This window comes from Eretmochelys imbricata, chromosome 4 (genome assembly GCF_965152235.1).
Source record: "Eretmochelys imbricata isolate rEreImb1 chromosome 4, rEreImb1.hap1, whole genome shotgun sequence".
Taxonomy (NCBI): domain Eukaryota; kingdom Metazoa; phylum Chordata; order Testudines; family Cheloniidae; genus Eretmochelys; species Eretmochelys imbricata.
In genome coordinates, this window is record NC_135575.1 from 115,853,868 (window position 1) to 115,998,046 (window position 144,179).

Consider the following 144,179-nt stretch of genomic DNA (forward strand, 5'->3'; position numbering starts at 1 on the left):
ACTCCAAGAGCTTGGACTTTAAGGAAAAGAATAATTATCATGAGACTCGTGACAAAATCATGAGAATTGGCAACACTGCTATCTTGAACAACCTCAAACTGGAATGGTGAAAAGAAGGGGGGGGGCGGTTACACTTGGAAAAAGTCCGTGACAAAAAACAGCTGGAATAATCATAGTGAGAAACAAACAAGGTAATATATTCCAACACTCCAGCCTAATTGCGCTGCTCAGTGCATGTACTATGAATCCATGTAACAATTTACAAGATGAATCCTTATAAATGGAAAAAATCAGCTATGCTATGAAGCACAAATCAAAATAACTACTCAACGTTGGAAACGCAACTAATGGAATTAAGAGCCAAAGTACAGAAGTACTTTTATCCCTGCTAGTTTTCAGTTTGGGAAGGCTGCTGTGCTGTGAGGTTACACTAGTACATTATACCTTGTATCTGCGTATGCATGATTGGGGTAGGAGCATGTTCCTGGCTTTTTGCTAATTTTTGAATGGCCGCAGCATTTAAATTCTTCTTCCCTCTTGTCTTATTTCTTCAGTTGGGAACAAGGTCTACTGTCCCTCACTACATACTAGCACTTGTTTTCAAAGTGTTCTTTCCTTGTCTTCTTCAGTTATAGTTAAATGTTATAATTAGGTCTAGAAAAAATAGGGACAAAAGAGTGACAGTAATTTGAGACAAAGCAAATTCTCAGGGAGTGAATTGATTGAGCAAGAAACAATCTCCCTTCCTCTCCCCGCAGCATCTGAACAACACATGGCTGCTTTCCATAGTTTGTTTCAGTTTGGAAACTGAAGATGGAGCCATTAGATGCATCTGGTGTCCCTGTGGAGGTGATAGAAAACACTGGCAGCAATGTAGACAAGATGGTAGAAGCCATATGAAGCAAAAACTAGCCAAGCATGAAGTCTGCATTACCACGTGAACTTCCAGAGCAGTGCTAAACACCATCACAAAAGATACTGATTCTCAAAGCTACAGGGAAATGATGCATGGCTATAATATGTAGTACACAGACACTTTAGGGAAAAGACACTAATAATCTAGAAAATACTGCAGCACCGCAAGAAGGAAATACCTAAAACCTAGCCGTAACAGAGGACAGCAGGCTTATCTGAAGGTGAAACTCCACAAGGACAAGTTTTTAGTATGATGTACATAGTGGCTTTGACTACACAAGTGAAGTTAATTAAAAGTTGGAAGAGTTCATGTGGCTAAATCTTACATTGAAAAGCTCCTTCTTAATGCTGAGATACCAGAGGGCCATCTTGCCCCTTCCATGAGAAAACCCACAGGAAGTGAAGTACCACACAGTGAGCAGATTCATGGGACTCTTTGTAGACCTGGTGGGACTTAATTGTCTTTCACACCAAGTTTGCAAAAAAGGGCATTTAGATTTATTATTAGATTTATTAGAAGTTCAAAGTAATCCAAAATTAAACTGCAGCATTTGTATGAGAGCCCTCAGTCGACTTGAGAGCACCCCTGGGAGGCATCAGACTAGAGCGAGTGCAGGACAAATCTTGTCATAGCAGTATGAAGAAGTCAACAGGACCGTCTGTCACTCTGCCTACCACAGGGATCCCACTAACCACATCTCTCCCCAATTACTGTGGTGCCACGTTGGGCCTCCACACGCCATCTGACAGCTTCTTCATGAGTCAAGATCCTCCAGAGACCATTAGATTCGGGGGGAGAATGATTTGTGTGATGACACCATTCACCATAGCAGAGAACTCTGCAGTTTTTCTTTGTGGAGGTGGACTCGTTTACACCAACTGAAGGGATGAATTTGGGGGGTATAATCTTCCTCAGAGGCAAACCCTTGGAATCCACTCCCTAAAAGAACAAAAGCAGATCCAAGATGCCCAGCTGCAGTGCCATGCAAGTTACCCAGCTCTGCCTAGGGCCCCCTCTGTCTCACTTCAAGCTGGGCCCCAAAAATCAAGTGATAGTGCACTTGACTCCCACTGTGGTTATTGGTAGTTCCAATGATGCTCAGAGCATGCTATACCTAGAGGACGAATGATCCAATGATTAGGGTGCTATCTGGGGATTCAGAAGACCCAGATTCAAATCCCTATTCCCCCAGAGAGTTCTTTGGCATAACAATTAGTCTTGCCTCAGTTCTCCCATCTGTAAACTCTGGGATGTTATATGAATAGATACATTAAAGATTATGAGGTGCTCAAATACTACAGAAATGGGAGAGGGGGTCATATGAGTACCTAAAATAGATACCTGTGCAGTAGGGCTCTACACGGGAAACAGAATTTTGACTTAATCTGTTAGAATGCAGACTGAAGTGAAAGAAGTTTGGCATGCCTCCAAAAGTAGATTAACAGGATTTATTTAAAAGGTCCTTTCTGCAAACAATGTCGCTGTCAGGTAGCAGAGTGCCACCTGGAATGTTTAGTGCATTAACGTATTCACAGCCTTTAAACAGCCACAATTTAAAAGAGAAAAACATCCCAAGAGTCTCATATTTCAGCCAACTCTCTCCCACTTTTCAGAGTAACAGCCGTGTTAGTCTGTATTCACAAAAAGAAAAGGAGTACTTGTGGCACCTTAGAGACTAACCAATTTATTTGAGCATAAGTTTTCGTGAGCTACAGCTCACTTCATTGGATGCATACTGTGGAAAAGTACAGAAGATCTTTTTATACACACAAACCATGAAAAAATGGGTGTTTACCACTACAAAAGGTTTTCTCTCCCCCCACCCCACTCTCCTGCTGGTAATTTATATTTTTTCCCGACAGTATCAGACACAAAATAAATCTTAATGCTTCCAAAATAAAGACACAGGAATTGCCACACTGGGAAAAGCCAACGGTCGGTCTAGGCCAGTACCCTGTCTGAGACAATGGCCAGTCCCAGCTGTTCAAGAGAAAGATGCAAAAACCCCTGCAGGAAGCAATTATCAACAATAGACTGTATCAGCTTTCCATTGTATGAAGTCCTGATGGCATTGTAATTGAAAAATTCCAAACCATTAATCAGAATGAGGTTCTTATACTGTAGCAGGTCAATGCTGGTGCTTTCCATGAGTATTAAATCCATGTTGGTAACAATTCTTATGTTATTTTTAATTTAAAAATGTACTGTACATATGCAATAATCTGTTTCTAAAATCAACTAATTCAGTTTTAAACAATATTCTCATGTCACAGGCTGTCTGCAGAGTTCCATAAAAAAAATAACAACCCTGTTTAAGTCTGAAAGTGGGGGAAGGGTGGGAAGGAGAAAGGACTTCAGTGGGGCCAGGATCTCACCCTTATATTTCCAACTTATGTTCCAAAATCTATTTCTAGGCTAAGATCTTACATTCTCAGATTACTCACAGAGCAGATTTCATAGATATCGCAGCTCTTGAAAATAAGGTTTTAGAATAAAAATGCAAACGTCTTAGGTATTGCCACAGGCACTGCATTATTTTGTCTAAGAAATTTTACCATAATAAAATTTCAGCCTTTTTACTATATATACATCAGAGTGAAAATTCAGTCTGCAGTTATACTGCTGCAACTCCACTCACTCCTCACTTTGATTGCTTGCATTGACTAAGCTTGCACCAGACTCGTGCATCTGAAAACAGCATTTGGCACTCAGTTTCTAACTTGAAAATGTTACACAGATTGAGTAATGGGGCAAAAATAGCCCACAACAAAACATCTTAGATGACATGCGGTTTATGAGTTTGTGGGCTAGGAAATGACATCATGCACCCAGACATAGATGCTCTTCATTCACTGGATCAATTCTGTATGGTGAGACCCCATACATTCCTGCTCATAGAAAAAATACACAGCAGAATATTTGAAGATGTTAAAAAAAATCCAAAGCTATAACCATCTGCTTATCATAGACATCTGCTGCATCAAAGCAACAGACTATGAAAGTTTCAGAAAGTTTTTCTGCTCAGAAGATGTATTTGCTGCCAAGAGACTAATAAAACACATGAACACACACAGATTCTGAAAATACAACCTATGTTCTTACTGGAGTAATACTTTTCTGACTAGGGATGAGTTGGCCATGAAACTGAGCAAGAAAGGGAAATAAAAGAATCTCATCTTCAATTTGAACCTGAATGTTTTTTCACACTCAGAATATTTGTGAACATTTTCCACTACTCCCTGAATGACTGAGACTTCTGCCTTTCCGGTGAATCTTCTGGCATCCCCACCTCTATCTAATAACTCCTTATTATCCCTATAACCTTCTAATATGCTACTGTTCCCACCCTGCAAGCTTTCTCACACTGAGCCGCATCCTGTTCCCACTCCAGTCAAAGAGAGTTTTACCTTCAGCTTAACTCTCCACAGCTTTACCTTCAACCTTAGCTCTCCAGTCAACCCATCCATACATTTGAAGCCCTGATTAAAACCTCAGTGAAGTCAGAGTGTCTTTCCATTGACTTCAGTATTCTTTGGATCAGGCCCTTGTACTTCCTTCACCCCCATAACTTCCCTGTCTCTAAAAGCAAAGAACAGTCATAGGGGGAGAGAAAGAAGAAACTAAGGTTTGTGGAAGGATTGGGAATGGCAACAAGCTCTTTGAAACAGGGGCAATCTCTTTGCATCTGCAGAGCACTTGGCACAATGGGTTACTATGGTAACAAATGATAAATAATGATAACCAGTATCGCCAGGTGGGAAGATGCCAGATTTCCAGGGCCTTGTGCCTTTCAGAGTGTTGCATGAATGGAGGGAGAGGCCTCTCTCAAGGTACTGATGGACAGGCACTGGGAGGGAAGGAGAGATGAAAGTCGGAAGGACGGGGTGCTTTAGCAAACCTGCGGGGAGCTGGGAGTCTGAATGACAGCAGACATTGTGAAGTTTTGGACAGGCTTCTGATGAACCACTGAATTTGATTTCACATGAAACTAAATCTGCCCTGCTTAATAAAGACATTTAGTTTTGGGAACCTTTGGACACAACAATGGTTCATCATTCACACTTCTTACTATCTGCAGGTATGAAATCAATACAAGAACAGGCCAGACCCTCTAGACCTTACTTTGGCATATTGATGTCAGCGAGATTTTGCCCTGAGTTAAGAATATGGAGGAACTGTGGGATTTGGCTCAATGTTAATAAAATATGTGACTGCACTACACTGAATCTGGAAGAGCAACAAAAAAAACCAACCCCTCAAATGACTCCACAACTTAAATACGAACAAGAAAAACGAGACGAGCTTTTATCAAGCATCCAAAAGTGTCTGATAATGCCTTTTCATGTTCTTTTTGCTGAACAGTCAGTGCCCACGCAAACCTAATGGCTACGACATGTAAGTCACACCAATAACCCTTGTTCAATGCAGTTCATACCATGCTACTGGACTCTGACATTTCTGTGAACACTTGCTTTCTACTAATCACTCTTATTTACACAGGTTTTACATTTTGCTGTCAGCTTCACGTTGTCCCTGAAAACATGGTATGGAATCAAAGAAACTGAATCATTCTCCACGCAGATCACAAATGGAGAACAGAACTCTCAGTGAACTTAAAAGCAAAGAGAGATTGATCAGCGTACAGACTCTGCTCCTATCACAGTTCACACACAATTCATTCTTAGAATATGCAAAGTTATTTATCATGCACACGGGCATGCATTATTCAGTGCAACACTGCTAGATAAAAGCAGACATAGCATAACCAAACCCATTTGAAATTTGGGTTGCTTAAGCATCTTTATAAGGCAAGAGAATAAAGAAAGTTTGCTTCAGAGAAATGAAGCCCTTTACTTACATGCCTTGCAAGAGCTTCCAGCAGCTGGAGTCTCTGAATTATAGTGAATGCAGATGTTGTACTGAAAACCCCCTAACTTTGGCACCAAAGACTATACATAACTGTCTGGTGCTTCAGATTGATAAGTAATTTCCTGATTCCCCTTTAAAAATATTCTCACGTACTTTTTTTTTATTTTTATCAGTGGTGCACACTGACAGCAGAATGCAAAGCAGACAGTCTATCAGTTGTTACTGAGGAAAGAGTTCCCTGCTGGTTGAATAAAAAAAAAAGAATACTTGACCTTGGCAACTAGAATAAATCTACTATATCTGTTGGCCCACTCCTCAGTGCATATTTGAGCAGTAACATAAGAATGAACAATTTTAGCATAGGAACTGTGGTATGACATTTTAAACATTGGTAAGTTATATGAACACGACTTCCTGCAGAGACACACTGGGGTAACTGCATTGTGCATGTTTTCAGCTTTTATTTTGTTCACAAATGCAACAACCTCCTTTCTTTGATTTCACAAATACCCAAGCCTGAGGGTTTTCAGATTCTGCGCCTTCCGTTTATTCTCATTAATAGTCCTAAACAGGTTACTGTTGCTTTTCTGTTATAAACCTGGATTTTCTAGGAGTTTCAATATCTTAGCCGGTAAGTGCAACCCAGACTTAAACCTGGCATTCATGATATCATACATAGCCTGGGAGCAGTCTTTTACAGATTTCTCCCTTCTCCAAAAATGAGGGTTTTTTTTCCTTTTTTTCTCTTTTTTGTTTGTTTGCCATTTCAAAAATATCTATAGCTTTTGTAAAACAACAAGACAAGCATTTGGAGCAAGTGCCAGTGGAGCAAATGGTTAGACTGTGTATCAAGCAAAAGACAATAATCCAGACCAAAATATTTAACTATAAGCTTTGAGCAGAAAGAAGATCCATGCTCTTCGAGGGAAGATCTGCAAAAAACAATGGGCAAATAGTATTAAAACATTCCAGGTCAGTTCCTCATTTTAAATGTTAGTCTTTCAGTTGCCTGTTCAGTGAGATTTTCCTTCCAGTATATAATAAATATAAATATTAATATAATATAATATAAAGGAGTAAAGAAAACACCATTTCTGTAATAGTAATTGTTTTTATAAGCAAGAACCCATTCTGACTCTCCTTTTATATCTTTACTGTGGTGCTGAACAACACACCTGTTTTAGCCTCCCTCCTACAAACCCTAACTCATGTTAATAATTCTTAAGGTGAAACATGCCATTGTGCAAAAGGCGAATACAAGGCACAGGCAACACTTCAACTCCACTTATGCCCTATTTTGAGGTCTTAAGAGGGATGTATGTGGTCCCTCTTCTGCTGCTCTGTGCACAGGGGTGAATGTCACCCTCATCGGCTTTTATAGTATACAGAGTGAATGAAATCCTGTTTCCATTAAACTCAATGGGAATTCTGCCATTAAATTCAGCAGGGCCAGGATTCAGCCCACCATGCATTTCAAGCCGTATTTGGGCAGATGTAGAACAATTTACAGACCAGAGAATCTATTCTCTTTTCAAAGCACATGTACAGTTTCTATACCATGATCCACAGGACCGGTGCTATTCCCCCAGCTTTGGAACAGTCTCTCAGAGGAACCTCATGAGCTCTGTTTAGCAAGTCCAGATGAGACAGCACAGCCTACTGGTAGAGAGACTTGTATACGCTTCAGGATTAATGAACCTCACCAAGTATTCATGATGACACTCAAGGAGCATTTTCAAAACGGTAGGGTATATTAGTCAACTGGAACACAGCACAGGAAATCCTTAGGTTAGCATAGAGAAATGAAAGCTAAAGCATAGTCTTTTCTGGTCATCCCAGAGCCCCAGCCAGGTTGTAGTGAACTCCATTTTCAGGGTCTCAGTCTCCCTCTGACCTCATTCCTTTGTCAGTTCCCAGGTGAGAGCTCCAAGTTCCTTCCAGAGTCAATTTATGCCCCACCTCACACCTTCCAGTCCTTTGTTCTCTAGCTGGGGTTTCTGCTCAGCTTCCCTGCTGAGAGTATCAATCCATGAGTCATTGGAGTTTGCATCTTCCCCCAGGAATCCTTGTTGATTTGGGTCAGTTTCAGCAAGTCCCTTAATGACTCTATTCATACCACCCAGACAGGAAGGTGACACACACTCCTATATCTCTTAATCTGCCATAAGAGCAAACAATCCTTTTTCCTCCACTGGGTAGCCATGCAAAATATAGGGGGAAACTGTGTCACACATAGGTGTCATAAAAATATTACAGAAAAGTCCCACTTCACCATATCCTATTAACATTGAAAATGACTGGAAGATCGAGAAGACAATGGGTGAAATCCTGGCCCCATTTAAGTTAATGGCAAAGCTCCCATTGACTTAGAGCCAGGGTTTTACCCAACACAACACAAACTGAAGTTGTTCTCATAGCCCATTGATTTTCTTTATTTTTATTCACTACATTTGATATATTTGATTCTCAAAGTGACCCCACCGGTGATAGTTTATCCAAGAGCAAGAGGGGGTCATATCAGTATCTTTCTTCATCCTTGACATTAGAGGCATCTTCCCCTTTGATGTAAGAAGAGAAGTCTCTTTATGTTAGCATTCTGATATCTTGTTTCACATAGCTATCACTCTGGTAGGGCACATAAGTAGAAGAGATGATATAGCAACGAAGTCTATAAAATAGATGTATTTGGTTGCAAAGTACCTGGTACATTTTTGGTATACACACACAAAATCACAAGAAGAACATTAAACTACAAAATTATTATACATGATATTTATTCATCTTTTCAAGGTTTTGGAAAAATCAATCAAAATGACAAGTCTCATCTGAAAGTAGAAGGAAGAGCTCCTGCATTCATTGTACTGTAGAGCTGATCAAAAAAGGAAAAACTGTATGACAAAGTTTTTTCAAAAATGTTAACAAAACCTTTTCAAATGTTGAAATGTTTAAGTTTTGTTTTTTGGTGTTTTCCGCCTTTTCATGTTACCAGTGAATACAACAGAATGAATGATACCCCAGGGTCTTTCCTCCCACTTCTTTTCCCTTTTGACACTCTGTAACTTTTCCAAAGTTGAGGAAGTTTTGATAAACTACAGAATAGCAAAAGAAAAGAAATGAAAAAAGAAAGAACAGCTGGTCCTCATTTATTCTACTGTATTCAGTGGCAAAAAAAGAGAAAGGGGAAAAACAAAAACAAACCCCAACATTTCAAAACATCAACATTTCAAATTTTCTGGTTTTAATGAAAAAAAAAAGATTTTTTTTTAAAACTGCAAGCTTTTTATGGACATTTTCAGTTTCAGAAAAAGATCATGTTTTGTTGAGAAAAAAATTAAAATGAAAAATTACGAGGAGCTCAATCGTCCAGTATCTGACATCACTTTAATGTTGTCAAATGGTCTCCACAACTTTCTAAACATTTTAAATTTGGATTGTCAAGATCTTCTTTGAACTTCAGTCGTGGTCTCTTTTTTATTTGTAAACTTTATTGAAGGCATTAAAACACAGGCACAACTTCAAAGCCTGGTTTATTTGTAACTGAGATGCCTTTTCCAGTTATAGCTGGCTATTGAACAATGATATATTGAGTTGAACGAGAGAAGAGTTCTCACTCCCCAATATAGTTTCCATTTATATCCACTTCCTCTCTTAAATTTTGTAAATTTTAGGTTTTAAGCGTCTCCTCATTTCAACCCTTCCCCTTTCATCTCTTTCCACTGCTTCGTTCTTTCCCTTCTTATCTGCCTACTGGTTTTAAAAAGCAAAATGCAATACTTTACTGAATGTGTGCGTTGAAATGCAAATATACTTAAAACTGTTGGCTTTTTAGTCTAATCAATACTTCTTCAGCTGGGGGGTTACTTTAAAACTGGTATGGATACAAATAACTATCTCAATACAGGAAAATCATCTCAGAGGGTCCTGGTTCAAGTTGCACACTAAGAAGTGGGCTTATACCCAGCAGTGGTACCACAGTGCTGCACTAGAGGGATGAGACAAACAAACCACTGCCCTTTTCACCCTTTTCCATTGACTACTGAGGTACAAGCTGAAGGGCCAGGTTTTCAGATGGTGTAAATCAGCCTAATTTCTGTGAGATAAATAGAGTTACACCAGCTAAGAATCTGACCCGAAGATCCTCTGGCACTTTTCAAGAAGAGTAGGTGATAAACGTAATACTCCTGATAACCTTATTGCCTCATAGGGCAAGTCTTTTTATTACCAAACCTGCAACAGTTCCGTGATCAATTCATCATCCATGCCTTCATTAACTCTCACAGGGTCTATTGCAAATCCTCTCCCTGTGTGCTCCCACCTCACCTCTCCATTCACTACACTCCAGTTATATTGCCTAACCTACTGTCTTCCTTCTTAGACATACAAAGAAGTACACCACCATCATAGAATCATAGAATACCAAGGTTGGAAGGGACCTCAGGAGGTCATCTAGTCCAACCCCCTGCTCAAAAGCAGGACCAATCCCCAATTAAATCATCCCAGCCAGGGCTTTGTCAAACCTGACCTTAAAAACTTCTAAGGAAGGAGATTCCACCACCTCCCTAGGCAACGCATTCCAGTGTTTCACCACCCTCCTAGTGAAAAAGTTTTTCCTAATATCCAACCTAAACCTCCCCCACTGCAACTTGAGACCATTACTCCTTGTCCTGTCCTCTTCTACATCATCCCTGTCCTCAAATTACCCCGCCGGTTGCCATTCATTTCAGGGTCCAGTTCAAATGTTCCGACTTTGTTTTTCACTTTTCGTGGGCTAGCCCTATACTACCTAATGGATCTTGTTTCAGATCTCCCCTTCACCCCCCTAGCTCTGCTCTCACTCCTCTCAGCCCCTTCACCTAGTTTTTCCACTGCTACTGCAAGAGCCTTCTCTTCTGCAGCTCCTGACATCTGGAACAGTCTTCCTGAGTCACTCTGTCTCAGACTCTTCCTCTTTATTAAGATCTGGTCTACACTAGAAAGTGAGGTTGATCCAGATACATCATTCAGGAGTGTGAAAAATCCACACTCCTGAACAGTACAGTAAAGATGACCTAAACCCTGGGGTAGATAGTACGAGGCTGATGGAAGAATTCTTCCGTTGACCTATCTACCTCCTCTTGGGGCAGAGAACCTCTCCCGTCGGCCTAGGTAGTGTTGAAACTTAAGTGCTACAGCGGTGCAGCCTCAGTGTTGTGCCGCTGAAGTGTTTCAAGTGTACACAAGCCCTCCGTCATCAGCAAACATATCTTTTCTACCTTGTTCATGCATTGTAATTTAACTATGCTATTATTTTTCATTCAGCTTCATAGCTGTACTTCTGTTTATTTTTAGTTTGTAGAGTGTTTGAGATGTAGTTTGTATGAACAATGTTAAGCAAAACAGGACTGCTTATGAATTCAGGTTTCAGGAACTGATCCTAATGTTGCAGTGTGCTGGCTTTAACATCCAGTGACGTTTGTGCGCTAGTACTAAGTGGCAATTGTTTGTTTCGACAGTCGCTGCACTACCAATATCTTGTAAAGCACTTTGAGATTCTGAGAATAAAGCACTATTGAAAACTAAATCCGATTCTGTTCTATAATTACATTTGCAGTACAAATATCTGGAGCACACAACCAGTTTCAGAGCCAGCTCGCCACAAGTGTGCTTCTAGTGTTAATCCAAGGATTCTGCTTTCAGTAAAGAGAAATGATTCAGTGTGCAATGCACCTTGAGCATGTGCACACATGCTGTTAGTTTGTTCCCAGTACTCACGTCTGCATCAGCCATAACACAGCTGTGTAAGCTGGAGAAAGCATTCTGCGGGCTTTGTTTTGCACTATGATTGTACGTGATTGTCTCACTGTAGGAGCAGTATGCTGTGTTGTTGTAGCTGTGTCAGTCCCAGGATATTAGAGAGACGTGGTGGGTGAGGTAATATCTTGTATTGGACCAACTACTGTTGGTAAGGGAGACAAACTTTTGGGCTTACACAGAGCTCTTCTTCAGGTCTGGGTAGGAACAGTAGACAGCAGACTGCATTTTATTGCTAGGTTTAAAGTGACAACTGTTTTACCAAGGATTATATGTGCATTCACAGATGTGTCAGGATTGTAGGTGGGTTCTTACAGCTGCAATATTTTTGATTGTTCTCTGGTAACATCGTGATGACTCCAGAGACCATTGGCCAAATACTCAGAAGTGAAGCAAAGGCTGAATGAAGGGAAGAAAAATGCATTGAAATGCAGCAGGGCTGGGGGAAGGCTTCCTCAACCTCACAGTTACTGCAGGGCCCAGAATGTGCAGAGTTGTCACACAGGCATTTTGCATAGCTCAGAGTCCCCCATACAGGTTATGACTTAGCTTTCCAGCTGAGTGAAATTGTGCCACTTCTACTGGAATCTCGCCTTATATACGCTCAGAACCTTGCTCAGGATTTGGTTGTATCTTAGTATCTGATATTTATGGAGGAAAACAAAACACCACCTTTTATTAAATGGATTTTTGAAACAGAGAGATGGAATAGGAGCTTGCTCCATCCACTCCATGCATCAACCTGGTATTACAGTGCAGATAGTGCACTTCCCATCTGGCAGAATATTCTGGTTAAAAGAAAGTGAAAAATAATTGTTGTGTTACTGTCTTGTTTGTAACGTTAATATATTTCTCATTTATTGTGGGTTAGTTATTTGTATTTTGTTCTTAGTGAAGTTGCTGGAGGGTGGGAGCTGCTTTTCTTAATTTTACTTTACTGTTGTTTACAGGCCATTTAAGTGACTCTTTTCTTAGTCTATTCTATGTAGGTGCTCCCACTGCTCTCATTAGTGTATCTTCCAAAAGTGTGTGGTTTGGATCAGTCTTTCCTCTGTAAAAAGAAAAGGAGTACTAGTGGCACCTTAGAGACTAACTACTAGTACTCCTTTTCTTTTTGCGAATACAGACTAACACAGCTGCTACTCTGAAATCTTTCATCTGTGTCTCCACAGAAGAGAATTTTTCCATCCCTTTCCCCTTGAGAAAATGTCACTGTTTTAGCTTAGGGAATAGTCTCTGTAAATGTTTTCCCCAGACGAGGAATAGTTTATGGAAGCAGAAGAGGAGGAAAGTTTGAAATACTTCTAAATTTTCTAAATGGACAATCTACCCTAAATTCTCAATGACTGAGGGACAGTCTTCACTCATTGCTATATTTGCTTTCCACATCCAAATCTCTGTATGACTTTTCATGAGTGATGTACCAGAATACTTTGGATGCTAATATCTAAACTGTATTCTTAAATTTATTCACCTAAATTTGGGTTATTGCTGATTATGCACGCATAAACAAACTCTGTCTTTGTGGATAATCTAAGCACTATATCCACACGTCCAGACACTCTTTTCTTACCCTGTGTACTGTGTACTGTGCACTTGTTTAACATTAGCTTTACTAATTTTTTTAAATCTGATATTTATAGAGGAAAACAAAACAAAACCTTTCGTTACTCTCTCTCATTAATGTTGACCACTTGAGTAAACAAAGTATCAAATGTACTCAAATGACAATTAGCAGTGCCTTTTCTATAAGTCTCTATTTCTGAGCCCTGGTCTACACTATAAACTTATGTTGATATAACTTCATTGCTCAGCGGTCTGGATTTTCCACAGCCCTGAACACATAGTTATTTATACCAACCTAACCGCTGGTGTAGACAGTGCTATGTTGACGGGAAGGCTTTTCTCATCAACCTCTCAGGGAAGTGGATTACTTATGCTGATGGGAGAAGCTCTCCCGTTGGCATAGGTAGCATCTCCACTAAGTGCTAAAGCTGCACTGCTTCAAGCTGCACTTGAAGTATAGACAAGCCCTGAGAAATAAAGAGCCTTGCACATAGGTTTCTCTAATAACCAGAATTCTTAGCCTTTTTTAATTCTTTTTTTCCATTTTAGAATATACCAGCTATATTTTTGTTCAGATACACATATCAAGTTTGGCTCAGTTGAAAGGGTAGTTTAAGGTTTGTGCTGGCTGCTATTGTCTTGTCGCAGTCCCCAATTGCAATATTAAATGCTGATGAAATGTTAAACTAAACACTTGAGATAACAGTTTTAGTGACTGACTCATTTGTTGTAAAAAAAAAAAAAAAACAACACATTTATTATCTTCCAGTACCAACCATTCATTATCAAATTAGAAACTGGAGTATCATGTTTTGTGGTGCAAATGGAATACTTCAAAGATGACTTGACCATTATGGAAAGATACAGTTGCCTTTGAGGAAGAATTCTGGCACTCTATCAAGCTTCTGAGTAGCAGCCATGTTAGTCTGTATCCGCAAAAAGAAAAGGAGGACTTGTGGCACCTTAGAGACTTTGTTAGTCTCTAAGGTGCCACAAGTCCTCCTTTTCACATTTGGGGACAATGTATACCTTCAGATCAGCGGCACTGCTATGGGTACCCGCATGGCCCCACAGTATGCCAACATTTTTATGGCTGATTTAGAACAACGCTTCCTCAGCTCTCGTCCCCTAAAGCCCCTACTCTACTTGCGCTATATTGATGACATCTTCATCATCTGGACCCATGGAAAAGCAGCCCTTGAGGAATTCCACCATGATTTCAACAATTTCCATCCCACCACCAACCTCAGCCTGGTCCAGTCCACACAAGAGATCCACTTCCTGGACACTACAGTGCTAATAAACAATGGTCACATAAACACCACCCTATACCGGAAACCTACTGACCGCTATTCCTACCTGCATGCCTCCAGCTTTCACCCTGACCACACCACACGATCCATCGTCTACAGCCAAGCTCTGCGATACAACCGCATTTGCTCCAACCCCTCAGACAGAGACAAACACCTACAAGATCTCTGTCAAGCTTTCTTACAACTACAATACCCACCTGCGGAAGTAAAGAAACAGATTGATAGAGCCAGAAGGGTTCCCAGAAGTTACCTACTACAGGACAGGCCTAACAAAGAAAATAACAGAACTCCACTAGCCGTCACCTTCAGCCCCCAACTAAAACCCCTCCAACGCATTATTAAGGATCTACAACCTATCCTAAAGGATGACCCAACACTCTCAGAAATCTTGGGAGACAGGCCAGTCCTTGCCTACAGACAGCCCCGCAACCTGAAGCAAATACTCACCAACAACCACATACCATACAACAGAACCACTAACCCAGGAACTTATCCTTGCAACAAAGCCCGTTGCCAATTGTGCCCACATATCTATTCAGGGGACACCAGCACAGGGCCTAATAACATCAGCCACACTATCAGAGGCTCGTTCACCTGCACATCCACCAATGTGATTTATGCCATCATGTGCCAGCAATGCCCCTCTGCCATGTACATTGGTCAAACTGGACAGTCTCTACGTAAAAGAATAAATGGACACAAATCAGATGTCAAGAATTATAACATTCATAAACCAGTCGGAGAACACTTCAATCTCTCTGGTCACGCAATCACAGACATGAAGGTCGCTATCTTAAAACAAAGAAACTTCAAATCCAGACTCCAGCGAGAAACTGCTGAATTGGAATTCATTTGCAAATTGGATACTATTAATTTAGGCTTAAATAGAGACTGGGAGTGGCTAAGTCATTATGCAAGGTAGCCTATTTCCTCTTGTTTTTTCCTACCCCCCCCCCCCCGATGTTCTGGTTTAATTTGGTTTTAAACTTGGAGAGTGGTCAGTTTGGATGAGCTATTACCAGCAGGAGAGTGAGTCTGTGTGTGTATGGGGGTGGGTTTTTGGAGGGGGGTGAGGGAGTGAGAGAACCTGGATTTGTGCAGGAAATGGCCTAACTTCATTATCATGCACATTGTGTAAAGAGTTGTCACTTTGGATGGGCTATCACCAGCAGGAGAGTGAATTTGTGTGGGGGGGTGGAGGGTGAGAAAACCTGGATTTGTGCTGGAAATGGCCTAACCTGTTGCTCACTTTAGATAAGCTATTACCAGCAGGACAGTGGGGTGGGAGGAGGTATTGTTTCATATTCTCTGTGTATATATAAAGTCTGCTGCAGTTTCCACGGTATGCATCTGATGAAGTGAGCTGTAGCTCACGAAAGCTCATGCTCAAATAAATTGGTTAGTCTCTAAGGTGCCACAAGGACTCCTTTTCTTTTATCAAGCTTCTGTTACACACATAGAACTCTAAGTGACTTCAGTAGGAATTTAGGCATGCCAGAAATGTAAGATCAGGGTCTATGAGACTAGTATGTGACCAGATGCCTAGATGGGCCACACTGAGAATGCCATACTCTGGGCAGACTGCAAGAAATAGGGCAGACAATCCCCCGAACCAGTGGTTTATTCTATAATTAAATTCACAAAGCCAGTAACAAAAGAGCTTTTGTAATACCACACTGGTTAACAAGAAGCCAAAGACAGTCCTCTTTAGCCATTCCAGTCGTTGGCTCCCGTCTAGACAACCAAGTCTAATGTAGTGTGAGGTTACTGAAAACCTGATTCACCATACTTAAGGTTCGCCAATCCCAAAGGATCAGACACTTATCCCCAGCTCAGTATGAATCTCAGATCTTACCCAAATATCATATTGTCAGCCAATTCTTAATAACTAAATCTAAAGATTTATTAAAAAAAGGAAAAAGAAAGAAGAGAGTTATAAATTAAGAGATCAATATCCATACAGCTGTGGGTAAAGTCCATAGATCCGTTTCATAGCAGAGATGGTCAGGCTGTTGATTTGTAAAAAGTCTGTCTAGAATCAATTCAAAGGGTTATAGTCCTCTAGGCAGTTCAGGTGTAGAGTCTGTTAGAGTTTTCCCCTGAGAATTCCAGGATAATCCAGGTATCTACCTGGAGACCTTGGTCCTATGGCTTAAACCTTTCCTGTTAAAGTTTAAGCAAACCTGAGATGAAAGGATCAGGCCTCAGGCTTCTCTTTTTTAGCTCTTCTAGCAGGCTGACAAGCCTCTTCACAGAAATTGTAACAGCAGGGCTTTTCTCCCAGTAGGAATAGACCATGCAGATAGTTTACAGACCATTTCCTATGCACACACAGGTAAACTGGTTACACTTATTTACATAAGACTATTAACTGGCCCTCCATTATAACAGAGATAGTTAAACTGAAGACAATGTAGATAATATTATTAGTGTCCTGCAATATCTCACATCTTTGATTTTAAAGTTAACTAATATAATGCAATTAAGACATGAAAGTAAATTAGCCTCTAACAGCTAATTGCGTTACATTGGTACACTTCTAACAAGATACAGGTAAACAGACAAATACACTTAGCAACAACTATTCTTTGATTCTTATCAGTATAAAGCGAATGATTTGGAGATTGCTAGCCTAATTAACATTTCTTTGGTACCTATTTCATACGCGGGTTTAAAGTAGCAGCCGTGTTAGTCTGTATCCACAAAAAGAACAAGAGTACTTGTGGCACCTTAGAGACTAACAAATGTATTAAAGCATAAGCTTTTGTGGGGTACAGCCCACTTCATCGGATGCATAGAATGGAACATATAGTAGGAAGATATATAGATATATATATATACACACACATACAGAGAAAGTGGAAGTTGCCATACAAACTGTAAGAGGCTAATTAATTAAGATGAGCTCTTATCAGAAGGAGAAAAAAACTTTTGTAGTGATAATCAATGTTGTTGATTTGTTAAGTTAACTCTTGTTAAGTTGTTATGGATCATACACTGGTTGGTTGGGCTGTCAGTGTGACAGCTATGTATAATTTGTATCATAAAATAAAGTGTGATGGCTATTTCTGATAATAGCTGCAAAATATTACAGTCTGGAAAATAAAAGTTATGTCTGTGAAATGATGTGTGAGGCTAAACATACGATATATTGTGTAGAGGTCAATTTGAAATGAGAAAATATTATGCAAGCTAGAAAAAGTTTGGGTTCAGAGGGGAAACAACAACTAGAAGTGGAATTTTCAAAAGCAAGCCACCATGGCTGCCTACAATGGCACGTAGCCGATTTGCGACTGCTAGTAGCAAATATCCCCAATGGCCGGTGATGGGACAGAAAATGGGGAGGACTATAAGTTGCTATAGAAAACTCTGTCCCAGGTGTATGACTGGTGGGTCTTGCCGACATGATCAGGGTCCAAGTGATCGCCATATTTGGAAGTAATTTTCCCCCGGGCCAGATTGGCAGAAACCCTGGGTTTTTTTTTGCCTTCCTCTGCAACATAGGGCAGGGGTCACTTGCAGGTTTAAACTAGAGTTAATGGTGGATTTTCTGTGATTTGAAGTCTTTTAGTCATGATTGGAGGACTTCAGAAACTCAGCCAGAGGTTACAGGAGTGTGTGGGTGAGGTAGGTTCTGTGGCCTTTAATGTGCAGGAGGTCGGACTAGATGATCACAGTGGTCCCTTCTGGCCTTAGCATCTTGAAGTCTAAGGCACTTTTGAAAATCCCATGCTACAATATATCTTTAATGGTGCAACTACAACAGTATGGTACAATATAAGGTAGAAACAATAGAAACTGTGAAGTATGGTTTCATGTCACATGTGATGACTGAGCCAGTAATACTGACACATTTATTCCTGTAGATGAAAGAATACATGGCAGGGAAGTATCATTTGGAAAATATGTTTCTTAATATTATACAATTGTTATGTTTCACAAAAATTTGGCCTGCCATTTATTTTAGGTACATCAATGCTCACCATTACCATAGTATCTCAACACCAACCTTTGTAATATATCTATCCTCACAACACCCCTTGAGGTAGGGAAGTGCTGCTATTATCCCATTTTACAGATGAGGAATGGAGGAACAGAGAGTCTAAATTATTTGTCCAAGATGACACCGGCAGTCTGTGGCAGAGCAAGCAATTGAATCCAGCTCTCGAAAGTCTCAAGCTAGCACCCTAGCCACTGAGGCGATCTTCAACTCCTCAATGCAGTTGTGTACTTGAGATACTGATAGATAGATTGCAAGTTATCCTACTTCTACAGGTTTCCGAGTAGCAGCCGTGTTAGTCTGTATTCAAAAAAAAGAAAAGGAGTACGTGTGGCACCTTAGAGACTAACCAATTCATTTGAGCATAAGCTTTCGTGAGCTACAGCTCACTTCATCGGATGCATACAATGAAGTGAGCTGTAGCTCACGAAAGCTTATGCTCAAATAAATTGGTTAGTCTCTAAGGTGCCTACTTCTGCAATTCATTTCTGAGGAGAAAAGTAGCCACTTGTAAGATACTAGCATTGGAATGGTTTCCAGAGCTGAAACCTAAAAGGGAAAAAATGAAGATATTTGCAGCATTCATTCAGACTGCACTTTGTGCTGCTCATTATGCTGCCGCTGTACACATGCCAGGCAGCTGGATTATGGATCACTCCTTGAACGATTCCTTTTAAAATACCACTTTTCCAACCAATTGAAAAATCTATTAATAAAAAAGGTGGAGGAAAACATGAAAGATCACAATCAATCGCATTTAATAGTCATTGAGAATCAATGTTAAAGTTACACAAAAATTGCATTAAGGTAAAATGTCACTAGCTAGTTTAGCTTGTGGTTCTGGAATAGTAAACGCAAGACATCTGGAATCTATTTTTGTTTTCAAATTCAAACTGTAACTGAAAAGCAGATCCTGTGAAGCAATGAAGGACTAAGCAAAGACAACAAGACAGCTACAGAACTAAAATCTGAGCCTCCTAATCAGGGCTTTGGAGCGGAACCCGGAGCTGGAGCATGGAGCAGCTCCGGAGCAGCGAAGCTGCAGGTTTTTGTCTGGAGCTGGAGCGGAGCTGGAGCACAGCTCCAAAGCCCTGCTCCTAATACAGCTAGTGCCTTAGATGCATGACCCAGGTACTCTGGCCTCGCTGTTTAGCTTCTGCTGAACGACAGTATTTTGTGCATGCTCTAGCCAAGACCTACAAATGATGTGGAACAAGACAATCAGCTCACTGGAGCAAAAATACAGGGGGAAAGAAAAAAAATACAGCCCTGCTTAGAGGCCCAGCCCTGGCTCACTTTGCCTCACATGACACTCCAGTTTGGTCTTCTTTTTTCATACCCCTGTAGAAGGTCAGTAAGATAAAGCACCATCTTGAAAATGTGCCAGAATGTGTGTGTCCTCTTAGGTGGGCCTGGCTAAGTATTTCCAGGCAGATGCTGTGCCTCACTGTATTTTATTGACATTTGTTCAAATGCTCTGTTTTAATGGATGGATGAGTGAATAATGGGCAGGGTCTGTGTGGCCTCATATTCATAGTGGTGCTTGAAATTACACTTCAGTGCAAAAGAATTTTCTTCAGAATAAAGCTAGCCAATATGGCTCTTTTAAAATGTATAGTACACAATGAACTGTCTCTTCAATTTCCCACTCTCAAAAATCGAAGGCCAGATCTTCATCAGGCATGAATCATAGAATATTAGGGTTGGAAGAGACCTCAGGAGGTCATCTAGTCCAATCCCCTGCTCAAAGCAGGGCCAGCACCAACTAAATCATCTCAGCCAAGGCTTTGTCCAGCCTGGCCTTAAAAACCTGTAAGGATGGAGATTCCACCACCTCCCTAGGTAACCCATTCCAGTGCTTCACCACCCTCCTAGTGAAACAGTGTTTCCTAATATCCCACCTAGACCGCCCCCACTGCAACTTGAGACCATTGCTCCTTGTTCTGTCATCTGCCACCACTGAGAACAGCCTAGCTCCATCCTCTTTGGAACCCCCCTTCAGGGAGTTGAAGGCTGCTATCAAATCCTCCCTCACTCTTCTCTTCTGCAGACTAAATGACCCCAGTTCCCTCAGCCTCTCCTTGTAAGTCATGTGCCCAAGCCCCCTAATAATTTTTGTTGCCCTCCACTGGACTCTCTCCAATTTGTCCACATCCCTTCTGTAGTGGGACAAAACTGGACATAATACTCCAGGTGTGGCCTCACCAGTGCTGAATAGAGGGAAATAATCACTTCCCTTAATATGCTGGCAATGCTTCTACTAATACAGCCCAATATTCTACTAATATGCCATTGGCCTTCTTGGGAACAAGGGCACACTGCTGGCTTATATCCAGCTTCTTGTCCACAGTAATCCCAAGGTCCTTTTCTGCAGAACTGCTGCTTAGCCAGTCAGTCCCCAGCCTGTAGCGGTGCATGGGGTTCTTCCTTCCTAAATGCAAGACTCTGCACTTGCCCTTGTTAAACCTCATCAGATTTCTTTTGGTCCAATCCGCCAATTTGTCTAGGTAACTCTGGACCCTATCCCTACCATCCAGTATATCTACCTTTCCCCCCCGCTAAGTGTTTTCTGTGAACTTGCTGAGGGTGCAATTAATCCCATCATCCAGATCACTGATAAAGATGTTGAACAAAACTGGCCCCAGGACCGACCCCTGGAGCACTCCGCTTGATACCGGCTGCCAACTAGACATTGAGCCGTTGATCACTACCTGTTGAGCCTGACAATCTAGCCAGCTTTCTATCCTCCTTTATAGTCCATTCATGCAATCCATACTACCTTAACTTGCTAGCAAGAATACTGTGGGAGAGTGTATCAAAAGCTTTGCTAAATTCAAGATCTATCCTGTCCACCACTTTCCCCATAATCACAGAGCCAGTTATCTCATCATAGAAGGCAATCAGGTTGGTCAGGCATGACTTGCCCTTGGTGAATCCATGTTGTCTGTTCCTGATCACCTTCCTCTCCTCCAAGTGCTTCAAAATGGATTCCTTGAGGAGGCACAGCTCCACTGACTGTCAAGGTATGTTGATTTACACCAGCTGAGTATGTGGCCCACCATGTACCATGGCATTTACATTCTCCTTTTTATCATGTAGGCATCATCAGAATATTTCCTGCACTGCAACCTGACAACTACTGTAGTTACGTATGCACATCAAAGACAATGTTCAGGCTCCATATCATGGCCACATATGCTTTTAATATTTGATTTTAAATGGTTCACTGAGCAGAATAATTTGTGAACACCCACATGTAGCAATAAAACTAATCTTAAAAACTAAAACTATGTACAAATAAAATATGTATGAATGCTCTTTGAAAAGTAGTCAGGGCTTCCTACCATGAGCTAGGAAAACCCATCTAAGGTAGGAATGCTTAGTGTCTTGGGTGTAAAAATACTCCCATGGATGAGCTGTGAGCAGGCTTTAAGCCAGAAGACCTGCTCATCCCCCAGTATGGGGTTTTTCTTCTCCCAGTCAACAGACTCAGGTTTCAGTTACTACTCAGCAAAGCTGAGCAGGCTCCTTGGAAATTGGAGAATGAGCCTGTTTTATCTTGGTAATCCATGTGGCTTTCCATTGAATAACTATTGCAACTGAAGAGTCTACCTCAAAACATGGCATCTTCATTTTATCTCTAGCTAGATAGATAAGCACCTATTCCAGGTGTAACACCAACAGACCCCGGTCGTCAGCAGGCGGGATTGAACCTGGGACCTCTGGAGCTAAATGCATGAGCCTTTACTGCATGAGCTAAAAACCATATCGCTCTTAGCTAAGGCTGTAGCAGACTCATTAATCTCTAAGTGGTCTTGGTGCCACTGCATGGGACAGAGCACCACACCCAGGAGGTGTGTGGGTTACACAGGTTCTAGGCAACTTTGCAAAGATTACAAATACAACCACAGAGAAGATAAAATCAGAAACACTAAAAGGTAACCAGCCAGAAATAAAAATATCAACCCAAACAATACCCAGCTCACCCACAAATACCAGTGTCACAGATCCACAGGATCGGTGCTATGCCCCAGCTTTTAAACAGTCTCTTCAAGGAAGCTTTTTCACTGTGCCAGGATCCCAAAGGATCTCAGTCTTCCTTCAGGATAGGCCATCCAGCCTCACCAACCCTGGTGAGTGGCTGCAGATCTCCTGCTTCACACTGTGAGCTCTGCCCAGCACATCCGACTAAGACAGACTCCTAGTCAGAGACTTTTACATTCTTCAGGGACTAATGCACCTTAGCAAGGATTTGCAGTGACCAGGCAGCATTTTCAAAACAACAGGTTTATTAGTTAACTGGAACACAGCCTTGGAAGTCCTTAGGTTTGCCCAGAGAAAGTTAAGACACAGTTCATCTGGCTAAGCCACAGCAATCCACCAGCCAAGCTGCTGTCGACCCCATTTCAGGCTCTGTCTCTCTCTGATCCTTTGTCAGTGCCACGTGAGAGCAGCCAGCCTCTTCCAGAAGCCAACTCTTTATCCCCTGCTTGTCATCTCTCTGTCCTTTAGTCTTGAGCTGGCCTCTGCTCAGCTTCCCAGCTGAGAAATGGGGGGGAAACTCCTTCCTCTTAGTCATTGATTGCTAGGTGTCAATTATCTGGTCATTGGGGTTTCTCTTGTCTCTGTGGGATGCTGCATTGATATGGATCACTTTCAGCAGGTTCCAGCCAGTTCCTTAATGACCCATTTTATATAAAATCTATCCATGCAGTTCTGGTCACTCCATCTCAAAAAAGATATATTAGAAATGGAAATGGTACAGAAAAGGACAATAAAAATGATTAGGGGCATGGAACAGCTTCATATGAGAAGAGATTAGAAAGACTGGAACTGTTCAGCTCAGACAAGAGTCGAGTAAGGGGGGATATAATAGAGGGCTATAAAACTATGAATGGTATGAAGACAATGAGTAGGGAAGTGTTATTTACCCCTTCACATAACACAAGAAGAGATGGTTACTCACCCTGTGCAGTAACTGAGGTTCTTTGAGATGTGTGTCCTTATGGGTGTGCCACTCTAGGTGCAGCAGTGCCCCCTGTGCAAGGGATCGGAGATCTTCGCTAGCTGTGTCCGTCAGACCACACATGAGCACCTCCTCGCTCTTGCAGGACATATATATATCACTGTGCGGTCCCACTGCCCCCTGGTTCCTTCTCTGCTGCAGAGCTTATATTTCAGCTCTGAAGCCCAGGGGAGGAGGGCGGGTAATGGTGCACCCATAGAGACACACATCTCGAAGAACCTCAGTTACTGCACAGGGTGAGTAACCTTCTCTTCTTCTTTGAGTGATGCCCCTATGGGTGCTCCATTGCAGGTGACAAGGAAGCTGTGCCCCTTATCGGAAGCCTGGGGCTTCAGAGCGGCATTTACTGCCGATGATAGGACAGTGTGTCCGAGGAGAGTATCAGCTGCCGTGTCATGAGTGATGGCATAGTCACGGGGGAAAGTGTCCGCTGATGTCCACGTGGCTGTTTTGCAAATGTCAGCAAATGGGGACATGACTGAGAAAAGCAATGGAGGTGGAAAGCAAGTGAGTGGAATGTGCTCTAATTCCAATAGGAGGTTGTCAATTGTGTCGTTGGTAGGACAAATGTATATACTGCGAGATCCACTTGGAAAGGCATTGCTTAGAGATGGCTGAGCCCTTGGATCTTTCAGCCACTGAAAGGAATAATTGCGGTGATTTTTTTGAAAGGTTTAATTCTGTCCAGGTAGAAAGCTAATTGTCGGCTGATGTCCAGGGTGCGTAGAACTGCTTCCTGTTGATTGCCGTGAGGCTTCAGAAAGAAGCAAGAAAGGTGGATAGGTTGATTGAGATGGAAAGAGGATGGTATCTTGGGTAAAAATATTTGGGATGTGGATGTAACGTAACTTTGTCTTTATGAAAGAACGTGTACAGGGGAGAGGCCATAAAGGCCCCAATTTTATCTACCCATTGGGCAGAGGTGATAAATGAACGTAGGATCATGTTGCCATTGATTCGAACGGAGGTCTAGTAAGGGAGTATAGGACGAGGCCGTGGTCCCAGGCCGGGGTTGGATCCTGTATGTGAGTGTAAAGATTTTGGAGGCCCTTCAGGAAACGTTTCGTGACTAGGTATGTGAGGACAGAGTGGCTGTCTATGTGGCAGTAGAAGGTCATGATGGCCAAATAGACACAAATGGAACTGGTGGATAATCCCAATTGTTTAAAGTGTAAAATATAGTCGAGTATAAGTGGTAGTGGAGTGCTCATTGCGTCAACCTGATGGGAGGCGCACCAGCACTGGAATCTAGATGCAACACAGAGGTCAGTGCATCTAGCTGTGTTGCGTCTGCTATTTAAGAGTATCTGTTTAGCTGCTTCCAAAGAGAGGGTATTCAGGGAACAAAGCTTTAGCTCCTTTTGAAATATGTGGGTTTTGATTAACTGTTTTCAAAGTACAGACTGAGAAAATGACACCATTTCTACTAAGCATATAACCAATCCTTCTAAACAGGGAGAACTGTCATGCATGTTGTTTTTGGGAAGGGAGCGTGTCTAGTGGTTTCAGCTCAGCACTGAGGGTCAGGACTCCTGGATTCTTCTCTCAGCCCTGCAATTCACTCAGATCTCCTTTCTCCTCTCTTACCCCCTTCTGCTTCCTTTTTGCCTTTCTTGCTCTCCTACCTTTATTCCACTTGTATACTCGTTTTTTACGGGAGGCTCTTTGGCTTTTCATATAGTAGAAAAAAGTTTAAATCAGATTCCTCTGTTTAGCAGGAAAGCAGAGGAGAATCAGGCCTCCCACTGTTCCAAAGACCTGGGTATGCTGCACTGAGCAGCTGCGGTTTTTCAAAAGAAAAACAATTATTAAGAGGGAAGTGCTGTTTTATCAGTACAGGGTCTCACAGCCTTGCTCCTACTCCATTGTGTGGCTTGATTTTCCATGCCCTCAATAACTAGCTGAATTCCAAGTATTTTATTACAACTTATAACTAACACAGCTAAAAGGCCTAAAGGGCCAAACTTTCAAAACAGGCCACCAAAATTGTAGCTGCAATATTTTTTCACGCACCCATTGTACAGGCAGAATGGGTAATTACATGACTGAGAGTGCCTGTTTCCATGTGCCACTACCCATTTTGCACTTACAAATATGATTTTTGCATGTCCACATATAGATTTTGTGAATGAAATTTAAGGAGCCTATCTATAAATATGCCCCCGAAAGAGGGGAAGCCTCACAGACACAGGAGAGAGAGCCATGGGAAGTAGAAATGCAAAAGAGACTTTCAGCTTTCATTTAAAAAAAGGAAGTTTCCACTCTTTTTGTGCTGATAGCTTTGAAATCCTGTACACAGGGCAATAGGGTTAAAAGGAACAAGCAGACTTCACTTCTGCAGCCAGATAGATGACCCCTCCTTTCCTGTCCCAAGTTTCATGTAAAGGAGTCAAATACATTTGAGGGGTTTGTATCAAAGACTCATTTTCCTAGCCTCCCCCAAGTCCCCAGGCTGGCCCTTTGGTGTGACAATGGTAAATGAACAAATATTTTAAAATAGCTATTAACTTTTTAGGCCAAATTCTGTCCAAGACTTCAGTGGGGCACGATGGTTGTAAATGAGGGCAGAACTTGCTCCTCCCTTACAATCTGCCCACACTCTAGTTTAAAGAAAGCCCGGTCAGCCACGTATGGCCACCAGAACAGGAAAATGTAACAACCACAGACTTACAACCTCTAGACTTTGAGCTATGCCAAAGGATTTACAGAAATGATAGGAAGGATGCAGCTGGTGACAGTATCAAACATGCCTTTATTTCCTTCATTGACAAATTTACATTAATTACCCAATTTGTAATTCAGTTTTAACAGGAGGCCCCTGAACACTGCATATTTGGGGGATTAAGTTGTTTGTTTTTAACGATAAATTAGGAACATATGTGTCTGCTGACTCAATGGAAAAAGGGAAGAGTACAAACTGAGTTTTTCAGTTGTTCATAATGGGGCTGGTACTGCATTCGTTACACAGTCTTGCTGAGTTCTGAATGTGATGACTGAGAGGACTGGGCTCACTCTTGTGTTTGTAACAATCAGTGGAGGAACTGCATGGATTCATTTAAGCTGTAGTTAGATTGATTTTTGAAGAAGGTCAGAATAGCAATGAATGTTTTGAATAGCATGCGTTAGGCAGATCCTTCCTTTTAAGGGCATCCTGGCAGTTTTTCTGTCTAAACAAAACTGTTTCAGTTATGGGATCCTCTAGCCTTAATTTCAAAGAATCCAAAGCTTGTTCCAGAGTAACCACAGAGGTCAGTTCAACATGAGAAACAATGGCATTTATTCTTGAATGCAAAAAGAGCAGTCCAGCTAATTCTTCCAGTGAAGTAAACACTGCTTATCTTGGGAAATTAATGTTCCATGCCATACAACTTTAGGCAGTTCTACTGGAAGGGTGACACAAAGCTCCAGAGTGAAAGTGTCCCAGAGATGGTGTGTGTCAAATTCACTTCACGTTCATTGTCACATTCACCGTCACGTCATGCAGGAGGTATGAAAACATACCTCTGTGCTTCAAGGCAATATTTGCAAAAGTGGAACACACACACTGAACCCTGCCAGACACAGTGATCTAAATGACAGGTTTCAGAGTAACAGCCGTGTTAGTCTGTATTCGCAAAAAGAAAAGGAGTACTTGTGGCACCTTAGAGACTAACCAATTTATTTGAGCATAAGCTTTCATGAGCTACAGCTCACTTCATCGGATGCATACTGTGGAAAAAGTGTAGAAGATCTTTTTATACACACAAAGCATGAAAAAATTCCTCCCCCCACCCCACTCTCCTGCTGGTAATAGATTATCTAAAGTGATCACTCTCCTTACAATGTGTATGATAATCAAGTTGGGCCATTTCCAGCACAAATCCAGGGTTTAACAAGAACGCCTGGGGGAGGGGGGTTAGGAAAAAAACAAGGGGAAATAGGCTATCTTGCATAATGACTAAGCCACTCCCAGTCTCTATTCAAGCCTAAGTTAATTGTATCCAATTTGCAAATGAATTCCAATTCAACAGTTTCTTGCTGGAGTCTGGATTTGAAGTTTTTTTGTTGTAACATAGCGACTTTCATGTCTGTAATCGCGTGACCAGAGAGATTGAAGTGTTCTCCAACTGGTTCATGAATGTTATAATTCTTGACATCCGATTTCTGTCCATTTACTCTTTTACGTAGAGACTGTCCAGTTTGACCAATGTACATGGCGGAGGGGCATTGCTGGCACATGATGGCATATATCACATTGGTGGATGTGCAGGTGAACGAGCCTCTGATAGTGTGGCTGATGTTATTAGGCCCTGTGATGGTGTCCCCTGAATAGATATGTGGGCACAGTTGGCAACGGGCTTTGTTGCAAGGAAAGGTTCCTGGGTTAGTTGTTCTGTTGTGTGGTATGTGGTTGCTGGTGAGTATTTACTTCAGGTTGGGGGGCTGTTTGTAGGCAAGGACTGGCCTGTCTCCCAAGATTTGTGAGAGTGTTGGGTCATCCTTCAGGATAGGTTGTAGATCCTTAATAATGCGTTGGAGGGGTTTTAGTTGGGGGCTGAAGGACGGCTAGTGGCGTTCTGTTATTTTCTTTGTTAGGCCTGTCCTGCAGTAGGTGACTTCTGGGAACTCTTCTGGCTCTATCAATCTGTTTCTTCACTTCCGCAGGTGGGTATTATAGTTGTAAGAATGCTTGCTAGAGATCTTGTAGGTGTTTGTCTCTGTCTGAGGGGTTGGAGCAAATGCGGTTGTATCACAGAGCTTGGCTGTAGACGATGGATCATGTGGTGTGGTCAGGGTGAAAGCTGGAGGCATGTAGGTAGGAATAGCAGTCAGTAGGTTTCCGGTATAGGGTGGTGTTTATGTGACCATCGTTTATTAGCATTGTAGTGTCCAGGAAGTGGATCTCTTGTGTGGACTGGACCAGGCTGAGGTTGATGGTGGGATGGAAATTGTTGAAATCATGGTGGAATTCCTCAAGGACTTCTTTTCCATGGGTCCAGATGATGAAGATGTCATCAATAAAGCGCAAGTAGAGTAGGGGCGTTAGGGGACGAGAGCTGAGGAAGCGTTGTTCTAAATCAGCCATAAAAATGTTGGCATACTGTGGGGCCATGCGGGTAGCCATAGCAGTGCTGCTGATTTGAAGGTATACATTGTCCTTACCCATAACTATTTCACATTTGGGGACAAAGTCACAAAGTTCAGCCACCAGGTTAGCTGTGACATTATCGGGGATAGTGTTCTTGAGGGCTTGTAGTCCATCTTTGTGTGGAATGTTGGTGTAGAGGGCTTCTACATCCATAGTGGCCAGGATGGTGTTATCAGGAAGATCACCAATGGACTGTAGTTTCCTCAGGAAGTCAGTGGTGTCTCGAAGGTAGCTGGGAGTGCTGGGAGCGTAGGGCCTGAGGAGGGAGTCTACATAGCCAGACAATCCTGCTGTCAGGGTGCCAATGCCTGAGATGATGGGGCATCCAGGATTTCCAGGTTTATGGATCTTGGGTAGTAGATAGAATATCCCAGTTCAGGGCTCCAGGGGTGTGTCTGTGCGGATTTGATCTTGTGCTTTTTCAGGGAGTTTCTTGAGCAAATGCTGTAGTTTCTTTTGGTAACTCTCAGTGGGATCAGAGGGTAATGACTTGTAGAAAGTGGTGCTGGAGAGCTGCCGAGCAGCCTCTTGTTCATATTCCGACCTATTCACGATGACAATAGCACCTCCTTTGTCAGCCTTTTTGATTATGATGTCAGAGTTGTTTCTGAGACTGTGGATGGCATTGTGTTCTGCACGGCTGAGGTTGTGGGGCAAGTGAAGCTGCTTTTCCACAATTTCAGCCCGTGCACATCGGCGGAACCACTCTATGTAGAAATCCAGTCTGCTGTTTTGACCTTCAGGAGGAGTCCACCTAGAATCCTTCTTTTTGTAGTGTTGGTAGGGAGGTCTCTGTGGATTAGTATGTTGTTCAGAGGTATGTTGGAAATATTCCTTGAGTCGGAGACATCGAAAATAGGATTCTAGGTCACCACAGAACTGTATCATGTTCGTGGGGGTGGAGGGGCAGAAGGAGAGGCCCTGAGATAGGACAGCTGCTTTTGATGGGCTGAGAGTATAGTTGGATAGTTAACAATATTGCTGGGTGGGTTGAGGGAACCATTGCTGTGGCCCCTTGTGGCATGTAGTAGTTTAGAAAGTTTAGCGTCCTTTTTCTTTTGTAGAGAAGCAAAGTGTGTGTTGTAAATGGCTTGTCTAGTTTTAGTAAAGTCCAGCCACGAGGAAGTTTGTGTGGAAGATTGGTTTTTTATGAGAGTATCCATTTTTGAGAGCTCATTCTTAATCTTTCCCTGTTTGCTGTAGAGGATGTTGATCAGGTGGTTCCGCAGTTTCTTTGAGAGCGTGTGGCACAAGCTGTCAGCATAGTCTGTGTGGTATGTAGATTGTAATGGATTTTTTACCTTCAGTCCTTTTGGTCCGATGTCCATCTGTTTGCATTTGGAAAGGAAGATGATGTCTGTCTGTATCTGTATAAATTTTTTCATGCAGTTGATAGATTTCCACTCCATGCGGCTAAATGCAGTGCCTTGCATAATGACAGGTTTCAGAGTAACAGCCGTATTAGTCTGTATTCGCAAAAAGAAAAGGAGTACTTGTGGCACCTTAGAGACTAACCAATTTATTTGAGCATAAGCTTTCGTGAGCTACAGCTCACTTCATCGGATGCATACTGTGGAAAGTGTAGAAGATCTTTTTATACACACAAATCATGACTTCCTGAGGAAACTACAATCCATCGGTGATCTTCCTGATAACAACATCCTGGCCACTATGGATGTAGAAGCCCTCTACACCAACATTCCACACAAAGATGGACTACAAGCCGTCAAGAACACCATCCCCGATAATGTCACGGCTAACCTGGTGGCTGAACTTTATGACTTTGTCCTTACCCATAACTATTTTACATTTGGGAACAATGTATACCTTCAGATCAGTGGCACTGCTATGGGTACCTGCATGGCCGCACAGTATGCCAACATTTTTATGGCTGACTTAGAACAACGCTTCCTCAGCTCTCGTCCCCTAACGCCCCTACTCTACTTGCGCTATATTGATGACATCTTCATCATCTGGACCCATGGAAAAGAAGTCCTTGAGGAATTCCACCATGATTTCAACAATTTCCATCCCACCATCAACCTCAGCCTGGTCCAGTCCACACAAGAGATCCACTTCCTGGACACTACAATGCTAATAAACGATGGTCACATAAACACCACCCTATACCGGAAACCTACTGACTGCTATTCCTACCTACATGCCTCCAGCTTTCACCCTGACCACACCACACGATCCATCGTCTACAGCCAAGCTCTGTGATACAACCGCATTTGCTCCAACCCCTCAGACAGAGACAAACACCTACAAGATCTCTAGCAAGCATTCTTACAACTATAATACCCACCTGCGGAAGTGAAGAAACAGATTGATAGAGCCAGAAGAGTTCCCAGAAGTCACCTACTACAGGAGAGGCCTAACAAAGAAAATAACAGAACGCCACTAGCCGTCACCTTCAGCCCCTAACTAAAACCCCTCCAACGCATTATTAAGGATCTACAACCTATCCTGAAGGATGACCCAACACTCTCACAAATCTTGGGAGACAGGCCAGTCCTTGCCTACAGACAGCCTCCCAACCTGAAGCAAATACTCACCAGCAACCACCCACCACACAACAAAAACACTAACCCAGGAACCTATCCTTGCAACAAAGCCCGTTGCCAACTGTGCCCACATATCTATTCAGGGGACACCATCACAGGGCCTAATAACATCAGCCACACTATCAGAGGCTCGTTCACCTGCACATCCACCCATGTGATATATGCCATCATGTGCCAGCAATGCCTCTCTGCCATGTACATTGGTCAAACTGGACAGTCTCTACGTAAAAGAGTAAATGGACAGAAATCGGATGTCAAGAATTATAACATTCATAAACCAGTCGGAGAACACTTCAATCTCTCTGGTCACGCGATTAAAGACATGAAAGTTGTAATATTACAACAAAAAACTTCAAATCCAGACTCTAGCGAGAAACTGTTGTATTGGAATTCATTTGCAAATTGGATACAATTAACTTAGGCTTGAATAGAGACTGGGAGTGGCTAAGTCATTATGCAAGGTAACCTATTTCCCCCTGTTTTTTCCTACTGCCCCCCCCAGACGCTCTTGTTAAACCCTGGATTTGTGCTGGAAATGGCCCACCTTGATTATCATACACATTGTAAGGAGAGTGATCACTTTAGATAAGCTATTACCAGCAGGAGAGTGGGGTGGGGGGAGGAATTTTTTCATGCTTTGTGTGTATAAAAAGATCTTCTACACTTTCCACAGTATGCATCTGATGAAGTGAGCTGTAGCTCACGAAAGCTTATGCTCAAATAAATTGGTTAGTCTCTAAGGTGCCACAAGTACTCCTTTTCTTTTAGTGATCTAAATGTGTCCCTGATTTCAATGGAGTTAAACCAAAGATGAAATTGGCCCATTATTTTCACCTTGGGTGAAATCCAGACCCCAATGACGTCAATAGCAAAACTCCTATGGACTTCACTGGGGCCTAGGTTTCATCTCTAAAGCTTTGATGTGTTTTGCTTCAATGTATTGGGATATACTAAGGGCTTGTCTACATGGTGAAGCAGCCCACAGTAGCTGGCATGCACTAGCTACTCTGAACTAACTCCTCGTGTGGACTCTTACTGAGCACTGAAGGCTTGTCTGCATGGCCCCGCAGTCTGGACTTCAAGGTTGTGAATTGCAGTGCGCCCTAAGGGACTGTGCAGTAACTCCCGCATGTGGATGCTGCGAGTGCCCCCTAACAGATACTTAGTTTGTGTTTATTCAGTCCTATTTGAAAGATGAGTGCATTAACATGAACTAGGTAATCTTTTAGCTGGGGCCTGCAGCATCCACATCAGGGAGTTACAGCGCAGCACTTGAGTACATGCTGCAGTTCCCACACCCATAGTCCAAACTACAGGGCCAGTGCCCTCTGGCAGTTAGGTTAATACATTTCCAAAGTATGTTAAACTGATGTGCACGAGGACACTCTTTCTGCACAGTAAGATTGTCCACGTGGGGAGTTAGTGCATGCCAGCTACTGTGGGCTTTTTTCTTTGTGTAGATAAGCCCTTGGTTCATATTATTCCACTGGTTCTTAAATGTGGCCCACAGGCACAAGGAGAGAACATGTTTGGAGAAGGTGAGGACTGGACAGGACCATCATCGGTGAGTTGCATTGGGGTTAGAACATAATGGCCATACCAAGGGTCCATCTAGGCCAGTATCCTGTCTTCCAACAGTAGACAATATCAGGTGCTTCAGAGGGAATAAACAGAACAGGTAATCACCAAGTGGTCCATTCCCATTCCCAGCTTCTGGCAGACAGAGGCTAGGGACACCATCCTTACCCATCCTGGCTAATAATCATTGATGGACCTATCCTCCATGAATTTATCTAGTTCTTTTTTGAACCCTGTTACAGTCTTGGCCTTCACAACATCCTCTGGCAAGGAGTTCCACAGGTTGATTGGGTGTTGTGTGAAGAAATGCTTCCTTTTGTTTGTTTTAAACCTGTTGCTTATTAATTTCATTTGGTGACCCCCTAGTTCTTGAGTTTTGAGGAGTAACTAACTTCCTTATTTACTTTCTACACACCTGTCATGATTCTGTATACCTCTATCATCCAATGTATCCAAATGTATCCCTTGCTTCAGCTTTTGAGCTCCTTTGTAAAGGAGAATCTGCTTTCATTTACAGATTAAAGTCAGTCTCTAGCCCTTCTCCTTGAGAATGTAGCCTTGAAAACCATACACTGATGTCAACCAATTGTGAAGGTTAAAAGGAATGTACAGCTGGGCTCCATTCCTGCAGCAGAAGGCTGGGGGAACCTAAAGAAAACCCTCTCCCTCCCACACGCGTACACACAGACACACATTCATAAAGTAGAATAAATCAGTTAAGTTTGCGGTATATCTCCAAGAATCATCTCCCTAACACTGCCCCCATATCCTTAGACCAACCTGGGCATAGCACTGTGATTATCAAGGACAGAAATGAGCTATCCGCTGTTGTACTATATGTGGGGTGGGAAGGGAGTGGGGAGGCGGAGTGTAGGTGGCAAAAATTGTTTTTGTAACTCTGCTGCTTAAAATAGTCCACCCCCTTAAGTGTACCCGACATCCCTGTGACTGCAGCAGGAACTCATGTTTCCAACTAGGGCCTCTAGGGTGCTCATAGGTAATAGGGAAACAGTAGGAAAGCGCTGCTTACCCAAGCCAGGGAGAGGAGGGGAACCCCCTGCCCCCCAGCTTTTAGCAGAGGAAGGGGAGTTCTACTCCCCAACACTGCCCCTTATTTTAACTGCTGTTTATACGGGTGCACCACTTTGTCCCCACAATTCCAGGAGTAGGATTCCTATAGTCACTACAACCCATTTGTTTCTGGTGGTGCTTGTCTGTCCCACCCCAACAGAGAATCTGAAGAAGTCATATTAGAAGAGAGCCTGAAGCCCTGTATCCCTACTCATTGGCCAGAGGCAACTTGTTCCCCTTGATCTGCCACACTAACTTGGGGAGAATTGCTCGCCCAAGCCCTGCACACCAGCAAGAGGAGATCTCCCAGCAACAAGAAGAGACCAATTCACCACAAGAACCAAAGGGGATTAATTTTCTAATCAACTTCCAGCCCATGAGCAGGGGGACCCTCCCCCCCAGCTAGACCACCGCTGATTTGCCTGCTACCACTGCTGCTTCTGCTGAAGGAACAGGGAAGACTGATGGACTTAGGACAGGGAAGGAATGGCTTAGCTGAAGAGAGGGAACATGTATAGAGAATGAATGGACTTGGGTGGCAGAGTGTGGAACTGGCGGGATTTTGTAACAGGGAAGAGTATTTTACTCAGAGATTGTTGCATGTATCGCTGACTGGGGCCAAGAGTTTGAAGGAACCCATAGTTAACTTTTGGCAGCACATCACTGTGTAGAGGCAGGACTAGAGACAACCCCTGAAGAACCAGATGCTCTGTAATAAAACACTGACACTGTTTATCTCTCATAGACAGTAAATAATGGACTTGACAAATATAGACTTTTCTTTTTTTAGTCACAAGAGGGACATGTCCACTATCTCAATAGGGTAAAAATGTGAAAAAAATTAGGTTAGCCATAACATTGTTTCCGACGTGACAGACAGATATTCGGTCCACACGTGATTAAGGGCTTTAACCAACTCCCATTGAAGTAAATGGGAGTCTTCAGTGGGAGCTGGATCAGGACCCTGTTGACCTCATACTGCAAACACTCCATATGCAGAGTGCCTATTGATTTCCAGCTTGCAGGATCAGTCCCCAGCTTTGCTAGAGCACAACAAACCAGAGCAGTGTAAGAGTATTAATGCAATGCTACCACAGCTGGTGTAAAAATCAAGTGTTCATAGTCTAATGAAAAAGAAAGGAATTTTGGTTCTTGTTTCTAATTATTACTGAGAACAAGAGACACATTCAAGCAGAGAATTTTTACATTTCTCTCCAGTAAACTCTATCCATGAGCAAGTCACACCAATTCCACATTTCCCCAAGAGCGTGACAGGAATGGAAGGTCCCTGATCTGAACAGTTTATGGCCTAATCCTGTGATCCTGCAACAAGCTCGGTGAGGTCAGACTCCCTCCAACCGGCCCAAAGCCCCAGTGAAATCAGTGGGCTCTGTCTTGATGCAGAGGTCTGCCCATGCAGAGCTCCTTGCAGGATTCAGTCCTACACTACAGCAGATAAAAATATTTTCGAGGAGGCAGTTTTCCCGTCAATAAATGCAGTTCCTTCTACAAAATGTTTTGTAGGAACACGCTGATTTTGACAAAAATATTCCCACAGGAAAAGTCAGAAAGTTTTGTTTCAAAGTATTGTTTTGATCCATTTAGACGTATACTAAAATATTTTATTATATGTATTGAATATATATGATAAATATATTTAATATTTTAAAATAATCAATCAAAATAACAATCAACACAAAACGTGGGGCCGGGGGGGGGGCAGAGGGGTGCCATGTGCAAAGGAAAGTGAAGGAGTAACTAAATTCCAGGCCCCTCCTCTGCACTAGTTCTTTTTCCTAAAAGAGAAGTATATTTATTGAAGGAATGGCATGAATAAGGTGAGAAATAGAACAGAAGACAGAAATTACAATCTAGCCTAGCAGAGGGAGCGTTTCCTGCAGAGAGGCAAGGTTTGTTAAGTGTCCCAATGTAGAACAATACCCCCTGGTTTTAATTCCAGACTCTCAACAGATGTTTTAGTTTATGGAATGCTCTGATTTTGAGTTTGGGGTCTTTCTAAATGGGGGCATGAGATGAAAATAGCATTGTGGTCTGATGGAGTTTGAACTCAAGCAAATATCTTTGTTAAATCTTGTTAGAGAGGTGAAATCAGTTTTATTACACAGCCCAGCTTTAAAGTCTGAGAAGCACAGTACTTACAGATGAGGAAGACCTAGTGGCTAAACTAAAGGCAAACCCAATATACAGTATTTAAACCAATACAACAGAGACCTCCAGTCCATCTCTCTACTCTGTTCACCAGTACTAATACAGACCTAGTAGGTAAAGTATCCATTCCATTTGTGTGTCTCCACTCACCCACTATCGTGTGCTATTCCTTTGTGAATAGTGGATCTAAGAGCATTCAGTGAAACAGGGGCTGAGCACTCCAGAGGGACAGAGGAGCAGGAGTTGGTATATGCCTATTGCTAACCTGTACAAAGACACTGAGGCCGAGCTTGGGTTGCCAGAGGCTGGTGGTTTCAGGGCACTGATCCACAGCAGGTACAGACAAGACTTTCTCACACTACAGGCAGGTGGTGGTGAGGTGCCTCACAGCCTTTGGTGCCCTGGGAATTGTCACAGTGGACTAGTCAACAGGATTTACACCCAGTTTTCTGGTTAGCTAAGGATCATGCTCCATGCACTAAAATACCAGATAATACAGTTACTCAGCAAATCACAAGTGAGAAGTTTAGGAACAGATAAAGGAAAGGTTACAGTCTATTGTCTTGTGTTTATTTCTAATAGGGAATTGAGCAGCAGAAAAGGCAGGATGAGCAAAGAAGCAACTGTTAAGTATGCCAAAAAGCAGCTTGAAGAGTTGTGTACAGAGTGCTACTTACCTGCTAGCAGAAAAAAAAAAAAAATTGAAGACTTAAAAGGCCTACTAGTGGATTATGACAAGTGACATAAGGGACAACTGGATTCCCTGACAATGCCTAAAGATTTAGCATGTGTCTTCACTACCAACGTTCAAGTGCTGTCACGGCAGTGCTTTAACATGGCTGTGTAGTCACAGCACCAGCGCTGGGAGAGAGAGCTCTCCCAGCACTGTAAAAAAACAAAACACACCTCCCAAGAGGAGGAGCACCCAGCACTGGTGCAGTGTCTACACTGGTGCTTTACAGCGCTGAAACTCGCATAGTTTTTTCACACCCCTGAGCGGGAAAGTTTCAGCGCTGTAAAGTGGCAGTGTAGACAAGGCCTCAGAAAGCCAGCAGGGCACAGCCAACAGCGAAACAGCCCAGCAGACAGAGCTGGCCAGACTGGAGATGGACAGAGTGGAAAAGGAATGACGGCACCAGAGTTGGGGAGCTGCAGAGAGAGAGACAAAGAGCAAGAAGTAGAGAGAGCTGCCCTAGAAGCCGCCCACCAAAGAGCACTGAAAAACACAAAGCACGAAGCCTGAGAAGTAAAAGCCCTAGGAAAAGAGAGAGGCAGCACACCCTGAACATATCAGACCTACAAAAACTGATTTAGCACACATGTAACACTCACCAGGGATCACACAGCTGGCACAAGCTGGTGCCCAGGTTACAGAGAGACCAACTGCATTGAAAAATATCTAACCACCTTTGAAAGAATATATGTAACACCCAGGGCTGGCTCTAGGATTTTTGCCGCCCCAAGCAAAAAAAATTTTGGCCACCCCCGCTTTTTTTTTGTGCCCCCCGCCCCCAGCTCTGCCCCAACTCCGCCCCTTTCCAACCGTTTCCCCAAATCCCCAGCCCCACCTCCTCCCCCCAGGCGTGCTGCATTCCCCCCCCTCCATTGCTTCCTGCGGCTCCCCCCCACAACCTCCCACCCTAGCTCACCTCCGCTCCGCCTGCCCCCCCCACCTGCACGCTGCCGCTCCACTTCTCCCCCCCCCCCCAGGCGAGGGAGAGGCAGCACATTCAGGGGAGCAGGCGGAGTGGAGGTGAGCACAGGAAGTAATGGGATGGGGGGTAGAGGAACCGCTTCCTGACCCAGCTCGCCTCTGCTCCACCACCCCCACCTCTCCTGAGTGCGCCGCTGCTCGGCTTCTCCTCCCTCCCTCCCTCCCTCCCAGGCTTGCTGCGCCAAACAGCTGTTTCACGCGCTGCAAGCCTGGGAGGGAGGGAGGGAGGGGGGAGAAGCAGAGCGGCAGTGGTGCGCTCAGGGGAGCAGGTGGCGGCGGAGCAGAGGCAAGCTGGGGCGGCGGGGGCGCATTTCTAGGGGCGGCATGGCCGGCGCCAGAATGCCACCCCAAGCACCTGCTTGTTTTGCTGGTGCCTAGAGCCGGCCCTGGTAACATCAACAGACACTGGTCGTTGGCAGGCGGGATCGAACTTGGGATCTCTGGAGCTTAGTGTATGAGCCTCTACAGCATGAGCTAAAAGCCAACTGGCTGGTAGCTAAGGCTGTAGAGCAGACTCATTTTCTCTCTCTCTAAGTGGTCTCGGTGCCACTAGATGGGACAGAACACCACACCCAGAAGTTGTGTGGGTTACATATGCACTATACATAAAATTCCTGATGAACAGAGAATGACTTTCCTACTCCCTAAATTGACTAGTAAATCTTTACAAGTATTTAATAATATGGATGCTGGTCAGGCTATGAAATATGTTCAATTCAAAGAGGCTGCGTTAAAAAGGTTTCAGATTACTTCAGAAGCATATTGCCTCAAATTCAGAAACCTCAAAAAAGCTGATAAGTTAAGACATGGCAAATATGTCCATAAAATGGTGGATTATTAGAGAAAATGGATAAAGAGTAAAGGGACCGAAGCTCATAACAAGCTGGGAGACCTGACTGCTCAGGAGCAATTCTTTGAGGTCTGCTCTGAGGAAGTGTGAGCCACTGGATGGGAGAAAACTCCAACATCAGTGGAAACAGTTGCTGAAGTGGGTGACTTGCACATATAGGCAAGACAATTCAGGATCTGCAACTCCAAAGGAAAAGGCATAAAAGTGGGTTCCCAGTTTGTCCTTGGGAATAAGGGAGTGAAGTCCACACCACCCTAGTACTGGTCTCCTCCTCATAGCCCGAACTATTGGACTGCAGCCCAAAAAGAGGGCTCCTAAAGGATTACTCATGTGAGTCTCTTGATCACATGAAAAGGCAATGCCCTAAGTGTGGGGGATCCAAATTCACTCCCCAGTCTATTCAGGTTAATGCAGGTACATTGGAGCCAGACTTCAGTGGTGGTAGAGGGAGCCCTGGTTAACTTTGTCAGGCCTGACCTCCTGGGAATAGACAAAGAGTTTACAGAAATGACCAAAATAAATGGTAGCAGGGGTGGTGAGAAACTGGCACTCAGATTTCCCTTGTCCAGAGGGATATGATTCAGGAAAGCTCTACCCTCTCTGGGGAGGAGTTGAAACTACTAGCTTTAAGACAATTTAAAACCATGGTGCCTTTGTCCTGCATCAACTGGAATGGGAAGGTTTAAGGGGTACTTTGAAAGTGGGAGTTCTTAAGAATTTACCAGCTGCTGTTCTGGTTGGGAATGACAATACCACTGCCCAAGACCTTTAATACAGTGACCTTTAGTAGAGCCACAAGTACTCCTTTACTTTAGTAGAGTGAAATATATCCCTGATTCACAGAGGTAACCAGCAAGGAAGGAAAAGCAGCTGAGGAGGGGAGGAGACGCCTCTGCACCCTTGTCAGCAGAGAAGGGCAATGTGTCTCAAGGGAAAAGGTTGGGGGATTCTTACCTGCTGCCTGCACCAGATCTCCAGGCAAGCAGAAGCCAAATGGAGTTTGAGGCAGAACAGAGTACAGATCTAGAAAGCATAAAGACAGCCATCCTCAGTAATGCCCCATATAAAGAGAACAGGGGAAAGTTCTTTACAGAAAGGGAAGGGTATATAGGGAGGCCCCAGTGGGGGGTGGGGGTAGTCCTCGGGAACCTATAAGCCATTGATTGATCTCTCAAAACATTGTGCAGAGTTAATGTTACTAGCCCCAAACTGCTTTTGCAGGCCACTGGGGAACACACAGATATATGAAAAATTAAAGAAAAATTGTTATTGGTCCAATATCCGAAATTAGGTAAAGGATTACTGCAGGACTTGTGACTTATGTCAGAAGTGGGAAAAGGCTATAGGGCACTGCAAGGCACCCTTGCCAATAATCAAGGAAGGGTTTTATAGGGCTGCCATGGACATTATAGGCCCACTAGCGAAGCCTCCATAGAGAGGAAAAAATTATATTGGTGGCAGCGGATTTCACCACTAGGTATCTGGAGGCAGTTGCTCTTCTAATAATACAGAGGCTGAAACAATTGCTAAGGCCCTGTTCACTGTATGCAGCCAAGTAGGTTTTCCAAAGGAGATTTTATAACATTGTGGGTCAAATTTCACTTCCCAGCTATTTAGTGGGTTATGGAGGATGTGTGGGGTAAAACAACGGAGATCTGCCCCCACAGCATCCAGAGACAAATGATTTAGTTGAAAGGGTCAATGGGACCCTACAACCTATTCTGGGAACGCATGCAACCAAGAGGGCAAGTGACTGAGATGTAATATTGTCCTACCTAGCTGTTATTTGTTTACAGGGAGGTACCCCAAGAGTCCACAGGATTCAGCCCATTTAATCTCTTGTATGGGCAAAAGGTCAGGAGGGCCCTGGATCTCACCCGAGAATCCTGGGAGGATGGCTGTGAGGTAGAGGGGGAGCCAGTGGCTGAATATATGCAGAGGTTTAGAGAAGATTTAAAAACTATGATGGTAATGGCTCAGCAAAACCTCACAAAAAGCCACGCTGCCCAGAAAGTATGCTCTGACCACAGTACCCATAAGCAATCATTTGATGTAGGTGATTTGGTGCCAGTGTTACTCCCTGTAAAAAAGGGACAAAACACACGCCTCATGGGAGGGGCCTTTTGAGGTTGTGGAAAGGGTTAACAATGTTATCTACAATATACAAAGGCCCCACAACAAGGCTGGTCCGCAGACTGCGCATGTAAACAGTTTAAAAGCATGTCACAATCGAGAAGCCATCATAAACGTGATATGCTGTGCAGAGGGCGATTCTCAGACTGCGGCTTCCATTGATTGGATGGCTGAATGACATAGTGACACGTCACTAGAAAGCATTGTGGTACGTGAAGAGTTAACCTCTGCCTTTTCAGCTGGGGTTATGAGTATGTTGCAGTCCCCCGGCGGGTATTTTCCAACAGACCAGGTCTGACCTATAAAATGATCCACAAGATTAACACTATGGGGCCACAATCTGCCCCCAGCAGAGCATATTGGACCACTGGAAAGACGCAGGAGAAAATTTGAAAGGAGATAAAAAGCGTGCTGGACATGGGGATAATTAGAGGACTAAAGAGCTCTGGGTTTCTCCAGTTGTTATAGCTCTCCAAAAAGAATGGGACCATAAGGTTTTGGTGTTGATTACAGAAGCTTAACGCTGTCATGTTTCATGATGCATACCCTATGCCCAGAATTGATGACATTGGACACTCTAGGTCGGACAAAATACCCCAACACCCTAGACCTAACAAAAGGGTATTGGCAGATCTCCTTAGACTGTGAAGAGCAGACAAAAAAAAAATCTGCCTTTATTACTGATTTGGGACGTTCTGAGTTCACAGTGTTCCCTTTTAGATTAATTATGCAGGAGCCACATTTCAGAGGCTTGTTAATCGGGTGTTAACTGGACTGCAGGACTTGTCTCTGGCCTACATTAATTATATTGCAATTTTCAGCAATTCCTAGTCAGACCACAAAAATCACTTGGGAATTGTGCTGATCAGACTCAAAGATGCAGGGCTCACAGTAAAAGTGTCCAAGTGTAAAACAGGCAGTAAGAGTCCCTTATCTAGCACATTGGGGACTCTTGTAAAGAGCCATGTTGACTCTTATAAAAGGAAATCATGCCCACCAATCTATTAGAATTCTTTTAGGGGGTCAAAAACATGTGAACAGGGTGATCGGGTGATCCAATGGATGTAGTGTACTTAGTCTTTTAGAAAACTTTTGACAAGGTCCCTCACCAAAGGCTCTTAAGCAAAGTAAGATGTCATGGGATAAGAGGGAAGGGCCTCTCATGGATGAGTAACTGGTTAAACGATAGGAAACAGAGTAGGAATAAATGCTCAGTTTTCATAGTGGACAGGTATAAATAGTGGTGTGCCCCAGTGGTCTGTACTGGGACTGGTGCTGTTCAACATATTCATAAATGAGCTGGAAAAAGGGACAAACAGTTAGGTTGGAAAATTTATGATACAAAATTACTCAAAATAGTTAAGTCCAAAGCAGACTGTGAAGAGCTACAAAAGGATCTCACAAAACTGGACAAAATGGCAAATGAAATTTAATGTGGATAAATGTAAAGTAATGCACATTGGAAAACAATCTCAACTATACATACAAAACGATGGGGTTTAAATTAGCTGTTACCATTCAAGAAAGTGATATTGGTGTCACTGTGGATAGTTCTCTGAAAGCATCAACTTAATGTGCAGTGGCAGTCAAAAAAGCTAACAATGTTAGGAACCATTAGTAAAGGGATAGGTAATAAGACTGCCCTCTATGTAAATCCATGGTACGACCACATCTTGAATACTGCGTGCAGATGTGGTCACCCTATGTAAAAAAAAAAAAAAAAAAAAGATATATTGGAATTGGAAAAGGCACAAAGAAAGGCAAGAAAATGATTAGGGGTATGGAACAGCTTCGATATGGAGAGAGATTAAAAAGCCTGGGACTTTTCAGCTTGAAAAAGAGACAACTAAGGGGAGATATAATAGAAGTCTATAAAATCAGGAACAATGTGTAGCAAGTGAATAAGGAAGTGTTTTTTACTCCTTCGCATAACACAAGAACGAAGGGTCACCCAATGAAATTAATAGGCAATCTATTTCAAACAAACAAAAGGAAGTATTTCTTCGCACAACACAGACTCAACCTGTGAAACTCCTTGCCAGGGAATGTTGTGAAGGCCAAAACTATAACAAGGTTAAAAAAAGAACTAGATAATTTTCAATGCCTATCAGCCAGGATGGGCAGGGATGAAACTCCATGCTCTGAGTGTCCCTAGCCTCTGTTTACCATTAGGCAGGATGCTGGGCTAGATGGACCATTGGTCTGACCCAGTATGAGCCATTCTTATGTTCTTACATTTTAAAGGTAGAGAAAAGATAGTGGCATATGCACTGTCCAGGCAAAAGGGTTCTGAAGTGATGTCTACGGATCAGCCAGTGGCGGACCTTATTGCATCAAAGTAAGAGAGGAGGTATGACCGAAGGACCTCCTGATGCCAACTGCCAGAGGGCACAGGGGGTACATAAGGGTACAGGGATCCCATGAGTTCACCAAAAGAAGTTATATAAGGTTTCTATGAAAACTTGTGTTACATTGCTCATCATAATCATTAAGACATGCATGTACAGAAAACAAATGAGTTATGTCTATATACTGAAAGTTATGTTCTCAAGTTAAAAGCATGTCACTCATGAGATAAACTTCTCTAGACAGGGGGCAGGAGACACTTATCACCATGGTGGACTATTGAGTATTGTATATTATACAATAAGAGTCTGTTAGCAGGCCCAGCCTTAGGGGAAATGGCGCCTCTGGGCAAACTTTATTTTGGTTCCCCTGGCCCCTGCAGGGATGCCCCCATTGCTCCTGGCCCCTATGAGCTCCCTAGGCTTCCTTCCTCCCTCCCCATCACTCCCAGACCCTGCTGCCCCCTCTCTGCAGGCTTAATTTGAATTGAAAGAGTGCCAGGGCTCAGCCCCAGCACAAATTAAGCACTGACTGGATGGTGAGAGAGCAGAGGCTTCTAGCCGGCTACCCAACTCTGAAGGCAATGCCTCCGCCAGCAGTGCAAAAGTAAGGACAGCATGATATATGGTGTGTTGCCAGTTTGACTTCTGGGCTGCTGCTGCTTTTAGAGCTGGGTGCCCGGCTGGCAGCCGCTGCTCTCTGGCCACCCAGCTCTGAAGGCAAAAAAACCAGAGATACTGCTAAGTTACAAGAAATTGGTCATACTATGTCACATCATGTGATTGGGGGGAAAAATCAACTTCAAAACACTATACAGAAGAGATCTTTCTGTACATCGTAAAAGACGTCACTTCCTATAGTTTGTCTCTTATATCTGCTCTATCCGACTGGTTTAATACAATGCCCTAAGAGAGGCTCATTTATAGATCGGCTTTCCTTCTTTGGTCTGTTATTGCAGAATTAATATTTTAAAACAAACAGGATAAAGACTTTTTTTTACCCATTTTGTTTTTGTATTTTTAATTTATAAAAAAGTAGGAGGTAAGTAATCTAAAACAGAAGCACACTCTTTCACGCATTGCGCTGAAATAGGATGGACACTGCATCATCTACTACAGGAATTTCCCCTGTCTATGGCTGTGGAATTGGAGTCTCAAGACATTAAGGCTTAAAAAACATATTCCTGATAGCCAGTCAAACAGAATACACAGCGCTTGCATCACCAAGGCTGTATTGTAATAATTGTATTATTTAGCAACTTCTAAATTTGCTAAAACAGTAAAAGCAATAATAAAAATATATAAAGTGCAAAAACCATGGCATAAGGGGTATACATTTTGGACTTGGACACATTGTCTGCTATTAAACAGTCTTTACAAAAATAATAATTTGATTAGGCTACTCATTATTGCAACAGTTGATTGCAGTGCTTATCTGAAGAAATTATCTTTATTAGGAATTAATTTGTAGGGAAGTTCCTCTTGTGCAAACCCATACATTCTAGCTTTAACAACATTACACATCTGCAATGTCTGTCTCAAAATCAGCAAGAAAACATGCTTTCTCTCTCACAAACACATGCTATATATAGCCAACAGGAGTCTGCCATATGCTTTAAAAAACATTAATTAAGGGATAGATTTGTCCCAGAAAGATATCTATCTGAATAGGGTGTGTGCCCAAGGAGAAGTGTAGTCCCTTCCTAACCTCTTCAGCATCATTTAGGATTGTCCAGCCGGCTCCCAAGGTCCCACATCTCCCAAACCCTTTGCACAACCCGAGGGCACATGAAGGAAGCAGACAGGGCCTGCTACTGTCTTTGTCCTTTGCAAAGGGAACTGTTATGTATCAGTCCTTGGCAGAGCACCCCCTTTTAAGAATTACATGTGGAATGGATGATTTTAGATTAAGCATTTACCCTAAGACATTAGTGCAACATGATACGCAGAAGGGAGACTGCTATTTTTGAATGGCACCAGATTGTGAAATGAAACTAAGTGGGTAAGAAAAGTCAGCAGGTCATTCACCCACGCTCCGGCGGCAGGGTTCTTCCTCCACAGAATCGCCCAGGTTGCCTGGTATTTGGCCTATAGCTCAAGGCATGCTCCACACTATCGCCAGAGGGCTGCATCTTGCCAGAGCCCATGCCAATCCAGCAGCCCTCTGGCCACTTCTGGCTCACTGGGGCACATTTCAGTTTGGGGAGGAGGCATTTTTAACCGTGATTCCACGGGCTACTTAGGCACCTGAAAACTCTAGGGTTTTTTTTGCAGATAATAACTTAGAAATTAGCTATTGATTTCACCTTACACACACAAACCCACAAAAATATTTCCATCAATAATAATTGAAATTTACAGATCAGGAAAGAAAGAAAAATGCTGCTTTAGAACTTGCTAGAGTCAAAATCCAGTGATTTAGACTTCTGAATTAGGGTTGTTACAAATGGACTAGTGAACGAAGAGTTAAAATCAACAAATCATTTCTGGGTTTTAGGATATTTATTTTGTATATCTTGACATGGGATATTCACACACACTGTGATTTTTGCAGGTTTGTTGTAGCCATGCTGGTCCCAGGATATGAGAGCCACAAGGTGGGTGAGGTAATACCAGGGGTGAAAGTAAGGCAGTACGGCGTACCGGTAAAGAGTGGCCGCCGGTACCAGCCTGTACAGCGGACGTTAAAGCGCTGCTGCGGCGCCCCCCCCGTCGGCGGCCCTGCCGGGTCCCTAACATTAAAGCTTAATGTTGTTGCCCCATTTGCCCCCCACTGGGCTGCTGATGTGGGGGGGGGGGCGCAAAAGGAGCAGCTGCCCCGGGGCCAGTGATTTAAAAGGGCCCGGGGCTGCAGCCGCTGTTGCTGCTACCGCAGCAGTGACCGGAGCCCCGGGCCCTTTAAATCACCGCTGGAGTCCCAGGTGGCACAGGCCAGGCAGTCCGGATGGGCTAACTGGGGGATGCTGACCCCCCAGCCCCGCCCCTTCCACCCGAGGCCCCGCCCCTTCCGGGCTAAGAGTTCCATTTTACTTTCACCCCTGGGTAATACCTTTCATTGGACCAACTTCTGTTGGTGAAAGAGACGCGCTTTCAAGCTGCACAGAGCTCTTCTCCAGGTCTGTGAGCCCATGAGCTCTGTGGAGCTCAAAAGCTTGTCTCTTTCACCAACTAAGATTGGGCAAAAAAGGTATTACCTCACCCACCTTGTCTCTCTCAGTTTGTGTTTTAAACAGCTTTAAAGCTTGAACTCTTTGAATATCAACTTCTACTGTCAGATAGTTATCTAACCTCCCCCCGATTATTTCCCACAACTGTGAAAATTTAAATTGATTAAAAATACAAAAATGTTTAAAAATAAACAAAAACAAAATTACCCAAAGTTAAAAACAAATAAAAGTTGAATTCTACCAAGCCTATTTATAAGCCACCAGAGCAGCAGGGTTGAAGCGTGTGTATGGGAGGGCAGAATCTATCCCCACTAGAGAGAGATCTCAGTTTAAGAGCCTGATACTTTAAGTCACAATCACACATTGCCCTCACACTAACAGCAGGAGCCACATCGACTTCCAGAGGATGAGCAAGGCTTGCAGGATAAGGGAAGAAGAGGTGTGGTTTTGTGGCTTGTGGAGGAGGTTGCTCTTTCTCCAACCTGTTGCAGAGTCAATATCCACAACTTGCACAGCTCAGAGAGCTACTGATCTGAATTCACACCCATATTTTCGTAGAACTTCAGTTTGAAAAGTAAGAATCAATCACATCATCACAAGTGGGAGGACTGTAGAATCTATACACTGCCACGAATATCTTATTTTGTGCACTTGGCAGGCAGACAGATGTTGTCTCATAGACATCCAAATAATGGTAAGTGGAGACTTAAAGGAAAGAAAGCATCAGCTCATTGCTCATACATTTGCTCTCTCACCTACGCAGAACAGGTTCGTGTGCAACAGCTGACATCAAACACTTGTAGAATGAGAATAATGTGCAGTCTCTTCCCAGATTGCATACAGCACACTGCCCACATGCCAAGACAACACAGTAGATTAGTAACTTTGATTTTTTTTTTTTAAGACTATCTTGTCAGCTAATATCAAATGACTTCTTTTTGCTGGAAAAAATTAGGAATTTCTTTAACTTTGCAAGGGTGTGACCCTGAAGCAAAATGATTTAATATTTACAGAATCTTTTGCAAAACACATTTGCAGGAAACCACAGCAGCAAAGCTTAAGTGAATTTATGAAATGATGTTGGAATCTTTCATAAGAAAAAAACCTCTCAATTTCTGCGTTGGGCTGATGGAATGAAAGCTTGAAGCTAAATATGTAGAACTATGTCTACAGATGAAAGACAATTAAATTAGTGCCCAAACCTGACAAAAATAGATTTTTAGAAATAATTTTGGTCAGATGTGTGTATCTTGGATTTTAAAAAATCTGTCAGTAAACTTTCTAAGAGCAATGTTAAGTTCATAAATGCCATGGTGCCTTATTCTTGTGTTATAAGACAGAACATATAAATAGATTTAGCAGCAGCCCTACAGCTGTGGATTTTTAATGTAATCATATGTGGTCTAATAATAATAATAAAAAAATCTACATTTTCCAAAGGCACTTCATTTTTGTTCCTTTGATTAAATGCTTTCAAATAAGTCAGAACAACAAAACAAAACCAGTTACAGCTTACCTTACACTTTGGAGCAGATTATATCAAATCTTCCACAACAACAAGCAGCTTCCTTAAGGGTGTCCCATAAATTTTGCAACTTCAGACAAATAGATACAGGTTGGTGATTCAAAGTCTTTCAGAGAAAAAAGTAAAATGCCTTGATAACAAATAATGCACTTCTCTGAACATGAAAACTTATTTAAAGCTTGATTCTCTTATATTAAGTCTTGCAACTGTCTTTCTCAGCTAAACAAATTCCCACCCCTTTTCTCAGACACTTGCCAACTCCTCTAATTTAAGGCTTGCTATAAAACTGCCATTGGAAAGAGCTCAGTATGGAGGAATGAGCAAGTGCTAACTGCAGGCTGAAGCAGCATGACATATAGTTCTACCAGCAGATATAGACTCCCCAAGGTAACGTGATATAATATTTGGAAAAAACATTTACGGCCAAGTTATCCCCTTCTACACAAAGACACAGGGAAGGGACAAGACTCAAGCTGTTCCTAGCACATACTCCCCTTAATATAGGATTTGGGAGAAGGAGTATTGGCCTCAAAGTGAAGGGAGAGGGATGGCCTTGAATACACACTGAATGCAAGGATCCACAGTAGTGGCCTAATCCAAAGCCCACTGAAGTTAATCGAAAGACTTCCATTGATTTCAGTTGGCTTTGGAGCGGGCCCTGAATCCTTGCCCTTCCCGTACCGATCTCAGAATATCTACTTTCTGTGGATTTCCTAGTCCTCTATGCTTTTTTCCTGGGTTTCCCACATTTCTCCCAGCAGCATGACTGGCTTATTGATTGTCTGGCCAATCCAATGTTATGTACTCCCTCCCCAGGAAGGGGAGATACAAGTCCCGAGTTGGATTTTACTGCTGCTCACTTGTCTGAATGTTTCTCTGCAGGAATATTGATGGGTTTCAGTAGGGAGCCTGCTACGCTCAATACAGGTGGCTTTGCCCTTGGACATCCTGCAGAGCCCTAGCCACAAAAGCCAAGATTTTCAAAAAAGTGTCCACTAACTTGTGGTGTCTCCATTCTGAGTTGCTCAAATTAAGACACCCTAAAAATAGAGGCACCAAGAGTTGTGCAAGTTAGGCCACAGTGTTCAGGCAGAAAGGGCCAAATAGACTCGGATGGAAGGGTAAGCAATTTCCAGAGCTCTGCATCATTCCTGGGAACTTCTTTTGAACAGTTTTAGGGGAATTAGTGTGTATTTGTCTCCATAGCATAGAATATGCTTACAAATATGAGTTAACTTTGTGAAATGATTTTTTTTAAAATGGATGCTCAGGCCTATGTTTTTAAATGCGATTGAACATTCTTGGGTGCTTCAATTTTTGGGCACCTCACTTCTAACACCGTAAAGGACCCTGATTTTCAAGGGGGGGGGAAGTGCTCAAAACTTTCTGAAAATCAAGTCCATTTAAGGCATGTCTCAGGCTGGGCACCCAAAGTCACTTTTGAAAAAATTAGGCCCCCTTGACTGTTGCTGAAGAGGCATGCCGTTTATTATAAACTGAATTAGTAGATGTCAATGTTAATTTTTTCTTGCAAAAGGAAAAGGAGTACTTGTGGCACCTTAGAGACTAACCAATCTATTTGAGCATAAGGTTTCGTGAGCTACAGCTCACTTCATCGGATGCATACTGTGGAAAGTACAGAAGATGTTTTTATACACACAAAAACGTCTTCTGTACTTTCCAGAGCATGCATCCGATGAAATGAGCTGTAGCTCACGAAAGCTTATGCTCAGATAAATTGGTTAGTCTCTAAGGTGCCACAAGTACTCCTTTTCTTTTTGCAAACACAGACTAACACGGCTGTTACTCTGAAACCTGTCAATTTTTTCTTGCAAAACTATAACATTAATAAACGCTTGTCTGGAGAAAGAATGTTGCTGAAAGACGTAATGCAAAGGTCTCTGATACCTAACCAGCCAAAACCAAAATATCAATTGTAAAAAGATTATAGAGGATTGTTACCTTTTTTAGAACATGCCCAGATTTAGTTGCAATTTGCATGAATTGTAATACTACATGTTGGATATTTTAATTTATAGTTTGAGAAATGTGCTTTTATGTTTTGGATGAAGACTAGGATATAAAATGCCACCAGTGAGGAGAGAAAAGGTTTAAGGAAAGTTAAACATTAGTATTTTCTGATGGAACCCTTTGTCAATACTAAATTATATTAGTCAGGCTATAGCACACTGTGTTAAATAAATTAGATTACTATGTGAAGGCTCTGGTGTTTGTTATGAATGAGTCTCATTTTCCCCAAAAAGAAAAGGAGTACTTGTGGCACCTAGAGACTAACAAATTTATCTGAGCATAAGCTTTCGTGAGCTACAGCTCACTTCATCGGATGCATTCAGTGGAAAATAATCCACTGAATTTTCCACTGAATGCATCTGATGAAGTGAGCTGTAGCTCACGAAAGCTTATGCTCAGATAAATTGGTTAGTCTCTAAGGTGCCACAAGTACTCCTTTTCTTTTTGTGAATACAGATTAACACGGCTGCTACTCTGAAACCTGTCATTTTCCCCAAAGTATGGTTAGAGTATTTTTTTGTTTTGTGAACCTGCCAGCACACTTTACTTGGTTGAATAGTGTCACCACAATTCAACAACTCTTTGAAACCAGTGGAAGATACAAATGCTAATGCAAACCATCTGCTTCAGTGGATCAAGTGTGGCAAAAAACAATTTATGGCATTTGTGTAGCTTAATCCTCACTTTGGAATGAGATGCCAGAATCTACTGTTTTGTCAGGCATCCACAGCTGTGGATACTTGGTTTGATTTAAACCAAAACTGGGATGCTTACCTGAAATAGCTGAAAAACCCTCCTTAAGGTGGCATCCCTTCTACTGATCCCCCCCCACAACCCAGGCAACCCTGTTTTCCTCCCCAATTCTCATCTCCAGTTTCCCCCATTATGATTATTTTTAAGTGGGTTTAGGGAAACTTGAGATGCCCTTCCCAACTGATCCTCCTTAGAGGAGGAGGAGGAAACATAAGGTCTTTTTACGGACATGCAAAAAAATGTGTACACTCTAATGGTCTACACACTAGGACTCCACCAAGTTCCTAATTCTAGTCTTGGCTCTGCAACTAACTTTTTCAATGGCTTTGGGCAGACCACTTAATATCTCAGCCTCAGTTTCTCCATCAGTAAAATGTGTATTGATAGTTATTTACCTACCATGCAGCGTGACTAAGGATTAATTAGTTATTTGTGAAGTTCTAAGTATTCTTTACTATGCCTTGTTATAACAGCAGTGATGTGAGTCCAGCACTTCATCTGCTCCACTATTGCCGATTCTAAATTTAACACTCTCCATGGCTATCCTGACGGCCTTTCGTGATCTACAGCACAAGATTTAGGTTAAGCAGCAGCAGCTGCAGCTCAGCAGAGAGGTCGCCAAAGGTTCTGGGTCCTGCATCCCAATAAAAGAAAAGTAAGGCAGCAATGCTATGGAGAAAGGCACTTAAAGATGGTCACAGAAAGAGTTCATCAGGGAGGGGGTGAAGCTAGCCAGGGCTTAATAGAGGATGTCAGTGATAGTGCAAATTGGAGACATTTCCTGTACCCACTGACCTTTCCATGGGCATTGAGGGGATAAACTGGAGGAGGGATTTAACAAAAAACTTTGCAAATCTTACAGGTTTGATTTGGTTTGAGGGATTGAAGATTTGGGCCAATTCTATTTTTAACCAAACAGGTTTGCCCAGTTGTAATTCCAATATGTTTGTTTCTATCCTTGTAAAGTTATAGGCATCTGTTTCCTTCTTTAGCACTTCATTAAAAGACTATGGGTTTCCCCTCTTTTGACTTTGTTAAGACTCAGATGTGGCGTGACTCAAAACACCTGCTATCTGAAGTCTTACTAAATAATAATTGGTAGGTATCCCTTCTCCATGCAGTCACAATACACTAGTTAAGAACAATGGGATAATTCACTCCTCTGAAAAATCACAGACATAAAATGAATGTGTCTTATTCTCCCACCTCTGAGGCTTCCAGTGTTTCTCCTTTTATAGTTTTTTAGGTGTGGATATTAATTGTTTAAATATATCTAGTATGCTAACAAAATAAATCCATATAACACATACACAAGAGCACTCTGGAGTGTATGCATTATGGATTCCAAGCCATCACCACACTCTTGAGAAAGAGCAGTCTTTAATCCACTCATATGGTGAGCAGCTGGGGAGTTTTTGGAGATGTACTTAACCCCTCTCTCTGTCAAAAGAGTTTGAGATTCAGCAGGTTCTGATAATTACTATGGATGTTACTTCCAACACACATGGCCATACTGGAAATCAAGCTATCATCTTTCATGTGCAGAGAATCTCTAAGCAGTTATTTTGTTGGCAGGAAAGAATGAGACTGTCTCATAAAATACAGTAACCCTTTAATGTCAGGATCTGGGATTTTCCAATACTAGGGCTGAATGCATTTGTGCCCAGAAGATATCAACTCAGCTCTCAAGAGGTTAATGCAACTACTCTGGTCAGGCCTTAATTTCATGCTGAAGTAGGTGTGACACTTGTAGCAGACAGCAAGTGTGAAAAACCGGGAAGGGGGTTGAGGGTAATAGGGACCTATATAAGAAAAAAACCCAAATATCGGGACTGTCCCTATGAAATCAGGACATCTGGTCACCCTATGCTGAAGGAGGCTTGGAGGCTGGGTCTCAATAGAAGACAGTGGACTCCCGCAGACTACCATAATTGCTGTACTAGAACCCGAGGGCCTGATTCTCCGCTCATTTATAGTGGTGTAAATCAGGGATAATTTCACTGAGGTCAGTGGAGTTACACTGGCGTAAGTGAAAAGGAAATCAGTCTCCAGATCCCAACCTGATGTCAAAATCTGGGGGAACAGAACTCCTCATGACTACTCCCTCGGCCAAAAAAGGGCAAGCTCAGCTATCAGAGCTGTCACACCAGAGTGCTGGGAGGTGGCAGTCCTTTCAAGGCAAGCGTTTGTCAAGGATACCCAAGATGATTACTGTTCAGTCGGAAAGAGGCTCAGAATTATAGGCCTGGTCTACACTATGAGTTTATGTTGGATTTAGCAGCGTTACATCGAATTAACCCTGCACCCGTCCACACAACGAAGCAATTTTTTTCAACATAAAGGCTCTTAAAACCAAATTTCTGTACTCCTCCCCAATGAGTGATTAGCACTGAAATCGACATCGCTATTTCGAATTAGGGTTAGTGTGGACACAATTCAAAGGTATTGGCCTCCGGGAGCTATCCCACAGTGCACCATTGTGACCGCTCTGGACAGTGCTCTGAACTCAGATGCACTGGCCAGGTGTATAGGAAAAGCGCCGGGAACTTTTGAATCTCATTTCCTGTTTGGCCAGGCGAGCTCATCAGCACAGGTGACCATCCAGAGCTCATCAGCACAAGTGACCATGGAGTCCCAGAATTGAAAAAGAGCTCCAGCATGGATTGAACGGGAGGTACTGGATCTGATCGCTGTATGGGGAGAGGAATCCGTGCTACCAGAACTACGTTCCAAAAGACAAAATGCCAAAACATTTAAAAAAATCTCCGAGGCCATGAGGGACAGAGGCTACAGCAGGGACGCACGAAACTTAAGGAGCTCAGACAAGCGTACCAGAAAACCAAAGAATCAAACAGACGCTCTGGGACAGAGCCCCAGACATGCCGCTTCTACGCTGAGCTGCATGCAATTCTAGGGGGGGCCACCACTACCATCTAACCCCTGCCCGTGGACTCCGATGAGGGGGTACTTTCCGCCATGCCTGAGGATTTTGCGGATGGGGAAGATGAGGAGGAGGACGACGAGCTTGAGGAGAGCACACAGCACACCGTTCTCCCCGACAGCCAGGATCTTTGTCTCACCCTGACTGAAATACCCTCCCAACCCAACGAAGCCAGAGAAGGGACCTCTGGTGAGTGTACCTTTTTAAATATAATACACGTTATAAAAGCAAATGTTTTTAAATGATTAAGTAGCCCTGAGAACTTGGGATGTATTCGTGGCCAGTACAGCTACTGGAAAAGTCCGTTAACGTGTCTGGGATGGAGCGGAAATCCTTCACGGACATCTCCATGAAGCTCTCCTGGAGGTACTCTAAAAGCCTTTGCAGAAGGTTTCTGGGGAGAGCAGCCTTTTTCCATCCTCCATGGTAGGACACTTTACCATGCCATGCTAGTAGCAAGTAATCTGGTATCATTGCATGACAAAGCCTGGCAGTGTATGGTCCCAGTGTTTGCTGGCATTCAAGCAACATCTGTCCTTTATCTTTCTGTGTTATCCTCAGGAGAGTGATATTGTTCATGGTAACCAGGTTGAAATAGGGGAATTTAATTAAGGGGACATTCAGAGGTGGCTGTTCCTACTGGGCTGTTTGCCTGTGGCTGAAAAGAAATCCTCCCCGCAGTTAGCCACGCGGTGGAGGTGGTAAGGGGGGGATTGGCGCTGAGCTGTTCGCATTTGGCTAGCAGGGATCATCCCTGATACCAGCCATGCGGTGGGGGGAGGGGTAAAGTGATCATCCCAGAGAATTGGATGTTGGGGGGTTAGTTTGGTTTCTGCTGCTGCACGTTAACAGGAAAACTGCAGCACTAAATGGCCAACTCAACGTGCTTTGCTTGGTAAGGGAGAGGAGGGCACTGCTGTTATGAAAGTTGCAGAAGCTGAAAGACTATGGCTTACCATGGCCGCCTGCGAGCTGAATTCTGTTGCCCGGCACTGCGTCCGTGATCTCTAACACCAAAGCCGCAGACACTCAATATAAGATGCAAAATGCGACTTTGTACCAAAATCACATGTGCTATGTAATGTGAATAGTGTTGTTCACCGTGAAAGAGTATAGCCATTGTTCTGTAAAATGTATCTTTTAAAATACTTCACTCCCTTTTTTTCCTCCAGCAGCTGCAAATGTTTCAAGCCTCCCTCCTCCATCCCAAAGGCTATCTCAGATAAGGCGGCGAAAAAAACGCACGTGCGATGAAATGTTCTCTGAGCTCATGCAATCGTCCAGCACTGACAGAGCTCAGCAGAATGCGTGCAGGGACACAATAGCAGAGTACAGGAAAGTGGCCGATGAACGTGAGGAGAGGTGGCGGCAGGAAGATCAGAGGAGGCATGAGGCAATGCTGGAGCTACTGCGGGATCAAACAGACATGCTCCGGCGTCTGGTGGAGGTTCATGAACAGCAGCAGGATCACAGACTGTTGCTGCAGCCCCTGTTTAACTGCCCTCCCTCCTCCCCAAGTTCCTTAGCCTTCTCATCCAGACGCCCAAGAACGCGGGGGTGGGGGGTGCTCCGGGCACCCAACCACTCCACCCCAGTGGACAGCCCAAGCAACAGAAGGCTGTCATTCAAGAAGTTTTAAAGTGGCCTTTTCCTTCCCTCCTACCCTCCTCCCACACCCCACCCAGGCAACCTTGTGAGTTATCTCCCTATTTTTATAATCAATTAATAAAGAATACTTGTTTTTTAAACGATAGTGACTTTATTTCCTTTGCAAGCAAGCTGTGATAGAAGGCGGGAGGGTGGGTGGCTTACAGGGAATTTAGAGGCAACCAAGGGGGCGGGTTTTCATCAAGGAGAAACAAACAGAAGCATCATGACCAGTCATTAAACTGTTTTTCAAAGCTTCTCTGATGCGCAGCACTTCCTGCTGTGCTCTTCTAACCGCCCTGATGTCTGGTTGCGCATATTCAGCAGCCAGGAGATTTGCATCAACCTCCCACCCCACCATAAACATCTCTCCCTTACTCTCACAGAGACTGTGGAGCACACAGCAAGCAGCAATAACAATGGGAATATTGGTTTCGCTGACGTCGGACCAAGTCAGTAAACTGCGCCAGCAACCTTTTAAACGTCCAAACGCACGCTCTACCACCATTCTGCACTTGCTCAGCCTATAGTTGAACTGCTCCTTACTACTGTCCAGCGTGCCTGTGTATGGCTTCATGAACCCGGGCATTAAGGGGTAGGCTGGGTCCCCAAGGATAACTATAGATATTTCAGACATCCACAACAGTTATTTTCTAGTCTGGAAAGTAAATCCCTTCCTGCAGCCATTTAAACAGACCAGAGTTCCTGAAGAAGTGAGCATCATGAACCTTTCCCGGCCATCCCACATTGACGTCGGTGAAACGTTCCCTGTGATCCACCAGTGCTTGCAGCACCATTGAAAAGTACCCCTTGTGGTTTATGTACTGGCCGCCCTGGTGGTCCAGTCCCAAGATAGGGATATGCGTTCCGTCTATAGCCCCACCCCAGTTAGGGAATCCCATTGCAGCAAAGGCATCTAGTATGACCTGCACATTTCCCAGAGTCACTACCTTTGATAGCAGCAGCTGAATGATTGTGTTGGCTACTTGCATCACAGCAACCCCCACAGTAGATCTGCCCACTCCAAATTGATTATCTACTGACCGGAAGCTGTCTGGCGTTGCAAGTTTCCACAGGGCTATTGCCACTGACTTGTGAACTATGAGGGCTGCTCTCATCTTGGTATTCTTGTGCTTCAGGGCAGGGGAAAGCAAGTCACAAAGTTCCATAAGAGTGCCCTTACGCATGCGAAAGTTTCGGAGCAACTGGGAATCATCCCAAACCGGCAACACTATGAGGTCCCACCACTCTGTGCTTGTTTCCCAGGCCTAAAATCGGCGTTCCATGACATGAGCCTGCCCCAGTAACACCATGATCTCCAAATTGCTGGGGACCGTGGTTTTAGAGAAGTCTGTGTTCATGTCCTCACCACCGCGCTGCCATCGCCTCCTCATCTGGTTTTTCAGGTGCTGGTTCTGCATAAACTGCATGATAATGCACGAGGTGTTTACAATGGTCATAACTGCTGTGGTGAGCTGAACGGGCTCCATGCTTGCTGTGCTATGGTGTCTGCTCAGGCAATCCAGGGAAAAGGGTGTGAAACGACTGTCTGCCATTGCTCTGACGGAAGGAGGGGCGACTGACAACATGGCTTACAGGGTTGGTTTACAGGGAATTAAAATCAACAAATGGGGTGGCTTTGCATCAAGGAGAAACAGAATGGCCCCCTCAAGGCTAGAACTCAAAACCCTGGGTTTAGCAGACTGTTGATTTCACGGAGGGAGGGAGGAGAAAATGAATACAGAACAAATCTGGTCTATTTCTTGTTTTGATCCACTTCATCTATCTTTATAGATCTTGCTGGCAGCAGACTGTGCAGTACGACTGCTGGCCATCGTCATCTCCTGGGTGCTCAGCAGAAGACGGTGCAGTATGACTGCTGGCCATCATCGTCTCCTGTCTATTCATTAAAAGATGGTGCAGTAGGACTGCCGGCAGGATTGAATTGCCATGAGATGAAACTTAAAAGGGTGATGACCTGGCTGAGTCACTCCCATGTTTGCCCAGGCACTCCTGACCTCACCAGGGTCGGTTAAAAGAGCACCCTGGAGTACGTCAACGATGGCTACCAGTCATACTGCACTGTCTGCTGCCAAAAGGCAATGAGAGGCTGCTGTGTAGCAATGCAGTACCATGTCTGCCAACACCCAGGAGACATAGGGTGACGGTGAGCTGAGCGGGCTCCATGCTTGCCGTGATATGGTGTCTGCTCGGGTAACCCAGGAGAAAAGGCATGAAACGATTGTCTCCCATTGCTTTCACAGAAGGGGGGAAGGGGGGCCTGATGATATGTACCCAGAACCACACGCAACAATGTTTTTGCCCCATCAGGCTTTGGGATTTCTACCCAGAATTCAAATGGGCAGTGGAGACTGCAGGAACTGTAGGATAGCTACCCACAGTGCAACGCTCCGGAAGTTGATGGTTACCTCAGTCCTGTGGACGCACTCCATTGACTAAATGCACTTAGAGCTTTTGTGTGGGGACACACACAATCAACTGTATTAAAACGCTTTCTACAAAACCAAATTCCATAAATTCGACCTAATTTCGTAGTGTAGACATGGCCATATTAGACTGAGTTGCAAGCGGCGTAAGCAACAGCTGAGGCAGAGAGAGGTGAGAGAACTATAGCAGGTGTAGACCTCTGCTCCTGGGGAAGGACGGACAATGGGTGGCTGTTCTGTTTAAGAGATGGTGCTCTCATCATCCACAGCTACTGCACACATCTGGAGATACCCAAAAAGCTAAGGAATTTGGGAAAGGAATTCTCTCAATAATGAATGGGTTATGTACCGATGATTGAGCAGCTGCAACAGCCTCAGATTTTGGGCAGGCATCTGAGTATCAAAGATTAACTCCACATGTAGCTTCATATCTACAACAGATGTAAAGTTTGGTTTCACAGAACATCTGACCTTCCAAAAATTTATTCCAGGTCTAAATATGCTTGAAAGCAAAAAAAAAATGCATATCAATTATTTAAAGCCCACTTGTTCAATTACATTGTCTAACCAAAGTCACCTTTCCCCTGCCCCTGCTTTAAAGTATTACCTAATAGTATAGGAACAGAAACAGACAGAGTTTGGATCTTCATGGCTGGAACTATTTGAGGACAACTCTGTCATACATATATTTGTTTTTAAAAGGGGAAGTAACAATTAAATAACTTTTAAAAACCCTAAAACACTAAGTAATATTTCTTCACCTCCTAGCATGTCTGATCACTCAATACAAGGAGGAGGATCAGGAACCTTGGGTGATGTAAGGCAGTGCAGTTCCACTGACTTCAATAGAACTATGCAGATTTACATTACCTGAAGATTTAGGCCTCACTGTTAAGTTTTAAGAAAGGAAATAAAACTAAAGTTAAAGTTTCACTTGATCTGGCCCTCTCCTCCCCACATCAAGGGCCTGATCCTGCTGATTTCTTGGGCCCTCCAAATGCTCACTTATGTCAATAGGAGTTTTCTACATAAGGGGCCAGATCTCAAATGTATGTCAATGCTTATAGATGCAAATAGATGTTTTGTAAACCCCAATATTTGCCTTAGTGAGGTAGGGGCCTAACTCCTATTTTACTTTCAATGGGAGATAGGTGCCAAACTGCTTAGGTGCTTTTGAAAATCCCACCAGTCACTTATCTGCAACTGAAGGTGCTGAAATACCTTTGTAAATCAGACCTAGATCTGCAGGGCCCAAATGCTTAATCACCACCAATGCTTTACATTATATTTGTTTTCAACCTCATTTCTGAACAGAGATTTTCGGTCACATTTGGAGTTCTAGACCCTGCCTTTCCAGCCTTACCTGGTATTAGCTTCTGTTTGGAAAAAAAAAAGTTCATAAACTGTACTTTAAAAGGTTATTTTAAAAGAATGTACAATAGATTCAAGAGTGTGACAATTCTAGGTGGAGAAGGGGAACTGCAAACTTAAAGCCAGAGCATAGGGTTGCCAACTTTCTACTTGCACAAAAACTGAACACCCGTACCCTGCTTCCTGCCCCGCTCCTCATCCAAGGCTCCACCCCTTTTATGAGGCCCCACCACCATTCACTCCATCCCCTCCTCCCTCTGCCACTCGCTCTCCCCACCCTCATTTGCTCATTTTCACCGGGTTGCGGCAGGGAGTTGGGGTACAGGAGGAGGTGTGGGCTCCAGCTGGGGGTGCAGGCTCTGGTGTGGGGCTGGGGATGAGGGACTTGGGGTGCAGGAGGAGGCTCCAGGTTGGGACTGAGGGGTTCAGAGGGCGGGAGGGGGCTTGGCTGGGGCAGGAGGTTGGGATGCAGGAGAGGGTCGGAGTGCAGGCTTTGGGCGGCGCTTACCTCAGGCAACTCCTGGAAACAGCGGCATGTCCTCCCTCTGGCTCCTACGCGGAGGTGCAGCCAGGCGGCTCTTCATGCTGCCCCATCCGCAGGTGCCACCCCTGCACAGTTCCCAGCCACGGTTCCACGTATGGTTCCCAGGCAATGGGAGCTGTAGAACCAGCTGCATACGGGGTTGGGGCAGAGGCAGTGTGCAGAGCCCCCTGGCTGCTCCTACGTGTAGGAGTTGGAGCGGGGACACGCCGCTGCTTCTGGGAGCCAACAGCAGGCAGGGAGCCTGCCTTAGCCCTGCTGCCCCACCAACCAGACTTTTAATGGCCCTGTCAGCGGTGCTGACCAGAGCCATCAGGGGCCCTTTTCGACAGGCATTCCAGTTGAAAACCGGACACCTGGAAATCCTACCAGAGCATGAGGGAAAATATCCCTGGCATTTTGTGTCTGAGGAGGTCTAATACTGCTTTAGAATAAACGTTTCATAAAAATAACTACTTTGTGGCCCCACAAACCAACACATTATGTAATCAAACCATGCTGGACTTCCAATACAAACTGCCTTCTCAGTTTTTTCTGCCCTCCCAACATCAAGGCCTTTTCCTTCTATAAATAGGAGACCAAACACTTCAGAACAAATATTTGCTTCAGGAATCTGTCATTTCAAGTCTGCTCATCTTGAGCACAACCCTAAGCATTCATTACAAGTATAATGGACAACTCCCACAGGCCTCGCTCAGAACTCTGCACTGCTCCACTTTGTAGTAAAGATGTGAAAAAGTTTTGTTTTGTTTTTTAAAAAAGGACTATGGCCTTCATATGTTTAGTCCACATGTGAGCTGTGTAGGTTAAAGCACACCAGGCCATCCAGTCATGAGATATAAATGTTTGTTGTAACTGGCAGTAGGGGCCTGGCTACTCGCTGAGGAGATGAACACCTGAAAATACTGGGCCAGATTGTGATACCCTGGCTCATACTGAGTACTACATTATTAGAGCCCTGCGCAGATACACAACCTAGCTACTGCCTCTCAAGTTGTGGATTACCTACGCTGGCGGGGGGAACTCCTCCCATTGGTATAGGCAGTGTCTACAACGAAGCTATATGTGAAAAAAAGCATAGGTAACAAAATGGCAGTTGGAATTAAACAGTGATACATACAAAGTAACGCACATTGTAAAACATAATTCCAACCATACATACAAAGTGATGGGGTCTAACTTAGCTCTTATCACTCAAGAAAGAGATCTTGGAGTCAGCATGGATAGTTCTCTGAAAACATCTGCTCAATGTGCAGGATCAGTCAAAAAAGCTAACAACGTTAAGAACCATTAGGAAAGGGTGGGGATAGATAAAAAGACAGTAAATATCATAACGCTCCTATATAAATCCATGGTATGCCCATAGTGCATGCAGTTCTGATCTCCCCATCTCAAAAAAAGATGTATTGGAATTGGAAAAGGTACAGAGATGGGCAACAAAAATAATTAGGGGTATGGAACAGCTTCCGCCTGAGGAGAGATTCAAAGATTGCTACGGTTCAGCTTAGAAAAGAGACGAGTAAGGGGGATAGAATAAAGGTCTATAAAATCATGCATAGTGAAAATGAATATGGAAGTGTTTTTTATCCCCTCAGGTAACATAAGAACCAGGAGTCATCCAATGAAATTAATAGGCAGCAGATTTGAAAGAAACATAAGCAAGTATTCCCTCACACAGTGCACTGTCAACCTGTGCAACTTGTTGCTAGGGATATTGTGAAGGTCAAAAGTATAATTAGGCAGCAAAAAGATATACCAATGCCACTGTAAAGGCTCTATTTAGTTGTTAATCAACATGTTTTAATGGTTATATCAACCAACAACAATCACCTTTCTTTAGAAAATAACTGAAGTACAAATGGAAAAGCTGATTAAAACTGATTATTTAAATCATGGGTTTCCTCTTGGTGATTTAAACTGCTGCTTTAAATAGTCTTGATTTAAATCAATCCCCCCTGCCCACCAACTACTTCAACTTAATGTGGCTAAAACAGAACTCAATATTTTTCCCTACTGAGTCATTTCTATTTTTCCCTAATTTGTTATATTTAACAACTGCATTCTCACCCCCCAACCCCCGAACCCATTGCCCAAAGACATAGAGAGGCAAAGTGACTTGTCCAAGGTCACCCAGCACAGAAGGCCAATGAATGGGTGATGGTATCTGCAAATCAGAAAGATACATGCAGACATGCTCTCTACAGTCTGCATGCAAAGCTTTATATTAAGTACTGTGTCTGTTGAAAGCCCAGAGAAATTTTCAGACGGTATCTCTAGCCTCAGGAAATTTGATGAGAAGCAAATGACTTACTGTAAATAATAAACATATGGAATTCAGTTATTTTTGTATTGAATTCATCTTGTCAAGCCAGCTAACATATAACTGAGTCCACAACCTGGCTTCTTTGTAAACTTTAACTAACAAAGTTAAGGAATTTACTTTATATGCTCATATGGATTAAGTGTCAAATATTCAAGTATTTTAATTTAGTCTTAACACACTAGGAAGCAGAATGTGAAATCATATAACTTAAGCCTTGCAAAGCAAATAACAGAAGCCATTAATTTAAATATATTCACTTTCACCAAGCTCATGACCCTTTTGTGTTTGCTTTAAACAAACATTTGAACAACTAGTTTTACTCAAAATGCTCCCAGTGGGTAGAATTCAGAGGGTGAGTACATGTCCTAGGCTCTACTTAAGTGTCTCAAAATAGAGCTTATATAAGCATTTCATAAGTCCTGTGCTGGCTCCTTGCATGGAGGAGAATCACAACCTAAAATAAATTCAAATATGAGTAGTCAGGAAAACTGAATTTTAAATTTGCACTCATGAGCATTTTTGCAAAATGCATACATCCTTATGTAAAAACGGGAAATAGAAATAATATCATCTTGTGATTTGTATAAACAATCACAGCACATATGTTGAGTATTAAAAATTCAATGAATTGTTAGTGTTCAGTCCAGAGTAAAAACAACTTGGCAAGAAAAACTTGACAAGAAAAGTGAAATTCAAATCACTACTCCATTTCAGTAAATTATGATCATTTTGCAGATACTGCAATAGTAGAAAGAGGCTACATTTGACAGACAGAGCAATTATGTATTTGACACATGGCTTGATTGAGAAAGTCTTATCTGTGCATGCTACAGACAGTACATATTCAGCACACATGGGCATTTTGCCATATATTTGTAGGAGGAGGGGGTGATTGGATCATCCATCCAGTAAGGCGTTGGCCCTTATTCTATGTGCCAATGATTCAGTAATTAAGACAGAAGCAGAGCTATCAGGCTATGCTGAATAGTGTCTGTCCTTGATACAAGAGGATCATACAGAAATCAGTTTTTCTGTATCTTAATAATCCTGTAAATATCAACTTTGGGTATAAGGCCACACATGGTTCTTCAGAACGGTCTATGCAGCTCACATAGGTTTGAGGAAGGGAGAACGTGACATCCACCTATGAATGATTCAAAGATTGCCCCAGAATAAAATGGCAATTTATAAAGAAAACCAAGCAGCATAGACACACTCTTATGTGGTTCTCCCTCCAGCTGTTTGATGGAGTGTCTTGCAGGCTTCTAAAGTTTTAGTGCTATTAAAGGGAGGAGGCAGTTTAGCAGTCTTTCATTTTGGGGGATTTTATAATTAATGATACTGTCTCTCCAAGTTAAGACAAAACACATGTAGGAGGGACTGAACCACAATTGATTACAGATGGCTCCATTGTACAGTAGCAGAATGCTGTAGTAGAAGAATACTTAAACAAGTATGAAGACTTGGTATCAAGAATGACCTCTGGAGTTTAGTCTCTGAGCCAAGAATGCCCATTAAGGTCAATTACTGTTCATAAAACTCTACTGTCCTTGTGTACTTCTCCAAGTGAAGGCTGTTGACTAAGTTACAATAAACACATTTCATCACTTATATAATTGCTATGGCATTGGAGGTAAGAAAATGAAGCTGATAACTTACTCAAATAAAATATCTGGTCTGGAATCAGAACAGGTGAGCTACTGCCAGCGCAACCAGAACATTTCTATAAAAGGTCCTTGGGTATGGTACTACCACGGGGCTCTACTCACTACAGGATGGCACGTCCTCCTGGCTGCTCTGGGGATTAGCTCTGTGTGGCCAACACCTCTTCCTACAGTTGTGCACTGCCTCTCTCTCTCTCTCGGTCTGCACCTTCTCTCTCTCACTCTAAGAGCTGTTGCTGACTCTTTGTCACTCAGCCCTCCTGGCCAGGTCACTCACCATTCTCTAGTAGAGTCCTTTGAAGTCTCTTCTCTTCAAGCGGCATCCGGCAGTCTTCATGCCCACTGCCATGACCCTGTCACTCTTGAAGTGACCCAGGCAGTCTTCCAGTTCACTGCCCAGTCAGTGCCACTTCCCCAGTGGCAGAGAGGGGATCCTGGACCCCATCTACTCCAGGTTCTAGCCCAGGGACCCTACAACACCTAGCCAAGGTCTGTTCAGTCCCCAACCTTGCTTCTTACTCTCTAGGCTGCTCCTACACTGCACCCCACAGGCTCTCTTCTCCACCCTGCTCCTTCCAAGTACACAGTTCCCTCAGGGCCAGGCCACCAGGGTCCTATTCTTTTGCTGGATTCCCTCCCTATTAAACAGAGGGTGACCATAAACTTCCTCCCAGAAGGCTTTTCTGTCACCAGCTTCCTGGGTTAATACTAACCCAGTCCACCTCTGCTCAGGTGAGCTTCCTCCTAATTGGGGCTTTCCTCTCACACTTAATTCTTCCAGCTTGCAGCCTAATTGGCTGATTGGGCCCACCTGGCCCAACTCAGCCATCTCAGAGTCAGTGTGGGGAGCACACACCATCACAAGTACCTACACATTAATTCACAGAAGCATGTTATCTTAAACATTAGAAGTGCTTGTTTGAATTTGTATAGTGGCTTCCTTTGGTCAGTCAGGGATGCCCCAGTTAACCTAGCAACTTGCAGGGTTAGTGGCTTGGAATGATACATATGCCTGAGGGCCAGGTCAAACACAAAAGAACCTGGGTGGGGCGGGAAGAAACTGGACACAGGCACACATCAGGACTTGGGGTACAAGATGTTTTATGGGTGCCTAGAAGAAGCTACTGATGGCTGAAGGTTTTGAGACCTGTCTAGAGTCTGAAAGTTGAATTATTCATGTGAAGCTTTGCTGTTGCCATCTTTGCTAAAAAGCCAGTGTAAATATGCATGAATAAAAAGACAGGTCAAATTTTCAAAGGTGTGTAAGTGACTTAGCAGCTGAAGCCCAATTTTCAAAGGTGACTTAGGTTTTTAGAAGCCTAAATCAATAGTGAACTATACAATGCTTCTAACAGCCAGATATTTGGAAAACCCTGTAATACAGAGCTACAGGACTTGAAATGGCTCTAACAAGCACGTACTTTTGGAAAGTGTGAGATCCTGAGAGGGCTAGAGCCCAGGTCTGGGGGATGGCAAAAGCTAACTGGCAGCCATGATTGAGTCGTGTGTATTACCATATAAACCCTGTGGTAGTGGTGCTGGAACAATTTTTATAGGGGGCAGTGCTGAAGGTGGAAACCATATATTTGGGTTGTTATTACTTCAAGCTAGGGAATCACAGCAGCATCCCTAGTTCCAGCACCTATGCCCTGTGGAGATAAACACACAGGAAAATCTCCTCTGAAGGCCAGACTGACAGCTTTCCTCATGGCCGCTGATTGGTCCAGGCACCCTATTTGAACCTAGGAGACATTTCTGACCCCTGTCTCTGATGACTGGTTCCTGCCTCCATCTTTGACCCTGGGCTCTGACTCCTTGTTCCTGACACTTAGCTCTGACTTTCAGCGCTGTTCCTGGCCTCTGACTACTACTGCTCTGACCACTAGGCATGACCGCCTAAGTCCCAGTCATGATAGAAAGTTGCAAAGAAAACTGGACTGATCAGTGAGACATGACTGATCTAATTCTCCATGTGAACACTCTGGGCAACTGCACCTGTATTCCCCCTCTATGAACCAGCAACGACAGTCACTCTCAGGCTTCCAGCTGGCGTCTTTCTTGGGTGGAGATGTGCGTCTCACTCCCTTCTGACCAGCTGCACAGTTCCATGCTTTTGCTGTGTTATTCCCAAGCACACCTGCTTGCTTTCTCTTCAGAGACTGTTAACAGTGGGACTGCCCACAGTTATAAATACCAGATCTTTGTTATGCAACCCTATTTTAGTCTTAATGTAAAAGCATTACAGAGAAAACACTAAAAACAACAAAAAAAACCCAGACACCTGCTAACAAGCTTACCAATCATGGGCTATGGCAGGAAGAGTCCTTCAAAACCCCATAAAGAAGTCTCTTCTATGGTCACAAGTTCATAAAAGCCTCAGCTCAGAACTAGCATCCAGTCTAACGGGCCTCAGCAGGCCCAGTCCTTCTAACCATTCTCAAAGGATTGGGGTTCTCCATGGACCAGGGTCCTGTCCATCTGCTGGATCAGGAAGAAGGTCCTGAGCCAGTTTAAAACCATGCTGTTTATCCAAAAATCCTTTCTTTCTGTTGGTCCCTGGTAAATCCAGTTTTGAACTTGAAGATGCGAACCACTACAGGAAGGTGGCTTCCAAGGGCTGATAATACAGGAGTTATATTAGCATACCCCTCCTACTAGAGAAGGCACATAAAATTCCACAATAACATACACAATTGCATTTTTAATACAATGAACCCCAAAAGGTATTAACTTAATTCAGTAACTTTTTCTTAATTTCATAAGGTTTGTCCAGGTTATTACAAGATATATCAGTCCGTTACGCTTCCTTCCAATGCACTTAACAATTCGTTTCAAACATGCTCAAAACAACAAGACTGAATATTTCAACTTAAGATATTTTCATCCCTAACCCCTCCTTTAAAATATAAATATATATATATATATACACATTATATATATAATATACATATATATAATACACACACACACACAAGTTTAAAATATCCATTCCTTTTTCAAATGAGCATTTCCTTACTGATTACTAGTGCATTCTAATCTAGATAAAATAAACAAGCCATAGTTCTGAAATCTGGGTTTAATTACTGTGGTCCTTTTTTATAATGAGAAATGACGATATCCTGATCTTTTTTTTCATGTGCATGGCTTGCTTGCTATAAGATTCCTATTAAAAAAAAATGCAGAGATTTTTTTTCTTCTGGTTCGAGAATCTTCCCTCCCCATATTTCCTGGCAAATATTTTAGTGCCCCAGTGACATGTCACATGTGAAAAACACAAACACATTTGTACGGTGCATATATTTATCCTTGCATATTTGAGTGAGACTTATAATTGTTACAGCACTATGCTTTCCAAAGAAGTCCCATGAAGCTTCTCAAGTAACTCCAACCAACCAACCAGGGAGAAATAATACATAAAAATCAAGAAAAGTACATTGTTAGGAATAGTTTAGAAACAATGGGATGGATTCTCTTTTTCCTCTAACATCCCTTTATTCTATTCTGGCAGCATAAAGGAGCTACAAGGAGGACCCATTAGGGAGTTACTCTGCCAATACAGAACCACCAGAGAAGCCCAACATTAGCTTCACTCCCAGCACCCTGAGGCTGGTCTAACTGAGGCCTGAGGCAGGGCTACTCTAGTTCCTGAATGGACCCAGAATACAGGGAGCACAAATGTGGCTTAAAGCTGTCTTTGCCCTCACCGCTATTCCTGCACTCAGTGCAGGGATAGAGCAACTGAGAATTGGGGCCATTTTTCTAAATTCTTCACTATTGCCAAGTGAAGACTTTTCTCAAATCAAAGGGAGCCTCTCAAATTACCGTACTCCTTCCAAGCAGTGTAGTTACAGATAGTTTTTAAATTACATTTGCATATTACATGACTGAAAATGTAGCACTCAGAGATGTCCACTGGGCCAATGATGCCTGCAGTGTGTCCTCCCACTCATGCTCCACCCATGTCTGGGGGAGTGGGAAATGTAAAGGAGACTCTGGATTTTTCTTATTTTAAAAGTAAGTTTCCATTAGACTCCAGGGGGTGCTATGTGACATGGAGGAGAAGATCCCTTGAGCTCCAGAACCATCCTCTAATGTCCATTTCTGTCCAGGCCAACCCCACTCCCCAAAATAAAGGGACAGGTACCCTAAAATCTCTGGAGTGTCAGCAGGCAAAGATTTGTCTACTGGGAGCTCTACAAGCAGCTGAAAATGTGGAGAACAGAGGCTTCCTATGATCTATACAAGATGGCTGCTGCTGAGGGCTTACAGGATGGATGAATGAAACAGAAGGGAGAATATCATCAGTGGAAGTTCAGATACAAAGGCTCTATTGCACAGGTGCAGAGAAGACTCACAGACTTATCTTCTCTTCACTCTGAAGTGGCAGACCTTCAGGGAAGGTCTCACCACAATAATTTGAGAATTATAGGAGTACCCAAAGGAGCAGAAAAAGGTGGCCCCTTAGAATTAGTTCCCGGTCCCTTTCAGAAGTGCCCAGCCTTCCAGATTACTTTAAATTTGATTTAGAGAGAACCTGTAGGTCCCTGGCTCTTAAATCAGTCTCAAATGCCAAACTTCATACACTAAATGTCACATTTCTCAGATTTAATGTGGTTTTTTTTTAAAAGTAATGCATCTAGCTCATGGGGAAAATTACTTTTTGGGGGCATGTGGCAGATGCCAGAAAATAATAGAATGATTTTTCAAGATTTTGCAAAAGATGGGGTTCGACAGAGATTAGTCTTGAGAAGAGTAAGGTGTAACCCTTCTTTCAGGTGGAGTCGGCAGCCACAAAAGCTGGGTTCAATATCTAGGGGTTGCTTTTGACAATACAACACAGAACTGTCTTGAGCCCCAACCCAGTTATCTGGGAAACCTACACATCACCCCTGGGTGCCTCGAAGAGGCAATACTTCCCCTCTCGCAAGCACTGAGTCTGTGTAGGAAAAGAAAACTTTTAATAAAAGGGGAAAGGAACCCAGCATTAATTTGGGAAACCACCACAAGCATGATTTGAAAATATAGGACCATGAACAAAACACCCATCCAAGAGGACACTGCCAGTGTCCTTTTCTGCAGTCTCTCACCTTGTGGTGTAAAATGCCAATCCACAAATATGCATTTAACACGCCACTCCCCTCTCCCTCCACTGCACCCCAGTCACAGTTGTTGTCCATGGTCAGCAACAACCCAGAGTTCAGAGGTGCAGTCACCTCTCACCCTGGGGGTGGGAGGGAGGCGTCAAGGAATGCCTCAGCTACTGCTGCCAAGCCAGTTGCTCCACGGCTGGCTGCTCCACCGCCAGCCGTTCACGTTGCCACTGCCCTCTCTACTGCAGCCTCTAGGTCTGGATGTCCTCCCACTTCACACAACTCTAAATGATTTCAGCTGTTGGTGGGGGAGCCTCACTGCTAGTTTAGGCTGGGGAGTCTCTTTCACAAGAGGAACTGCCCCATAAGGAGGTCTAAGGCTATGGCTACACTTGCAGATGTAGAGCGCTGGGAGTTAAACCAGCCCTTGGAGACAGCAGCATGGAAAGCAGTCTTTAATTAATGGTAGATGTGGCATATCATGCAATTTCGTCACAAGCTTTGCTTTTGTTCCTCTCTGCAAACACTGGGCAGAGCACTACTGCAGCGAACCAGTAACCAGAGAACCGTGGAAGAGCAGTAGATTTAAGTGTCCCTGAAATAATATGCGTGGTGGAATTAAGTTGTATGTTGATCATCTCTGTGTGAGACAAGCGAGCCCATATTGCAGCACAATACTCCGCTGCTGACTAATAAAGTGCCAAAGATGAAGTGCTTTACGTTTGGGCATTGGCACCCCATGTTGTCGTTCCAGTCAGTTTTTCAAGCAGGTGGTTGCGTATTTTGACCTTAGTAGCAGTCTTTGTAAGATGGTCATGATAGGTAAGAGTTCTATCCAACATGATGCCTAGACAGATTGGGTGTGAATCATGCTTTATTCACTGACCATTGAGAACTACGTTCAGCTCTCTGCCCACTTATGCAAGATGGAAGTGGAAGACACTAGACACAGTCTTACCTCCACCTGGTATCAGGCGCCACCGATGGCAACAATTGGCCATAGCCACCATATTCCGAACACTCACAAGTGTGTCAAAGGAGTGTGCCTGGGTGCTGAGGCATATGTTGTCTGCATAAACAAACTTGAAAGACCCAGTATAAGGTAGGTCATTTGAATGTAAGTTGAACAACACTGGAGAGAATACTGATCCTTGCGGGAGGCTTAGAACTTAGACCTAGCTATCCGTGATTTCAGCTCTAGTGAGCCACAACAAAAAAGACTCTTAATTGAGTCAATCAGCTCTGTACTTAAACAGCGGAGAGGAGGGTCAAATGGTGTCTAGGGCCCTTAGGCCTCTCCTTGGGTCACTACCTTGTTGTGGTGGAGAGGCTTGTCATCCAGAGTCTTGTATTCCTGGTAGGGTCACCCGTGGTGAACAATTCTGAGGTTAGGTTCCAGACGAAGCACAGTCCGAACTTCTCAAGACCCCAACAGCACAACAGGTGTATTGTTAGTTCTCTGCGACTGTGAAGGCAGATTAGGGCTGCAGCAGAACAGAGACTTCCGATTGTCTTGGACTCCCCTGCCACTGGGTCCAGGGCTCCTTCCTGTCAAGTTTCTTGAGGTTGCTGCCTCTGCACTGGCTCCCCCACATTCAAAGATTTCACATGCAGGCCTCTACTAAGGTGTTAACATTTCCCACTAACAAAGTCCTGAGGCAATGGATGAGTGGTGGTGGGGACAGGAGCAGTGATCTCTGAGAGTCCCCAGTCACAAACCTCCACGCAGGCAGCGGTCGTGTGTCAGTCATCTTGCGCTTGGACTTGTGAGACAGAAGTGCAATTTCAGCAGCTGCTGCCACAACTGAGCAGTCCTTTTCAGGATCCCCTCTGCTCACCCTGAATGGGGAAGGATATAGAAAAGGTGCCATAAACAAACAAAGGCTGTCTGAATGCTCCCCCCAGCTGAATGGCTGTGTCCAATGGGATCACTCTACCTACGTTCAGAAAAGGCAAAGCAAAATAATGAAGTTTGCCACTTGGAATGTTCACATTCTCATGGGTTCCCCAAACACTGGCATCTTCTTGACTATGTCATTGTCAGAGCCCATGATCGTACTGATGACCACATTACACGAGCTATGAGAGGTACAGATGACTGCTGGACAGATCATTGTTTAGTCAGATCGATCATGAACATGCAGCTTGCACCATAACACCATAAACAACCAAAAGGAATGAGAAAGAGATTTAACATCAAAGCACTTCAAAACCACACTAGTCGCGAGACTTTTCAGCAATGCCTGATTGAGAGGCTCTCTGACCTACCTGACAACATCAGTGACATCCAAACACATCGGGAAGAGTTCAAGACCATTATTCACAAGGCATGTGCTGAATTGATTGGATGTTCCACTCACCACCATTAGCACTGGTTTGATGAGAACAAGGAAATCCTAGCACTTATTCATCAGAAGAGAAGAGCATTTTGCACTTGGCAAAATGAACCCTCTAATCAGCAAAAACAAGACTTATCATTGGCTTAAAGCGTGGTTCAAAGAAGGCTGTGTGACATCAAGAATCAATGGTGGCAAGCAAAGATCCAGAGTTTCACTGATCAACATGACATGGGAAGCCTTTTTCAAGAAACGAAAGCCACCTACGGGCCAAGTTCAAACAACACAATTCTGCTGCAATCCCAGGACAACTCCACCCCTCTTAAGGGGAATATGGCCCTCAAACAATGTTGGAAGGAGCATTCTGAGACTCTATTGAACCACAAATCTGAAGTCTCAGCTGCCTCCATTGAGTCCATTCCTCAGCATCCAGTAGTAGAACCTCTAGCTGATCCCCCTTGCCCCATCTTCTGATGAAGTTTGGCAAGCCATCAGTCAGTCTAGAAACAATAAGGTGCCAGACCAAGATGGCATCCCTGTGGAAGTCTTCAAAGCTGGTGGAATAGCACTCGTGCAAAAACTTCATCAACTTCTTGTTAAAATTTGGGTTACTGAGGAAATTTCACCCAACCTAAAGAATGCCAATATTGTGACCATTTTTAAGAAAGGGGACAAGTCAATGTGTTGGAATTACCGAGGCATTGCCCTTCTCTACATTGCTGGGTAAATCCTTGCTCATATCCTTTAACAGTCTCCTCCCTCTTGCCAAAGACATCCTTCTGGAATTCCAGTGTGGTTTCAGACCATCTCAGGGCACCACCGACATGATTTTTGTTGCACGACAGATTCAAGAGAAGTGTAGACAAACAACACCAGCCATTGTTTATGGCATTTATTGACTTAAGACCGTTGATTCCATGAATCGTGAAGCATTATGGAAGGTGCTGTCTAGGTTTGTTGTTCATTCATGTTCTCAGGCTACTTCATGATGGGATGACCGCCAATGTAATGAGTTGGAGATGGACCCATTCACCATTCGTACTGGTGTTAAACAGGGCTGTGTTATTGCCCCAACCCTTTTTTCTATTTATCTTTCCGTAATCTTGATTCTTATTCATGATTGCCTTTCTTCTGGAACTGGGATTGAGTATTGCATGGACAGCCAGCTCTTCAATCTGCAACGTCTTCATTCTAAAACTAAGGTCACCAGGACTGTTATTACTGACCTTCAGTATGCTAACGACTATGCTATCCTCGTGCACACAAGGTTGACTTGCAGTCCATCCTAGATCTCTTCTCAGGTGCCTATCATAGCCTGGGACTTTCCCTCAACATTGATAAAACTAAGGTGCTCCACCAGCCTGCCCCAGCACAAGTTTCCCCAATTTTCCCACAAATTGTCATCCGTGGTGAACCCCTGGAAAACGTTGAGCATTTCCCATGCCTTAGTAGCCAACTCTCCCAGACATCCAATCTTGATATGGAGATTGAACATAGGATCTGTTGTGCCAGCGCATCCTTCATAAAGTTGCTCCATCATGTCTTTATTGACAGAGATCTGCGGATGGAAACTAAGATCCTGGTCTACAATGCAGTAGTCTTCCCCACTCTTCTTTATCAGTGTGAGACATGGGGTGACATACTGAAGCCATCTTAAGCATCTGGAGGTGCCAACAGTGCCTTAGGAAGCCTTGCCTTAGGAAATTTCTCTGTATCAGACAGGAAGACCATCGCACCAATGCCATACACAAAAGACCAAAGACCAGATTTCACAGTCTGTGATGCATTTTTCATAGCCGCAAATTTGGTTGGGCCTTAACTATAGCTGTACTAACAACTCACTTAACCACTACAGATATATTAGAAAAGCTGAAGCACGCTCAAGGCAGACATGCTAGGACTCTTTCTCAGGCTGAGGTGGTTGAGAAGGAACCTGTGTACCCTTTTACAGTTTCACATATCTGGCATGAGAAGGCATAGGGCGCATGTGCGGGCTGAATGGACTCTGTTAACTGATGTAGCCTACTATTTTATGTAAACTGAATTTTGCAATATTGTATACACCACCGTGGATTCGGCTCTGGTGGCTACAGCCACTTATTTCAGATTTAGAGCCTCTAGGAACACATAAAGACTGAGGAAAATAACACATACATCCACAAATACAATGTCTAGTCTGCCTTATGAATTTTATTAAAAATCACAAGCAAAGTTATGATTTCCAAGCTTATATAAATCTTACAATTACCCATGGACAAATTACAAGTATACATCCTCAAACATATTCTTAAGATCTGATGGACTCCTCACCAATTGATCAACAGAGGAATGGTTCCTGAAGGAATTTTCCCTAAGGTAACTCATTTCATCCAGTCCTCTTTTATCATGTGATTGTGATACACTCTGTGCATATGCATGAAGGTGTCAAACTCTCTTTTTCCTTATCTGTATTGTGCCCTCCAAGAATACTGGGGTGCCACATTTCTCATAGGTTATTTATAGTTCCTTTTATTCTCATTAGCATCTATGCACAACATGTACCCTATAGTTAGGACATGTTTTAGAAAAAATGCTACAACAGGGTATCCCATGATCTTGAACTGTACATTGCAGTCAGTGTTTTGTAATATCACTTGTTAGCACATTCTTCTCATGATCTTGTGGCATTGGGTTACTCATTGGTCACTTACTGATGTCAAGCATGCCTTAGGCCTATGGCCTAGTATAGCTAAGCTGACATTTTACAGGCGGGTTTGGGGTGAAGGCTGACAGCTCGCAACCCGTCATGTAATAACTTCATGACCCCCCGAGGCATCCCAACCACTGTTCCCTCTAAGCTGCGCGTGTGTGCGCACGCACACGGATCCTAAACCCCGCGCACACGGCGAAACACCGCGCACATAGAAATTTGCACAGAAGCACAACAATTTGCACAGAAGAAATTTTTTGCACACATGGCCTGTCAAAAATTAGAGGGAACATTGGTCCCAACCCCCAGTTTGAGAACCCCTGAGCTACAGGGACACTTATCAAAGAAGGGAAAGACTGGAGCGTGCTCACCTCGCCAATAAAGAGGGTGGGGGGGCGCTGAGCCCGGTCACTGGGTGAACTCTAGGGGACAGAAGGCTGACTAAGCCAGTTGGACGGAAGGATGAGAGGAGGATGGCTGTGCCTCAGGGAGTGCGGGCAATCCCCAATTGTCTCAGCCTGCCTGAGAGGTTGCTTATTTTGCTCTGAAAGGGGTTTGTCAATGTACTCTGGGAGAGACAAACACTGAAGAGGCCTCTTACATTGTGGGGACTTTTCCACTGTAATGCCTATTGCTGCAACAGAGAGGTTAGGCCCCTGGACAAACTGACACCCTCATCACCTTATTGCACTCAAACACCTTTAGGCCTGCAATGACTCATCTAGGTTTACGTGGAATCAGTGTACTCGTGAAAGTATACCTTGATTGTTGGTTTATCTGTTATGGAGGTGTCAGAAGAGTACATATATGAGGTATCATATATGGATAAGCACCAGGTCAGAATAGTCAAAACCACATAGGGAGCTAAAGGTTCCTGACTACCCTAAACAGTCAGGTAGAGGCACCACCAGTTAATGGCTAAGAACCCAGGTTGCTGAAACCCACTACCACTGAAGGAAAGGGACACCAGGTAAGGGCTCCTGTTGACGATTAGCTGCCCTTAGGGATATGACAATTCATAAAACCCCCTTACAGTACATTTCATGTTACCTGTGTGTCTTTACTTATCACCTACAAAAACAGATATATATAATATTGGTGATAAAGCTGATAGGTATAGGACCATTGTTTTACAGACAGAAAGGACAATTGGGTTGGATAAAAGACAGGCACCTCTATGTTAATTGCAGACTGTATGGAATAGAGACAGGCCTGATCCCTTAAAGTGTGACTCCTGATCCAAACTTTCCCTAGTTTCAGGGGTACCTGGCCAATGTAGAAGTGGGGACAGCCATGAAGTTTGGATCCTACTTCTGCAAAATGTTGGGTTGTTTGAATTAGACCCATTTGTACTACAGAATTTTTATTTCCTTTAAGTCTTTGAGCCATCGTCTGGCCATTCCCACAGTCCAATATTCTCATTGTATAGGTTCTTTTTTCTTTATTTTGGGCTACCATGTGAGGGTAGCAATTGACACATCACAAGAATGGAGTTTTCATCCATTCTTCTGGATTTTTGTTTTCAAACACTGAAGTGTCTGGTGTCTGCAAACCTGAGGGATAATATTTTTAGGTCACATATTATTTCATGGTCCCTAGCCGCTGTTTGTCAGACGGTGGAGAACGATGGCAGGAGAGAGATCACTTGATCATTACCTGTTAAGTTCACTCCCTCTGGGGCACTTGGCATTGGCCACTGTCAGTAGACAGGATACTGGGCTGGATGGACCTTTGGTCTGACCCAGTATGGTCATTCTTATGTTCTTATGTCCATTTACCTGGGCTTTGTTTCTGGCTGGAAGAAGGGAGTTCCCAATGTTAACTCTGTCTGGGAATTTGAGCACCTTGTGTACAATTGCAGAGAGAGAGAGAGAGAGAGAGAGAGATAGGGCAAGATTCTCCAATCAGATCCACAGCTGTGATACTCTTCTTTCCCTACAGAGCGTTATCAATGGCAGATCAGTGCACATAGGGTAAACAGAGTCTAGATCCACCAGCATACCTTAGACAAGAACTTGCTCCATAAAAACTGAGATTCTTTTGGGCGTAGTGATGCAGATTTAGGACTCAACCCTGTTTTCACTGAAACCACAGACTAAAGATCAGAGAGAGAAACTTTCTTCACTGTTGATAACTGTAACAGAGTTCCTGCAGGGACCTCCTGGCTCCTGCCCCCACTGGGCTGAGAAAGTCACACAGAGACCTGCTGGTGCAGTGCGTACCTGGCGCTTTTATTTACAGGCTGTGCTCCCATCACCTTTCCACCACACAGGTAGTCCCCTTCTTGCAGTCCCCTGGCAGGAGAGAGGGGGCAAGCGTGCTCGTGCTCGCTCGCTCTCTCTCTCTCTCTCTCTCTCTCTCTCCCCTTACCCTCACTGCCCTTCCTCTACTGCAGCTTTCCAGCTCCCCCACCCCCCCAGCTTCCTTCCCCTGGTGCTCTTATCCAGCCCCAGCCTGATGAGGCAGCAGCTGTTCAAGCTTCCCCAGTCAGCGCCAGGTGGGCTACCGAGCTCCAATTCACCTCCCTTAATTGGAGCTGGAGTGACAGAGGCTTGGCTAAGCAGTTTTCTGCTTAGCACTCTGTCACAATAACCAAGAGCTATCCCTGCAGAGACACGAGGCTGCTGTGAAAGTAAACATCTCAATACACATGATGGTACCACAAAAGTCACAGGACTTTAAAAAGGATAACAGAACAAAACAGCTTAAGGAACCAGAGATGGGTCCAAGTGCTCTGGATCCTCCTTTGTGCATCAAAACCCCTGATATGAAAATACAAAATAAGGAACAAACATAAAAGGCAAATTTTGCTTGGACAAGATGTTTTCTTTGTCCCTGATCCATCTCCCATTAAAGTAAACGAAGAGACTCCCACTGAAATCAGGAACTTGGATTGGAACTTTTATGAACAAGGATAAAGAAGTATATCACTAACAGACCATGTTAACAGAGCAGAAACATAAATAATGGCTATTGTCTCAGGCAGTGTAAGCATGGTGCCCCCTTGTGTCACAGTGTTAGTTAAAAGAAAAGGAGTACTTGTAGCACCTTAGAGACTAACAAATTTATTTGAGCACAAGCTTTCATGAGCTACAGCTCACTTCATCGGATGCAATGAGGGTGCCGGGCTGCCACAGGGACCGGTGCACTATATCTATACAGAGATTGACCGATGATGTAGTTGACAGGGCATAGGTGCCAGGAGAAAAATACTTGTAGCCCCAAAACAAAGATGTAGCCAAAGCAGAGATGAACCATAAAGGTCATCTTTGCATTCCCAGGTAGTGTGAAGAAGCATGCACCACTACGGGGGAGAAATCAAGTGGATAACAATCTGCTTTAAAACAGTGTATCAAAGGTCCAGCCATTACTCTAAAGCAAGACACAAGACAAGCACTGCCTGACACCTATGGATATCATTCCAGCATCAAATTAGCACTGTTTTCTGCCTATTACTACCCTCTTGTGGCACTTCTGAAAACAGCAGCTTCATTTCCATTTACTATCACAATAGAATAGTGGAAGGATTTCCCCGAATTTTATCCCCCAAAGACATTTATATTCTTGTTTGCTTTTAATGTGTTTGGCCATGTGTCCAGCTTTACTAGCACCAGGGCAGACTGTGGTCATAGGTGAAAGCTAACCAAGCATGAGACATGTCTCTGTGGTTGCATAGTTGCCTTGTATAAAGCTGTTTGAAAAGCTGCAACTCGTTATTAGAATGTTTATTTAACCTATTAACATTATGACCATGTAGCACTCCAGGTCTGGAGCTCTGAACCCAAGTGATGGGAGAGGGAGAGACCTGATATGCTTCCTTGCACACCAAGATTTTGAATGCTCTTCCAATTCACAGCTGCCTCCAGCAGAACTGGAGTTTGAGCTTGTGTACATGCTTTTCGATAGTGTACCTTGCAAGTGAAATTTAAAGATCCCCTCATTTTAGCCCTATACCATTTTTGTTTGGTTGTTTTTGAAATGTTGAGTTCTCCTTTGTGGTGGTATCTCCGCAGGGTCCCCTCGGGTAGTCGTGTGATTAGCCACACAGCCATGTTTTTGAGCAGTGGGGAAGGTGCACCCTTCATCCCAACATTCCACAGCATGTTCCCTCTCTTCCTCTCTCCCCACTTGCCAACGCAGTCACAAAAACAGCCCCTCCCTTTCCCTCTGCCTGCTAAAAATAACAATCAGCTCTGAAAAAAGAAAAGAAGTACTTGTGGCACCTTAGAGACTAACCAATTTATTTGAGCATAAGCTTTCATGAGCTACAGCTCACTTCATCGGATGCATACTGTGGAAAGTGTAGAAGATCTTTTTATATACACACGAAGCATGAAAAAATTCCTCCCCTCACCCCACTCTCCTGCTGCTAATAGCTTATCTAAAGTGATCACTCTCCTTACAATGTGTATGATAATCAAGGTGGGCCATTTCCAGCACAAATCCAGGTTTTCTCACACACACCCAAACCCACTCTCCTGCTGGTAGTAGCTTATCTAAAGTGACCACTCTCCTTACAATGTGTATGATAATCAAGGTGGGCCATTTCCAGCACAAATCCAGGGTTTAACAAGAACGTCTGAGGGGACGTTCTGGAGGGGACGTTCTGAGGGGACGTCGCTGGAGTCTGGATTTGAAGTTTTTTTGTTGTAATATCACAACTTTCATGTCTGTAATTGCGTGACCAGAGAGATTGAAGTGTTCTCCGACTGGTTTATGAATGTTATAATTCTTGACATCTGATTTGTGTCCATTTATTCTTTTACGTAGAGACTGTCCAGTTTGACCAATGTACATGGCAGAGGGGCATTGCTGGCACATGATGACATATATCACATTGGTGGATGTGCAGGTGAACGAGCCTCTGATAGTGTGGCTGATGTTATTAGGCCCTGTGATGGTGTCCCCTGAATAGATATGTGGGCACAGTTGGCAGCGGGCTTTGTTGCAAGGATAGGTTCCTGGGTTAGTGGTTCTGTTGTGTGGTATGTGAATTCCACCATGATTTCAACAATTTCCATCCCACCATCAGCCTCAGCCTGGTCCAGTCCACACAAGAGATCCACTTCCTGAACACTACAGTGCTAATGAATGATGGTCACATAAACACCACCCTATACCGGAAACCTACTGACCGCTATTCCTACCTACATGCCTCCAGCTTGTGGGTAGGCCTAGGTTAGGTTAGGAATGTTTCTGAAAGCATTTGCCAGTTTGCTGAATTCCAAAGAGCAAAAAAGTTTGCCCTTCAAACATATTCTTATGAAACAAAGATAAAAATTAATCAGAGGCTGCATCACACTAATGAGGAAAGGGCACTGGACTCCACTAGAAGACAGATTCTCAGCTGTGGGGGAGGGCAGGATTGGCTAACAGCTGTCAGGAGACCACAGCCATACCACCGTGACCATGTTACAAGGTGGGGTCGGGCTAGATGGGAAGGTGGTCTTGATATGGAAGAGGGGTACCTGATATGGAAATGAATAAGTACCATTGCACCAGAGGCACAGAAATCCGCTCTCGCCCCCCACATTTTCTTTCAAACACTGAGGACACAGGTGTTTGCAATAGGCAATTGCATTGCTCCTTACCAGCCAAGGAAGTTCAATCATTCAGGAAAAAACAGACTACTTAGAAAAGGGATGTCAGTGTTTCTAAATAGCCTTTTTTTTTTTTTTTTTAAGTTTTTTGGGACCTAGTTATTGATTTATTGCAGTTTTTTGCTTTCGGCAGTTAGTGTCAAAAAGCTTACATAAATATTGTCAATGGTAGGAAACACAGGCATAGGCCAGAGAATATTAAGTATGTGACAAGAGTAGGTGCTAAGACTCACCAGGTCTCATACAGAGGGGGCAGGGATGCTACCAAGAGCACAATTTGTCCCATTGGCTGTTCAGCTTATCTATGATGTGTTATTTAAATAGAGTGAAAAATGTCTGGTACTTGTATAAATAAGACATTTTCTCTTGTAAATTATCACCACCTAAGATTCTGTATTTTGCTTTCCCACTGAATGACTTACTGGAGCTTATTAGCACCTCCGCAGAGTTACTTTAGAAGTATAGCTTTAATTTTCCAGTGTGAATGTTTTGCATAGTTTTAGTGCAATCAGGTCCCTGAATTAGGAGGCCCTCACACTTCTGCCATGTCTTTAGAATTACAGGGCCAAAGACCTGGTGAGCAAGGGTTGCCTCAGAGCACAGTCTGAGTCAGTCAGGCACAGGGCAGAGGAGTGCTGCCAGAGTGGAAGGATGCTATAGTTGGTTCCTGGGAGAAGCCTGAAAGCAGGGGAGCGGCAGAGGGAGTTGTGTGCTGACATCTAAGCTGGAAAGCCAAAGTCAAGGCCTGAAGATGGGGGAGCAGTGGAGGGGTTTACCTGCTGATGTCTCCATGCTGGAGAGTTGGACCAGGGAAACTGTGAAAGGGCCAGGAGGAGTGAGAGATGCTCCCCGGTGAGGATGATTTCCCAGCAGAGAGACTGTGGGGCTGGAGTGGCAGGCCTGGCAGAGGGACAGAAAAGGACCAACATGGAACCTCAGTGTGGCAGAAGACACTGGCTTATGGTATGGAAGGTCTCCCAACCATGAGGCTCATGGGTGTGCCTGCTAGGATGAGTGAGGTTTTAAAGACTATATCCACTGGGTGTGGGAAATTGACTGTGTTTCGGACTTTTTGCTGGGGATTAATTGATGTATGTTTTGGTATTAAACTCGGGCCCAAGGAGAAACATTATTATGGCAAAAGAGACATCATGCGGTTACTGGGGTCTTTGATAGGGGACACCGAGGTAGGCATGCTAGTTCGGCTGCAGGAGGAGCCATCCTATGACAACATCAATATTCTGTAAGGTTACTGAATGCTGGGATACTAATTCACATGGCACCCTTATGCAACAGTGATGCACTGATGGTGCAGTTTGTAGGTAGTGGGGACAAATCAATGATTTCAGTGGGACTATTAGTGGTGTAGGTTGCCGCTCAGCGTACGGAAGAATATCAAGATCTGGTCCATAGAAACACACGTATGCATGGAGTTTTACAAGCAGATAGAAAGATAGAGCCTTTACCCCTTGGTGCTCCCAACTTAATGCTTCAAAAGGAGTCTTTGCTGATGAACTGTAGGATCAGGCTCAAAGTTTGAAACTTAGAAATTTTATACTGTATCTTTTTCTAAAACAAGGGGGAGGGGGGACCCAGATCGCCCAGCCTGTTTTCAAAAACTACCTGGTCAAAGGAATACATTCTTTTCTAATTCTCTTGATACCTCTGACTTAGTTTTTGACAATCTGAGATTTTAATCCCCCTTGGTATTTTCAAAAGCAGCAATGTGGCACACCTCTTTCCTGCTGATGAAGGCTAAGATGCAATCTGGCTTGTCGTTTCACTCCAAGAATGGTCCTAGTGTCTCACAGAGTTCTCTCTGTATTGTTGGTTATACAGTATGTGAATTCAGTGCTGTTCAAGATCCCTGCCAGCATCTAAAAGTCTCCTGAGTAGGGTCAAATAAAACACTTTACTTCATTAATATCAAGCTCTCGGAATTCTGTAGCAGTTTCTTCTTATCCAAATTAGTAATATAATACAGAGAAACCAATAATAAATTTGTTTTTGAAAATGTAATTTAACATTCCTATTGTAGCTAATCACTGAAAAGCAACAATCTGACTTCAAAGTACATAATTAAAAACTCTAAATGCAGGACAGTGATGTTATCTGTATTGAACTGGTAAGATTGAAGTCTAAAATGGCTTTTCAGTTCTTTCTGTCCAGTAACGGATTCCAGGCCAGTAATGGATAGCCACACTGCATTTCAAATTGCGGCCACAGTGAGTGTCAGCAGCCTTTTCCTTGTAGTATAGCTGGCTGATAGGTGCCTTTTTAAACTACTTATATGTAGATACAGGTTAGAGGTAGGCAGGGCCGGCTCCAGGCACCAGCGTTCCAAGCAGGTGCTTGGGGCGGCAGTCAGAAAGGGGTGGCAGAGTTTCCATGGTGGTGGCAATTCGGCAGAACTGCACTGGGCAGGAGAAGCTGAGAGTAAGGGAAAAAGAGGTGAGAATGGGAGAAACAAGATTTGCTTTTAAATCTGCACAATATTTAAGGGATCTACGTTCAGGCACTGGACATTATCTTTTTAAAAGTACTTATATGGCTCCTTAACTGTAGGTCTGAGAACCTCACAATTTTTAACGTATTTATCCATCACAATGCTCAGTGATGGACTGCAAACTGTATCATACTGTTCAGCCACTAGGTGGTGCAGTGTGTAAAATACCTTTAAAAAAAAAGAAAAGGAGTACTTGTGGCACCTTAGAGACTAACCAATTTATTTGAGCATGAGCTTTCGTGAGCTACAGCTCACTTCATCTGATGAAGTGAGCTGTAGCTCACGAAAGCTCATGCTCAAATAAATTGGTTAGTCTCTAAGGTGCCACAAGTACTCCTTTTCTTTTTGCGAATACAGACTAACACGGCTGTTACTCTGAAACCTAAAATACCTTTGAACCTCAGTCAGAGCATTAAAGGATTTTATGATTAACACAGCTGATGTAGATAAGCAAGCTCTGTAGCCAGCCCATATCTGGTAAAGAAGTACATGACACAACCCTGTGAGATAAGGAAGCATTATCCCTATTTTAAACATGATGAACTGAAGGTCTAAGTGACTTGCCTAGGTCACACAGGAAGACTATGGCACAACAGGGCCTTATACTGAGGTCTTCCAAATCCCAAGCTAGAGACCTAACCACTGGACCACCCTGTGGATCACAAAGTAATAACTGACCTTTGTGATTGGTTCAATGCCCAAGTGAAACTTAATAGCCAATAAACACAAAAAATACGTATTGTGCACAAAGTCCAGGGCCAAGAACATTAATTGTTATTTTTATTGTTGGACAATAACAAGTTGGTGGCTTCAGTCAAATCTTAGTGGACAATTGTTCCTGTGACAAAACTCTTTATCATTACTGGCATCCTTTGAGCCGCTTAATGGCCAGCTCCTAAATCCTAGAGAATCCTTGTCAAGAATAAACTTGAGACACATTGGCAGGGTTGGGTGCCAATACCACTGCCAATATTGGACTTCTTCTGTTGATAGACTACTTCAGTCTCTAGGATTATCAACTGGGCAACATTCATATATGTACATGTATTTAACAGTCTGTGAACTGTGAGTGCATTTGAATATGTATTCTAGTTTGCCTTACACTATTTCTATGCTTTCTATGGTAGGTTCACATTAGTAAAACAGGTGAAAAGTATAAAAGCCCTGTAATTATTGTATGCCCTTTATCTAGTTTCTAGATCTAGTATCCAGATTTAGTTTCAAATCGTTATAGGATCATTTACAACAATATGTAAAAATCACGTAGTTAACACAAAAGATCCACAACAAAATAGCCCTTACACATCCTGGAGAGATTTTTTTAGCTACCAGAAGTATGCAAATTCAAGCACCTTAGTTTCTGAAGGTGACACTATAAATGACTGAATATGATCTTTTCCTCAAAAAAATAAATAAAAACCAGAACTGCACAGATGAGAGAGATCTGAGTTGACTGGCATGTATCTAGAGACCTGCTGCATTTACTGAGCTATGCGTAGCTCAGAATCTTGGAAAATTTAAAGAAGGTGTTTTTATTATGATTCATAATCCAATATTGTCTTTTTCGCTTGAGCCCTCCAGCTACAAGTAGTTTTAGCAAAGAGTGGATGATTGTCAGAGAGTTGCCTTTGTAATTTTTGTTACTAGATGCTGAGATCTGTATTGTGTTTCGTTTCTGTACCAGGGTTTATTATAATTACTTTAGTGGGACATGCTTGGAATATATAATTAAACTGTTTGCATTTACAGCCACATCAGTCTGAGTTTATTTTGCACTGTGCATTTCTCCCTCTCTCCCACTGGTACACATCTGAAGATTTTATCTGGATATGTATAACTAGTTTAAGTCTTTTGCTTGTCTGACAGTTCTAGAAAATGTATGAATATAATAGCATGCATGTGATTTAGAGTGGCAAAGACCCACCATTGTTCTGTAATCCAGTATTGTGGATTTTAAACACAATGATCCTTGATTGTCATTAGTTATTAATACCAGTATTACCACAAGTATTCAAAAATCATGAGATTTTAAATAAATAATAATAAATATGGGGTTAAGATGAACATCAAATATCAAAAAGAAAAGGAGGACTTGTGGCACCTTAGAGACTAACAAGTTTATTTGAACTTAAGCTTTCGTGAGCTACAGCTCACTTCATCGGATGCATTCAGTGGAAATTTATTTGAGCTTAAGCTTTTGTGAGCTACAGCTCACTTCATCGGATGCATACTGTCATCCGATGACATGCATCCGATGAAGTGAGCTGTAGCTCACGAAAGCTTAAGCTCAAATAAATTTCCACTGAATGCATCCGATGAAGTGAGCTGTAGCTCACGAAAGCCTAAGCTCAAATAAATTTGTTAGTCTCTCAGGTGCCACAAGTCCTCCTTTTCTTTTTGCGGATACAGACTAACACGGCTGCTACTCTGAAACCTATCAAATATCAAGAGACTCGCAATAAAATTGCAAGTTGCCAACATTGTGAAGTTTCTTTTTAATAAGAATAATGCTTTGTTCATAAAGCACCATCTGCAACGCAATGCACCAACCTAAGCATTAGATCAACCCTTTTTGTCACACGGAACCAAGGGAAAAAAAAAAACAAAAAACTTCCAGCCCCCGCAACAGGGGTGCCGTTTCAGATTTTGGTAATGGAGGCAACTTTAATTGTGGTTCCAGGGACTACTTAGGCATTTGAAAACTTGATTTCTTTATTGACCAGTTCAGCTAATTTAGATTCCATAATTTTATATATATAGTTAGGATTATATTTTGCCATGTGCATTACTTTGCATTTATCAACATTGAATTTCTTCTGCCATTGTGTTGCCCAGTCACCCAGTTTTGTGAGATCCCTTTGTAATTTTTCAGTCTTCTTTGGACTCAACTATCTTCAGTAGTTTTGTACCTTCTGCAGATTTTGCCACCTCACTGCGTACAGTACTCCTTTTTCCAGATCATTTATGAATATGTTGAACAGCACTGGTCCCAGTACAGATCCCTGGGGGACACCACTATTTACCTCTCTCCACTCTCACCATTTATTCCTGCGCTTTGTTTCATATCTTTTAACTGGAGTGCCTGGCAATGCTTTCAGGATCATCTAACCATCAGATCCTTGATTTACTTTTAATGACAAGCCTTTTGTTATCTTAATCACCCTGCCTCTGTTTATAAACAAAATCCCTGTCCCAAAGGCTATGTTGCACCTAGCTTCTGAACTCATCACATATCACACTCAAGCTGTGTTGCAGTTAAGAACTCTGTCTAGGGCTAGGGTGAGTAGACCTCTCCTACGAAACTCAGAGGGGGGCCTAGAAACCCACCCCCACCCCCGTCCTCCTAAATGGTGTCGCTGCCCTGCAACGTCCTCCACCAAAAAGAGAAAGAATTAAAAGCCTTCCTCTTCTCCTGTAGGCTCTCTAGACTACTTAGAAAACTGAAAGCACTGGATACGGTCTCCATATAATCAGAGCAGAGAGCACCCAGTGCAGAGGTTATTAGGGGAAGAGGGAGTTCCACACAGCCTTACCCATCATTATGCCCCGTGAATTTGCCACTCTCCTCTAATAGCTGGATTTAACATAAAATGTTACTATGAGTGTTGTAACTTGAAAACAAGATGCTGAAATGAGGAAAATAAGACGTGATTACTGCATATGAGCAGGCTGACACATTCACACAGGCTGCTCTAGAGTGCTGAGAAATTCAGTGCCTTCATTTTGCAACTCATAATTTTAACTGTGGAACATTTCAACAAAATGGGTATTTTTGCATTAAAAATGTGCGAAAACTATGAATTTCTGCATGAGGTTGAGCCCTGCCGGTAGGCTACAAAGCTTCTAACTCAGGTTCCACTGGGTGAGTATACAGTATCCCACTGCCCTTAGTGGGGAGTTGTGTGTGTAGAGTTTATATTAAACCGATTCAAAGTTGAATTAGCTATCTCTGCCTGCTCACAGAGTTTCACTGACATAACAGAATTAAGCTCTTAGTAAACTCAGTTATTTTTTCAAATTCAGTCCCGGTCTCTTCACAAACAAAAACAAGTTACATATTTGCTGTCTATTATATGCACGGCACAATAAGAATTCAAAAGCAGCAGTATTACTTCTTGAGCTGAAGGTGAATCTTTATGAGCAGTCTGTATGGTAGTAGAAGCTCTGATACTGTTCTTGGCCTCCAGACACTATACGGAAGGGACCTGTAAATGCTGTTACTAAATAACAGGGTGAAGATTAGAAGCTATGTGAAAATATTCACACCCCAAAGCCAAACACACTAAACTCCTGGCTTTTCACTATTCTGTTTAGGTAGAGAAATTTCTGGCATCTTTAGAGAAAAGTAGCTTTGGCATCAAAAAACTGCTTTGCCAAACTAAATCCTTTCCTGCCTGCTAGAAAATTATTTGAGGTTGTGCATTGCAGGTGTTACAGCTGCAGCTTCAATAAATTAAACAAGCTATCCAGTTAAAACAAAGCATATTCAGTCTTCCATAGCAGAGGCTAACAGGAACTGTAGTGGATTGCATTTCTAAATTCTGTCTCATGCAAACCCAAAATGGACAAATACCTAGAATGGACAACTTGAGGCCCCTGAAATGCTGGTCACAGCAGGAGAGACGCAGGCACTGTGAAGTGCCGGAGTTAGTGGAAGGCAAGGAAGGGGAAAAGAGATGATACAATGGAATGTCTATTCTCCCTCACTTCTCTTGATTTGGCTTTAACTGTGGACATTCTAGAAGTAGGAATGATTATGATGTGTATTAAAACAGACATGAATTCTTAAAGATTCCACACCTACTGTTTCTACCAAATAAATCAAAGTCTTCATTATTAGTGCCTAGGGGTCCCAATCAATGACCATGGCCATTTTGCGCTAGATACAGTACAGACAAATAAAGAGGAGAGTCCCTGCTCCAAAGATCTCACAAATTAGAATTATGATGGGGTATGCCAGCGGTTCTCATACTCAAAGTGGGTCACGGCCCTGTTTTAATGGAGTCGCCAGGGCTGGCGTTAAATTTGCTGGGGCCTGGGGCTGAAACCTAAGTCAGAGCCGCAACACCCAGGGCTGAAGCCGAAATCCAAGGGCTTCAGCCCTGGGCAGCGAGACTCAAGTTACAGCCCCCCTGCCCAAGGCTGAAGCCCTCAAGCTTTGGCTTCGTCCTCCCCAACCCAGGTGGCAGGGCTCAGACTTTGGGTCTGGCCCCTCTGCCCGGGACAGTGGGGCTCAGGCTTCGGTCCCCCTACCTGGGATTGTGTAGTAATTTTTGTTGTCAGAAGGGGGTCATGATGCAATGAAGTCTGAGAAACCCGGAAGTATGCTGATGGCAGAGATTGAACTAGGGATCTCCAGAGCTACAGGCATAAGTTTCTACAGCTTGAACTAAACAGCCAGGCTGAGAGCTCTAACAGACCCATATCCTCTGTGGACTGGGCACATAAGGGGACACTTAACATTTCCTGACTAGTGTGTTACAATGACAAGACGCAATAGGTGGATGAAACAGGCCTATGGATACGTGACTTGTGTGGAGGGAAATAAAAGCAAAATGAGCATGTTTTGCATAAATAAGCATTAGCCTCAGCTTGCCACCATTGGCAAATGGCCGTGTTCGGTAAGTATCAGGGCAGCGGCCAGTTTTAAGAAGGAATTTAGAGGAAGACAAAGTAGCTTGGTGAAAGTAGCATTGCCAATCTTAAGAATAAAAAAGTCAACAGTAAGAATCCAAAAATACAATGCGAGTGGCGTAAAAATCATAAGATTCTGAAAAATAATAAACCTCATTTTTTTGTCTGTATTCTAATGTGAGTCTTTAGAAGGAAGTCGCCCTCGCCCAAAAAGTTGCAAATTCAAAGTTGGAGGTACAGAAAAGGCATGCACAAAATGTAAGGTCTTCCCCATAGCTCCTCAGGGCGTGTCTAGACTTCAGAAAAATCCACAGCAACGAGTCTCAGAAGCCAGGTCAACTGACTCAGGCTTGCAGGCCTCATGCTATGGGGCTAAAAAGAGCAGTGCAGATGTTCTTGCTCAGGCTGGAGCCTGGACTCGGAGATCCTCTGACCTCACCGGGTTTTATTTTGACCCTGGGCTCAGCCCAAGCAGCCATGTCTGCACTGGGGGGGGGGGGGGAGAGAAGAGTGAGGGCACAGTGCGCTCAGGGGAGGGGGCAGAAATGGGACTGGGAAGAGGTGAAATGGAAGTGGGAAGAAGCAGGGCGGGGTTGGGGGAAGGAGTGGAGTGTGGGCAGGGCCTGGGCGGAGCACCCCCCTGCAGATTAGAAACTCGGCCCCTATGTCTCAGACATTGTCCTATGGGACTTTTTGTGCCTCTAACACAACACAAAGACTTATTTCTCCAGGATATTCTATAAGATGTATATCTTTAGCTGAACCCAGGAGTAAACCCTACTGTAAAATGGAATGAACGACACAAAATATACCAAAGCATTTTCTGTGCCAAAAGAAATAAGTTTAGACTCCTGAAACATTCATATATGGAAGAGAAAATATGTATAGAAAAGGATTTTACTGGTTGTCTTTAAAGGAGCACATGTCCACATTTACGCCGCTCTAATTATTATAAATGGTTCTGTGAATGAACTGTGGCACTAATTGATACATCTGTAGTATCTGTGCTTGTGTTATCACTATATTAATTGAATTAACTCTCTCTAAAAGCAGTATAGAATGTACCTTAATATCATTCCAATCTGACTATTCTCTGTTTTGCTGGGAGATTAAAAATAAACTACTCATTTATGTGGGACCCTAAAGTATTTTTGTTTTGCTGTTTCAAAAGCCAGCTACGCACACCCACAACATGTTTCTCCACTACTTTGCACCTTGTGGAGTCAACTACACCTGTGCAAAATAAATCAGAAGGGGGTGGAAACACTAGCAAGTCAAAAAGGTAGCACTTTGATTAGCTTTGTAGAGATAAACGATTCCACAAGGTGCAGGCAATGGGGAATCAGGCCTATAATGGTTATAAATGAAAGTGGAGGAAACACCTTCCTTTCCCTATAGGCTCTACCCAACTTCAAACACCTTCTCCCTCTCACACACATAAGGACATTTTAAAGTTGCCCAGAAGTTGGTAGGAAATGAATCCAGCACCTGTTCTGAGGCAGCAGCTGGCGATGGCAGGCAGTGGGGATCTGGTGCTTTAGCACCAGGAACGCATAGCAGTTTTCAACTGCCCCTTAATCAAACAAATACATGCCTTCCAGGGGATAAAAATATTAAATACTTTGTTTAGTAGAAATATCCATAACTACAACATTTTGGTTGAAATTAATGAATCAAATCATTCACCAAAAGCCTGACCCATGCTTGTATGTACACTATACCTCATGATTCCATGCAGGTGAAAATGATGAATGCTGGAAGAAAATTCTCCTTACCTGCTAACTTTTCTGTACCACTTACACAGGGTATTAAAGCCAAAGAATCCTGCACTCCTGGGTGTCATGTCCAATCCGCTGGCCCATCTCCAGCCCAACTCCAACACCTCCCTCGATGCCGGTCTATGCCAGAGCAGCAGTCTTCTTCAAACTGTAAGGGCTGCATGGCTCCCCTGCATAGTCACTCCCGAGTCCAGCAGCTTCTCCAAATCAGATATACAGTGGGGCATAAATTGTGGGATGAGCTTTTAAAGAACAAAGCACTCTGGGGGTGAATTTCATCCTCAGGGACAGTTCACCCTTTAGTTAAAGTGTGTATTAGTAAATCTAGTTCCTGCTTCACAGAGCACTCAATTCCTCCCTGGTGTAATAACACTGATGAAGTGAGCTGTAGCTCACGAAAGCTTATGCTCAAATAAATTGGTGCCAAATTTAAGGTGTCACAAGTACTCCTTTTCTTTTTACTGACTTCAGTGGAATAACAAAGGGAATGAATTTGGCCAATTTACTTTATTTCCGAGGTATTCAGAGACAAGTGCTCTTTGCTCATATAGAGACATAAACCCTTTGAAAAGCCAGGGAAGTCTGAGCCAGACAGGCCAAGGGGAAGAGTCACTAAATGGTTAACCCAGATGGACATTCTAACCCCATTAAATCCCTTCCCTTAAATCCAATGGGAAAGGCAGAGAAGGAAGCCAACCAGAGCTGCACACTGCAAAATGGTTTCCCCCACTCTCCTGCCCCTTCTGTTACAGCAGTACCCTGGGCGTTCTTACCTGAAGGACACACCTTATGTGCCTCCTCTGACACAGCAGAAGCCAGTGCTAATCACTACAGGACACTGTCTTGGAAGCAGATCTGCGGGTTTGAGAGTGCTCCTGCCTTTTAGCTTCCCACAGCACCACATGGTGGCAGAAATGCACTATTGCCCCTTTGCATAGAGTTGAATGGGGAAAATGCCAGCCTTGCGTATGTTTTTTTCTCTTTCTCTCCCTCTCTCTTTGTTTTAATCATTTTATCTTTGAATGGGTGGCTGGTATTGGACCCTTCCCACTCCTCCACCCCCCTTAATCCTGCTGACCAGGAGAGGCTAAAGTGGCAGACAGATGTAATTGTTAAAAGCAAACACACACAGGCACTCACAAACCTATGGAGAATAAAAACAACATGGAAAGGACTGGGCCCAAAGGCAAGTGCAACCAGCAGGGATGTGGGAGGGACTGCCAGAGGGCTAAAATGCTGGTCACCAGAATTTAGGCCAGATTGTAGGTTACTCCGGAGTTTTGCTAAGAGCCAGGGCTTCTTAACAAAATGAGACCATGGAGAGGACTACTGTTCCCTGGTCTTAACGGAAAATAATTCAATCCACTTTGTAATGGAGTTTTCAATAAAAACATATTTCTTAAAAGATTTGATGGGATCCTGACTGATCTTTTTCATTCTTTAACTCCCTGAATGAAAGCCTGTCTGTAGTGTCACTGGATACTGTACCCTCTGGCATGGGTATTAACCTTTGATTAGCCTGAACTATGTCATGTTACTTGGGATGGGTCATTGGTCTCCTACCAGTACTCCTGTGTCACACATTTCTTACACATGTGATTCTCACATTGCAACTGTAATGTGACAAAGTTAATGGGAGTTGTGCCCAGTTGCACCAGAGCTGGACTTGACCCTGCATATCTAATTCAATGTAGTGGGAGGAAATGATTCAGGCTGTGATGCTGGCAGGCCAGATGGCAGCTTTTCCCCAGGCTGCAGACATTAGCTAATAATTGACAGTCTCATAGCTGGAGACCAGACCAGTTCACCTGTATGTTAGATTTGCTCAGAATCAGTATTCGTCTTATAAGAATGCCGTTAGTGCTTCAACTCTAGGAAATGCTCATAAGTTGCTGCCTGCATTAATCTCACTCATAATGTCAGTGTTCCAGGCTATGAGACAATATGTAAGTTTTACTTTATAACTTTTGAAAATGTTTGCTCTGAACTTGTGAACCCAGGCACCAGAATCATTCCCCCCGCCCACCCAGAGGGACTATCAAAAGCCACCAAGGAATATTGCAATACAAAGAGTTGGTTAGTGGCCTTATCACACCTAGGAAACGCTATGTGCAAGGAAGCTTGTCCTATGGACTTGAAAGCTGAATGAAGGAAATAAAACAAAATCACAGGAAAAATTTTCATCTCTTCACTGTTTGAACTTGGAGTCACCAACCTAAAGCCAAAGAACCCCAGGGGCTACCCCCCTGAAAGACACTTTGAATTGACAAATCAGTACAACTCTTGTCACTCTTAGGATTTAGGTTACAACTCATTTGTGTATATGTTTGCTTGCTTTAACCTGTAAATAACTCTCTTGCTTCTTTTTCATACTTAATAAACCTTTAGATAATTACAGGATTGGCTGCAAGCATCATCTTCCATGTAAGATCTTGGGTACCAATTGATCTGGGGTAAGTGACTTGTCTCTTGGGACTAGAAGCAACCTAAATCTGGTGTGACTTTGTGTGTAAATGGCCACTGATCACTAAGTCCAATTTTGTCTGGGTGGCAAGATAGAGTCTAAGGCAGAGGTGGGCAAACTACAGCCAGCCGGGACTGCCCTGCCCGGCCCCTGAGCTCCTGGCCCTGGAGGCTAGGCCCCGGCCCCTCCCCTGCTGTCTCCCCCTCCCACGCAGCCACGGCGCCGTGTGAGCAGCGCTTTGGCAGGCGGGGCTGCGTGCTCATGCAGGGCAGCGCGGCAGCATGTCTGGCTCTGGAGCGGCTCCCAGACATGCTGCTCTGAGTGGCATGGTAAGGGGGCCGGGGCCAGGGGGTTGGATAAAGGGAAGGGGGTCCTGGGGGGCAGTCAGGGAGCAGGGGGCAGTTGGATAGGGGGTGGGGTCCCAGGGGGGGCAGTTAGGGGCGGGGGGTCCCGGGAGGGGACGGTTGGATAGGGCAGAGGTTTGGGGGGCAGCCAGGGGATGGGGAGTGGAGGGGTTAGATGGAGGTGGAGTTCCGGGAGGCGGTTAGGGGCAGGGGTCCTGGGAGGGGGCGGTCAGGGGACAAGGAGCAGGAGGTGGGTGGATGGGTGGGGGGCTCTGAGGGGACGGGAAATGGGAGGGGGTGTATAGGGGGTGGGGGCCAGGCTGTTTGGGGAGGCACAGCCTTCCCTACTTGGCCCTCCATACAGTTTTGCACCCCAATATGGCCCTCGGGCCAAAAAGTTTGTCCACCCCTGGTCTAAGGGGACTGTCTGTGACCCCATGGGAAGACTGTTATAGTGATTCAGGAGTTCATGTTTGTTACTGGCTTGGTGATATCTAATTATAGAACATACCGCCAGTTTGGGGTATCTGCCCTGTTTCTGACAGTCTGCCCTGAGGGTGCGCTCTCGGTCATGAGCCACTCCAGACAGTGTGACACAAACTACCAACCTAATGTACTTACATGGTCCCTATCATTGTTCTCTAAGTGCCTTACAATGTTTAATGTATTTGTTTCACAATATCCTAATGAGGAAGGGGATTTTACAAATGGGGAAGTGAGGCAAAGAGAGTTTAAGTGACTCCCCTAGCGTCATCCAGGAAGCCTGTGATAAGAGCAGGAACTTAAACTCAGGTCCTCCAAGTCCCAGGCTAGTGCCCTAACCAGCAGACCATCCATCCTTTACTATGCACGCAATTTACTGGGGGATAATGGTGCCCACATCATTCCAGAACCATCTGCTTGGTTTGAGGTAATCAGGGCCCACAAAGAGCATTCTCTGCTTGGAGTGCAGGGGGTGGTAGGAGCCCCCCACCACAGGCACACACACACACACACACAGTACTCTGCTTAGGTTTGGGTTGCCAGTGGCAGCGCCCATGTCCTCTGTCTGAGTGGGATGATGGTGGCACTGGGGCCACAATCTTTCTTGAGTAGAATCCAGCCCAGCCAACCCAAAGACTGGAGCAGCACATGGGAGGAAGGCCCCTTTCCACTCCAAAGAGAAGGCAATAACACCGTTAACCCAAGAGGCAGAGATGTGCCTGGCCTCCTTTCTGGACTACGTAAAGAGGCGCAGCAAGCTGGGGAGAAGGCAGACCCTAGCCCACCTGAAGAGGGATAGGTGAGGCCTGGGAGGGAGAGTGAGGAAGAGCTGCCATACCACAGTGATGGGCTAAGAACCCCTTCCATCCCTGATCGGCCTGAAGGCCAACAGCACCCCGGAGGTACTTGTAGCTGTACACTGTTGTGGGAAAGCTGGTGAGGAAGCCAGCCAGTGTTCTTTCGGAGCAGATTGTCTGCTCCTGCCATACTGCAGGCAGGCTGCTACCCATGGATTCCAGGCAGTATGTCATTACATCACTGTGACATAGTCACATACATTACATGGTCCCTGAGCCAAGGCTCCTAAACAAAACTTCTAATGGTTAATCCATAGGGTTGCCAGGTGTACAGTTTTTGACCAGAATGCCCGGTCAAAAAGGGACCCTGGTGGCTCCAGTCAGCACCGCTGACCTGGCCATCAAAAGTCCAGTTGGCAGTGCAGCAAGGCTAAGGCAGGCTCCCTGCCTGCCCTGGCTCCATGCGGCTCCCGGAAGTGGCTATCATGTCCATGTGGCCTGCTGCCCCCGTCTGCAGATGCCACCCCTGCAGCTTCCATCGGCCATGGTTCCCAGCCAATGGAAGCTGTGGAGCCAGCACTCAGGGCGGAGGCAGCGTGTCAAGGTTCCTCCCCCACTCTGAACTCTAGGGTACAGATGTGGGGACCTGCATGAAAAACCTCCCAAGCTTATCTTTACCAGCTTAGGTCAAAACTTCCCCAAGGTACAAGGTATTCCACCCGTGGTCCTTGGAATGGCCGCTACCACCACCAAACTAATACTGGTTACTGGGGAAGAGCTGTTTGGACGCGTCTTTCCCCCCAAAATACTTCCCAAAACCCTGCACCCCACTTCCTGGACAAGGTTTGGTAAAAAGCCTCACCAATTTGCCTAGGTGACTACAGACCCAGACCCTTGGATCTTAAGAACAATGAACAATCCTCCCAACACTTGCACCCCCCCTTTCCTGGGAAATGTTGGATAAAAAGCCTCACCAATTTGCATAGGTGACCACAGACCCAAACCCTTGGATCTGAGAACAATGAAAAAACATTCAGTTTTTTACAAGAAGACTTTTAATAGAAAATAGAAGTAAATAGAAAGGAAGAAATCCCCCCTGTAAAATCAGGATGGTAGATATCTTACAGGGTAATTAGATTCAAAAACATAGAGAACCCCTCTAGGCAAAACCTTAAGTTACAAAAAAGATACACAGACAGAAATAGTTATTCTATTCAGCACAATTCTTTTCTCAGCCATTTAAAGAAATCATAATCTAACACATACCTAGCTAGATTACTTACTAAAAGTTCTAAGACTCCATTCCTGTTCTGTCCCTGGCAAAAGCAGCATGCAGACAGACACAGACCCTTTGTTTCTCTCCCTCCTCCCAGCTTTTGAAAGTATCTTGTCCCCTCATTGGTCATTTTGGTCAGGTGCCAGCGAGGTTACCTTTAGCTTCTTAACCCTTTACAGGTGAGAGGAGCTTTCCCCTGGCCAGGAGGGATTTCAAAGGGGTTTACCCTTCCCTTTATATTTATGACACGCCCCCCAAATCTCAGCTAGGGTGAAACACTGGCTGGGATTTCTTCCTGGAGCTCTAGGAAAAACAGAGTTAATAAGACACATGCATCTCTAAATATACTACCAAGTACATAAAGACTAACAATATTTTCCACATCTCAAGGACGATTTTAACCAGTTGACTCTGGGAAACTTTCACGGGAGAGTGCATCAGCCACTTTGTTAGAAGCTCCTGAGATGTGTTGGATGTCGAAATCAAAATCTTGGAGAGCTAAACTCCACCGAAGAAGTTTTTTGTTAGTTTCCTTGACGGTGTGAAGCCACTTCAGTGCAGCATGGTCGGTTTGCAGGTGGAAACGCCGTCCCCAAACATATGGGCGTAGCTTTTCCAGAGCGTAGACAATGGCATAACATTCTTTTTCAGTGACTGACCAGTTGCTTTCCCTCTCAGACAGTTTTTTGCTGAGAAACACTACAGGGTGGAATTCTTGATCAGGTCCTTTCTGCATTAAAACTGCTCCCACACCACGCTCGGATGCATCTGTGGTTACTAGGAACGGTTTGTCAAAGTCTGGGGCCCTTAGTACAGGGTCAGACATGAGTGTCGCTTTAAGCTTGTTAAAGGCCTTCTGACACTTTCCGGTCCACTGAACAGCATTTGGCTGTTTCTTTTTGGTTAGGTCCGTCAGTGGGGCAGCGATTTGGCTGTAGTGCGGTACAAATCGTCTGTAATAATCGGCCAAGCCTAAGAAGGATTGAACCTGTTTCTTTGACTTTGGGACAGGCCACTTTTGGATAGCATCCACTTTGGCCTGTAGGGGGCTGATAGTTCCTTGACCCACCTGGTGTCCAAGGTAAGTCACTCTGTTTAGGCCTATTTGACACTTCTTAGCCTTAACAGTTAGTCCTGCCTCCCTTATGCGCTCAAGGACTTTTTGTAGATGTTCCAGGTGGTCTGCCCAGGAATCCGAAAATATGGCCACATCGTCAAGGTAGGCGACTGCATATTCTCCTAATCCCGCTAGGAGACCATCTACAAGTCTTTGGAAAGTGGCGGGTGCATTTCGCAGCCCGAAAGGGAGTACATTAAATTCATACAGCCCGAGATGTGTGATGAAGGCTGACCTTTCCTTGGCAGATTCATCTAGCGGTACCTGCCAGTACCCCTTTGTTAAGTCCAAGGTAGAGATGAACTGGGCCCGTCCCAGTTTCTCTAACAGTTCATCTGTGCGTGGCATTGGATAGTTGTCTGGGCGAGTTACAGCATTTAGCTTACGGTAGTCCACGCAAAAACGTATTTCCCCATCTGGTTTGGGAACTAGAACCACTGGAGATGCCCATGCACTTTCAGAGGGGCGGATTACACCCATCTGTAACATATCCTGGATCTCCCGTTCTATAGCAGTTTTAGCTTGAGGAGACACCCGGTAAGGTTGGACCCTAATTGGGTGAGCATTACCTGTGTCAATGGAGTGGTATGCCCGTTCAGTCAGTCCTGGGGTGGCTGAGAACGTTGGCGCGTAGCTAGTGCACAGCTCCTGGATCTGCTGTCGCTGCATACGCCCAAGGGTCATGGAGAGGTTCACCTCTTCCACACCACCAGCACATTTCCCTTCGTAGTAGACACCTTCAGGCCACTCAGCATCATCTTCTCCCTGGGCTGTAAACTGACAAACCTTTAATTCTCTGGAATAAAAGGGCTTTAGAGAATTAATATGGTACACCTTAGGCTTTCGGTTGGAGGTGGGGAATGCTATGAGATAATTAACAGCTCCCAGGCGCTCCTGGACCATGAATGGCCCTTCCCACGATGCTTCCATTTTATGGGCCTGGAGCGCCCTTAAGACCATGACCTGGTCTCCTACTTTGAAGGAACGCTCTCTGGCATGTTTATCATACCAGGCTTTTTGCTCTTTTTGAGCATCCTGTAAGTTTTCTTTAGCAAGGGCTAAAGAGGTTCGGAGGGTGTTTTGTAGGTTGGTTACAAAGTCCAGAATGTTAGTTCCTGGAGAAGGTGTAAATCCCTCCCATTGCTGCTTCACCAACTGCAATGGCCCCTTAACCTCACGGCCATATACAAGTTCAAATGGGGAAAACCCTAAACTGGGATGTGGTACAGCTCTGTAGGCAAAGAGCAACTGCTGCAACACTAGGTCCCAATCATTGGAGTGCTCATTTACGAATTTACGTATCATGGCCCCCAAAGTTCCATTAAACTTCTCCACCATGCCATTTGTTTGATGGTGGTAAGGAGTGGCAACCAAGTGATTTACCCCATGAGCTTCCCAAAGGTTTTTCATAGTTCCTGCCAGGAAATTAGTCCCTGCATCTGTGAGGATGTCGGAGGGCCAACCTACCCTGGCAAAAATGTCTGCTAGTGCCTGGCATACACTTTTAGCCCTGGTGTTGCTTAGAGCTACTGCTTCCGGCCATCGGGTGGCAAAATCCATGAAAGTCAGTATGTACTGCTTTCCTCTGGCTGTCTTTTTCGGAAAAGGACCCAGAATATCCACAGCTACTCGCTGAAATGGAACTTCAATGATGGGGAGTGGTTGTAGAGGGGCTTTGACCTGGTCTAGGGGTTTTCCCACTCTTTGGCACACCTCACAAGACTGGACATAGGTAGAAACATCCTTGCCCATTCCCTCCCAGTGGAATGATCCCCCCAAATGGTCTTTGGTCCTGTTCACCCCAGCATGGCCACTAGGGTGATCATGGGCTAAGCTCAAGAGCTTGGCCCGGTATTTAGTTGGAACTACCAACTGTCTCTGAGGATGCCAGTCTTCCTGGTGTCCACCAGAAAGAGTTTCCTTGTATAAAAGTCCTCTTTCTACAACAAACCTGGATCGATTAGAAGAGCTGAGAGGCGGTGGGTTGCTCCGTGCCGCCGTCCAAGCTCTCTGGAGGCTTTCATCTGCTTCCTGTTCGGTCTGGAACTGTTCCCTTGATGCTGGGGACATCAGTTCCTCATTGGATTGTGGACCTAGGCTTGGTCCCTCTGGAAGCGATATAGGGGATGGAGCTGTTTCTGTTGACTGTGAACCGCTCTCCGCTGGTGCACTAGGTTGGGATTCAGGCTCCGGCTGAGCCTCTTGTGTAGGGTTATCGGCTGCTGCCAGTTCAGGTTCGGTGGGGCCCTCTGGTGTTGAGGTTGCAAGTACTGGATTCAGTGCTGGCACGGGGTCTGGTGTTGGTTGTTCGGCTGGTTCCGGTTCTGGGACTGGTTCCGTCTGGGTCTCTGGGACTGGATCCACTACTGCTGTTGCAGACATTGGCCTGGGGTCCGGGTCCATCACCTCTGACTGGGTCCTGATAGAAGTTTCCGGAACAGAGCTAGGCCTCACGGCTTGTTTAGCCTGGCTGCGGGTGACCGTTCCCACCCTCTTGGCCTGCTTCACATGATTGGCCAAGTCTTCCCCCAACAGCATGGGGATGGGATAATCATCATAGACTGCAAAAGTCCACATTCCTGACCAGCCCTTGTACTGGACAGGCAACTTGGCTGTAGGCAAATTGAAAGAGTTGGACTTGAAGGGTTGAATCGTCACTTGGATCTCTGGGTTGATTAAATTGGGGTCCACTAAGGAAGCATGGATAGCTGACACTTGTGCTCCGGTGTCCCTCCACGCGGTGACCTTCTTCCCGCCCACACTCACAGTTTCCCTCCGCTCTAAGGGTATCTGGGAAGTATCTGGGCCTGTGGACCTCTGGTGTGATTCCGGTGCAATGAACTGTAATCTGTTGGGGTTCTTGGGGCAGTTGGCCTTTACATGCCCCAGCTCGTTACATTTAAAACATCGTCCAGCTGACGGGTCACTGGGGCGAGGAGGGTTGCTGGAGAACGGGGTGGCAGGACGATAAGGGGTCTGGAGGGTTCTTTGGGAGGTAGGTGGGGCCTTGGGCGGCCCCCGGTAATAGGGTGTGGTCTGGGGTGGTCCCTTCTGGTCTCCGCTCCAACTGCGACCAGTTTTCTTCTTCTCTGCCACCTCCACCCATCTGGCTCCAATCTCTCCTGCCTCGATTACAGTTTTGGGTTTCCCATCTAGGATGTATCTTTCTATTTCCTCAGGAACACCCTCTAAGAACTGTTCCATTTGCATTAGGAAGGGCAAATTTACTGGAGATTCAACACTTGCTCCTGATATCCAGGCATCCCAATGTTTCACAATGGGGTAGGCATGTCGGGTAAATGACATGTCTGGTTTCCACCTTAGGGCTCTGAACCTCCGACGAGACTGCTCGGGTGTTATCCCCATTCTGACTCTCGCCTTGGATTTAAACAGTTCATACTTGTTCATGTGTTCTTTAGGCATTTCAGCTGCCACCTCAGCTAAGGGTCCACTGAGCTGCGGCCTCAGCTCTACCATGTACTGGTCAGTAGAGAGGTTGTATCCAAGGCAGGCCCTTTCGAAGTTTTCTAGGAAGGCCTCAGTATCATCGCCTGCCTTGTAGGTGGGGAACTTTCTGGGATGGGAAGTGGTACTTGGAGAAGGATTACTAGGGTTTGTTGGGATATTCTGCTGAGCCTTTATCTTCTCCATCTCCTCCACATACTTCCTCTCTTTTTCCTTCTCCTCCAGTTCTTTGTCCCTCGCTTCCATAGCTCTCCTGTGAGCAGCCGCTTGGTGTTGTTCTGCCTCCCTTTCTTGTTCCTTCTTCAGCCGCATGAGTTCTATCTGTCTTTCATGTTCCCTTTGTCTTTCCTCAGCCTGAAATTTGGCTAATTCCAGCTGTAGTCGAGCTGAGGATTTGGTCATTCTAACCTCTCTGTTTTTAACTAACTTTACACCCGAGGTTTAGAAATAAACAAACAAAACTTGGCTGTAAAATTTTGCTGTGCTGGAATAGAATACCTATTCTCTGATAGTGATTGTCAGCCTACAGAAAAAGACAATTCCCTTGTCTCTGTTCTGGGCCCAACTTAAAGCAAAAAACCTCCAAACTACTTGGAAACCTGCTTACCCAGCCCAAAGAAAAAGCAAATGGGTAGAACACACACCCCCTATTTACTTTTAGGAAGAAAAGAAAAAAAAAAACCTCTGGGTTGGAAGACTGTGAATTTCCCTGCAGGAGTTAAGTACCCTGCCTCCAGGCAAAGAAAACCTGCAATTCACAAGATAATCCCCTTTTGTCTCTGCTTGGCCACAAAGCAGGGAAAACCCAAGATGCTTTCAGTTTCAAAGCTGCTTCAAAGCCACAGGAAAAAAAAATTCCTTTTTAAAATCTGTATTTCTAGTTCAAAAAATCTCAACTGGATCTCAAAATGATTTCAGGTTAATCCCACCACTATGCCACCATGTCAAGGTTCCTCCCCCACTCTGAACTCTAGGGTACAGATGTGGGGACCTGCATGAAAAACCTCCCAAGCTTATCTTTACCAGCTTAGGTCAAAACTTCCCCAAGGTACAAGGTATTCCACCCGTGGTCCTTGGAATGGCCGCTACCACCACCAAACTAATACTGGTTACTGGGGAAGAGCTGTTTGGACGCGTCTTTCCCCCCAAAATACTTCCCAAAACCCTGCACCCCACTTCCTGGACAAGGTTTGGTAAAAAGCCTCACCAATTTGCCTAGGTGACTACAGACCCAGACCCTTGGATCTTAAGAACAATGAACAATCCTCCCAACACTTGCACCCCCCCTTTCCTGGGAAATGTTGGATAAAAAGCCTCACCAATTTGCATAGGTGACCACAGACCCAAACCCTTGGATCTGAGAACAATGAAAAAACATTCAGTTTTTTACAAGAAGACTTTTAATAGAAAATAGAAGTAAATAGAAAGGAAGAAATCCCCCCTGTAAAATCAGGATGGTAGATATCTTACAGGGTAATTAGATTCAAAAACATAGAGAACCCCTCTAGGCAAAACCTTAAGTTACAAAAAAGATACACAGACAGAAATAGTTATTCTATTCAGCACAATTCTTTTCTCAGCCATTTAAAGAAATCATAATCTAACACATACCTAGCTAGATTACTTACTAAAAGTTCTAAGACTCCATTCCTGTTCTGTCCCTGGCAAAAGCAGCATGCAGACAGACACAGACCCTTTGTTTCTCTCCCTCCTCCCAGCTTTTGAAAGTATCTTGTCCCCTCATTGGTCATTTTGGTCAGGTGCCAGCGAGGTTACCTTTAGCTTCTTAACCCTTTACAGGTGAGAGGAGCTTTCCCCTGGCCAGGAGGGATTTCAAAGGGGTTTACCCTTCCCTTTATATTTATGACACAGCGTGTGGAGCCTCCGTGTTTGCCCCTGCACCTGTGGGCCAAAGGAACATGCCAGCCATTTCTGGAAGCCATCTGAGGTAAGCGCCGCCCAGAGCCTGCACCGCGAACCCTCCTCCCACACCCTGCCCCCCTGCCCCAGCCCTGAGCCCCCTCCCAAACCCCCTCCCAGAGCCCGCACCTTGCAGTCCCTCCCACACTCCAAATCCTTTGTCCCCACACCCCAGCCAGGAGTCACCTCCTGCACCCAAGCCCCTCATTCCCAGCCCCCAAGAGCCTGCACCCCCAGCCAGAGGCCTCACCCCCTCCTGCATCCCAACCTCCTGCCCATGGGTGGTGGGTGGAGCCCCCCTTTGGGGAGGCTAGCCCCCGGCCCCACCCCTTCCGTCCACACCTTGTCTCCCTCACAGTCGGAGCCCTGAGACCCCCCCGCCCTCCTCCACAGCTGGAGCCAGGAGCTCTCCCCACCACCACCTGGAGGAGCCCTGGGCTAGCCAGAGATGCAAAAGCCCCCCTTTCAGCCAGAAAAGCCCCAGGCTAGTTAGATGCCTGAGCACCCCACCCCTTGGCCAGATGTCTGAGTGCCCCCAAACCTCAGCTGGAGCAGCCACGGGCTGAACAAAGCCCCAAGCCCTCTCCCCACCACCTGCCCAGCGGTGCCCCAACCTCCCCCTCCCCTGCCCAGGGAAGCCCTGGGGCAGCCACAGCTGCACCGTGCCTCCCCTCTCCAGATCTCAAGCAGCCCTGGGGAATAGCTCAAGATGCTTTTGATATGTCCCATTCAGGTTTCAGGGTAGCTGAGGCAGCGGTATTTGCTACTCAGCTTCCTGGGTTCATCAGTAATCTCTCTGGAGTCTAGGGAGATTACTGATGAACCCAGGAAGCTGAATAGTACATACCACCTCCCCAGCCACTAGGGTTGCCAACTGTCTAATCACACAAACACATGCACCCTTGCCTCCACTTCCCCGAGGCCCTGCCCTGCCTCTGCCCCAAGGCCCCTGTCCCACTCACTCCCTTCCCCCCTCCCTCCGTCACTTGCTCTCCCTCACCCTCACTCACTTTCACTTGGCTGGGGCAGGGGGTTGGGGTGCAGGAGGGGGTGTGGGCTCTGGCCAGGGGAGCGGGGCCAATGGGTTTGGAGTGTGGGAGGGGGCTCCAGGCTGATCCTAGGTCAGGGGGTTGTGGTGCAGGATGGGGTGTGGGGTGCAAGCTCCGGGAGGGAGTTTGGGTTGCAGGAGGGGGCTTAGGGTTGGGGCAGGAGGTTGGGGTGCAGGAGGGGGTGAGGGCTCTGGGAGGGAGTTTGGGTGTAGGAGGGGGCTCCAGGCTGGCATAGAGGGTTGGGGTGCAGGACGGGGTGCCGGGTGCAGGCTCCGGCCAGGCGGTGCTTACCACGGGCAGCAGCGCAGCAGGTCTAAGGTAGGCTCCCTGCCTGCCCTGGCTCCGTGCCACTCCTGGAAGTGGCCGGCACATCCCTGTGGCCCCTGGTGGGGAGGGGGGTCTCCACTTACCACCCGCGCCTGCAAGTACTGCCCCCGCAGCGCCCATTGGCCTCAGTTCCCAGCCAATGGGGGCTGCAGAGTCAGTGCTGGGGACGGCGGCAGCACACGGAGCCTCCTTGCCCCCCCCGCCCAGGGGCTGCAGGGACGTGCCAGCCACTCCCGGGAGCGGCGTGGATCCAGGGCAGGCAGGAAGCCTGCCTTAGCCCTGCTGTGCTGCCGGATTTTCAGCACCTAAAATCTCCCAGTTTGGCTTCAGTAATAGGGTTTCCAACTTTCTCATTGCAAAGAACAGAACACCCTTGCCCTGCCCCCTGCCTCGCTCCTTCCCCGCCCCTTCTCAGAGGCCTCCCCCCTCCCTCTATCGCCTTCTCTCCCCCACCCTCGCTCACTCTCTCATTTTAAACAGGCTAGGGCAGGGGCATAGGTGGAGGGTATAATAGGCTGACCCCCGGTTGCGGGGTTTGGTTGGGGAAGTTTTTGCTTATTATGGCCCATGCAGGTTCCACAGTGGCTGATAGGGTTGCCAACCCTCCCGGTTTTGCTGGGAGTCTCTTGGAATCATGCCCTGTCTCCCGGAGGGCGCCAGCCATGTTTTCTTTTGAACTCATACTCAGAAGTCTGAACAGTGGAAGAATACTAGGATAACTATCACTCATAGTGTAATGGGAGTGTGTGTGCGCACGTGTGTACGTGCGAAGATTCAATCTTCTCCTCTAACTTTAGAGGTAATCAAGAGACTTAAGGCCATTTTTTAAAGGTATTTGGGCACCTAACTCCAATGGGAATTAATGCCTACATACCTTTAAAAACCAGGCCCTTGCTGTTGTGTTCTGGAAGTCTGGATTCTTCCTGAGTAAGACGCCTTAACCCAGTTTTAGAACCAGAAGACCATACACCATTGCTGTCCTTATTTAGGAGATCTTATTTTTTAGGTAGTTATTTATAGTTTTCTCCAGTGGTTAAAGTAGATGGAAACATGAGGTGGCAAACTCTCCTGGCACCAGCCAAGCAGGAAGGGCAATTCTAGAGATAACTACTTACCCCATCCCGGGAGAACTCTCCTGCTGCTAAAAGCTGTGCCCTGCCTGCTTTCCCTTACTTTAACCTCTGATCCCCTCACTCCCACTCTCTTTCCAGTCTATTTCATCAGAGAAAACGGGCATCACACTATTTCCCCTCCAAATGCACCTATTTATTAGATTTCAGATCTTGACAAGTCTGTGAAACACCAACTCCAGTAGAAGCACTTTAAAATTGCAGATGTGAAGTAGTTTCTGCTTGTACCATAGTTTCTGGTTAAATAGTCTTGTCTTTCTATGCTGTATCATGTCTCTCCACGCTGCTGACACTGAACAGGTATTTTTGAAAGGAGCAATTCTTCCTGAAGGTGACATACTTAAAAATGTCGAGTTAGCATTGCATCAGACAGGCAGCCAGCTCAGGAAAGCTGCCTTCAAACTGCATCTGCAATAAAGGGCATGAGAAAGAAGTTAGGGCAGGCTAAGTCTACAGCTCCTGTTAAGAAAGCTTCTGTCAAACTGTTAACAGCCTCACATGAATATATTTTCAAATATTGATTTTTATTTTTTCAAAGTCAAAAATTTGATCTTTGACTGTGATCTTGTTGGAATCTTTATATATTTAAGCATCCCAGGAAGAGGGGGTGGGAAAAAACACATGTTTTGGGTGGGGGGGTGTTGTGAATTTGTGTGCAGAAATTTATAATTTTTTGTGGCTGAATCAATTCTTCCTGCCTATAAAAGCTCCCTTTATCTTTTGCAGAAAATGTGAAGTGAGACGGAATTAGTCTGTTTTGCTTTTCAGAAACCCACAAAATCCTGATATTTTGCTGGCAATGGTAAATATAGATATTTGCACATCTCTGCCCATTCATTTTCTCTGGCCTGGCATTTCTGCTTTGATTGATTTCCTTAATTTTGTTTGAGGATTTTTCTAAATGACAGATTATCTGCAAAAGAGGATTTGAGTGGTATACTCAGTAATTCACAGGCAAAATACTGCTCTATACCTCCAGCCAATAGATTGTTTCTACAACTCAACGCCTGAGAAACGCTGTGTCATTAGTGCCATAAATGTCCTTTTGTTGACTTTGGGTGTAGTCCTGTTCACACTGAAGGGAATGGGAGTTTTGCCATGAACCTCAGCAGGATCCGCTTAAGGCCAATTGGTATAACATTCCTGTTTTTTTGCACACTGAATATTTCTTCAATATAAATAGTGAATATGCCTTACAACAGTATTATATAGTGCTGTGTAAATTAATACTATAATAACATATTTCAAGCCTTCTGTTTGAGTTACTTCTTCCATTGTCCAGCAGATGGCACCATGTCTGTTTTTCTAACCTCAGCATACTCCCTGAAATGAACCCCTCAATAGAAACAGGTATTTTGAGGACAACAGCTCTATAATGTGCTCATTTTTCTTTGAACTTCCTTCCTGTTGGTCACATTTAACAAATTTCCTATAATTCCTTTCCTTCAACATAACATCCCTCTCTCTCCTCACCTGCTTGATGCCTGCCTTTTTAAAATGCATATCTCATTCTTCGAGATAGGCATAAGGATATCACACATGCTTAACAATAGAGACTGGGGTGGGGGGGAAAGAAAACCATATGCTGTATTGCATAGCAGAAATTCCTAGTCTTTCTATGCTCAAGCTATTTCTGCACAGGGAGCTGGAAACTGTTTTTTCTCCCAATTCTTCTTTTAAGAGGACAGTTATTCACCACCTGGCAAAAGAAGCCAGAGGTTTGGGCCCTGAACCACTTCATCCCCAGAGATCTGCACTCAGGGTAGCAGCAGAATCACTTCATCAGCTGAATGGAGTTCATATGCCTCCAGGCTTCCTGGCCCATCTCCAGTTCCCTGGCAGTGTGTGCTGCTAGCAACTTCTCTGTTAAATATTGGCCTCGTGCCTTCCTGTAGGGGATTTCCACAACAGTGACCATTTACCTGCTACAGTCTCACAGACTTCAAAGAGTCACAGAATATTAGGGTTGGAAGAGATCTCAGGAGGTCACCTAGTCCTCAAAGCAGGACCAACCCCAACTAAATCATCCCAGCCAGGGCTTTGTCCAGCCAGGCCTTAAAAACCTCTAAGGATGGAGATTCCACCACCTCCCTAGGCAACCCATTCCAGTGCTTCACCATCCTCCTAGTGAAATAGTTTTTCCTGATATCCAACCTAGACCTCCCCCACTGCAACTTGAGACCATTACTCCTCGTTCTGTCATCTGCCACACTGAGAACAACCGAGCTCCATCCTCTTTGGAACACCCCCTTCAGGTAGTTGAAGGCTGCTATCAAATCCCCCCTCACTCTTCTCTTCTGCAGACTAAATAAGGCCAGTTCCCTCAGTCTCTCCTCATAAGTCATGTGCCACAGCCCTAATCATTTTTGTTGCCTTCCATTGGACCCTCTCCAATTTGTCCACATCATTTCTGTAGTGGGGTGGCTCAAAACTGGACGTAATACTCCAGATGTGGCCTCACCAGTGCTGAATAGAGGGGAATAATCACTTCCTTTTGTCTGCTAGCAACACTCCTACTAATGCAGCCCAATATGCCGTTAACCTTCTTGGCAACAAGGACACACTGTTGACTCATATCCAGCTTCTTGTCCACTGTAATCCCCAGGTCCTTTTCTGCAGAACTGCCGCTTAGCAGTTCTGTCGGTCCCCAGCCTGTCCTCAGGGTGGGGAAGGAGACAATATCAGAGAGAGAGCCAAGTGCCCTGGCCAAACCCTTCCCAAAGCTTGGATTACCCAGCCATAGAGGGGCTTCTATAGTTTCCCCCTTCTTGCCCCTCTTCAGACTGGATCCTCAGGGATTCAATAGCCTCTGCCCTGGTAGGTGTCAGGGCTGATCCCTTTGTGAAACGTCTAGTTTTAAAATAACTTCAAAATGTTTATTCAAGACAGATTGTTATACCAAGGAGAATTTGCCCTGTGTTTACCAGGACCAAACAGTCCAGCAAAATGAGAGTTCGGAGCCACGAATCGTGTTTGGAGTTAAGAGCAAAGTCAAAGAACACAGACACTATCAAAGATGCTCTTTGCGCAGAATGAATATTAATTACACTTTGACACAAGTCCAGACCCAGACTGTGCCTCAGTTTCTCTTTTTGGCTGCATAAATCAATCCCAAGTTAGATTTTACCTTAAATAAGCCCCTGTTCAAGGGGGGCTTTATTAATTAATATCCAATAGACAGTCCCTGACTTCAGTTTCCTCTTCACCAGAGTCTTAGTCTTCTCACCCCCTCTTGTCAGTAGATTCCCAATAGCCCCTCTTGCTTCCTAGATTCGACTGCTCCACCCCCATCCACACTGGGGTTCAATCTCTTGTTCTGCTACACCTCCTTAGAGAGCTAACCTCTTAGTTACTTGCTCCCTCCCTCTTTGTCAGCACACTCTTCGTCATCCTGCTCCCTTCCCAAGAGCCAGGCTCAAACTGTAGGCCTCTCAGGTCTCCAGGCAGATACCATCTGTCTTCCTGGAGCTTACTGACAGGACCTTAGGGTTGCCAATTTTGCTTGGATGTATTCCTGGAGGTTTCATCACATGGCATAATCTTCAATTCAAGATTAATCTTTAATTCCTGGAGACTCCAGGACAATCCTGGGAGGGTTGGCAACCTTACAGGAGCTCCCCACTGTCTCCCTGCCCCAGAGGCTGTCATTCTCTTGGGGCTTTTTCTGTTATCCCTAAGCCCTCATTGGGTGTTTGTCCCCACCGAGGCCTATTCCCACCTCCTGTGGGTTCCTCCAGGCTGCAACAGCCAGAGAGCTTACTTGGCCAACTTCCTGTTCATACTGTTCTAGCAGTCTCCTTCTAACCCGGCTGCTCCATTTCTGAATAGCTAAAGGGGCATCACTTAGAGCCCCTGATGCTCCCAGAGATTCTCCACTGGGGTGTCAAGGACCAGTTAGGCCCTGATCCTTCCTGAAGTGCCACTAGCCCCATGACATACTTGTTCAGTGTTTCATGATAAACTCTTTCAGAACATTGTTACTAGAAAAAAAATCCTCCATACTGAGAAAGCAGCACACATTTGTTACAAAGTGCACCTTTGTCCTTTGCAGGTGTAGCCCAAGGTCCAGTGTGCTTCAGAACCAGCCATGGAAACTACAAGCTGAAGACTACAAACAAGCATATTGGGAGAACTTCCTGGTTCCTGTCAGGATGTACCCTTTGGTACAGGGAGGAAGTCTCAGCACTGACTGAAGCTGGGAGCACATGGCAGGTGAGCAGAGAGGAGGCTGCTGGACCGTAATCCTGTTCTACGTTTCTTTACAGAATAAAAACTTGTCCCTGGTGGTTTGTCTGAGTGTGTCTGGTCTGAGGTGAATACACAAGGACACACAACACAGAGCCAATGGAGGAGCCTGAGGCCCGGTTCCCCAAAAAATGTCACAGGGCAGGTTTCCCCTATCTTGAACAACTTCATACTGGGCCAGTGAACAAGATGGGGGCTACACATGGTTATTTTGTGCTTCTTATGATGTCACCCCAAAAGTGGTCCTGATTTTTTATTTTAACAAGCACAGTCACCTTAGTGACAAACAACAATAGTAGCTTGCATTTCTGTAGCATTGGGGACTCTCTCAAAGCACTTTACAAACACTAATTAAGCAAGGTTGAAAACTCTCCTGTGCAATAGGGAACTGTTACTATAACCACAGACAGCCTGTTATTTATGGAATGCCCTCCTTGAATTAGTCTGTAACCATTTCCTCCTTTGCATAACCCTTCTGCCAAGTGGTTAATGGCAGTACAAGTAGCCTGGTTCAGTATATCTAAGGTCTCTTTTGAAAAAATAACTAATCCGATTGAGCCCCCACCCAGAAACCAAGGAAAACTAAATGTACCCTGCCTTAGGTGCCCTTAACAGGCAGAAATGCCCCACTCCCAAGCGTTCCATGATTGTGTACAACGAAGGACATCTGCATTAGGGGAAAAGGAACACAGTCATAAACTTGGGAAAATACAGCAACAGAATATAAGTACAAATGAAGAGTAAAATACTCACCCTAGTCCAGTAACTATGGCAGTTGTCCAGCTAAATTCCTTCCTACCAGTTGGTAAGACTGTCCCACAGGTAACATCCCTCAGTGCACTACCTCACCCATCCACCAAACTCCCCTCAGTTTGGGTTAGTGAGTAGCAGTACTCCAAATGTCTGTTAGCAGCTTTGTCTCCAGTCCCAAGGTTTGTCTGACCACACCTGGGGGCACCACCATCTCACCCAGCATAGTGATTTAACTTTATTAAGGTGCTGGCTAGGCAGGAATTCAATGGAGCTGAGTCAGTTCCACTGCTGTCATCTCTTACCATGAAGTCTTCAGTGGGTGTTGTATTTCACCACAACATCCCCAGGAGAGGAGCCAAGAGCATTTAGGACCCTTCAGTAGAGTCCTAACTATTTAGAAATGAACGCCATATTATCTTTGAGGTGCTCTGGTAGCCCACTACCTTCCAAATTCATGTCTACTTAAGGTGAATCCCCAGGTATAACTAGAAGAACTGTGGGTAGATAGGCTGTACAAATAAAGACATCTTTCCCTTTTCACCAACAGAGGAAGTAGAGAGCTCTTTTCCCTCTGGAGCTTCTGGCCATTGGGTTTACATTAAGACCTGCTTCTGCTATGGCATCTGCAGGAAATTAGCTGGTTGGTGCTGTCTGGGAGGTGTCACAGTCGGAAAGAGCTGATTTTATTTATGTATTAAAAGAAAGCCACTTAGCTGATACACAACCATCAAGTTGTGCGATCAGTGTAACCATGTGATCTTACCGTTGTTACCCTTTGTCCTCCCTTTGTCTAGCTGAAGCAAAATGTAGACACGATGCACATTCAGTAACAAGAGTTTTTAAATCAGGTACATTATTTAAGAAAATAACTGTATTTGGGCTCCAGAGGGGTTTGGCTCAATTTTATGCTAAATTTTAATCAGTTTTCCAATCAAGTTGTAATGCCCCTCCAGCCAACCCCATATTCAAGTTATGCTTACATTACACCCCTTCTTTTCTTTCACTGTCTCACTGCCAATTTAAGGCACTTCTGAAGTTCATATAATCATTTACTAACAGATATACACACACGCACTCACAAGCTAATCAACCTGAAACTATCCAGCTGTGCACATATACAGATACATGTTCTTCTTACTGTTCCTATCATCCTCTTGTTGCTATTCCTTATGGTTGTTAGTTGCACCCGCTTGTTGTGTCTTGCTTAACATAGATTATAAATTCTTCAGAACGGGAGGTGTCTTCTTTTGTGCTTTTGTACCATCCCAAGGGCAATGGAGCCTGGTCTTGAAAAGCCCCACTAGGAGGTACTGCAATATAAATAATAATGAAGTAGTTTCTCCAAGGTAGTACTATTGAGTAGTGCTCTGGCTTGGTTTGAATTCTACTTGTGGCCAAACATTTCTGAGGTAATAAGAGATCTACTTTAAAATTGCTTGTGGCATCCCTTAGGATTCTATTTTGGCTTCAGTTTCCAGTTAGAGTATATATGCTGCCATTTGGGTAACACCATCAAACAGTGCGAGCTGGGATAGGATTGCTAAACAGATGACACTGAGCATATCTATCTTTTATAAATTGTCTCTGCACTAGCAAGTTGTCTGACTGCTATTTTGTCTTGGATGCTTCGTAATAGGATTTGCCAACATTCCTCCAAGAGTGAGTCATTGTTCTTCTATAGAAGAACAACCCAGGGGGTTAAAACTTCTTTGGCCTCTCATTTTCATAGATCAGAATGTGATGTTGGCTGATTCTATTGAGAACAATGGTGTTATCATCTTGAACTCTGAGCTCTACAATTGTCAAAGCAGATTGCAAATGCTGCAAGCTCAGCTTTCTTCCATTTAATATTGCCAGGATGAGGCACTCACTGTCTATGAATAATGCAGACATCCTTACCCATGATTTTATTACTAAACAGATTAGATTAATGCTGTGCTTTTTATGCCAAGCCTTCTGTTGCTGCTACTTGTCCCCCTCAATGGGGCAACTAAACACCCTGCATAGGCTGAGATGGATGATTATGTAAGTTCTACACTGTGCTCCCTGCATTACTTCCTTGTACATCTGTGTGTTGATTGAAAACTGTATTGCTCATGTAGAAAGTTTTTATTGGGTTTGTACCCCTCTGTAACCAAAGATCACAGTCGACAGCTCCACTCGTTGGATACAGTGGAACTTTCTACCATCACGGTAAAGCTCATCTGTGCAAGAAACAACTTTCTCAGGGGTCACTCTGAGACTGTGGAATGAACTCCCACAGGAACTAGGGACCATCACAAACCAAGTCCAAGGAGCACTTTTTCCACCTGTCCTTCTCTAACATAAGCACAGAGCAGCATGTACATTTAAGAAACAAACTCAAAATCTACCAAAACAAAAGACTCCAATGCACACACAATTTTCCCCCAGAGAGAGGATGAGAGAGAGACAAAGGTTAGTTATGTGGCTTACTGCACGACTGGAAGGCGCTCAGAGACTATGGAGATGAGGGCTGTATGAACCCCTCTGTAGATTAGAATAGAATAGCTTCTTACCTGTATTCTAACAACTTTATTAACATTTAAGCTGCTATGGTAAATAATGCCTAATTTAAAACCACAAAAGGCAGGAAATACAAAACAAAGCCGGATGGCTGCACACATCATGTCCTCCCACACCCACAACCACTCTCAAACCCATGCCATCCCCACCCTAAGCAAATCAACAATATCCAAGCACAGCCACCAAGACAGCCTTAACTCTGCCTTCTGGGGTAATGACAGAGTTCCTGGGGATCGCAGAATCAGAGAAATGTAGGGCTGGATGGGACCTTCAGAAGTCATCAAGTCCCGTCCCTTGCATGGAGGCAAGACCAAGTAAATTTAGATCATCTCTGACGGATGTTTGTCCAATCTGATTCTGTTTTTTCTAGTGTGTGTAGTTTTGATTTTAGGTATTAATTGCCTGTAGGAAGTGTAACCATTTATAAGGTGTTTATTCTGTTTTTATAATACTGGATTTCTGAACTATCCTATGTCATTTTAATAAGGAATGCTGATGGTTTGTCATATGGGTTGTCAAGCAATTGTTGTATTTTATAAGGAAGAAATAAATTTATTGTGCATGCCGTGTATCCTAAGTATCCAAAGGACCATATATATTTGTTGTTTTTTTTGGACATCTGAGTGCTGAAGAAGCTTAAGTGCAAGTACTAAATTGTTGTAGTAACAATTCTGCAGTGCTGGATGTGTGTTGTATATTAACTAACCTGAATTATAGACATGAGGTCAAAGACTGCTTAAAAAAAAAAAGACCAAGTCATTTGTGTTATGTGTTTTTGGAGTGACATTGACCCAGTTTTCCATGGAGTTGTATTTCAGCACCAGTTTTGTTGGCCCTCTCCACATGGAATGAAATGGATATACAAATGAAGTCACTGTGCTGTGGGGAGACAGTAGATTTGTTGGCAAGATCTGAGTGTTAAGTCCTAGGACCTAGCTGTCATTTGATCTTCTGTGAAAGTATCACTAAGGTAGTTAATCTCAAATTTACTGTTGCAACTTTCTTTGTTGCTTTGGTTTAGTGTGACATTCAGGATTCCTTTATGGGGAACTGTGCAGGGCAGGGAAATGCTATGTGAAATACATCCTATTGGAATCACCATCTGGCCAATATTCATCTTGCTTCATAAAATACCAAGATATCCATGGCACACAGGTGTTAATGCAGATCATAAGGCACAAGTGACCATAGTAATAAACCAACATGCGATGCAATGTAATTAATGCACCTGATGCTTGGATTTACTAAGAGTTTCAGTGCTGCTTTATTTTCTCTGCTGCAGTGATGCTCATTTTAATAGTTTAGTTCTCTCTCATCACTCACAACCAAACCTTTAATCATTATACATTCCCCCAAAAAGCAAGATAAGTAAATTATCATGAGTGCCAGTAAATGTTCTTGTATAACTTGATCAGGAGAAAAAAAATTGAAAACACGCATGATGCTATACAGTGCTTAGTAGTATTTTGTGGAATGAAAAAAAGCTATTGTCCTCTGACTGTTGATCTGGTTCTACTGCTGGCAAAGGTTTGTTTTCAATTTTGTAATCCTTGTTGCTGTGTTCCAAGTGCTTTAGAACCAGATGGAATGAATGAAAAGATCCAAAGAAAAAAATAAACGATTAAGCTCCCTATCAGCTGGATTTCACAGCATGTTCTTCAGCTTGCTTCTGACCTACATCAATAATGAGCACATTTTTGTGAGGTTAAAGCACCCCAGGATGACTTTTGTTCCATCTAGGCCAGAAATTAATACTAGTAATGCACTGGCAAATTTAGTTGTACATGTTGTATGTTTCAGGAAATTATATTATTTTCAAATGCCCATAAAATGCAGAGCCCTCAGCCAATCTCATTAGTCAGCTGACAAATCACAAGTGGACAGGGTGTGTGTATGGAGAAAGGCAGGGGTCACGAACTCATAGCCAGGGGTCACGGGTAATTTTTTTTTTAAATGGATGTCTCTCAAGGGTGGTCTTAAGGGTCTGAGAAGCATAAATCTATTTAGGGACATAATGTGAGAAGAGGGAAGGGATGGCTCCATCAAGTGATCCCCAATCATGTGATAATAATTTAATAGTAATTCAGAGTAGCCAATTCCCCTGAGAGATTTCTCCTACTGATAATTATGTTGGTCAATTAATTTCCTCTGTTTCCCCACCCCAGTGTGTGTATATATTACTGTGTGTTTGGCCACTACCAGTCAGTGCTAAGTCTCCACAAAAATAATTGTTGTCAAGCTACTCCCACATCTAGCCTCCTGGTAGAGCTCTGTCAGCAGTCAAATCATTAGAGCCCAGGCAGGAAGGAATTGGATGACCACCTCAACATCTTCAGGGATGCAGGCCAAATTTTCACCCTTTACAACTGAGCCGTCCTACAAAGAGACTTTGCATTGCTGTCTGGGAGGGCAGGACAGAGGTCCCTTTGGATCTCCTCCAGAGCTATTTTCAGCCAGGTGGCATTAGATACTGTTGAGAGACAAGATAGTCCTCTTCCCACACCTGCACCAGGAACTGTGTGTGTTATCTCTACAATGTTCCCATCTCCTAGGAGGCTGAGAAAACAAGATGCCAAAAGAAGTGCCAGATTCTATCAGAAGTCTCCTATGCTTCTGCACATGGTAGCACTTTACACTAGTCAGCAATAAGAATATAAATAGATACAGGGTCAGGAAATGACTGTTGATCCCAACTTGTCTCAAGTGCGTCTGCTTTTTGTTTTGTTTTTTAACTAGTGAGAGTTAAACCTTAGAAGGTTGTGGGCTTTAGCTTCCCTGTGGTCTTTGGAGACTGGTAGCTCCAGCTCCCTCAATTCCCCCAGTCCACATTTTCAAGGTGGCAGACAAATCTCTTCCTCCTTTGGTGGAGTGGTGGTGAATGACAAGTCTGGTATGCTCACTGCCCCCTTAAATGTGATCTGCTGTGATCTGGGGGTGGCATACCTGCTATCTGCTCCCTTCTAGGGCATTAGGCTTCACCGGAGTTCCATGGGCTGCTTTAAATGGTGAAGCAGTCTATGGTTACTAAAAACCCAGAGTTCAATGCAGTGTTTGGAAGTCACGGGTATCCCTTCTGAGACTGGTGGAACTGGCTGAACATTGCTCAGACAGCACTTGTAAACATTTGCTCACCATCTCTTTTCCAACTGAAGCAATCAGCTCCACTGAAAATCCATGAGGGCTCAGCTCCTCTGAAAATCCATTTATTTAGGTGCCTAATTATGGATTTATAGTCCTAACAATAGGCAACCATGTCTGAAAATGTGACTTGCCTAAGCACACAGAGCATGTGTGTGACAGCTGGAAACAAAGTCCATAACTACCAATTCCCAGGCTTTACCCCCAAAGCCATGAGTCCTCTGGAGAGACCAATGTGAGATACTTCTTCCAGCAGAGCTGAGACAATAGAGACTGAGTGCTGGTGAGATTGAGTGATACAGTAATAGCAGAAACTGCTGGTAAAGCAGAAGAAATAGACAAGAAACACACGCAAGGAAAGATCCAAATGGCTCACTAAAACAGGACTAAGGCCAATTTATTAATAAAAATAAGTAATTAGTTTGACTACCTTACTCGTTCGACACAAACCAAAATGTATGATTAAACTAGGAGATTTCATGTATAGATGCTATTTTAAATTAGTTTTATTCTCTATTGTCTATTCTGATAATTTTTGGCCTTTTAAGTTGATGTAAAAACACCACATGAATGCTGTGACCATAAAACTGAGGGACTAAGAGCACTCGTTAGAGCCATCCATCCAAACATCCATTGTGCTTGAGCTGTGCAGGCTTCCTTCAGTAACTCTGCTAGTGTATTTCTAGGTCAACCTGTGACACCCTGATTCAGGGCAGTCTTTTCTTGTCTAGACATAGCCAGATGCAGCAAGCTGTGGAGTGGTTTTGAGATGCTGGACCACATCTAAGGGGAAATCACCAATCTAATTTTCACTTCTCAATCTAACTTAGCATTTGAGCCCAGGTCTCCAGAGGTGAAAGGTTAATGTATTAAGCTGTCTGCTTTAATTTATCTCTTGAACCCTGAGCAAATTTACTGGGAATAGAAAGAATTAAAATCTTATCTGATTTATGAGAGTGATTTTTTTCCAGTTTCTTTTACAGATGATCAGTATAAACAGTATTAAGAACAACTTGAGTAAATATTTATTGTCAAGATAAATATAATATATATTAGATAGTGTTAAAAACTCACCCCCAAACAAGCTACCATGCACAAGCACAGAGGTTAACACAATCCCCTCATGAATATTCTTCTCCAGTGTAGGCAGCATGGGGAACTGCCCTTTGCCAAAGCTGGAGAGATCTACTCAGATTGTCTGATGAAGATCTAGAATTGTGATATCAACCCCATTAAGTTAGTTAGTTCGTTACATGATTTGCATATACACATTGTGTATTTGTGTGCACTTGCTGACAGCAAGTGCATGTGGATGTGCAGTTGCCTATGAAATTCTGGCCCACACTATATAAATGCTGCCACTAATTGTCACAGGGCAAAATTTCCAATACATTTTGAAAATGTTACCGTTATGCGCTGACAAGGAGATTGGCAGGCAGGTATGCACTGGATGTTTGAGAGAGGACACAGCAGAGGGGAATGCAGACAGGAGAGCTATATTTACACTAAAGCCTCCTCAGACCACTCTGGTAGCGTAAATGAGCCACTTGAGGAGGTCCTTTTGTCCCTGACAGAATTGTCAGAGACTGGGACATGTGCGGTCATGGCCAGTGGCTGGAGCAGGAATTAGGCCAAGTGGTTAGAGTAGGAGTCCTTAGCCAGGAATAGGAGCCCAGGGTCAGATTTGGAGTCAGAGGCCAGATGCCAGAACTAAAGACAGGAATCGGAACTGAGGGTCAGAGCCAGGTAACCTGCGAGTGAGGCAAGGTAGGAACATGGCAGGAATGGGACTGGAATGAGGCAGGAGCAAGGATCAGAATAAGCAGGTGCCAGAACTATTGCAGCCATGGGCAAATGCTTTGAATAGCTGCTGAACTGCTACTGTTAGTGGGCTTAAGAGCTGGTCTGCTGATTCTTCTCACCAATCAAGTGGCATAGCCAATCAGGCAGCCTACTAGAGCCCAGCTGTGCTTGTTAGGTTGCCCAGATACCTGACAATACCACCCCCCTTGAGGGTGACTCCTGACTCAGAGCCTGGCCTCTTGAGGTACTTCTGATGGGACTCTCGTGATAGAGAACATTCATGCCCCAGACCTATCTGTTCCAAGACTGCTTGTCCTGACCATATCCTTCCCACTCCACCAGGTACTGGATCCTTCTTCAAACCCACTCAGACTCAAGAATTTGGAGGACCAAGTACTCCTCCTGTCCATGGACTGTTCTGGGCAGCAACGGCAAGTTGGAGCAGTTTGTGTATGGGTTCTTGGTGTAGGGCTTTAACAGTGAAATGTGAAAGACGGGATAGGTCTTCAAGGATTCGGGCAGCTGTAATCTTAAGATCACTGGGTTTACTTTTTCTACAAAATTGAAGAGGTCCAGGTATTGGTAGTCTAGTTTGGCAGACAGGAGGCTTGATTTAAGATTCTGGGCAGACAGCCATAACTTGTGCCATACAGCCAGACTGGGGGCAGCCTGATGGGCCTGGTCTGCATAGTGTTTATAGGCTTCTATCGCAGACTGTAGGTGTACTTTGAGCTTATGATGCACCCACCATAGGTGGGAGGCTAAATCTGCAATGGCCAGTACTGGGGAATTTACAGGTAAGTCTGGGTGGAAGCAGGGATGAAAACCATAGTTTGCAAAAGTGGTTTGAGGCATGGATTGCATGTCATATGCAAATTTGGCATGGCACAGCAGGGGGGAACTAGTTGTTCTGGTGGTAACTCAATTGCAGAGAAAATACTGCTCCAAGATTTGACTAACCATCTCTGTTTGCCCACTAGTCTGTGGAAGATAGGCAGATGAGGTGAAGCACTCAATGCCCAGGAGTTTGTGAAAGTCTCACCAGAATCAGGAGATGAGCTGGGAACCCCGGTCCAATACAATGCCCATCAGTACCCATGGTAGCAGAAGACATTTTCCAGGAAGAGATGAGCCGTCTCCCATGCAGTAGGAACAGTATGGCATGGGATGAAGTGCACTGTCTTTGTTAGAAGGTTGATGGCCATTAGGATTACTGAGTGTCCCTGGGTATGTGTCAGTTCTATAATGAAGTCTATTGATAGAATAGACCAAGGCTGCAGAGGTGTGGGCAGAAGCTGAAGGAGACCTAGGGGTTTTGATCCTGGGTTTTTAGTACAGGCGCAGAGGTTGCAACACCTTATATAATCCTGGATGTAAGATCTTAGTTCCTGGCTACCAGAAGCTCCTTGAGACCAAATTCCAGGTATTGAACTGGCCAAAATGGCCCATAAGTGATGAATCATGGCATAGTTTCAGTACCTGAAGCCTAAGTTGTCCCTCCAGAACATAAACACAAATAACCCTTGAGACAGAAAAGAATGTTCTCTTGTCATAACTCAGAGTCAAGTCAGGTGCTCCCATCATTCAGGGCCTGGCACATCGGGGTTGTGAATGGGTCGTCAGGAAGCAGATGGAGGCAAGGGCTCTGGGACCTCTCTTCTGGCGCCACAGCAGCCTTGGTGAGCGAAAGGTGTAACTGCAGTGCCTCCCCACCAGAATCTATTATTCTGCAGGGGGGGGAAGGGAAATCTACAGGGGACATGAATTCTGTTCTTATGTTTCTTTTGTTAAAAAGTGGGGGGCCATAGTCCCCTGGTTCCTCCCCACCCCCCCACTCCCAGTTCCAGCACCAGTGATTGGAGGTAATCAGATAAGGCATCTAGTAATCCATAGGTTCTCCAGGTTCTTGTCGTCTGTCAGGACTCGAACTGCCACTCCTCAAAAGCCACCTTGATAGCTGGTAGCTCGTTATCCCAAATATCATAATTTTTTTCTGCCAGGAATAGCTTTTAAGAATAAAAGGCAGAAGGCTGGAGTTAGCTGTGGGGACCCACAAGTTGAGATAAAACTGCACTGATAGCAAAATGTGAGGTGTTGACTCACTTGCAAATGGTTGAGTGGGATCTGGGTGATTCAGGGTCACTGCTGAGGTGAATGCCCTCTTCAGTCAATCAAAGGCCAGCTGAACTTCCATGAACCAGGTGAACTGAGCCTCCTTTGGCAGGAGTGCTATTATGGTTGCTACCCGGCTAGATAATTCTTTAAGGACCAGGACTCAAATTGGACGTTGTCAGGGCAACTTGAAGGAAAGTGTCCTGGCTTCCCTCAGTATAGGCACAGGTCTGAAGCCCAGCATCAATTCTTCTCTATGTTGGAGAGGTGGGGCTAGATCTTGTGATGGGTTGGATCACAGAAACCCCCTTGGGGTTGCCAACTGATGTGCCAAGACTACTTCTGCCCCTGCTTTCCCTGCCAGCTTGGGACTCCAGCACCCTGGCTTGCTGAGCCAGACACACCAATCTGCTCCAGCACAGACCCAGGGTCTGAACCACGTGCCCCAAAAGCTGCAGACTTAACTGAAAGCAACTTATTGAAGAGTTCCTGTCTTTAACACTCAGATGCCCAACTCCCAGTGGGGTCCAAACCCCAAATAAATCCGTTTTACCCTGAATAAAGCTTATACAGGGTAAACGCATAAATTGTTCACTCTCTATAACACTGATAGAGAGATATGCACAGCTGTTTACCCCCGCCCTGGTATTAATACATACTCTGGGTTAATTAATAAGTAAAAAGTGATTTTATTAAATACAGAAAGTAGGATGTAAGTGTTTCCAAGTAGTAACAGACAGAACAAAGTGAATTACCAAGCAAAATAAAATAAAACACGCACGTCTAAGCCTAGTACAGTAATAAAACTGAATACAGATAAAATCTCACCCTCAGAGATGTTTCCATAAGCTTCTTTCACAGACTGGATGCCTTCCTAGTCTGGACACAATCCTTTCCCCTGGTACAGCCCTTGTTCTAGCTTAGGTGCTAGTTAGGGGATTTCTCATAATGGCCTCCCCCTTGTTCTGTTCCATCCCCTTGTACATCTTTTGCATAAGGCGGGAATCCTTTGTCCCTCTGGGTTCCCACCCCGCCTTCTCAATGGAAAAACACCAGGTTAAAGATGGATTCCAGTTCAGGTGACATGATCATGTCACTGTAAGACCCCAAGCCTTCATTCCTCCCAGCCTGACTTACAGGAAGGCCTGCCTGCAAACACAGCCATCCACAGTCAGTTGTCCTGGTTGATGGGAGCCATCAAGATTCCAAACCACCATTAATGCCCCACACTTTGCATAATTACAATAGGCTCTCAGCGTTATATTTCATATTTCTAGTTTCGGATACAAGAGTGATACATTTATACAAATAGGATGACCACACTCAGTAGATTATAAGCTTTGTAATGATACCTTACAAGAGACCTTTTGCATGAAGCATAGTTTAGTTACATTATATTCACACTCATCAGCATACTTTCATAAAATCGTATAGAGTGGAATGTCACAGATCTGATCAACTTTCATGGGTTCGGAAAAGGAGCTGGCACTGGAACCAGCAGTGCTGGCAGGAGGACAATTTTTTTTTCTTGGCAGCCTTCAGTGAGGTGGTCATTGTTCGTGATGACCCAGTCTACTAAGGTGGACAGGATTCCACCCAGGCCTGTTCATCTTTAATATTGGCATTTAGGCTGAGCTGGAAATGATAATGCTGGGTGTCCTTATTCTACTCAGTGTTTGCTACCAAGCCACAGCACTCCGTTCCATGTGCAGCAACTGGCCGCTGTCCCTGCCACAACGCCTGAAGCATGACTTTGGCTGTCCGCTTACAAATTGGGAAAGCGAAGATCAGTATCACAGCTTGAACAAAGTCCTAAAATTTTCCCAGAAGTGGGCTTGATTTTTTCCAGAGCAGAGATGACCAAGCCAGGGCTTCCATGGTAAGCAGCCTGATAATCAGTCTCATTTGAGCTTGGTCAGTGGGGTATGACTACAGGCATAGCAGAAATAGGAGCCAATGCTGATTTGAAAACTCACAAAATTTGTCAGGATCACCATTGAACTTGCCAGGTAGGGGGAGCTTGGGTTTGTGGGGCATGAGCTGAAGCAGTGTGGCTTGAGCTTGCAGGACCACAGTCTGTGCCTACAAGGCCTGTTGAGATCCCAGTATCTCTGACAGGATCCATGCTGGTTCTATCAGCTCTAGATATCTTATTGTTTCTGCTTTTTAGGGCTGCTCAAACTGGCAGAGACCAGGATGTGGGCAGTCATACTTAGTGGTTGGTGCAGGACTCAGTAGCCAGGAATGGGTCAGATGTCAGGAATTGGAGCCAAGGGTCAGAACTGGAATCAGATCCCAGAGCCAAGGGTCAGACCCAAAGTCAGAAATCGGAGCTGAAGGTCAGAGCTGGATTACGCGGCGTGAGGTAGGGCAGGGGCAGGGCCAAGGCAGGAGTGAGGCTGGAAGAAGTAGGAGCTATCAGCTGTAGGCAAATACTTTCAGCAACAACCCAACTGCTGCTGCTGCTGACTCTTCTCACCAATCAATCAGGCAGCCTACTACAGACCAGCTGCACCTGGAGACTGGCTCTGCTGCAGGCCCGGATTCCTTGGAAGAGTGGTGTAAAGTGGCCTCAATGTAACTGAGACCCAGGCCCAATTCCTGATCTAGAATGATAATCCCAGAACTTTGGTATTTCGGGGAAAACAAAACTGGTATTTATTTTATTTTTCTATTTCATGTAAAAGTAATTTTCAATGCTGCAAAGGGAGCTGGTTTGACAGTGCTGGAGGCTGTAGGAAGTCATCTATCTATACAGCAGACCCAGCACTACCAATGGCAATGTAAATTTCCTCACACCGGCCTTCAAATGAAGGGACCATCTAAAGTGATGAGAGTAGCAGCCCAGGCCCATTCAGCCCATCACCATCTGTCAAATTGTACCAGGGCTGTTGCTTTGTGTGAGGTACACATGCACAGTAGGCAATGGGCTGAGACTGTTATGTTATTGCAGACAGGACCAAGCAGTCGTCAGATGGTTGTGATTTTCAGTAACTGCTAACCCAAAGTGGATTTGAACCAGTGATCTAGAAGGCAATAGCCTGTGTCCAATTAACAACCCTCAGAGCCATCCAAGTCCCCCACAACTATGCATTATATGGAAAACTAGCAGTCAAAAAGCTAGCACAGAATCTGACACTTTTGAATGTTGGTTTTCCATAAACATGGACATTCAGTCATTCTTGCTGGATCTGCTCATTATTGACTTTAAATGTATAATGAGTAGAAATTACATTTATTCGTTACAATTGAAAAATTATCTACAGTTCCTCATTTTCTTCTTAGCAGATCCAGTCCTTTACACCAATATATCATTTTATAGGTATTTAAATTTTCCAGGTAGGGAGAAGAACAACTTGCTTGTACCCCAGAATCATCAATTGATGTCAGTGCTGCTCAGGGAATAGCATGTAACTGTTAATTGCTGCTGCAGAGCCAGCAGATGGTGCATAAGACATTGTATTTAATGGAGCCCCACAAAAAGAGTGGCATCTGTTTGTTTAATTTCTTGGCAATGGAATGGCAGATTTAAAAAACAAACAAATGAAGCTGGACGTTTAGATATGGACTTCCCCTATCAGATTATAAATGTTTCAAGATAAGTAGGTCAAGTGATGGAAAGTACCAATAGGCAAATTTGAGAAGTAAGCCAAACACATTAACACTGGATCTGTAATAGGGTGTTATTTAAACAGACTGTAATGAACCTCCATAAAGAGGATTTTATATAAAGTTGGGACACTATCCCTTCTATGAAGAACACATCTAAAAAGTTTTTGGGAGCCTGAGAGCCTTCCACAAGATCTGTTCATGCTCAGAGAAAGAGATATACAATCTGGTCTCCCTGTACTAAACATTTCTTTTTATTTTCTCTCTAGTGTGGTTTCAGACTCCTCATGATACATTTAAAATGAGCTATACAACATGAGGCTGGAGCTCAAGGCAGCTTTGTTTGGCTATATGACTAACAGCTGGGACCAGCCAATCAGAAGGAAATTGTTCTGGTTCCAATTTTAATTAAAAAAAAACAAACCCTCATTCATGAAGACTCATTACAATAGGAACTGTCATAGTAGGACAAATCAATGGTCCATCTACAGTAGTCCATTATGCTGTCTCTGACAACAGCCAAACTTGGATGCTTTAGAGAAAGATGTAAATATCCTCATGATCTGCTTAATTATGCAATATTGCACCATAGGGGAAATTTCTTCCTAACCCCAGCTGGTGACGACTATATGCCCTGAAGCATGAGGATGATAACCCTTATAATTTAATCATAGCTAATCTATGTAGTGCATCCATCCTTATTCATGTTTAATCCTTCTTTTGAAATGTACAACATTGTTTGAACTGGGGAAGAGTTCATATTTTAATGTCTATTTTAAAACAGACTTAGAATATAATTTTGAAGTATTGAGAATATTCATTAGTACCTCTTTACAATGGGGCCAAATCCTGAGGGCCTTGTTCTGGGCTAGATGGAACCTTTAGGTTCAGCCCTGTACAGGGGCAGGGAGCTGTGCTGTCCCAAGAGGACAGCTGGGAAGGAATTGTGGTTTATAGGGCACAACTCCTTCACTACTCTGGGAGACAAGCGCTGGAGGAGGGGGAGGAATAATTTCCTGCAGCCCCTTTTCAGGATGCAGCATCCTCCCTGCTCAAGTCCAGCCAACTCTACCCTATCAACTTGCTCATGGGGGAGAGAACTAGGCATGTAGCCCCTGCTCTTCCCCTAAGGCTTGGAGCCTCAGTCTGGGCAAGGCTATAGGTCGAGGCAGCTATACTCACCCTTACTCCTCTCATCATTTAGCTTGAGGACACATTCTAGCCCTCATTTTTTCCATCAGTCCTTACTCAGGCAAACTCCCACTGAAGTTTGAATAAAAGCCAGGAACTCAGGATTTGGCCCAATCTGAATAGCTGTGAACAGCTAATGCTGGGTGACCCAGACTCATAACTGATTGACTTCTTCCACTCGTTCCTTAAACATCTTTATTTCTTTACACTAACAATACTCTACAATGTGGACATTGCGTTGCACTGTGTCAGCTGATGTGACATGAGAGCCTAAAACACTCATCTACCTGAATGCATATGCCTTTAAAAAATGTTCATAGGCTTTTGATCGCTGATGCTGGTTTTCTGTTTTTTGCATGGACGTGAACGGGGCTCACTGAGTTCTGTTCCCCTCTCTACCGCTTGCTGGGTCACCTCAGGAAAATTGCTTTACCTTGCTGTGCCTCAGTTTCCCCATATTTAAAAGGGCAACAGTGATACTGCTATTCTTTGTAAAGCACTGTGAAATCTACTAATGAAAAATTCTATGTAAGCCCTAGGTATTATGATTATTAGTAAATGTTATGGTACTGTACATTTATTATTTATCAGGGTCCCAGGTTATTCATGTGCACCCCATCATTTATAGAAGCTTCCTTTGAAGCTATTGATCCTCTGTGTTGTTTTCAGATGGTTAAAACTCTTCATATTGCCCCCTGTGTAATGTAGGGCGTTTAAAGTAAGGTACACTCACCTTTTTGCTCACCATAGTTATTGTATTCTGAACTCCTATATTAGAACTAGATACTTGGTCTTGTGGCTCTGTTTTTGGAATGTATAATGAAGAGTTAAAACTGAATCAACTGCCAAGTTGGAATGTGTGAAGTGGTGGATCAATGCCCACAATCAGCATATGTAATAAAGTATGAGTGAGGGTAACCGATACATCTTGAAGGTAAGTCTGGATTTATTTTGTTCAAAACAGAAGGAAAATAGTAAAGTCTATGCAGCATGAATACTGCATTTACTAGTGAACGTTGCAGCTAGAAGCTTCAAAAGGAATACATAAGTACTTTTTGCCAGTGATGATCTAAGGAACTTACCTGGCCCCCATTCCTGTACCGGCAGAGTGCCTTTCACTCTCTAAAATATTTATCCTCACAGATCCCCTGTGAGTTAGGTATTTTAAGATCTGGGGCAAATTCTCAGCTGGTGTAAATTGTCACAGAACTTGGGTTATGCACCTTCTAGTGTTTCTCAGTGAAGAAGCTGTATGCTAGATACAGGAGCTTCTTTGGGTTAGGCCAGTGGTTCTCAACCAGGGGTACGGGTTCCCCTGGGGGTATACAGAGGTCTTCTAGGGGGTACATCAACTCATCTAGAGATTTGCCTAGTTTTACAACAGGCTACATAAAAAGCACTAGCCAAGTCTGTACAAACTAAAATTTCATACAGACGCTTGTTTCTGTCTTGCTCTATATACTTTACACTGAAATATAAGTACAATATTTATATTCCAGTTGATTTATTTTATAATGATATGGTAAAAATGAGAAAGTAAGCAATTTTTCAGTAATAGTGTGCTGTGACACTTTTGGAATTTTGTCTGATTTTGTAAACAAGTAGTTTTTAAGTGAGGTGAAACTTGGGGGTATGAAAGACAAATCAGACTCCTGAAAGGGGTACAGTAGTCTGGAAAGGTTGAGAGCCACTGGCTTGGGCCACTGTCTGAGTGTTTCTTCTAACTGGCTCTTCCCCAGTTGCAGGGTTTCTCCTTTGTAACAGTTTCAAGGAAGTGAATAACTTATAGGTATATATAAAAGTTGCAAGAAAGATTAAATTTAGTTTTGAGCCATTCAAAGTTCACTAATACCATGATCTGGAAAAACTCTCCAATGCTTGATAGCCTTTTGGCATCCATCTTTTAAAGTGAGCATCTTCCAATCTTAGTAGCCTGGATGTATCTGGTAGTCAGTGAGAACTTGGCATTATACCAAGGTAATCTGATTTTCCTTTTTCCACGAGAATTGTCTGCTTTCCTGAGGAAGCAAAATTCTGTCACCATAAATCAGAAAGAATAAATAATAAATAATAATAATAATAGATAGGGCTGCTGTTTTGAGTTTCTGTATACCACTTCCAAAGATATTAGATCACAGCTATCCAATTACTGAAAGTTCTTGGGAGAGGTGAATACTTCATTTTATTTTTTTGTTGGCCTTTGGAGCTCAAATAAGCTGATTCTCATGGTCTTTTCATGCCATTTAAAATTGCTGCATGTTTCATATAATGGTTTTGATTCAGCCAAACATAGATAATGGCATATTATGTTATTTTTGCCTTCCTGATGTAAGGTATGTTAAAAAGAATTTTATATTTAGTATTATTAGTTTACTTAAATTGGGTGAGGTTTGTACTATCGGGTATTTGAATTCCTCATGGAGCCATTGGCATAGAAAATTAGAGAGACGCTTGCTGGATGATTGCTCAAGGAATCACCTCTGATTTAGTCATATTTACATGAAAACCAGATATAGAGCTAAAGGCCTCTAAGAAGACTTCTTTAAGACATTGAACAGAGACTTGTGTTTTACTGAGATGAAGCAGGATGTCAGTTGTGAAAAGAGCAATTTTATGTCCTTAGTCATGGAGTGTGACGTCCCGAGACTCTCTGATAGCTATTGCAAGCAGTTCAATGGGCAGACCAATCAGAAGGAGGTGACAAAGGACACCCTTGCTTTGTGTTGCCTTTAAAGAGAAAGTCTCAGAGAGTTGTTCAAATAAGGAGCCTCAGAGAGTCATTCAAATAAAGAATTGCACAGCCTCTACTTTTCTGTCAGTTTAATGAACCTTATTCACACAAGGCAGTCTTGTTATTGCCACGCTGCACTTTCAAAAAGGAGAAAGTAAGTGCAGAACTGAATGAGTCCAGCAGATTTATTTCCTTTTGGGTTTTAGAGACAATTTTCTTTCTTCCTCTCAAATTCTGGTGGAAGCACAACATTTTCCCATTTTTAGTGACCTACCTGCTTTTAAGATTGAGGCTTCACTTTTTTCTCCCATACTTGTATTCTCATTGCAAACAAACAGATACAGTATTTGCTTCTTAGCTAGGAAATGAAATTCAAGCACAATCCTGAGGCAAACGGTGATTCTAACAGAGCTACCTTCTCTGCTCCTCCCCAGCTGCTTCGCTATAGTGGATTTCATATAACAGCAGCAACTTTGTGAATGAAGTCAATCCAATAGCTGGTAAGTTCCAAACGCATGTGAGAACTATACAGGCATGTAATGTCTGTAAGCCTTGCTGGAACCCTTGGCATAACTAACAGCATGAGCCAAAGACTGTGAACCAGAGTAGGCCTAGCCGTGGCAAAATAGCAACACACAAGGTATTAGCTAACCAAGCAAGCACATTCCTGACCTGAGAGGACACTACAAGAACACCCAGCGTTCTCAAGTAACTATGCAAATAATTCCCAAGAGAGGGTACAGGAACACACTCATAAGTTAAGAATGGGATGACAGGATAATGGATGAGGATGTTTTGTTCGAATTAGCAGTACACGGTATAAGGGTGGTGGTCCACCAAGTCCACCACTGGACAGTAACACCTGGAGTGTAATGCATAACTTGTTTGTGTCAGTGTACAAAAGGAGCAGTGTTAGGAGGAGCATCTTCCTGCTAGTCTAGGGGATAGCATCCTGGAGTGCTGATTGGACGGGTACCTTGTCAAAGGCATACATATGTTAGCGTACCTGTAGCTCCTATGGGGCACGAGGACTGTGCTTTGTCGACAATAAACCAGGCCAAGCGCTTTCACCGCCAAACCGAGCCTGTGGTCTCCCTTTATGAACAACATTAAGGTCTGCTGAATCAACATACTGCAAGCTTTGCTAGTGCAGCTAACATTGGCGCTCCAAGAACAAGCAGCATTAACAAGTCTGCAGCACGAGGAACACTCCGCAGCACCGACACCACTGCCCTGTTCCATATTTGTCTTTTTAGCGTGTAATTCCCTCTACAGAGACCAGAAACAGTGTTCACTTGTTAGATAAAGTGAAATGACTACCTATATCAGGTAATGTGTAACTGCCCCCAGGCCTGTAATATGTAGTGGTGTTGCAAAACTGTGTACAATCGCATGATAGCATAATTCAATTTAATGGTGCAAAGTGGAAGCGAGCATGTTAAATGTGATAATGTTTATCACAATCATTTATCTAGAGCAAAACAGAAGCTGCCAATGTATTAAAAATGTAGCCTTCCAATGGTTACTTAGAATTAATATGCCGAATCGTCTCAACAGTTACATGAGCTAAGTCAGGGGTCTCAAACACGTGGCCCTCGGGGTTATTTTCTGTGGCCCGCCAAGCTCCCCACGCCCTCCCAGAGTTATTTTCTGCAGGCTGCCAAGCTCTCTTCCCCACAGCATGCCCTGTCCCCGCTCCTCTGCCTACCTCCAGGCACTTCCAGGCTGTTTGGCGGTGCTTAGCGCTTTCCAGGAGGGAGTGGGGAGGAGCAGTGGGGAGCCGCGTGCTCAGGGGAGGAGGTGAAGAAGAGGCAGGGCCAAGGCCAGGATTTGAGGAAGGGGTTGGAATAGGGGCAGGGAGGGGGCAGAGTTGGGGTGGGGACTTTGGGAAAGGGGTTGGAAGAGGCGGGGCAGGGGTGAGACCTCATGGAAGGGGTGGAGTGGGGGCAGGGCCAGGGGGCAGCGAGGGGAGGTGGTGTCAGTGATGTGGCCCTCGGGCCAATGTACTAGTCCTCACGTGGCCCTCGTGGTGATTAGAGTTTGAGATCCCTGAGCTAAGCTAAAGCTTTACAAAGGATATCATCCCTTGTGCTTCAGATGTAAGTCTATCAACCACCAACTGCCTTGGCTTGGGAAAAAAAATGCCCTCCTATAGGCAATTACATTCTGGCACTCCAAAACCAGTTCAGCACAGTTTGTTGTTTTTCTAGCTTTCTGGTTCTGAAACTTCATGAAGGCATTGAGTTTTCTACCATTGCACCAAGAACCTTCTTGGCTATATACATTTTAAAAGAAAGAGTTAGATAATTAAATATCCCACCATGTAATTTCAAGATAATTTTATCCTATAAAATCCAGTGCAGCAAATAATTTAAATTGGTATCCTATTTATGGCTGACAAAACTGCTCACTACCATCTGCTTCACAGTTTTAATAGATGGAGTGTTAGCTGCACGTTGCTTGAAATTCATTGCGACTAGGTTAATTAAATGGCTGTGCTTCACTCACTGCTCTCTGGTAATAAGATGACAACCTCATTTGAATTTATTAACCCTTGCCATTTTTAGCACTCTTATGAACCATTCACCCATCTTTAGGCAACAAACTGAAATAAATCATTGTAACAGCCGACATAACCATATTGGCTAACAAAATAGATATTGATTAGCATCTTCTAAAACAAATATGTCAATTTCATCTGATTTTATTTTACAAAGGTCATTGAACTCTTTGGGGAAATTAATAATAGGAGCAAATTATGATGCACTATGTTATTACAGACAACTCCAACCCTAATCTTTGCCACTAAGTAACTTAAATGAAGGTTTTAAAATAGGGACCTGAACAGATATTTGAAGCCTCCAACTTCATATTTCTGAATATGTGATGGGTTCAAAATACATTAAAAAAACAGGAGCTGATTCCAGAAACAGTCCCCATACTGTTTGTCCTTTCACTTTTCAAGAATGGCCACAGAATGAAAAACCATTGTCTTCAGTCTCCAAACCTAGCACTTTTTAATCAAGAAAAAAGAAGGAGCAGAATTTATGATAGAAAACAGATATCAAATAATCTTCAGTAGTGAGTCACACCTTAGTGATCATAAGTATGAGGTTTACTAGGAACTTGAAATGAAAACCAAACTATTCCACTAGGTTTGTGCTATTGAGCAAATGATGGGGGGGGGGGTCTCCACTTCTCAGCAGGATAGCACTACGAAATTAGGTCGAATTTATAGAAGTCAGTTTTTTAGAAATCGTTTTTGTATAGTCGATTGTGTTTGTCCCCACACAAAATGCTCTAAGTGCATTAAGTGCATTAACTTGGCAGAGTGCTTCCACGGTACCGAGGCTAGCGTCGACTTCCAGAGTGTTGTACTGTGAGTAGCTACCCCATAGTTCCTGCAGTCTCTGCTGCCCATTGGAATTCTGTGTTGAGATCCCAGTGCCTGATGGGGCAAAAAACGTTGTAGGGGGTGGTTCTGGGTACCTATCATCAGGCCCTCCCTCCGTGAAAGCAACGGCAGACAATCGTTTTGCGCCTTTTTTCCTGAGTTATCTGTGAAGATGCCATAGCACGGCAAGCATGGAGCCCACTCAGCTCACTGTCACCGTATGTCTTCTGGGTGCTGGCAGATGCAGAACTGCATTACTACACAGCAGCAGCAACCCATTGCCTTGTGGCAGCAGACGGTGCAATAGGCCTGAAAACCATCCTCATCATGTCTGAGGTGCTCCTGGCTGCCTCGGTAAGGTCAGTCAGGAGCCCTGGGCAGACATGGGTGCAGGGATTAAATTAGGAGTGCCTCGACCAGGTCATTCTCTTTAGTCCTGCAGGCAGTCCTATTGTACCATCTTATGGTGAGCAGGCAGGAGAAGAGGATGGCTAGCAGTCCTATTGCACCATCTACTGCCAGCCAAAGATGTAAAAGATAGATGGAGTGGATCAAAACAAGAAATAGACCAGATTTGTTTTGTATTCATTTGCTCCTCTCTCCCTCCCTCCGTGAAATCAACGGCAGACAATTTGTTGGTGAGGTCTGTCAGGGACACGTTGAAAACTTTAATGGAGATTCAATCCTGCCTGAAACACCAGAGGGATGGATAGCGGAGTGGGTTGAGCATTGGCCCGCTAAACCCAGGGTTTTGAGTTCAATCCGTGAGGGGGCCATTCTGTGTGACAGTTGTTTTTGTTTCTCCTTGATGTGAAGCCACCCCCTTTGTTGATTTTAATTCCCTGTAAGCCAACACTGTAAGCCATGTCATGAGTTGCCCCTCCTTCCATCAGAGCAATGGCAGACAATCGTTCTGTGCCCTTTTTCTGTGCAGACGACAAACCATGGCAAGCATGGAGCCTGCTCAGATCAGTTTGGCAATTAGGAGCACATTAAACTCCATGCACATTATCCAGCAGTATATGCGGCACCAGAACCTGGCAAAGCAAAACCGGGCAAGTAGGTGATGTCAGCGTGGTGACGAGAGTGATGAGGACATGGACACAGACTTCTCTCAAAGCATGGGCCCTGGCAATGTGGGCATCATGGTGCTAATGGGGCAGGTTCATGAGGTGGAACGCCGATTCTGGGCCCAGGAAACAAGCACAGACTGGTGGGACTGCATAGTGTTGCAGGTCTGGGACGATTTCCAGTGGCTGCGAAACTTTCATGGAAACTTTGTGACTTGCTTTCCCCTGCCCTGAAGTGCATGAATACCAAGATGAGAGCAGCCCTCACAGTTGAGAAGTGAGTGGCAATAGCCCTGTGGAAGCTTGCAATGCCAGACAGCTACCAGTCAGTCGGGAATCAATTTGGAGTGGGCAAATCTACTGTGGGAGCTGCTGTGATGCAAGTAGCCAACGCAATCAAAGATCTGCTGATATCAAGAGTAGTGACCCTGAGAAATGTGCAGGTCATAGTGGATGGCTTTGCTGCAATGGGATTCCTTAACTGTGGTGGGGCCATAGACGGAACCCATATCCCTATCTTGGCACCAGAGCACCAAGCCGGCAAGTACATAAATCACAAGGGGTACTTTTCAATAGTGCTGCAAGCACTAGTGGATCACAAGGGACGTTTCACCAACATCAAAGTGGGATGGCTGGGCAAGGTACATGACGCTTGCATCTTCAGGAACTCTGGTCTGTTTCAAAAGCTGCAGGAAGGGACTTTAGTCCCAGATGAGAAAATAACCGTTGGGGATATTGAAATGCCTATAGTTATCCTTGGGGACCCAGCCTACCCCTTAATACCATGGCTCATGAAGCCGTACACAGGCAGCCTGGACAGTCATCAGGAGCTGTTCAACTACAGGCTGAGCAAGTGCAGAATGTTGGTAGAATGTGCATTTGGACATTTAGAAGCACGCTGGCGCAGTTTACTGACTCGGTTAGACCGCAGCAAAATCAATATTCCCACTGTTATTACTGCTTGCTGTGTATTCCACAATATCTGAGAGAGTAAGGGGGAGATGTTTATGGTGGGGTGGGAGGTTGAGGCAAATCGCCTGGCTGCTGGTTACGCGCAGCCAGACACCAGGGCAGTTAGAAGAGCACAGGAGGGTGCAGTGTGCATCAGAGAAACTTTGAAAACCAGTTTCATGACTGGCCAGGCTACGGTGTGAAAGCTCTGTTTGTTTCTCCTTGATGAAACCCCCTGCCCCTTGGTTCACTCTACTTTCCTGTAAGCTAACCACCCTCCCCTCCTCCCTTCGATCACCGCTTGCAGAGGCAATAAAGCCATCGTTGCTTCACATTCATGCATTCTTTATTAATTCATCACACAAATAGGGGGATAACTGCCAAAGTAGCCCGAGAGGGGTGGTGGAGGAGAGAAGCACCGGGAGGGGTGGTGGAGGAGGGAAGGACAAGGCCATACAGCACTTCAAAAATTTAAAACTTTAAAACTTATTGAATGCCAGCCTTCTGTTGCTTGGGCAATCCTCTGGGGTGGAGTAGCTGCATGGCCAGAGGCCCCCCGACCGCGTTCTTGGGCGTCTGGGTGAGGAGGCTATGGAACTTGGGGAGGAGGGTGGTTGGTTACACAGGGTCTGTAGCAGTTGTCTGTGCTCCAGCTGCCTTTCCTGCAGCTCAACCAGATGCTAGAGCATATTAGTTTGATCTTCCAGCAGCCTCAGCATTGAATCCTGCCTCCTCTCATCATGATGCCGCCACCTTTCAGCTTCAGCCCTCTTTTCGCCCGCCACCTCTCCTCCTGGTCATTTTGTGCTTTCCTGCACTCTGACATTGTCTGCCTCCATGCATTCGTCTGTGCTCTGTCAGTGTGGGAGGACAGCATGAGCTCAGAACATTTCATCGTGAGTGCGTTTTTTTTGCCTTCTAATCTTCACTAGCCTCTGGGAAGGAGAAGATCCTGTGATCCTTGAAACACATGCAGTTGGTGGAGAAAAAAAAAGGGACAGTGGTATTTAAAAAAAAGACACATTTTATAGAACAATGGGTACACTCTTTCACAGTAAACCTTGCTGTTAACATTACATACATAGCACATGTGCTTTCGTTCCAAGGTTGCCTTTTGCCTCCCCCCACCACGTGGCTAGCCCCTCCCCATGGCTAACAGCGGGGAACATTTCTGTTCAGCCACAGGCAAACAGCCCAGCAGGAACGGGCACCTCTGAATGTCCCCTTAAGAAAAACACCCTATTTCAACCAGGTGACCATGAATGATATCACTCTCCTAAGGACAGGAGTACTTGTGGCACCTTAGAGACTAACCAATTTATTTGAGCGTAAGCTTTCGTGAGCTACAGCTCACTTCATCGGAAGCTGTAGCATGAAAGCTTATGCTCCAATAAAGTGGTTAGTCTCTAAGGTGCCACAAGTACTCCTTTTCTTTTTGCGAATACAGACTAACACGGCTGTTTCTCTGAAACCTCTCCTAAGGATAACACTGAGAGATGAAGAATGGATGTTGTTTGAACGCCAGCAAACATACACTGCAATGCTTTGTTCTACAATGATTCCCGAGTACGTTCTACTGGCCTGGAGTGGTAAAGTGTCCTACCATGGTGGATGGAATAAGGCTGCCCTCCCCAGAAACCTTTTGCAAAGGCTTTGGGAGTACATCCAGGAGAGCTGCCAATGCCAGGGCAAATTAATCATTAAACATGCTCGCTTTTAAACCATGTATAGTATTTTAAAAGGTACGCTCACCAGAGGTCCCTTCTCCACCTGGCGGGTCCGGGAGGCAGCCGTGGGTAGGTTCGGGGGGTACTGGCTCCAGGTCCAGGGTGAGAAACAGTTCCTGGCTGTCGGGAAAACCGGTTTCTCCACTTGCTTGCTGTGAGTGATCTATAACTTCATCATCACCATCTTCCTCGTCCCTAAAACCTGCTTCTGTGTTGCCTCCATCTCCACTGAAGGAGTCAAACAACGCGGCTGGGGTAGTGGTGGCTGAACCCCCTAAAATGGCATGGAGCTCATCATAGAAGTGGCATGTTTGGGGCTCTGACCCGGAGTGGCTGTTTGCCTCTCTGGTTTTCTGGTAGGCTTGCCTCAGCTCCTTAAGTTTCACGTGGCACTGCTTCGGGTCCCTGTTATGGCATCTGTCCTTCATGCCCTGGGAGATTTTGACAAATGTTTTGGCATTTCAAAAACTGGAACAGAGTTCTGATGGCACTGATTCCTCTCCCCATACAGCGATCAGATCCCATACCTCCTGTTCGGTCCATGCTGGAGCTCTTTTGTGATTCTGGGACTCCATCATGGTCACCTCTGCTGATAAGCTCTGCACTCACCTACAGCTTGCCACGCTGGCCAAACAGGAAATTGAAATTCAAAAGTTCGCAGGCCTTTTCCTGTCTACCTGGCCAGTGCATCGGAATTGAGAGTGCTGTCCAGAGCGGTCACAATGGAGCACTCTGGGATAGCTCCTGGAGGCCAATACCATCTAATTGTGTCCACAGTACCCCAAATTCGATGCGGCAAGGCTGATTTAAGCGCTAATCCCCTTGTCGGGGGTGGAGTAAGGAAATCGATTTTAAGAGCCCTTTAAGTCGAAAAAAAGGGCTTCATTGTGTGGATGGGTGCAGGGTTAAATCAATTTAACGCTGCTAAATTTGAGCTCAACTCCTAGTGTAGACCAGGGCTTATGATATAGAGCTATAGAGTTAGGATTTGTAGTTCAATCTGTTCTCTAGCTCACTAGGCCACCAGAAGTTAAGTGAGGGATGCTGCCTCCCTCAGCAGCAGCTCTTTCTGGCAAGTTAAGGAAAACACTGCCGGGATCCAAAAGAAGCTGGAAAAAAACCTACTGCTGTCCTTTGTGCTCTATCATTTGCTGCACATTTATTTCTACTGATTGTCAAGTATTAAAGGAAAACATAAAATTCATGGCTTCATTGACATTGTGAACAAACAGCATAACTGGGCACTTGATTTAGTCAGTCACAAAAGTTGACAGGCACATAATGAAAAGATGTTACTAAGATTTTTGTTTTCAGCCATTTTATTTAACACATGGGTCTACCATTAGTTTTCATTACACACTGAAGTCAGATTGTCTTTTGTATATAGGAAAGTGCTCTTTTCTGTATGAAAATACTCTTTATTGCCGTAGGCCAGAAGTCCATAATCTCTTCTTTGAATTCATGGGTCACATCAGTGCACTGCTTGCTTTTTTGGTTTTGGGCAAAGCATCAATCAGAGATGTACTCTTCATATTGTATGTCACATACAAGGTGGGTGTAGGAAATACAGGGCAAATGGACCATCCTTTCATCAGTGGTTAAAGTAGATCCAAGTGGGGGGAGCACTCATCAATTTTGGTAGCCATTTTAACAGGTCTGAATGCCACGAGGTAAGGTATCATCACATCACCTAGTGCTGATGGGGTACAGCATGGGGGAAGTAGGACACGAAAATAAATGGATCTGAAATGAATTCCTTTCCTCAAGGAGGCATATGCAGAGAGGGAAGCAGAAGTGCATGCAATGGGTCAGATCTTCATCTGGCATAAAGTGGTGTAACACCACTGAAGTTAGTGGAGCTGCATCAATTTACATCAGCTGTGGCTCTGCCCCAGCAGGTGAAGCTGTGTAGGGAATATATTTTATACTTTCCCCCACTTCTTTTCTATAAACACCCTCAGTTGGAATTCACCTGGATGGAGGACCCAAGCTGATGTAAAAACAACAAATAGCCATGTCTGCCTTCCCTTTTGGGATCCTGGCCTGGAATTTTTTGAAATATAATATTCATTTTTCTTGCATTTTTAGATTTTAAGACATTTCAAAAGAGATTTTAGGCACATACATACAAGTAGTAATCTTGTGTGTCTAATTTTAACTTTTAGAGTAGCAGCCATGTTAGTCTGCATCCATAAAAAGAAAAGGAGTACTTGTGGCACCTTAGAGACTAACAAATTTATGAGCTAACAAATTTTTCATGAGCTAAAACTCACTTCATCGGATGCTTATGCTCTAATAAATTTGTTAGCCTCTAAAGGTGCCACAAGTACTCCTTTTCTTTTAACGGTAACTTGCCACTGACAAGTTATGTTCTTTTCAAAAAGTATCCATAATCATGCATCAAAGCCACTGGGCTCAGACTCATTCACTTATCAGATACACACATTAAAAACATTCCAAATGCTAGTACTAAAGCTATACAATAAAAATCACAAAAGTTCTTCCAAGCCTTTTCCTTCTTCCGTCATATCCACTGATTAGTTGTTACAGCCCTAGCTGACTCTGATTTAGTTGGGGATTGGCCCTGCTTTGAGCAGGGGGTTGAACTAGATGACCTCCTGAGGTCCCTTCCAACCCTGATATTCGAGGATTCTATGACTCTCCCTTTGTGGATGGTCACTAGGCTTTTGTGTTGGACCTGTGTATCTGCTCAGCCCACTGGATCTGAGCAGCATCCACTCCAGACACCGTCTCTAAGGCTACGTCTACCCAATGAGCTAGGAGTGTGATTCCCCGGCTCATGTACACATATTCACAGTACCTTGATGAGAGTCAGTGCAAATTTGAATACAATAGAACCTCAGAGTTTCAGACACCTCGGAAATGAAGGTTGTCCGTAACTCTGAAATGGTCTGTAACTCTGAACAAGACGTTATGGACTTCAGCCACGGGGGCATTGGGGCTGCAGTCATTGGGGATAGGAGGGCAGGGAAAGGGTCAGGGCTTCTAACTGTAGGGGCTGCCAGGACTCCAAGCAGGGGGCTCAGGGCTTCTGCCTCCTGGGATCACCAGGGTTCAAGGCTTTAGACTGGGGGGAGCACTGGGACTTGGGGCTGCAGCTCTGCAGCTCCATTCCCAGCTTCTGCCCCATGGGGGGTGCCGGGGATCAGGGCTGAGCCCCGCAGCTGAAGCTGTGAGCCCCAGGGCTAAAGCCCCAAGGCTGTACAGTATAGGCAGTACGGTATTTGCTGGCTTTTTCTTTTTTTTTTTCCTCCGCTGCTGCCTGATCGATGACTTTCAGTTTCACAGAGTGTCTGGTTAGTCCATAACTCTGGTGTTCGTATCTTTGAGGTTCTACTGTAGGCTAGCCACGGTAGCATGGGAGGTACAGCTTAGCTGCACCAAGTATGTACCCCAGTTTCAGGAGTGTTTGCACTTGGTATGGCTACTCCATGCCACAGCTGCCTAGGGCATTGCGGCTACACTACACTGCACTGTTTACACTCGCATAAGCTCTCATCAAGCTACCATGAGTACCTGTATGCAAGCAGGGGAACTGCACCCTGTGATGGGGTATACAGACCCCACACTGGGCCCAGCTAGCCCCACCCCTCCAGGCCTGCTGAACACGCTCTGGCTGGAGGAGCAGATTAAAAGAGAGCTCAGAAGCTCAGGCAAAGGTTGGTGGACAGGAGAGAGAAACCCTTCTCCAGGAAGCCAGACAGAAAGCAGAGCCTGAGAGGGGACCAAAGAGCAGGTAAGGTCGACAGGCAGAGCCTAGTCTAGCCCCCATCCCCTTTGAGAACTAGCAGGTCTTGCAGGTCCCGCTTCTTTGGACTTATTTTTGGGGGGTGAGCAGCTGACTGTTTGGGCTACAGGAGCCACACCACAAACTGAAGGGAACTATTGGTAGGAAGTAGCCCAGGGAAGCAAATGTAGACTTGCTGCAACGAGGACCCTGCCAGTGTTGCTTCCCAGAGTCCTGGGCTGGGACCCAATGGAGAGGAAGGGCCCAGCTACAGGTGGAAAGCTGAAGATTCACAACTTAAGGTCAGGAGCAGGCACCTCTACTGCCCTAACAGAGAAGCAAGGGGCTGGAAATCAGGTATGCTAACCACTAGGCTGCCCAGCCGTTGGAGCCCCCATCACACACCCCTAGCTCAAAGTGTGGACATAGTCTAAGTCTGTCCTCTGTGGCACATTCCCCGGGTGTAGATTCCGCATCTGGTACCCAATCTTGGGATGCGGGGCCCTAGAGCCCAGGTGCCTTAGTCCAATGTTAAACACAAACACACACACATCCAGTAGCTTAGTACACTCTCCCTAGAATGCCACCCATGAGGCACTCGGTGTATAGTTTAACACTTCAGGGATCATGTCAGTTAAAGCAAGGAACACACTGTCTTTGCAAACGAATCTCTGAACCACACACACTTTAATCTTAGGAAGCACAAGAGAAGTACAAATCTGTGGAAAAAGAACACACATTTGCATGCAAACCCCTCCCTCCTGTGTCCACACCCCTCTTGATTCTCTTTTGGGTTGTGATCAATACCCTTTGTGGGGTTGAGGGTTCCAGGTCCCTCCTGCCCCCAACTCCTCCAGCTCAGTTTTCTCATTCTAATGATTATGTACACCCCTTTGCGAAAAAGTGTCTTTTTTCCAAGAGCTGGCTTCTTCTCTCCTACTGGGTTTTTTCCATTCTCCTACCCCTTCCCCTCACCATGGTTGTTAAAGCAGATAAGATTCATTAGCTGGTCAATATTCTTTGGCCAGTAGGCACCATCCTGCAAGGGGAGGGCTATTCAATTGTTCATGGCCCTTGATGGTCCTGTTTCAGATCCTCAGACATGGTCTGTCTTCTCGTTTTAATTCGTACAGTCAGAAATAGAGTTCAAAAAAATTAAATGGAATTCATAAGTTCAGATATATTCCCCAAACCATCACTGTAGTCAAAATCAAATAAACTCAAATCTTTACGGTCTAGCCTCTGTCGAGTACAAAGATCACTAAATTATCTTATTTTCTCTGTTGAGAGTCAGACCCAAACATCCATTGACACAAACAGATATATACCCTAAACCATCCTCTGGACAAATAAAGGCTGGAGACTACACAGTACATCATGCTCCAAAACAAATTACATTGTGAGCTGACCTATTGCACACCAAGGACAAATGACAAAAATTTGGAATGCAATTGTGATAGTTGCCACCGATGTGATTTTACATCATGAATGTTACTAAGTATGACAGGACACAGAAGGAAGTTAAACTTGTTTGTGGAACCTTGTTACTGGGTTTTCAGACTTGCAAATATTTCTTTTCTTGATGATGTTTTCTTTACCTTTGAATGTCCTACCTTTCAAACTATTTTAAAATAATAAACTGCAACATTAATTGTATTTTTTTCCTTAGGCAACTGATCTCTATTTATGACTCTAGCTCTATCAAGATTTTTTGTATAGGATTTATCTAGAGAGGCAAAGTTAGCTGAAACTAACAGCGCAGGGAGAACTGTCTTGAACTCCACTTAGAGACACTACTATCCTACAGGGCAATAACACTTTTAGGTATGTATTGTTCATTTGATATATAGAGGCATTTGGACCTAGTATAAACTACTGCAGTTCCTGGCTGCATTCAGCTCATGTGAGCTTTCCTACAATCCTTCCATAGTAGTGGTCAAAATGTTGGCTTTAGAGTATTGTGTTCTATTGTAAAACAAGTAGATACACAGATAAAGCTAGGTTAGCATGACGCTAATAACATAGGGTGAAAATCAGCCATCAGTACGAGGTCCATGCAGTACTTAAGTCCCAATTAAGCCCTCTTTTGAGTGTTTATGTAGGAATCAAATGGCCTATAAGCTTTGTGTGCATCCTCTGGAAACAGGTGAGCTTTATTTATGGTGGCAACTTTCACACAATTCTGATATACAGAGTGAATGTCACCTTTGATTAATATACAAATGTATTTTGTTGGTTATAGAAGATAAATCACATATTCCATTATCTAGTACAGCTGTCTGTCATATCTGACAATGTCACAGCATCTCGTGTGTTCTCTTGTGGCTCTATAGTCTAGTCTATGAGCAGCAAGGTCATGAACAGATGTCACCTAGGAATCTGTAGGTTCCGACTGAAGACTTGGCATGATGTTTGGCCCTTTTCTAATCAGTTTTTTGCATCTGCCTTTATCAAAGTGTTTACAACCTTTAGTGATATTTCCTCTACATTCAGGTCTGTCCTTGGCTGTGTCTTTGAAGTTACCAACATTTATGTCATGAAGTGTGATTCTGTTAAGGGTGTCTTTGCAGCATTTACACTGAGCACCCTTCTTGCACTTTCCAAGTTTTAGCTCACCATAGAAGACTTTTTTCAGGAGTCTGTCACCACCCATTCTGTTACCATGATCTGCCCATCTATGCTGAGCTTTGATAATCATTGCCTGGATACTAGTTGATTTTACCCTTTCAAGGATGTTAATATTTGACACGGTCTTTCCAGCATACCTTCAGAATAGATTGAAGTCAGTGTCTGTGAAATTTTTCAAGTTGATGCGTTTATGGTAATTGTTTGTTTTTCATACCTATATAAGAAAGGATGCTATCACTGCTGCATTGTATATCATTATTTCTGTTGACAGTTTGATGGTATGCTGGTTGAGTATCCTATGGCTAAATCTTCTGAAACCCTCTCTGTCTTTTGTATTATGTTTGATATTTCTTGATCCAGGGAATGCTCACTTGAGATGGTATTACCATTGTATGTAAAGTGACTGACATTCTTTAGTTTTGTACTGTCCATGGCTCAAGTGGTAGTGGTTGATGGGGCTGGTTGGAAGAAGACTTCAGTTTTTTTCTAGGTTGATGGCAACTCTAAATTGTTTAATTACTTTTGCGATCCTGACAAGGATAAGCTGTAGATCACTTGCACTATGACTGAATAATAAAGCACAATCCTCTGCTAAAAGGTCTTCACATGAGTTCCTCAACAAACTTTTGTCTTTGCAGCAAGTCTTTAGAGATTGAATAGTTTTTCATCAGTCCTGTACCTTATGTAAATGTTCTTTTGAAGGTTGTCAGTTGAGTAATTCAGAACTTCTATGAAGAAGACCAGTGCCTGCATGCAGCCTTGTGTCACCCACCATTAAATAAAGGGAATAGGTTAGAGAGGCCACTACTGGATAGTACTTGATGAGTCATGTCTTCACAGAAGTGATGTCTGATGTTCACAAATTTGGTGGGCCAGCCAAACTTTTCTAAAATTCTCCAGAGGTCATTTCTGCTCAGTGTCAACCCCTTTTTTTAGATCAACAAAGACAGGATACAGTTCCATGTTTTGTTCAATCTGTTTTTCCTGAATCTGTCTCAAAGTGAAAATCATGCCTGTGGTGCTCCAACCTGATCTAAATCTACACTGGGTCTCTGGTAGACACTTCTCTGATACCGTTTTGACAAGCCTATTGAGCAAAATACAAGTGAGGATTTTACCATCTACAAATAGCAGGGAGATATCCCAGTAGTTGCCAGAGTCAGGTTTATTGCCTTTGTTATTGAAAAGTGTAAGTATGATTGGATCTTTGAAATCCTGAGGAATTTTCTCAGGTTTCCAATTATTCTTAATTTCATATAGATAGTTGAGTTTTGGGGCCTTCACATTTAAAGATTTCAGGTGGTATACTGTGTTTGTGTGGTGATTTACCTGGCTTCATTTGTTGGACAACTTTTTGCACTTCCTCAATGATTAGTAACTGGGCAATTTTCTTCATATATGGGATAATGTATTCGTTCCTTTAGCACTTATGGATTAACAGTAGAGGGATGATTCGGTAGCTCTTTCAGATATGCCTCTCCTGTCCTTGATTAAGGTCATGCCCTCTGAACACTTCCATGGAACTGGTCCTGATTACAGTGGGCCATAAATGGCCTTTAGGGAGTCATAAAACTCTGTTGTTAGTATTGGCATAATACTGTACTACTTCTGCTTTCTTTTCCCCACCAGTTATCATACAGAATATGAAGCCATATTTGAGCCTTGCTTGCTGGTACTTGAATTTGTCTCTCTCTGATGTTGCTTAATTCTCATTTTGCCAGGACAAACACATTTTTCTTTTCCTTGAAGATCTTTTTGATTTCATCATCAACATTTTCATCAAACCCATCTAGGTATCATCATTACTTTTTGACTAGAGTTTCTTCTAAGGCTTGAAGGATGGCCGATTTGAATATATTCCACTTTTTGAGTGTTATTGGCTGATGATGTAATGTTTTAAAAATTTCCCTCTATGTTTCCCCTCAGTTTTTCTTGATGAAATGGATGTTTCAACTTTGCTATGTTCAATTTCTGTTTAATCTGTTCAGCATTGTTTCACTGAGGGGGCATGTAAAATGAAAATGGCTCTGGTCATCTTGTGGTTGGGTTCAACAGCTTGCTCCTCACATTGCTCTGGTGATCTTGATGTCCCATTGCTGTACAACGTCATGGTAAATCAGGTGCCAGTGCTTTAAATTCAGATGTATCTGCAAAGTTTTATATTTGACGGATTCCCTGAAGATTGTGTTCGTAATGACAAGTTCATGCTCAGCACACTTACTATGTAGGAAGAGACCACTGCCATTCATTTTTCTCCATTAACCTTGCACAACTTTCCAAGCCACCATAACACAAATACTAATATCTATACACATTTTCAAAGTTGTGCGTTAGTACCTAAGGTCCTATATCCTCACAATCACATAGCTAGTGCATGGGTTTATGTCTACCAGTGTATGTGTGGGCTTGTCTTTAACAATCTGGCATCTCTTGTTGGTAAAAAAATTATAGCCCCTCTCCCTCCACCGACACACACTTACTTCTTAGGCCAGCCAATGCTGTGTGATACATTCATATCTAGGCAAACACTACTGTACATCTCCCAACATTTTTGGCAGTTTCCATGATGAAATAATACAGTCCTGAAGACCAAATAATTCAGTCCGGTGTGAATGAGAAGTGCTGCAGAAGAAAGTCTAATGCTCTGTACTCTAAAAACATAGAACTGTGTATATACACCTTTCACTGGGAACAATGATCATTAAAATAGCTAGACTGGCTTTTGGGCTATTGCCTGATGCAGTTAAGGGGATAAGCAACACAAGCAGTAGGGTCTGTCTTGCCAAGTCCTTAACTTTTGTCTCACTTCTGCCAATAAAACTTCACAAATGTTGTTTCTAGTTCTTCCCTATGCCAGAATGATTTTACAACAGGGGTTAAATTTAGAGCGGTGAATGAAATCTTTCCATAGCATATTCTCAGACAAAAAGCTGTGTTAATATGGGGTTAAGGTTGAGAGTATCTATCAATAATTGAAGGGCAAAAAAACAAAAACACTGTATAAAGAATGCTGTAATTACCAGAAGGCCAAGCATTAAAAAAAAAACACAGGACATTCAGAGCTAAGGTTACTAGAAACCCAAACATTAAGGGGAGAAATGCAGCGTTAGAGCACCCAAACAGCATTTACTATGTCCTGCAGTGATGTCATAAGGGGAAAGAGAAATATGAAAAAAAATCAGTCTTCAAAAGTTAATTTCACCTAATTTAGGATCACTAGTATTAAAATACCTTAATCACAATAATATGGTTTTTGGCTAGCATCACATATTTAGGCACAACATCCCTATAATGTTTTTACCCTTAAATTACTGATATTTACTTTCAACTTTATTCCATCTTTAACATAGTTTTTGTCTGGGAATTTCCTTAAAGTTTAAATATCCTTAAATTGAAAAAAATTACTACATGAACATTAAAGAAAAAAACCCAAAGAGAATCTTACTGTGTGATATTCTTAATGATTTGAAAACATGTAATATCAGCTATGAATCTTTTTTTTTTTTTTAATTTCAACTTTTAAGGACAGATACATCAATGTAGCACAAACCAGATTGGTGTCCTCGCCAATTAAACCAGGCATACAGTTACTTTTTGTCACCAGGGCAGCACAAAGCAACTAGAGTACTGGTGAATGTGGACTTAATTTATAATTGATTTATTGGTTTAAAAGGCTGCATTGGTGACTTTGTGAAGGGTGAGCAGGGAGAGGCCCAAATCCTATGGTCTCTGCTTTAAGGGTTTCACCTGTACTACTGCCTCAGTTCCTCAGGAGTGCTGCCTCAATGCACCATGGAGACAAGGAGCAGAACTATAGGGAGCCTTTCAAGCCTGGATGACCAAACTACTATGCAGACCCGGAATCTTTAAGAGCAATGACAACTGGGCCAAGTAAGCAACCACTAAGAACTCTTGACATGTGCCCAGTGTCCCTCATACCACTGAGTCAGTCACCATAAATTCTGCATGTAAATTAGCTAACAAGGAAGAGTGGTGATTGGATGAGTTACTTCATTGTGAAATGCTCAGGAAGATTAGAGAGCCTACAAAACCAGAAAACCCTATAATAATGGGGAATTTCAGTTATTCCCAAATTGACTGGATACACGTCACCTCAGGACGGGCTGAAGAGATAAAATTTCTAGACACCATTAATGACTGCTTTTTGGAGCAGCTAGTGCTGGAACTCACAAGGGGAGAGACAATTCTTAATTTAGTCCTCAGTGGAGCACAGGATCTGGTCCAAGAATATAGCTGAACCACTGACCAATAGCAACAATAATGTAATTAAATTTAACATCCTTGTAGGGGAAAAATACCAAAGTGACCTAATACAGTAGCATTTGACTTCAAAAAGGGAAACTACACAAAAATGAGGAGTCTATTTCAGGGGTGAGCAAACTTTCTGGCCTGAGGGCCACATCGGGGAATAGAAATTGGATGGCGGGCCATGAATGCTCACAAAATTGGGGTTGGGGTCCGGGAGGGGGTGCAGGAGGGTGCTTTGGGCTGGGACAGAGGGGTTTGGAGGGCAGGAGAGGGCTCAGGGCTGGGGAAGGGGTGCAGATTCTGGCTGGGGGTGCAGGCTCTGGAGTGGGGTGGGGATGAGAGGTTTGGGGAACAGGAAGGTGCTCCAGGCTGGGATCAAGGAGTTTGGAGAGCGGGAGGGGGATCAGGGATGGGGTAGGAATTGGGGCATGGGGATAGGCTCAGGGGGGCAGGCTCCAAGTGGTGCTTACCTCAAGTGGCTCCCGAAAGTAGTGGCATGTCCCTTCTCTGGCTCCTAGGCAGAGGCGCAGCCAGGAAGCTTTACATGCTGAGTCACCCACAGGCACCGCCCCTGCAGCTCCCATTGGTGTGGCCCCTGGCCCAGCGCCCTGGCCAGAGTGCTGTAGCAGGGCCAAGCCGCATGCTGCGGCCCCGACCCAGCACCCCGGCTGGAGTGGGGCTGAGCTGCGTGGTGCAGCTCTCAACCCAGTGCCCCGGATGGAGTGGGGCAAGCCACAGACCCTGCTCCCCAGCGGGAGCTCGCGGATGGCTTAAAACGGCCCATGGGCTGTAGTTTGCCCACTCCTGGTCTAGTTA